Genomic DNA, 144179 nt, shown 5'->3' with positions numbered 1-144179 from the left:
CTAGAGTCCTGTTATGGGGCAGTTATCACTACTGTGTAAAAGTCAATTTTATATTTTGCACTTTAACACAAATAGCTTTTTGCCTGTTGAACTAAATCCAGATAAAAAAACGGGAGCAGAATGTTTCTCACTTACTGTTGCTTCAGATAGGAATCATTTTCTTGCAGTGTGGTAATTTAAGGATTTCACGTTTTCCAGCTGTCTTTAAGTTACATGGATAGACCCAGGGTTTAAATCTTCTCCCTGGTAAATTATGTCCCTGACAATGCCCAGTACAATTCATATATTCTCTATATTCTAACTACCAATTCTACTAATTCAGTGAAAATGTCATGAAGGGGATTGTAGTGCATCAAGGAACAGCTAGACAGTACCACACATGATTTGCTTAGATGCACACTCTCAGCAGAAAAGGGGCCCTGGAAATTATTTTAAAATGATGGCATTATGTAATTGGTATAACCTGTACTTTTATAGCAAGTTACTCTGGACTACAGACTTGTCACGAATCTGGGTCTTAGTCCTGTTTACACCACTCGGCGGTACCATATCATCATCATCATACATTTCCCTTTTGGTCGAAGGCAGCATTCTATCCTGGGACAAGTGTGACTTCTGTCTACAGTATTTGAGGCTGCCATCTTGGGTGAGATATTTGCTAAGCATCCTGCTGAATCTGAACACCTGATCTCATCCATCAATTAGCTTCCTCTGCAGACTATAAGAGTCTCCTCCTACACTCAGCAAATTGCCAGTGCAACTCTTTCCTAGTTCCTGGTTCCAGACTACCGCAGTTGCTGTTTGTTTGCTGCTTTATGCTGTCTGTTGTATACAGATCTCAACCATCAATCTTTCATGTGAATTCAGCTTCATCCTGTTTGTTGCTTCATTACACCTGCTGTATACATATTTCAACCATATACCCTCTGAGTGAATTCAGCCTCATCCTGTTGCTACTACATGGACTTCAATCATTTACTCTCTGAGTGACTTCATATTGTTTGCTGTTGTATGGATTTCAAACTATTAACCCTCTGTATGAATTCAGATTCATCTTGTTGCTGTTATATGGACTTTAAACTAGAGATGGGTGGGCTCGGTTTCCCGAAAACCGAGCCCACCCGAACTTAAGGGATCCGAGTACCGAGCCGAGTCACGCTTTTTCGGATTCCAAAACGAGGCAAAACGTCATCATAACGTTGTCAGATCTTGGATCTCGTGAGTTTTGGAATCTATAAATACCGCCCTCTACGGTGAACTAGTGCCATTTGAGAGAGGGATACAGAAGGGGTAGGATAGAGTGAGAGCAGTTGGGCAGGCAAATGTACAGAAGTGAAAGAGGAGGGTGGTAGCAGTGTTCAAGAAAGCTTCATTGCTAATTGTCATTGGTGAAATCCAAATATACAAGTCATTGCAGGCTTTTTGTCAGAATTTGCACCAAAAAGTGTAGGGTGTTATATACACCCAAAGACAAGAGCTCCATTGCTGAATTTGTCATTGCTGAAGTACAAATATAATATACTAGTACTTGCAGGCTTTTTGTCAGAATTTGCACCAAAAAGTGTAAGGTGTTATATACACCCAAAGAAAAGAGCTGCGTTGCTATTTTTGTCATTGCTGAAATACACATATACAAGTCCTTGCAGGCTTCATTTCTGAATTTGCACCAATAGGGATTCACACCAGTACACAGAAGAGCAGGAGCAGCAAGCAGCTGCTGCCACCAGTCCTGATGATAGTAATCCCTGTACGTCATCTGGTAAAGCCTATGTAAAAGTACATAGTCTTTTTAAGCCAGGGAAAAAAAACATTAAAAAAAACACCTTTTACCATGGTGAAGAAAAAAAGAGCTGTAATGCATGAAAAGTTATCTGACGAAAAAAAATAAAAATTGCCAACATGCCATTCTACACACACAGTGGCAAAGAAAGAATGAGGCCTTCACCTTTCTCTATGAGTGCGAGATCGAAAATTGTTACTGAGGCTTCTTCTTGTAAGGTCACTCGTGACCAAGCAAGACCAAGTAATTCGGAGTCCAAAAGTGGTGCACAAATACTGTTACGTGTGTAAGTCGAGCTGGAAGAAAACAGTAAGGCATTAGAGGAAAATGTATGCTCAGATTCAGAAATGACACCAATGCCTGAGGAGAGTCCATGCACGAGTGCTATGTGTAATCCTGACCATTCTGTTAGTGTCAACAGTTGTCTAGCCATTTGTAGTGTATGTAAAGCCACAGTCAGTCGAGGGAGGGACCTTAACCATCTAGGAACCTCATCCATGTTACGCCATTTGACGCAAGTTCATGGCAAGGTGTTGGGAAAATCTGAAAGTTATGGTAAAAAAATAACAACAAGCAGTCCATCATCAGCTAGGATCCCTCTCTCACCTACATCCCGACGCCTGCAATCTACACCCACAACTCCGTCCACATCAATATCCTCAGTACCGATCAGAGTTAGTCCTGCATCCAAGTTGCTAAGGCTAGATGACTCCTCCACTATCCTTGATTCCTCTGAAGAATTCTTGAGCGTTAGTCCCACTGCTGCTGCTGTTGCTGCTGCTGGGGGTGAATCTTCATCCCAGAAGCAGCCCAAGAAGAAGACTACTAGTATTACAACAAATGACTGTTAAACAATCCTTTGCAAGAGGAAGCAAGTATAAAAGCTGTCACCGAGTCGCAAAGCGGATCACAGACGCCATAGCGACTATGCTCGTATTAGATCTGCGTCCAATATCCACTATTAATGCAGCTGGTTTTAGACAATTACTTGAGGTCTTGTGTCCCCGTTACCAAATTCCATCACAACACCATTTCAGTAAAAAAGCTATTCCTCATCTATACCAGAAGGTTTGTAAAATTTTTATTATTGGGCTGCAACTTGCCATTCTACATACTGTACACTTAACCACAGATATTTGGACAAGTGGAACTGGGCAAACTAAAGATTATATGGCTGTGACAGCCCACTGGGTTGGTGATTCGCCTTCACCAGCAGGAACAGCAGCAGCATGTACCCAAGTATGTCACATTTGTCAGAGGCAGGCTACTCTGTGTATCACCGGCTTCACTAAGAGGCATACAGCTGACAATCTGGTACAAAAACTAAGGGATGTAATTGCAACATGGCTTATCCTGCTTGGACTCTCCTCAGGATATGTCATTTCTGATAATGCCACCAATATTGTCAGAGCATTACAGCTGGGTGAATTCCATCACATTCCCTGTTTTGCTCACACAATAAACTTGGTGGTGCAGAGCTTTTTAAAAAATTACAGGGACGTGCAGGAGATGCTGTCTGTGGCCCGCAAAGTATCTGGTCATTTCCGGCATTCGGAAACAGCGTGTAGGAGATTGCAGCTGCTACAAGAGCAATTTAATATGCCTTGCCACCAACTGAAGCAAGAGGTGGTGACAAGGTGGAATTCCACCCTGTATATGCTTCTACGAATGGAGGAACAGTGAAAAGCCATTCACGCTTGCTCCACAAGCCATGACATTGGGAAAGGAGGGGGGATGTATTTTAGTCAAGTGCAGTGGAGAATACATTTCGTGTTGTGCAAGGTGCTGAAACCATTTGAAGTAGTCACCTGTGAAGTGAGTTCAAACACTGCGAGCTTGAGTCAAGTTCCCTTAATTAGACTTTTGGAAAAGCAGCTTGAGAAACTGAAGGAGGAGATTAAACAAAGCAATTCCACTAAGTATGTCGGACTTGTAGATCAAGTACTTTATTCGCTTTGCCAGGATCCAAGAGTCTTTAAATCGGATCACTACATTTTGGCGACTGTGCTTGATCGTCGGTTTAAGACCTATGTCTTCTCTTTGTTTCCAACTGACCCAGATCTAAAGAGATGCAAGGAGCTCCTGGTGAGCAAGATGACAGCTCAAGTGTTACTTGACAGGACAGCGTCTCCTCCTTCAGTTTCTCACTCAACCGCTGCTAGGAAAAAAGTTAGCTTTCCCAAGAGACCCAGGGATGATGCAGATTACTCTGCACCAAATTTTGACATCTGGGGGTAAATGCAATAAGGTCAGATTTTGCAAATCCAGCGATTTTCTCAAGAGAGTTCATACTCACAGATGTATGAACCTGAGATTTCATGTAAAATCGCCAGAGTTGTGCTTCTGTCAAAGAGATCAAACTCCCGACTGTTTGTCACTCTAGCTATACAAGTCTCAAATGTATGAAGCTGCAATTAAGCAAACTCAGGAGAGTTTGCTTTAAAACACGCCAGATACAACACATCATTGTTACACTGTTCTGCAATAGAGCCGGAGCTCCGGCAGCTGTAGAAAGTGTAAAAAATAGATCAAAGTTTAAAAAAAAAAAAGCTTGGGGTCCCCACTTTATTCAGTATTAACCCTAGTGCTGTCAGACTACTGCTGGTTCCATGAAAACCGGGGAAAAATTTTGTGTGGGGTCCCCCCGATTTTCACGGAACCAGCACTAGGCAAACCAGCCGGGGTTGGTGGCACTATAGCAGGGGGACACGCGACAGGGGTCCCCCTGCCATAATGACAAACCAACCCCAGGCTGCTCAGCGCTGGGCTGGATTCCCACTACGGCTCTTCCTACACCCCTGGGTGTTGGGTGTAGGGTAAGAACAGCGATTATAGTTTTAAAAAAATAATTTTGCTTTGTGGAACTACAAGTCCCAGCCAGCCCAGGTGCCATAAATAGTGTGGGCATGCTGATACTTGTATAACTACAAGCACCAGCATACCCATGGCAGCCAGGGCATGTTGGCATATTATTTGTACATCCAAAAGTCCTTGCTTGTAATGGCTTCTGTTCTTTTTGGGCACAAAGTCCCCCTTGTTGCTTTCAGTCTTCAGCCAGGAGGGTGCCCTTGTTGATTGAAGTCTTTTTTGCTTCAGCCAGGAGGGCTCCATAGTTGTAAGATCCACGATTCTTCTTGCTTGATTGAAGAGAAAAAAAAAGAGAAGAGCCGCCCCAATCAGCTTCTACTAGGTAGAAGCTCCGATACGCAATGAGCTTAGTTCATTGTGCTAGGTCTATTTATAGTATTAGGGGATTTTCCCATCGCCTAATACTATAAATAGAACTACCGCAATGAACTAAGTTCATTGCGTATCGGAGCTTCTACAGTGTAGAAGCTCAGATGCGCAATGAGCTTAGCTCATTGTGGTAGTTCTATTTATAGTATTAGGGGTTTCCCACGACAGCGATATACGCCTCAAGAAATTCCCTTTGTGTTCTGGCTCCCTTTTTTTGTCCCTTTTTTTTGCCGGCAGAACTTGATCAATTGAAAGCGCCTGATATATGTTAGTGTAATAGATTTGGAATTTAAACAAAATGTATCTATACTGTGTATGGATAGGTGTTTAATCACCACTATATGACTTTTATTTTTTCTAGACATGTAATTTATAATGTGTCCCTGCACCACTGTATTCTAGTGTACCCAAAACAAAATAGTCATTCAAGTGGTCAAAATTATCATCTAAAACAGGCCTAGCCAACTGGTGGCTCTCCAGATGTTGTGAAACTACAAGTCCTAACATGCCTTGCCAGCTATTGGTTAGCTACCCATTGACAAAGCATACTGGCACTTGTAGTTTCACAACACCTGGAGAGTCACAGGTTGTCCAGGCCTGATCTAAAACCATTCATCTCTCGTTAAGAAGGTTAGAAAAGAGTCAGAATTTCACATGTGTGAAGGAAAACACCAAACAGATGTCAGCAGGTGAAATAATGAATGTACATCCTATGTTATCCATGAGGTGGTATGTGTGGGTATGACTTATCTTATTGGTTTAGTAATCACCAGGGGTCATCAAGTTGGTGATTAGACTTCAGGGTGTGTATGTGCTTCCACTGAGGCAAATGCAGTCTGGGCACATGTCCTCTGTAAAGTGGGATATGTCTAGGTAAAAATCTCGCAGGATGTTATTGGGAGTATAAATGTTCAAGAGAGTGTATCTTGTGTTGAAAATTATGACATAAAGAAAAACTAAATGCACTTCTAGATTCAAAATGACAAAAACATACATCCAAATCGAGCTGAAGAGTGAAAGAGTCAATCTCCCATCCAGGCAATACGATACTGCAGAAGACATGGAGGGTCTACTCACAAGTACTAGATAAATGAGGACCCACAGAGATGAGGCTGAATTCAGGAAGAAGAAAAATGGAGGAGCTGCTCAGGATCCAGAATTTTACATCCTATACAGACCAAAGGACATTGATAAGCAACAGCCTGGCTCTTATTTGCTGTCACTCAGTCTCAATCACACAATGGGTCAGAAGAGCATGTGTTGACCTCTTCCACTCAGAGCTCAGCGCACACTTCTTTGATCCCTGATGCTTAGCCTCATGCGACTGAGGCTGAGAGAATAGTGACAGTGCAGCAGGATCGCCTCTGCTGTATGAGTATAACCGCTGGCCGTTCCAGTAACCCTATAGGCACCGGCCTGAAAACCAAGCCCCACTTGGCTCTAAGGCATTTTTATATTTAAAAAATAAAACAGTCCAGTGGCCTAACCTATAATCCAGGGTAATAGTGGTAGATAAGGACAAAGTCATACTTGCCTACTTTTGCAGGCAGCTTTCCGGGAGGGGGGCGTGGCTACACACGGGGGCACCGTTAGGCTCCACCCCTGTCAATCTCTGACAATTTTAGCCAATCGCATCAGTGGGCGGGGCCACAATGTCACATTTAGCCCCGCCCCCGCCATCTTCAACAACGCCGAAATCTGGATCTGGGATTTTTGCCTGCTCTCTCTCGGGAGTGTGGGAGAACTCCTAAAAATTCGGGAGTCTCCCGGAGAGTAGGCAACTATGGATAAAGTGAATTATATAGTTAGGCAGGGTCAGGCATGGGCTGGCAACTTGCAGCCCAGGGGGCGCACAGGCGGCCACATCACATGACACGCGATGCGGCCTCGTCATTGATGACGGCCGTGTCACGATAAAGGTAGGAAGTATATTGCAGTTTGCCAGGGTAGAGAGTATGACACAGTTATGCTGAGCAGCCAAGGTAGAGAAGGTGATACAGTAGCAACGTTGATAGAGATAGAGAGGATGATGCAGTTAGGCAGGGTAGAGGGGGTGATACAGTTAGACAGGGTGATAGAGGTAAATAGAGGCAAAGTGCATTATACAGTTAGGCAGGCTGATAGAGGTAAAAAGGTTGATACAGGTACGAAAGGCAATAGAGATAACTGCATTATATAGTTAGGCAGGGTGATAGGATGATACAGTTAGGCAGGGTAAAAGAAGTAGAAAGAATGATACAGCTAGTGTTGCAGAAGCACTGAGAAAGTATTAAAAGGCAGTTATACAAGTCCTGAATTTCTGTCATTTGTGTTTTAAAATCCCAGGTAAATTGTTTGTGTTTGGGAAAAGTTTTCCAGAGATTGTTTTCAATTGTAAGAAAAACTGGTAAGGGTTCCTGAGGATATGACTGGAGAGAGAAGGGCGGGCTCCATTCATATGGCCCATTTCGGGTTTTCCAGAGAAATAGCAAGTTGCTGACTAATTAGGATTTAGGCTGCTAGGCAGTTCATTCACTCTCTCACAATCTGGTAACCCCTAGGAGCAAAGCTAGATGAAGGGTGCAAATTTGCACCCAGACAAACCATGTTGCAATGCAAGTGGTTAGGATTAGGAGTATCGATTATTTTAAAATGCAACTTTCACCTACACACAGTAGAGACTGCCATTTTGCGTGCTGAACCAATATTTATTAGAGTATAACCTATCAAACCCTTAGCAGCTAAATGGTATTGGTGGCTCATTAATGTTACTTAATCCATGAGCCAGCATCTCCTAGCGGACAACATTTTGTACACTTGCTGACACCAACATTTTCACTTGCAAGTCCTTACACTATTCATAAAAGCCACTACTTTTCTGCAACAATGGGGGCATAGGACAGTTGCGGGGGGCAATGCTTTAGTGAAAGCACTGTTACAGTATACTAGTCTGCACAAATCCTTAGTTGCTGCGATATAAGTATTGGTGCACTAGATTCCGTTGAGGGTTTGGAGGTTAGTATCATTCTGCGTGACACACAAACATAATGCAAACAGACTGCTTGAGTACCTCAGATAATGAGTGACGTGGCCTTGTACTGTGGAAGGAAAGTGAATTGTTTCTGTTTACATATCGTGGTCACATAGGAAAACAGAGAGGCATGGCTTATATATGATTTTACACATCTGCTCCGTGCGCACATGGATGTACAGGGGTCACAATCTCTCTTAAATCAACCAGAATATGAGCCAGTTGTACTTATGTTTTGGCGTGTACATATGCATGCACATATAGGACACATACATATTTGAACTTGCTTGTACCTCATAAATGACCCCCCATTCTTCATGTACATACAATGCTCTAATAAGGAAAATGTATGCTGTTCCCTGTAGTTCATCATCATTGGGTGGATAAATATGTATTTTTGTAGTGTGTATGGAAGAGGTTAAAACACAGTTGTGTCATTTTATACGCCCACACAGAGCTGCAGTGGCACAGACATTATAAGCAGGAAAATCATATTACAATCCTTAAAGCTCTATTCACGCCATGCCATCCAGGTCCCTAAGACAGACGAAATGCACTGGGAAGAAGGGGTGGAAGGAGGGAAGAACCTCCCCATACTGAGCCAACATATCTGGAGCTCAGCCCGTGTTTTTACACCAGCTTTGAAGTCATCCTGTTCAGGTTAGCATGAGTTCAAAATAAATGGAATATTGTGTAGTATGCAGGAATTGGTGCTTTATTATGATGCTATATTTTTTTATATTTTCTGTGCATGTTTACAGTGTGTTATCTGTACATGAGTGTGGTGCGACTGGCAGGCAAAATAAGTAGCTCATAAAAGGGACACATGCAAATTGTGATGTAGATGCAGATGTATTCACAGAGCAGAAATAAAGTTTGCAAAGGAAATAGCATTTCAACAATGCATGTATAATTGAAAAGTACAGTACACCAGTGTATATTGCCTGCGTACATTTTATTATGGGAACTCTGTATCAGATAAAAGTGTGATTACAAATGACTCATTTATGCCATTCTGTCTTGTTATATAATATAATTGGTGTATTTCGTGCACTTGTACCTGAATTTCCTGGGTAAATGCATGGTTCAAAGTATCACATTGGTGGTGACTGCTGGGGTTGCATCTGATACTATGCCAAAATTCAAAAAAAGAAGAGTTTTTGTACCCTGCTTCTTTTTTTGAGGTATTTAAATGATCTTCTATAGGGTAAGACTTTGCATTTATATAGGTGTTCTCAATTTAGTGGCAGGGGTGATGTGGCCAGAAACTCTTGTTAGGCCTGCATGTAATGTTTACATGTTCTCTGAGTCACAGAAGACAACTTTTAAAAATGATTGGGGATATTCATGCTACACCCCCACCCATAAAAGGCTTAATGGCTGAGATCCTGATTCCCTTACTCTCTTACTCTTATTTAACTATTTCCTTAAATAATTGACACCAAGGGGTAAATGTATCATAGCCCGGTTTTTTCAACTCGCCGGGCAGTGCTTGCCTTTACAAGCCAGCGCCGCTTTAAATTTTAGCTGTAAACTCGCCGATTCTCGGCGAGTTGAAAAAAACGGGGTATGATACATTTACCCCCAAACCTAAGTGTGGCAAAATGAAAATAGTTTATTTAAATATGGTGGTGGAGAAAAAGAGCAGTCAGTACAACTTCCGCCAGGCAGAACCAGAATGTTGCAGCATTTACCATGGGACCTCCTCCACTGGGGGACAATCAATCAAACCATGGGTTCAAGTGGGGGACAACCAATCGCAACCCGGGGCGCACATATCTATCTTAGCGGGACTCCGCGTCTCGGGCTTTACAGAACCCGCCTGGGTTCAAAATCCTCTGGGTTAAACGGAACACAACCGCAGGGCGACCCATAGGGGCGGTACCTGTACCGAGACTATAGATTAACTTGAAGAGAGGCGGGTTCAGCGAGCCCACTACTGTAATGTGCACCCCAACCACTGGCCATCGACTGCACTGCATATTGCATCATATTGCTTCCCCCACGATGCAATGATTTTTACCGCAGAAGGGGGGCCAAAATAACACGATTCCCTGAGAATCGCATCATGAAGGCTCCAAGTTCTGCCCACTTCACTAGGAAGTGGGCAGATGCGGGAGAATAACCTACCTACCTGCAAGTCCAAGAAACCTACCCGGAATTTAGGAGTCTCCCGGACATTCCGGGACAGTGGGCAAGTATTATTTACATTTGCTGTCATGTGCGGGACCACAATCTGGCAATTGGCAATGCAGAACAAATGTAGGACTATGAGCTGTCAGTATTTCTAAAGCATACAATGTGATAAATAGAAAAAAGGGAGGTGGGAAAGGAGATGTGAGTCTGCATACCCAAATGTGTCAAACGTATGAAAAGGTGCAAAACCGATGTGACTGACTTAACACAGGACAAGAGTACAGGCACACACTTTAATGAAAAAAAAACCCTTACTAATCATAATAAGAAATAGAAAGGCTCGAGCTAGGTTCTCCGAGAACTGAGCCCACCCGAACTTTGCTGATCTTCGTGCGGCCTCGGCAGTGAAAACAAGGCAAAATTCCATCGCTGCGTCATCGAATCTCGCAAATTTTGCATTCTAGAAGTACCACCCTCCACGGCGATCCAGCACCATTTCACAGAGGGACACAGAAGGGGTAGCACAGTTCTTCCCAGTCTCTAGTGCAGTTGGGCAGCGTCATATCTAAAACAGTAAGAGGAGCATTGGCAGTTTTCTTAAAAGTCTCCAGTGACATTCTACTGAGTTATAGCTCACACAGAAACAGAAAGAGATCCTTTGCTCCATTGCTAATTGTCATTGCTGAAATAGAAATAATAGGGCTGTCAGAGTTCTTCAAAATCTGCAGTCACATTTTACTGTGTTATTATAGCTCACACAGAAACAGGAGCGGTATTAGTGTTGTTGCCAGTCTACAGTCTCCCTGGCATTGCTCCATTGTTAATTGTCATTGCTGAAATAGAAATAACAGGGCTGTCAGTGTTCTTCAAAATCTGCAGTCACATTGTTCTGTGCCATAGCTCACACAGAAATAGGAAAGGTGTCAGTATTTAGTGCTGAAACAGAAATTCAAATAATAGGGATGGCAGTGTTTTTAAAGTCTCCAGTCACATTGTACTGTGCCATAGCTCATACAGATACAGGAGGGGTGGCAGTGTCCTTGTCACTCTCCAGTCTCCAGTCACATTGTTCTTGTCACTCTCCAGTCTTCAGTAACATTGTTCTTGTCACTCTCCAGTCTCAGTGCCATTGGGCACACAGAAACAGGGGTAGCAGTGTTTTTGTCACTCTCCAGTCTTCAGTCACATTGTTCTTGTCACTCTCCAGTTTCAGTCATGATGCTACTAATCCCTCTGCGTCATGTGCTAAAGCCTATGTTCAAGTGCACAGTGGTTTTAAGTCAGAAAAACAAAAATGTAAAAAAAAGCTTGTACCTTTTTAAAGAAAAAAACACCTCTCTAATAAAGGTGAAAATTTACTGTAGAAAAACATAAAATTGCCAACATGCCATTCTACCCAAAATATTAACAAGCATGCCAGCATCAGATAGCGCCCTTCTCTCAGTTATATCCCAGCACCTGCAATCTACACTGTCATCACCCTCACCCTCATCACTGTGTACATCATCCTCAAACAATACTCATTCATCCCTGCTGGAATTCACCATTAGAGAAGTCTCTGTACTTTGATGTAATTGCCGGTAATGTCTTTCCCCATGGAATTTGTAGTTCATTTTATGACAGAGCTGTCACGATTTTTGGGGAATTCTTTTAGACCAGACCAAATGTCAAAATGTTGTGCTGACTCATCTGCATCACCACTGGCTGTCTTGGAAAAGCTAAATTTTTTATTTGCAGCAGTTGCCAAAGAAACTGAGGTAGGATGAGCCGTCGTGTCATGTACCACTTGAGCTGTCAGCTTGCTGACCAGGAGCTCATTGCATCTATTGAGATCTGGGACAGCTTGAAAGAAAGAGAAGACATAGCTCTTAAACCTAGTATCATGCACAGTCGCCAAAATGTAGTGATCTGATTTCAAGATGTTGATAACTCGGATTCTGGCGACGCGAATATAGTACTTGATCTACAAGTCCTACATAGTTAGCAGAATTGCTTAGTTTCATCTCCTCCTTCAATTTCTCTAGCTGCTTTTCCAAAACTCTAATTAGGGGAATCACTTGACTCAAGCTAACAGTGTCTGAACTCACTTCACAGTTGACTTCTTAGAGTGGTTTCAGCAAGTATTCTCCAGTGCACTGGCCCCTCAAATTCGATTCTTCTTGCAGCAGCTGCAATCTCCTACATGTTGTTGCAGAATGCCAAAAATGACCTGAATTATTTGTGGACACAGACAGCATCTCCTGCATGCTACTGTCATTTTTTAAAAAAGCTCGGTACCACCAAGTTGATTGTGTGAGCAAAACAGGGAATATGATGGAATTCTGTAATGCTCTCACAATATTGGTGGCGTTATCACAAATGACATATCCTCAGGATAGTCCAAGCGGGATAAGCCATGGTGCAATGACATCCATTAGTTTTTCAAACAGATTGTCAGCGGTATGCCTCTTAGTGTAGCCGGTGATACACAATTGTAGGATACCACTTTATATTTGCAACAGGAGGAGGGGGATATTTGTGTAGCTGACGACAGCTCTAATGAGGATGTTGATGAGGATGATGATAAGAATGATATTGTTTGCATAAGTCCTGCAGCAGTGGAAACAGTTCTTGCCAGTGATAAGAAGAAGGCCATTGTCATGCCTGGGCATAAGACCAAAAAATCCACCTCTTATGTGTGCAATTATTTTTACACAATCCTGACTACAGTTGTCTAGCCATTTGTAGAGTTTGTAAAGCCACACCGACAACACCTTCCTCATCAATCTCCTCACTAGTGATCGGCGTTAGTCCTGCTTCCAAGTTGCTAAGGCTAGATGACTTCTTCCCTATCCAGGATTACTCTGCTGCTGCTGGGGGTGGATCTTCAACCCAGAAGTAGACCAAGAAGAAAACTACTAGTAGTTTACAACAATTGACTGTTAAACAATCCTTTGCAAGAGGAAGCAAGTATGAATGCTGTCCCCCAGTTGCAAAGCGGAGCACAGATGACATGGCTACTATGCTAGTATTAGATCTGCATCCAATATCCACAATTAATGCAGCTGGTTTTAGACAGTTAATTGAGGTCCTGTGTCCCCGTTACCAAATTCCATCACGACACCGTTTTACTAGAAAAGCAATTCCTCACCTCTACTAAAAGGTTCCATGAAATATAATTATTGGACTACAAAATGACATTCTACCCACAGATATGTGCACAAGCGGAACTGGGCAAACTAAAGTTTATATGACTGTGACATCCCACTGGGTTGGTGAATCGCCTTCAGCAGCAGGAATAGCAGCAGCATGTACCCAACAGCGCCAGATTATTCCGAGGCAGGCTTCTTTGTATCAGCGGTTTCACTAAGTGGCATGCCGATGAGAGCCTATTTGAAAAAAAAAAGGATGTCATTGCAACATGGCTTATCCCGTTTGGACTCTCCTGAGGATATGTCATTTATGATAACACCATCAATATTGTGAGAGCATTATAGCTGGGTGAAACCATCATATTCCCTGTTTTGTTCACACAATCCACTTGGCGGTATAGAGCTTTTTGAAAAATTACAGGGACATGCAGGAGATGCTGTCTGTGGCCCGAAAATTTTCGGGACATTTTCGGCATTCTGCAACAGCATGTAGGAAATTGCAGCTGCTGCACGAACAATTTATTTTGCCCTACCACCAACTGAAGCAAAAGGTGGTAACATGGTGGAATTCCACACTTTATATGCTTGTGAGGATGGAGGAACAGCGAAAGGCCATCCACACTTACTTCACAAGCCATGACATTGGGAATGGGGGAAATGTATTTTAGTCCAACACAGTGGAGAATACTTTCCGTGTTGTGGTAGGTGCTGAAATGATTCGAAGTAGTCATCTGTGAACTGAGTTCAGACACTGATAGCTTGAGCAAAGTTATTCCCTTAATTAGGCTTTTGGAAAAGCACCTTGAAAAATTGAAGGAGGAGATGAAACAAAGAAATTACACTAAGTATGTCGGACTTGTAGATGAAGTACTTTAATCGCTTCACCAGGATTGAAGAGTTATCAACTTCTGGAAATTGAATCACTGTATTTTAGCGACTATGCTTGATCCTAGGTTTAAGAGCTATGTCTTCTTTTTATTTCCCACTTTCCCAGATCACAAGAGATGCAAGTGTGAAGTGGTGCCTGACATGATGGCGTCCCCTCCTTCACTTTCTCAGGCTACTGCTGCTAGGAAAAAACTAAGCTTTTCTAAGAGACCCAAGGATGATGCAGATGATTCAGAAGAACATTTTGACATTTGGTCTGGTGGAAAAGAATTGCCCAAGATTTGTGACAGATTTGGCGTAAAATGAACCACAAATTCCACGAGGAAGGCCTTTACTGGCATTAAGATCAAAGTACAGAGACTTATATAATGGTGAATTCCAGCCGGGATTAATTAGTATTGAGTGATCATCATCATCATCATCACCATTTATTTATATAGCGCCACTGATTCTGCAGCGCTGTACAGAGAACTCATTCACATCAGTCCCTGCCCCAATGGAGCTTACAGTCTAAATTCCCTAACATCTACACACACACACACACACACACACACACACATAGACAGAGAGAGAGAGAGAGAGAGAGAGAGAGAGACACTAGGGTTAATTTTGATAGCAGCCAATTAACTTACTAGCATGTTTTTAGAGTGTGGGAGGAAACTGGAGCACCCAAAGGAAACCCACACAAACACGGGGAGAGCATACAAACTCCATGATGATGTACATACTGATGAGGGTGAGGGTGAGGATGATGACAATGTAGATTGCAGGTGTTATTTTACAGTAAAGTTTCACTTTTATTAAACATGTGTTATTTCTTTAAAAAGGTACAAGATTTTTTTTTTTTACATTTTTGTTTGTGACATTTATGTTACAGACTTCTGTAATGGTGGTTTCCTGCGGGGTTCAATTAATATTGTGTTAGGATGATGTACACACTGATGAGGGTGAGGATGAGGCTGAAGGTGATGGCAACAACATCTTGCCACTGTAGAATTCATTGACAGCACTGTTATCTTAGCTGCCTGAAGCCCATTGTTACCTTGTTTTGTGGGGGTCCCAAGCAAACCAAGCACTTCAGCCACAAAAGTGGCACTCCTTGTTGCTGAAGTGCTTGGTTTGTTAAAGTGTGCATGTCGTTTTTAAGATCCATTGTAAGGGTGGGTGGGAGGGTCCCAAGGACAATTCCATCTTGCACCACCAGATGTGCTATGAACTGCCGCGTATCTGTGTCGTTGCTCTGTCGCTTACCATCCAGCCAGCTCACTGCTGTCTTTGTCTGAAACTGGATGAAAATAATATTGTGACCTGTAAGGTAGTCAAAATTGACTGGAAATTACTAGAAATTAGTGTTATTGAGGTTAATAATAATGTAAAAACATAAAAGAGCAAAATTATGTGATTTTAGCATATTATAGTTACTTTTCTAAAAAATACAGATCAAAAACCAAAACCCGCGAGGACAGTTTTACCAAAACGAAAACACAAACTTAATCTAGATCCAAACCAAAAACAAAACCAAGCCACGGGGGTCAGTGAACATCTCTAATAAGAAAGGTGTGTGTAGTAAACTCTGTAATATTGCTGTATTATCTAAAAACTGACATAAACTGGAGGTTGCTGGTGCACATTTTGATCAAATTAGGAATCCCCATCTACAGTGACAAGGTTACCTTATTCAGATGGGTACCTAAGTTAACAATTATTTTTTCTTGGTGGTAATCATATTACCGATGATGAAAAAATCTGACAGCCTTTACTCCTACAAAAAAAAATCCGACTTGTCACAGAAACGATTAGAATATATAGAGACTTACCTGAAAACCGAAGTTCCAGATCTCCGATTAGAAGTGGCATGCGCCACTTTGATCAATGTTAATTTAATGTCTGGACCCTGCAGGCTAAGTGTTTAAACACTTAACCTGCGGGGTCCGGCGAAACAGTACATGCTCCAGGCTCTCCTTCCCCATATAATTGTTTTAGTTCACTTACCTTGTCTCTATGATGTGGCAGCTCCCAGACACTGATAGAATGGGAGCAGGCTGCGCAATGATGACATCACCATGCCGCGGGCTTCCAGTCTATCAGTGTCCATGAGCAGCCGCATCGCAGAGACAAGGTAAGTGAACTTCCAGACAGAAGACAGGCGGCTGGGTTAGGGGGTCCGGACAGACCAGGGGGCACAGTCAGTCTGTCCAGGCACTCAAGTCTGCTCGGGCCCCTCACGTCCATACTCCCCCTGTATCTCCCTGATGGCTGCCCTGGTAGCCCCTCAACCCTACCATCTCCATCTCTCTCTCCTCTACCCTTACGTGAAGCTTGCACCACTAACTGGTTCATGCTGCTTTTAAGGAATGTGAAGAGTGGCAAATACCTTCCAACTGTTCCTCAAGATCCTGGCTGAGTAGGACAGTCCCCCAATATAAAGTTATATTGTTTTACAGCCCATGAATGATGACAAAACACAAACTGCAAATGAATGGTATCAATCAAACTGATGAGGATACTGCATATAAAAATGGCATTAATCCAATTAGTCAAGAATAAATTATGTTAATATAGACAGGAAATTGAACGTTGCATCGTCAAGATGAAATAACAGGGATATTGCAAATAAGACAAAGAAGCTAATATATTTTTATGCATAATACTTTGCCCAATGCTAATGATAGATCCTAGTGGCTGAAATACAATTCAGACAGGATATACAGTGCAGAGAGTATTCTAGGTACCTCCACACAATACAGAGAGCATTCCAGAGACTTGTATACAATTCAGAGAGCATCCTAGTTACTGCCATACAATACAGAGAGCATCCAAGTGACAGCCATATAATACAGAGACCAGTTCACAGTGACAAAGCCTCTTCTCTGCAGCTTATGCTCAGACTACATATGTTTCCTCTACCCCCTCTACCATTTGAGGGGCACAGAGTCTGCAACTGAGAGTGGTTACATATTCACACAGATACTTACCTACCCAAGGTACCTGAAACCATCCTCCTCCTTCTCCTTCTTTCTTCCTGCTTTCTCCTCCTTCATACTCCTCCTTTCTCTTGTTGAAACATCCCCAAAAGCCAAGATAATACCCTGTAATCACTAAGCTTCTGTAAAAGACCTCATTATTTGCCCCTTTTAATTCCACTTCCATTAACAGAGACATATATGTTGACTTCTTTAACTAAAAATATATTTGGTCCTATTACTCCATTGTTAACTGTCTATTTGTTGTTAAATTCCCCTGGCACCCAAGGGTGTTTCCTCCCACCAATTATAATGCACCTTGATCCCTGCTAGAAAAGCACTGTGATCCCTGTTCTTCCTAATTGTGTACAGTGGCACTGTAGTGTGGGTGTCAGTATTGTATACAGTAGTAACAGGAGCTGGGGGACAGGGGAGCATCTGCCCCCATCCCCCCGGACAGGTCCCTTATTGGGCGGCTTTGGGCCAGGTCACCTGCATTTTGTTCTCTTTAAAATGTTTCCAATAGGGTGATGGACCAAGTCTCGTTTTTTTTCCCGGCTTAAAAGAAGTGGAGATGTTGCCTTCATTTATTTAGCACATTCTACAAAATGACAGCTAGAATCTCATCTGAAGTTGTGGATGATCTAGTGTCACATTCGTCAAAGAATAAATGCTTAATATGTATGGATTGGTGATTAAAGGATTTTGGTAAAACGGCATAACCATTCAGTACAGCAAGAGGTGAACAATATAACACAAGAGCATTACTAGTCAGAGAGTCCAACAGCTAATAGGAAAGGCTCCCCATATTAACCAACAGCTAGCTGGAGCCTCTTCTTCTATAACAGTATCTTCTTATGGGGAAATCAAAGGTAAATAGGAGGAGCAATAAAAGATGAGAAGGAGCAGAGTGTGGTCCAAAAACCTGACAGAAAAGATAAGGGAGGATCAGGTGTAAAGGTAACATTTACATTCAATAGATATGATGCCTCATCTGAGTTGGATACAGATACCTGTTGGCTAGATGCATTAGGCTTGGAGTTGGGGTATTATTATCATTTATTTATTTAGCACTAATCATGTTTTGCAGCACTGTACAGAGAATATAAAATCATTCACATCATTCCCTTCTCCATTGGAGCTTACAAATTCCCTACAGCACACACACTCCTATATATATCCACTAGGATCCATATTGCCAGAAACCATTCAACTTACCAGTAACTGGTGGAAATCCACTCAAACACTCTAAAAACATACAAACTACACAAAGATAGGGCCCTGGTTGGTCTTAAATCCATGACCACAGTGCTGCAATACTAACTGTGCATTGAGTTGGAAAAAAATGGCAGCAGAATATGATGCAGAACCAGAAGATGATTCACCCCCAAAAGATCTCTTACTATGGGAGAGCAAGTAAAAAGGTTTTGGATAAAGATATGATGGCCTAATTCTTGAAGGCAACTCCTAAATCTGATTCTGATAATGTGGAATTCTCCGACTTGACAGCAGAATTAACAGTGGAAATAGTTAAAGAGGCTATTTACAATTTGTGTCAAAAGAAGGCACCAGGACCAGACAATATCAGCTACATTTTATAAGAAATGTGCTTTGCTTCCAATACTGGTGCATGTGTATAAAAGCTGCTTTTCAAAAGCGCTGGATGCCTGAGACTATAATAGTGTCATGGTGGATTCTGTTGTCCAGAGATAAAGTGCCTAGTGACATCAAGAATTGGAATCCAATAACCCTATTGTTGATTGGAAGATTCTGACGAGATTTTGACACAGTAACAGGCGGAAGATCTCTGGAGCAGTTATCTTAATAAGGGAGAAATTTGAGAGATGCAAAACCCTTGGGTGTGGGATATAAATGGTCTAGACCAGACTGAACCCTTTGATAGAGTAGATCATGAATATCTGTGGCCAATTTTGTCAAAGGACATATGCTAAGATAATTTTTCAATTGACTAAAATCTTTTGGCCTTTGAGTCTGATCTGGTATGCTCGTTTGCCTTTGACCCATTTCAGAGGTCATTGCAAATGTGTTGTTTACGAGGGGTGTTGGTCCCTCACTGTTTGCATCTGACTGTAGTTGCATATGGGAATGAAATATCTGCAACTGTGTTTGTGCCTCAAGGTGTACAGATGCTATATGCTAATTAGAGCCATCTAGTTCTCTGGCCAGTCTTGAAAAGAGCGAAGTTTTCTGTACACTGCAAGGTAATCTTACATATTAAGATCCTAGATGTCATATTTGGAAGGGAATATAATGGCAAGTTAAATTGGGAGGACAATTTGGAAACCGTTAATGCTAAAGTTCAGCGGTGAAAGAACTGGAGGCTGCCCTACCGAGAAAGAGTTACAATGTTAATCACTTTCCTGGTTCCTGTCTTTCTGTCTGTTGCTGTAAATTTTCTATTACAAAAATATTTTTTCAGTAAGGTTTTTCCGTCATCCATCTCTTATGGGAGAACAGGCTGAATCAATTAAAAAGATGGATCACATACCTACAGAGAAAAGAGGATGGTTTGGAAATCTGAGTTCAAAAGTTTTCTTTGACTACTTGTTTCTAAGGGTACATTTTGAAAACTAGGGGGCAGATTTACTAAAACCCAAAATTGAAAAGTGTATGTGTTGCACATAGCAACCATTTAGATTCTAGCCATCATTTATTTAGTACATCAAGTACATTCTAGAAAATCATAGCTAGAATCGAATTGGTTGCTATAGGCAACACATCCACTTTTCCTTTTTAGACGTGTTAGTAAATCAACCCCCTGGACTCATATGTTGACACTCTGTGAATTAAACAGAGCCTTTTGCAGAATCTTGGATGCCGGGCAGTTTTCTCAGGAGAGGAATATGGGGGCAGAACTACCTTTCATATATAAAATCCGGTCTCAAATTTCTGAGAAAGTGGGGAATCGAGAAGTGTTATATTGAGAAAAAGTGAAGAAAGGAACTATATTTTAAAGTATGTAGGATCTTCTTTTGTTCCCTGCTTGCATCAGAGACTGCTTATAGAACTTTAAAGGGAAGATTAAAGTCCTTAAATGGGTTAAAACTCCCAGAAACTTTTTTGACAAGCTTGGTTGTCACTGCATGGTAAGATGTTTGTGGGAGGTAATTTAAAATTCTTAAGTGTGTCAGATAGGAAATGTCTTCTGTGTTGTCATCAGGAGGAAACTATGCAACATTTTATAGTTCAATGCTGGGAAGCAGAACATTATAGAAATAAAGAGTTGATAGACTTTGAATAAGGAGGTAACAGTTTCTGAAATACACAGTCAACGGCTAGACATTCATTTATCGGTCATTCAAAAAGTCGACAACATTAGGTCGACATTTCAAATGTCAATAGTATTATTAGGTCGACAATTCAAATGTTGACAGTATTTATATGGCTACGGTTAGGATTAGGGTTATGAATATAAATATGGATAGAATTACGGTTAGTGTTAGCAATAAGGCTAGGGTTAGAGTTAATATTAGAGATAGGGTTAAGGGTATTATTGTCACCCTAATAATACTGTCTACGTTTCAATTGTTGAATTAATAATACTGTCAATATTATTTTTGTCAACTTTCCAACCCTGGCTATATTATGTTGTCAACCATGTAAATGTCTATCATGAAACTGTTGAACATATTTTTCACACCCCAGATACAGTATATAGAATTCCCAGAACTATAAATGCTATAGACAGAGAGTTGATGCATTTAATTATAATTATTGTGAAATATTGTGACTGGAATACCACAAGAGTATGGAATACCCATGAGCCTTTCCTTTACATTTGAAGGCAATAAATATAATTTTGTCAGAACTAAGGTGGCTTACAGTGGTGTAAAACAGTTTTTGCCTTCTTCCTGATTTCTTCTATTTTTGCTTATTTCTCACACTTAAGTGTTTCTGATCTTCAAACAAAATTTAATATAAGACAACCTGAATAAATACAATATACAGTTTTTAAATGTTTACTACATTTATTGAAGAAAAAGTTATCCAAACACCTATTTCACCCATGTAAAAATTGTATTTACCCCCTAAATGTAACAACTGGCTATGCCACCATTAGCAGCAAAAACTGCAACCAAATGTTGCCATTAACCGGATATCAGTATTTCAAATCTCTATGGAGGAAATTTGGTCCACTCTTTTCATATAATTGCATTAATTCAGCCACATCGGATGGTTTTCAAGAATGAACTGCCATTTAAGGTCCTGTAACAGCATCTCAAATGGATTCAAGTCAGGACTTTGACTAGGCTATTCCAAGACCTTAATTTTGTTTCTTTTGAGCCATTCAGTGGTGGACTTGGTTCTTGCACTTCGGATCATTGTCTTGTTGCATAACCCAATTGCGAATAAACTTCAGATCATGGACTGATAACCGGGCATTCAGAATTGTCTGGTGGAGAAGAGAATTCATGATTCCATCATTTATAGCAAGTTGTCTATGTCTTGAAGCAGCATAGCATCTCCACACCATCACACTACCACCACCAAGTTTGCTGTGTTAGCTCATCAGTCTACAGAATATTAGCCCAACATGCTTGGGGGTTATCAATGTGTTTTTTGTCAAAACATTTATATTACTCTTGGTTAGCAGGGATTTTCGCCTTGCAACTCTAGCATGGATACAATCTTTGGCCAGTCTTTTTCTTATGGTAGACTTATGAATGATGACATTAATTGAGGTGAGTGAGGCCTGAAGTTCTTTAGATATTTATCGGGTTCTTTTGTGACTTACTGGATGAATCGTCAGCCACTCTGGGGAAGATGAACCACTGTTCCAAGTTTTCTCCTTTTGGAGATAGCTCTCACTGTGGTTCACTGGAGTCCTAGAGCCTTAGAAATGAATTTGTAACCTTTTCCAGACTGATATATTTCAATAACTTTCTTTCTCATATCTTCTGGAATTTATTTTCATCACAGAATATTGTGCTGCTTGTGGAGACCCTTTAGCCAAATTCACATTGCTGGAAAGGTTCTATTTAAGTAAAGTTTAGATTCAACAGGGCTGGCAGTAATCAAGCCTTTTAGTCAAATTATCAATTCAATTTGGTTTATTGGATAAATAACTTTTGTCCTTCAATAAATGAAATGACTATTTAAAAATGGTATTTTGCATTTTGTCTTTGTCTTATATTCAATTTTATTTGAAGATGTAAAACAATTGAGTGTGATAAATATGCATATATAGAAGAAATAAGGAAGGAGGCAAAAACTTTTCACACCACTGTAAATCTTTAGAGGTTAAGAAAAATGTAAAAGTATGAGGAGGTATTTATTTAAATGACTAAACTTGTTTTTTTTTTGTTTGTTACTATTTTTGTTTCAACAGCAATGGACTCAAGTTAAAGTTTTTAAAGTTTCTTTTACAGGCATTGACTTCATAAAGTTGTAATTGATACCTTCAATTTGCTTGGGTGACGGATATTAATTTTTGTCATATTTGCTGTTTTGTATTTATGAACGGATTATGAACAGATTATGGTTGCTCCAATGTATTTTTTTTAGCAAGAAATAAAAAAATCCTCCAATAACCTCTCCCTATAATACCTTGTATTGCTCCGCATAACCTATCTCTATAACACTCCTATTGCTCATAAACCATTCTATTGCTTCATATAACCTTTCCTAATAATCCCCCCTATTGCTCCATATAACTTCTCCTAACTACTACTATTGCCCCATATGACATATCCCCATAGCTCCTATTGCTCCCTCTATCTCCTATTGCTCCATATAACCTCTCTTTATAACTCTTTCTATTGTCCCATATAAAGTCCCCCTTTAACTCCCCCTATGCCCATATAGCCTCTCCATATAACTTTTCCTGTATATCCATATAACTTCTCCCTATAACTCATCCTATTGCTAAATCTAACCTCTCCCTATAACTAGTATTGCTCCCTATAACGTCTTCTGTGCTCCATATAGCATTTCCTCATAATTTTTCCTATTTCTCAATATAACCTCTTCCTATAACTCATATTGCTCCATATAACTCCTCCTATTGCTCCATATTACCTCTTTCAATAATAAAAGGTGCTACATTAATTGTATAATTGTGTGTTGCCCATTTAACCAATTGCAGGAGAACTGGAATGTAACATGTAGCCTTGGACAAGAGTTAACATTCTGCATGTGAATTATCTATCTATGACTCATTACTTAGTTGCTTTTATACAGATACATTTCATTCCATTTTTCAGCTATTTCATTATTGTGAGTCATAACAAGAGCTGCCCGCCTCCTACTGCTTGTCACAAGCTCACGTTTGGTGTTTCTGACTCATTGCTGTGATCTGCATGAAAAACACAAGCAATTGAAAGAGGCACCATACAATGCAGAGAGAATACCAACCAAGTGGAATGGACCTCCTTCCCTTCAGAGGTCAGTAAGAAGTAGACTGCATGCTACTAAGAGGTGGGATTATATTAAGAGAAGATCCAATCAAAAGAGAAAGGGTTATACATGTAAGTGAATAGAAAGAGGACATGCTTTATTGAGAGGAGGAGCAATATATACAGGAGGGCATAATCAGAGAAGAATTAAAATGATGGTTTATATTGAGAGGAGGGCCAATAGCGAGAGGAGGAGTTATATTCAGAGGAGAATATGAAAGGCTTTATTGAGTGACTATTATAGAGGGGTGGAATTATAATCAGAAAAGAATAAAATAGTGGATGGTTTATACTGAAAGGAGGACCAAAATAGAAAAAAAAAATTAACTTGAGAGGATGACCAATATAAAGAAGAGTGCTTATACTGAGTACAGGTCCAATAGAGAGAGAGAGGCGGTGTTATCTTAATAGGAGGACCAATGGAAGAAGATGGATTATATTTAGATGGTGGCCAATGGAAAGAGAAGGGGTTTTGCTGAGAGGAAGACCAATAAAAGGGGAGAGATTATATTAAGAGGAGGACCAGTAGAGGGAGAAGAGAGATGAGGAAGAAGAGAGAAGACAGAGAGCAGAAAGAGAGAGAGAGAGTCTTTGTTTTGCCCCACCCCAATCATAAATAGACCCCTTAGGATTATATTCAGAGTAGGGCCAATAGAAATAAGAAGGGTAATATTTATAGGACTAGTAGGGAGAGGTAACATTATTATGAAAGGAAGACCAGGGGGTAAATGTATGAACCGTTGATTTTTGTAAGTCGCCAAAAATTGCCGACTTTGTAGGGGAAATTTAAAGCGGCGATGGCTTGTAAAGGCAAACCTGACTTTACAGGCCATCACCACTTTAAATTTCCCCTGCAAAGTCGCAGATTTCCAGGGACTTGCAGAAACCGTTGTTTCATACATTTACCCCCAGGAGGAATTAAATTGAGATGAGGACTATTAAGAGAGAGGAGGTTAGGGCAATCTTTCCCATGAATCAGCACAACCTAGGAGCAACAATGAAAAGAATCTTACTTCACTCCCAGGCCCCTAACTTACCTTTTCCTCCCTGCCTCAACATCTCCTCCAACCATCACTGTATTGCAGTGACTGACAGCATTAGAGGTGTAGAGATGAGAGAGGAAGGATTGTTCCTTTTCTGTCTCTATTCCAATCAACACTCCTATAGCAGTGAGAGGCCATGACAAATGACCTGTTATTGGTGGAGGGGTTATATTACATGGGAGATAAAGAGGTGGTAATAATTAGAGAAGGTTCAAATGAGAAGAGAGCCAATAGAGTTATATATGGGTAAGGGGTGGTCTTGCAATGGATATTTTAATAATCTAAAACAGAATGTTTGGGGTGATGATTTGATATAGTGTAATTCTGTTAGATGCACTTCTTACCTATGCTCTATTGGGAAGTGTAATGTGTTATCATCATTATCTTCTATACTATATATAGACTCTCTGCAGCACTGTTCAATATGGGAATATGCAAGACATCAATCATTGTTATACAACTAAGGCTCGCAGGGCTGTTTACTACAGCAAGCACATTAACTTGTAAAAATAAGGCTAATTGGATTGTAAACTCTCATGGTAATATGAGCTGGGTAGATTATTATTAATAGTTAACACTACACTGTGTTACATAATATGAGCTTCTGTTTAGTAAAAGGGTTAATTCAGAGAGCAGTTTCTGTTTCCTAGTTACATGATTGTTAAAACTGAATGGCAGTTTTCAGCTTCCTCTTTTTGAAGCTGGTCCTTTCTGCAAGATATTTTTTTGTTGAGTGTACACCTCACTGCCTGTTCAGTCTATGATGATCCTGAGACTTTTCATTTTCTTTCTCCCATACTTTTGAATCCACCGGGCAAAGGCAAGATATAGGTATGATGTTAAACTTGGCTCCTGTACACTGTCAAACTCGTACATTGCAGGTATATAGTACAGGATGCTTTGCATCTCAGGAAATTAATACGTGTTTTTGTGTCACATCCTGCCCAAATATCACTGTCTGTGAGAACTCTTCTGCAAAATATCTGTGAGTACAACGATCAACAGCTGCCTGGTGCTTTCCTTGCTTAAAAGGCTAAAAGAGACACATCATGGGAACTACAGTAATTGTATGGTAGGTGCAATTATGGACCATTTTCTATAATGTTTTTTTATGTAGCCTGAACTACAGGTATGGCAAAAATAAAACAGCATTCACTAGGTCTCAGAGATGTCACTGGTTCTTATTGAATAGTTCATATGCATTCTCAGGAATATTACTTTGGCACAAATGTTCCACTATGTGCAGGCCAAAGGTTAATTTTATAAACATGGTACAATGTGCACAGTAGCCAAACAGATCCTAGTTTCTGTTGCTCTCCTAGTACAGTTTTGAAAATGATAGCATACATCTGGCTTTTATGGATTACAGCACAATTGTCTACACAGCACTATGGTCACAAATATCCCTCAATGGTCAAATGTTATTTATCAAACAATGATCAAAAATGGAAAAATTCTCTGTGTGTACAGAACTCTACTTTATCTATCCGTGGAAGGTGCTTTTATTTTCTAGCTAGAAAAGTAATATATTAACTGCTTAGAAAACTTATATGAATGTATGGATTATTAAAGGTATTTGCTTTTGAGATGACATGTCTTAAGCAATTGAGAGTAAAGGCTTTTAAGGTGTTAATATCAGACAGTCAAAGCACATTCCTATAAAGCCTGGTAAACACCATTTAATGCAGATAATCCACAAACTAATTCAAATAAACAGTCATAATATTGACACAGTTAAAAGTTAAATATTCAGAATGTCGACATGTTCATTAGGTTGACACATTTAAACGGTAGACATGTAAAACATTTACAGGTTTTAAAGTCGACACAGTCAAAATGTCCACATAAAATAGTAGAAATAAAATGGCAATACAATACAAGAAAAAAACGTAGAACTAGCCTAGGCTGGTACTATCAAAATTGAGGGGCCAAAAAGCGTGGCGTGCCCCCGATTTTACTATAACCAGCACTAAGCTTTGCCAGCCTGGGCTGGTGGCACTATAGCTGTTCTATTTATAACATGGAGATTTCCCCATGTTATAAATAGAACTGGTGCTGCTAAGAGCTCACTTTGCAGTGTAGATCATAGGAGCTAGTTTTGCATAGCCTAAGCCTCTTCAAATAAAACACCTTGCGAACATTCCTATCAATTGCATCATTCACAAACAGCCCTGATTGGAATTATCCCCAAATGCACTTCCCAGGCCACCTGCTCCTGCACCACTTCTGGCATCTCTGTGCCGACTTTAAATTATGGGGAGAACAGCCACAAAAATTCCCATAATTAGCAGGAACCGGTTAAAAAATCCCTTGTATACAAACCAAGCGGCATGACTTTGAGGGTACCAGCCAAAACATTTAGACAACACACCAAGCACCACTGGGATAAAAGCCTTAGCGAGTGGGGACACTTGACACGGAACCCTCAGAGGGCTGTTGACCTAGGTTCTAGTAGGGTTCTGTGACTGTATCACTTACAAGTAACTTATGGTATAAATTTATTTAAAGGAAATAGCGCAGGGTGCTTATTTATATAATTGCCAATGCACTTATTTTTGATATTGTGTATATTTTGATATAGGAAATCTTTATTCCTGAGACCAAGGGAGACAATTTGTTTTTTCTGATTTAACCTTGCTAGAGGAAATGCATTATTTCTGATGTATATTTCTAATACAATAAGCCTTTGTTTAGAAAGTCTTTTGTATATCTTGGTGTAAGGAAATGCCTTGTTTGGGGTTTGCAAATTTTCTTGGGGAATTCTTTTCTTTGGAGGAAATGTGTATTCTGCAACTGTTGGAAGAAAGCACCCATGCTAATCTCATGTTGATTAGACCTTTTGATTTTATTCTCCAATATCCCATAAGGGAAAGGAAGGGGTAATTATACTTGCTGTCAGATGTCCCCTGTAAAAGGCAGGAAATCACAGCAAGGTTTTAGGATGTCACAGATAAGTGTAAATATTGTTAGCTTTGCATTGCACGTAAATCCATGTTTGCATAAATAGGTTGCATCCTGATTCTAAAAAGAGCCCGTGAGGCTGTGTCTAAAACTGTATAAAATAAAGCCATTGTAAACTGAAATGTATCATTCTGATGTTCCATCTGACCTGACCACTGATACTTTTAATTAGTGGAACTGTCCTTGCCAGGACACATGAGCGAAATAAACATCACTCTTTGCTCCAAGACCCTGCTTGACAACTTCTTCAATATTGCTGTAATCCTGTGACCTACAGATTAGACCCTAAATCTAATCCGTTCTCCGGCTGTTTCTGAGGTTTGGACCCAGCTCTCCAGTACCACCGGTCTGCCGCTACCCAGCAGCTCTGTAATAGGCCAGGGGGGATCCATCCATAGCACCCTGATCCATAGTAAGCAGTCAGGGGTACCAGCCCAGGTGTTCCCATCCATGGGAGTACACTAGCAGCGACAGTTACCCAGAAGGAACGTGGTTCTGGACGCCATAAAGGAGTCCAGTGATGGCAGCAGTCTCCTCCTACTGCGGAAGGAGGGGTGTATTCATAATAACGAAAGGGGGTGGTAGCAGAGAAAGCCCAGTCAGTTCCCAGCAACAACAGACTGCTATCAAATTGACCCTAATCTCTGTCTGTGTGTGTGTTAGGGAATTTAGAGTGTAAGCTCCAATGGGACAGGGACTGATGGGTGTGAGTTCTCTGTATAACGCTGCAGAATTAGTGGCGCTATATAAATAGCTGCTGCTGATGATTATAATGCCCAGCATGGATACCGTGCCTCACTTTTCTATGAATGTTTCTCAGGATTGCTGTATTAGCACAGCACACAACATCTTCACCCACAACAACGTATGGGCCCAGTAAGCTTTTGCTCCAGAAGACGTATCAGCCTCTCATTCCTGCCCCTCGAACTGGCAGAAACCACACTCTCAGAAGAATTACAAACCTAATGGCTATCTGTTTACACTCAGATTCCAAGAAAGGCTCAACCAAACCTGAAGTGTCCACCCAATCAAAATGATCAACTGAGAGCAAAGCTGCCAAACCAGACCTCCTGGATCTGTGACCCGGAACCCAAGACTAGCATTGCCTGTCAGAACCTGCAAAGAATAAGTGAAATAAATGCTCCCCGCACCAGGGGCTCCACTCCAAGACACTAGAGAACATGGCAGCAGGAGAACTATCAAGGCAAAGTGTTTTGAACCCCGTGGCAGACACACTGGAAGGAAACCAAACCAAAAAGCTGTGAAAAAGCTAAAGCACCAGCAAAATGCACGTCGGTTTCACTGGGTGCTCCTATCTATATTTCAGTTTCAATGCTTGCATAAGAATTAATATTTAGTCCTTAATCCCTGGTTAAATTAATACATATGGATTTATTGTAACAGTGACGAATAGTTAAGCATTTTTTCATGAATAATATTACTGTCGATATACTTGGAAACTTGTATTAGTGCGTGGCTAACATTCAGTGGCTCACGATCAGCATGATCTATTAGATCGGACCGAGTTAACTATAAACTATGAACAACGAGTTAATCTATTAAGAGATTTTGTCGGCATCTATAACGCTGACATCCCTGGAAGAAACTGACATTTATCCACCAGGGCTAGCATGAATTGTTTTGCTTGCTGTTAGGAGATTGGGAATATGGGCTTTAACACTGATACTAGCCCATTTCGGTCAGTTTGAATATTGTCTAGAGAGTGGCACTTCATATTCGGTTACATCTATATTGTTTGCCAAGTATTGTTGAAACATTGAAACAAAGTAGATGATATATGAAACAAAAGTAACACTGAGTAGAAATATATCCCCAGGCTTCTGGGATGAATTTAATCTATTCAACTCCAGGCTTTTGCGATTTATTTTACTTTAAACTATTCATGGTTACGAAAGAATCTGAGAACCTATATGTGGATTAGGACTATTACATAACATATCTCGGGATTATATGTATGGAAGTGAGATATATATAATAAATGATCTTGCATAAAAAGAGGTAGTTTATCTCAACAGATAATTAATTAATTCCTATAGATATGTGATAATTTTCACTACCACTTGAGACATTTTGGGGATATCCAGCTATTTTAAGTATACACTTATTTATCATGTATGCACTTGTTTTTGTTATATTTCACTGAGATTTTTATTTCATTTGTTTTTTTACTTATTAACAATAAACGTTAAGTATTATAATGTTAAATTACCACTACAATACAATTATTTGCATATTTTGGAGTAAGCAGTGCATTATTTTCCAAAGAACTTCCTTTTCTCTTTTCCTTACACTGGAAACCAAACCAGAGACCATATGGGACAAATCGGTACCCATCAACACACTAAAGCCAGGGCCAGGAAATGCCAAGACAGACCAAAAGAACCGGGTAGGGCAAACTGGATGGACGCAAAACCCATTGCAACCTGCTGCTAGCCAGGAGTAAAAGGCAGGGGAAACCGGGATAGGAAACAGGGGAACTGGTGGAGGGGGCTGTCGGCGCTATAGGGGAAGAGGAAAGCGGGACTGGGTGAAGCGGAACAGGCCACCTCAGGCAAAGGGGGGAGAGGGCAGCAGCAGCCATTGGGGAATCAGACCGTGCAGAGACCATATGAAGCCTTCCAAAAGCAGAAGCCACAGTGTGGGGATAGTGGGACTGACCATTAAGTTTATGAGGGCCCCCGGGACCACCTGAGGATCCGAGGACACAGGAAAAGGAAGGGCAGTTGGCTGACCAAAATGGGTGCTGAGCCTGCAAGTGGAGTGGAGGCGCCATGTGCTCCCTGCTTGCTTGCAGGCACAGCAGAGTGAGGAGAGCCACAAATGCTGTTGGCTCACCCAGAGCGCAGCCACGATGCACCCTAACAGTGAGGGAACCCAGGGAGGCACAGGGTAGGCTTCCCTGGCATAGTATGGCAACCCTGGGTGGCCAGCCAGTGTGAAGTGGGTAAAATTGGGCCAGAAAACCCAGTATCTTCAGAATCTTTTACAACCTTGGTGCTTGGATTCCTTTCCATCAGGCCAATTTCTGCCCTCTGTTATCCTTCCTGCACAAACTTGAATGTTCTGACTGTTGTGAGTGAAATCTCTGTTCAGTGCTGTGGAATTAGTGGCGCTATATAAATAAATGGTGATGATGATGATGTGCTCTTCACAACTACAGTGGGAGAACTAAAGGAGAGAGGGAATGATGACACAAGAGAGAATCTTATAGAGGTTGAATTGTCTAGAAATTAGGTCAGATAGAAGGATATTTTACTGTAATGCTAATAAGGAAAATATTTCTTTGAGTACCATAATGGATGGCATAGCACAAACATCCATGTAACATAAGGTACATGCTTTAAGGAAACAGTACTTTTATGGATACATCATACATGCCAACTCTCCCGGAATTTCCGGGACACTTCCGCATTCCTGGTAGGTCTCCTGGAATCCAGGGAGAGCTGGCAATTTTCCCGCATCTGCCCACTTCACTAAATTAGAGCCGGCATAAACAGGCGGAGGGGACGGGGCTTCGCGAATTGCGACATTTTGGCCCAGCCCCCAGTGATGTAATGCTTGTTTGGGGTCTTTTTACCACTGCAAAAAGACCCCAAACTGGCATTAAGTCGCTGGGGGCGGGGCCAAAATTGTGCAATTCGCAAAGCCCCGCCCCCTCTGTCCATACACCCCTCGTGCCCTCCAGGAACTCCCGGACCCAGCCAACATAAGGTTGGCAAGTATGGGATACATGAATCAAATCAATGCAGAATATACACAAGAGACACAAAGCACATGCACACAGTGTACAAAAAGAACTCTAAGGGGTAGATTTACTAAGCTGCGGGTTTGAAAAAGTGGGGATGTTGCCTATAGCAACCAATCAGATTCTAGCTTTCATTTATTTAGTGCATTCTACAAAATGACAGCTAGAATCTGATTGGTTGCTATAGGCAACATCCCCACTTTTTCAAACCCGCAGCTTAGTAAATCTAGCCCTAAATCTATGTAGCACTTACACTGAGGAGAGCAAAGCAAAAAAAAGGAGTAAGTTTGTTCCTGGACAAATCATGTAATAATGCAAGGGGTGCATATTAGTTTAATCTTTTGCACATAATTTAAATACTGGCTGTTTTTTCATATAGCACACAAATAAGCTTTATTTTTACACTGAATTTTAAAGTTGATCTCGGACATGCCTTATCCCAACTTTAAATCTGCCCCACATTTGAAATTTACCTCCCCTTATAATGCAATATGGATTTGCCCAGGTGCAAAGTTACTGTTTTTTTATGCTTTACTCTCCTTAATGACTCAGACTTAAGCGTATTTACAAAGTAGAGACTAAACACTCCTGCACACCCACATAAGCGATGCAGACCATATTTCATTATGGTCTGAATTAGCCACCTAGCGCATACCTAGGAGTATATCCACATTCTCCATATGCAAGATTTTGCAGGTTTGTGGGTCCAGATGGAAATGTGAATGGTGGAAGATTAAAAATGTTTCTTATATGCCATCTAACAGTTTAGGACCACCTCCTACATCAATTTAAAAATCAGTATATCAATAAATATGACACCTGAAATAAAGTCAGCAAATAAGTCTCCATTCTTTCCTGATTTATATAATAACTAGGTAAATGAAAGTCAAGCAAGTAGTACATGGAAGAAGAAAAAAAACAAATAATTTAATTAAAACAGTTAATTTGACTAGAGTCCTCACTGTTATTAATTTACATCTTCTGCTTGTCCCAGATATTTAGTTTTGGAGTGGGTGGGGGTGTAATAACGTATCGTCAATCAGATATAGGATTATTCATAGAAGCATACAGTGTTTGAGGAGATGCATATACTGACCTGTTGGAAGGCAGTGATCAGCCTATTTGTGTGAATATGTTAGTGAGGACAAGGCTGCATGTGACAAGTGCAATGTCATGAAAAAGGGAATTGAGGTAAGCTGGAAGCCACAAACAGTGTTAGGCTGTGGAAGGAGCTGTTTCACCCAAAGGCATAGGCTAATGATGTGAGACTCTTATCAAACTGATGCATGAAGATTGTGGTTTCAGATGCATATCTCTGTTTTAAATGAAGCTCAAACATACAATTTGTTTATCTTTTCAATCCATGTTCCTTTTATTCCTAGCAAGAAATGTACAATGATCGTGCAAATCATCTGAGCAGATAGACAATGAATTTGCATTAAACCTCTTAGGCCCTGCATCTATACAGCTGTATTTTGAGATATGTATCTTAAGATATGTACAACTTTAAATCTAGCATATAGGTCTAGGTTCATTGCAAAGATGCAGCCATCAACATCAACTTGTAAACTTTCACCAAGCCTATGGGACGGCCAAAGATCCACCTTCTAAAATGGTCCAGTTGATTGCATCTTTATGCCCTTACTAAACATGAATGTCAACTCCCCTGACATGCACATAGCCGGATTAAGGGGGAGGGGGGGGCACAGGGGGCATGTGCCCCGGGCCCCCCTCTCTCTGAGGGCCCCCCACCACCTGGGAAAAAAGAAGCTGCTGCATATTTTTATTAACTTTCTTTTTCACCCCCCTCCCCCGCTCGCGGCACCACCACCCCCGCGGGTGGTGAAGGCAGGGGGTGGCCATGAGCGGGGGAGGGGGGGGGGTGAAAAAGAAAGTTAATAAAAACATCATTGGTGGTCAGTGGCAGCAACAGGCAGCCAATCTTGAGGCTGCCTGTTGCTGATTGGCCTCAGACAGGAAGTGCTCATTTCACTTCCTGTCTGAGCAGCGTGGAGTGATGCAGCAGAGAGCAAGGTAAGTGTGTGTGTGTGTGTTTGTTTGTTGACACAGGGGCTTGTGGCAGTCTAGTGTGTGAGGGCAGCAGGGGGCTTGTGGCAGTCTGGTGTGTGAGAGCAACAGGGGACTTGTGGCAATGTAGTGTGTGTGAGGGCACAAGGGGCTTGTGGCAATGTAATGTGTGAGGTAGGTAGTGGCTAATTAATGGGTGTTATTTTGTTTGTGGGGTGATGGTGGGGCAATTTAGTTTAATTTAATAGTGGGGTTGGTGCAGACTTATAAATGTAGGGAGGGATGATTAATTTAATGTTGGGGTGGTTTGGGCGCTATTAATTAAATGTGTGGCAGAGTTTTGGAAAAAGGATTGCTATTTCTTAAAAGTGAATGCAAGTTATTTAATGTATGGTAGGACATTGGTTTATTTAATAAATGTGATTACTATTAATTTAATGTTGGGGTTGTTTGGGGGCAATGGGTCTTTTTATTAAAGATAAATAAAATTATTTTACAGGGCTGGTTACAGGAAAGGGGCACTAATAATAAAACATGAATTGTTTTGATTTAATGTCGGACTGCATAGAGGCAGGAAGGCCTACTGTGTTCACTCATTGCTGATATTTCTATATGTCATGTACCTATTCTATTTCCAAACAGGGAGCCAACATTCCAGCATCCAGACAAGCACAACTGAGCTTAGAACCCAAGCGACAGCAACAAGTATTCAAAGCGTGAAGAACAGGTAGGAGAGAGCAGGACATTCTGCCAACTGTCCTGATTCTGGTGGGGCAGTCCTGAGTTTGGGGACTGACCCACTCAGTCAGGACTTTGTCCCGACTACAGGGACAGTTGGGAGGTATGTCCCACTTCACACTGCTCTACTCATGAAGGGGGAGCTGCCTGCACCTAACAGTAGTGCACACAGTATTGTCTATGTATTTGTCTAAAATTATAGCCATAGTACACTTTAGGGGCCCCCTGTCTAAAGTGCCCCGGGCCACCCAGAGCCTTAATCCTGCTCTGGACCTGCACCAATACAAGTGGTCACAAATAAAAGATACTCTTAACTTAAAATATGGGCCACAAATTTTACACAAGTTGCATTTTTAGGTGGCACAAGTCAGGCTCTTTGTGTGGAGTTTAAACTTACACACTTATGTCTGAAACACAATCTGACTTTAATAACTGAATTAGGACTCCAGATATGAGGTTAAGGTTGAGTGTTGCATTTAAGAAGGTTTAAGCTAATAAGACTACAGGGAGCCTCAAACAAAACTGTTTTAACACTCCTTACTTGGCTTATATTATAATTTGAATTGAGAGCCAACAAGAATATAAATGTTTTCCTGTGGATTCTATTACATTTTGTACAATATGGTCTTTACATGCAAGCCACAGAGATCTTATCTGTAAGATGCTTACTGTGCTGCTGGAGAGATAAACAGGCTCTGAAAGAGGGAACATTTCCTGAACCTGAGCCATGGGACAGGCGGTTTTCTAGAATGGAAGCATTAGGGACTGTATTCAAGCCAAGAAGAACAATTTACCAGCCAATTCTGAATTAAAACTGAAGGTCAAAACACTAACTATACTTCTTAAAATGAGAATGTGAGAAGTAAATATTGCACCCGCAGTGACCAGTTGTTTGTCATATTTAAAAAGGTTGTAATTGAGGGATCATAGCCTAAAATAATAGAAAATTGGAATTGGAATACCAGGGTCTTTAAGCTGCTGTGATTTCAAATATATTCTAGCTGCCAATAGATCTGTCTGTCACAGCCAACGTCTGGTGAGGATAAGTGAAGGTTAATGGGACATATGTTATAGTGCTGCAGATATACTTACACATACATAATACCCCAACAAAATAGATGTTGCATAGCACTAAATCATCCTAGTGAGGTAGCACCTTGAGTGCTGCCTCACTAAGATGATATATATAGCACTATCTTGAAATAGGGGTGCAGAGAAAGGCAACTGGGTAAAGTACCCTGGTTAAATTCCCTCTGGGTTTCTCTTGCAACACACAAACACACAGGTACACCACATAGGTGTAGTTGATTTGCTGCTTTCTGTGATTGACCGGAGACCAGGGAGGTGAATTGTATATAGCTAAAGTGAGGGTATCCTGGTGTCATCCTGGCAAAAGTCTGCTGTGCTAAATGTGATGTGAACAATATAAAGCACCATTTTTCCAAACAAGAATTTGTGTGTGTCTGTTATCTGGCGGGTGTCAGTATCACACTATAGCAAGTATATATAACAAATGCTGCTGACACAGGTTTGATGAACCACTTTGCTGTTTTATTCAGCCTTGTCAGGATGGAATGAACAGCTGCTGTAGTAATTTCAGCAATCACACCAAAAATATTTACAAAAGTCATGCAACCCTAACGCTAACTAGACAGATACTGGACACTCACTGGCGTTGGTCACACCACCCACAGCACAAGTCTAGCTATTTAGGCTTCCTCTCAAGCACGACACTACCTTAATTAATTACACCCAAGTGCTCCACCTGTGTTCCTGTGCTGTGTGTGTGTGTAAGAGTGTTCAGACTTAACCCTGTCTGTAGCCTGAGTCTGCGGATTCTCAGGGAAACTATTAGTCTCTTTGTTAGTAGTATGTGACAAACTGCCCCTATTGCTACTATATTTATATATTTAAAAATTACCCTTCTAAACACACATTTATGGTTTATGTTCCAACACACACGTAATAAAAATATGTGTCCAGCTCAAAAAACATTAGCATTTACAGTATACTGCTGTACATCTGTGTATACTTACCCCCTTCGCTAACATAGTGATGTAGCATGACAATGCTAGTAATAATTGCTAAAGTTGCATTACTCTATTTATATACAATATAATGTAAGGAAGTGTCAGTTATTGAAAGTAATAATTAAATGGCAAAATCGCAATGTCAATATAAAATGTAATTAAATACAACCACAAATACAAATTAAATGAATTACAAACAACTGTTGTTTTCCCTTTTAAAATAAAATGTCAATCTTCTTCTCTGTAGTAGTCCCAGTGGAAATGTCAATTAAGTTGTACGAGTAGATGGCTGCCACTGTAATATCAGGGTCAACATGCAATCGGCCAGTCAGAAGTGTCTAGACGGTGGTGCTGTTAGTCATCACCAATCCATATTATTGCACCAGTCCTCCAGCACCCGCAAGAGATATACCTTCTAACAGACGTATCTGCAGGTGCATCCATATATAATTGTGTTGCACTTATGTGAACTCTCCCTTAGTGTACTAGGCTTATGCTTCCCTGTCCCTGTCTTGCTTTTACAAGAGTAATTGTACCCAGTCAACGAGTCACAAAAACTAAATGTGGATATGTACGTATGCATTCTTTGTGCACATAGACAGAAAGGAATAGTGTATCTTATGCAAAAAAAAATTAATTGACATCTGTCCAACTTGAAATGAGTCCCTAAATTACTTAGCAGTGCTCCTCAAAGTGACTGTGGGAAGATGTACTTAGTGATGATATCTCTGTGTGACATTATCCTCAAGCAACAGCAATGATTTTTTAGATTTATCTTTATCTGTCTGGTTGTCATAACTTTCTGGATAACATGTTTCCATATGCAAGTTCCAACACTAAATGCACACTTAACACGTCCTGCTGGGGCAAAAGTGCTCCTGGTTGGTCTGCCCTGCATACAACGTGAACTCCTACTGTGCGCAACCAGGAGATGCATCCACAAGCTATAATTCAATCCAGGTGTGCAGAGAGGCATAAAAATCTGAAGGGGCATATTATGCAAAGGTGTAAACATCACATCAAAGTCCAACCTCCTTCCACTTTGGCATGATCATGGTTTATTTATGGGGTGCCATAGTATTATACATTGCTGTTCATTGGAGGAATAAAGAATAATAATTCATAAAGCACAAATTTATGTATCAAGGCAAATATGGAGGTAGGAGCATTTAATCTCTTTCCTCCATATTTGCCTCTGGACAGCTGTTCCCAGGAAAGGAGTATCGGCCCCCATGTGGCATCCAAGTGCGAGAAAACCACATGGGGCTTTGACAGGGGAGATGGGCCCCATAGCAACTGCACCTACTGCTACTATGGTCTTTATGGTAAAACTGATGGACATAAATGAAAGATGTAAATCAGAGACTAGTCAAATAATCCATAGCCAAAGATCTGAGTGGGCACCAATATAACTGAGGTTTAAATTAACTAGGCAGGCAGACAGGGGTCAATACCATGGGGGTAAATGTATCAAGCTGAGAGTTTTTCGGCGGGTTTGAAAAGTGGAGATGTTGCCTATAGCAACCAATCAGATTCTAGCTACTATTTTGTAGAATGTACTCAATAAATGATAGCTAGAATCTGATTGGTTTTTCAAACCCGGAGGAAAACTCTCAGCTTGATACATTTACCTAAAATTAGACACATATGGGTATATTCAATTAGGATTCACACCCACGATTACGCGTGGCTGTGCGTGTAAAGTGTCATTACGGTACTGCAACAGCATGGATTTTCCCTCGCAACCCTATGGGGTGCACACAGAAATCCACAATTTTGCGGTATCGGTACCTGAGCAGCTGGGCGTAATCGCGGGCGTGAATGCTAATTGAACATGCCCTATAGAGTGGACACAGATCAATAAGCATTCAAGACAGTGGCAGGATGCACAAGGATAGCGAAGCTGTCATCCACATAGCTACAGGAGGAGCATGTTCTTCTGCTTGTAGCAGCCACCTTTCCCTTCAGGTTTGCCCTCAGGAACGAAATTGATAAAACTGCAAAAAGGGCATACAGACTATGACAGATGTGGTGGTTTTAATATGTTGACCAGCAAGTTTTAACACACAACCAGTTAAATGGTTTCTCTAAAAGTGGAGGAAGCAAAAATGGTGGTAAATTAGTTGGAGTGAGAAATGTATTCCAGATTCTATGAAAAATACAACTACTTTTCTTCCAATTTACAGATATCTTTAAAGAGGTAAAATTGTAGGAATTTTACAGAATATGTAAAATATGGACACTTTCTTTTAGTTCCCATTTCTTAACAACAGTGCCCATAATTTGAGTGAACTGCTAAGTTGTTGACATAGTTATTGTGATAGTCATAAAATTATTTTTCTTCTTCTTCTTACAGATACATCATAGGAGCTTTTGGAAATGGAGGCTTCAAATGTTTCAGTTTTGTCATCCAGTTTGGCATGGCCCACTTGCACTTCTATGGTCCTACCCAGTAGCCATAATAACAAACCTTCCACAGCAAATGACACAAAATCTCCAGCAGCTGTAGTTCTAAAGGGTGTTAGTGTGCCTCTGTATCAAATTACCCAACAGGAAGGCCAACAGACGCCCTTCCAACTGACATCAAACGGCACAAACTTTGCTATTGACAATGCTAATTTGTCTGTAATGTTCACCCCTCAGCCTCAAACCATTCTCCAAAAGTCCCCAACCAAGACTCTCACACTGAACATTATGAACACATTACCAATTTTGTACCCAAGCTCCTCCACCAGTCTCATTGGTGTAAGTCCTGGAAAAGCAAAGAATATTGGAAAGCATATATGTATACATTGTGGCCGAGATTGCTTGAAGCCAAGTGTTTTGGAGAAGCACATTCGCTCACATACTGGGGAGAGACCCTTTCCCTGCACTATTTGTGGCATCTCATTTAAAACCCAGAGCAACCTTTACAAACATCGAAGGACACAAACCCACGTCAATAACACCAAGCAGAGCTGTCATTCTGATTATGGTAGTTGTCAAGAAGACCCACATAATGGACGAGTTGGAGACAACCCATGCTTCGGAGATGTTCATATAGATAAAGATCATTACATTGAAATAAAAGAACTAGACAGTGTCATCTCTGCCCAGGAAAATGGCAATTTAGAATTCTTGGGAAACAAAGAGGCTGTACTTAGGCCATTATCTATCAAGAATCATGAGAAGGCACTTGATGATCCTGACCATTCGTCACTGGGAATTGTCTCACCAGATTTGCTGAATCAACAAAGAACACTGAGGGATGAAATGTCTACCACTACAAGCAGACATGCTCGACAGAGACACTATGAAACTGGTGTTGATAAGCAATGGGCTTTCTCCTCTTCTGAAAGGAAACTGAAAAAATGTGAAAGCACAGACTCTGGGTATTTGTCTCACTCAGACAGTGCAGATCTACAAATGGTTTCCGGGAGCCCCCTTCAAAGCCTTAGTGAGAGCAGCATTGAGTGTGAACACATGCTCAGTACTGGTACAGGGGACAGTGAAGGTAAACCAGCATCATCAAAAAAGAACTTGAGAGAGCACATTTCTATGCTGATCTCTCAAAACAAAGCTGTTGTAGAGGACACACACTTAGACAATGTTCGTCCCAGAAAAACTGCTTTATCAAAGCAAGGCAGCATTGACTTGCCCATGCCATATACCTTCAAGGACTCCTTTCACTTTGACATCAAATCCCTTGATGTAAACAGAAAGAAAGTATCTCTCTGCTCAGCCAAGTCTATCTTTACTCTACCAGAGAAAAACAAACCTCTATGTTTTCACTCAGTGCCAACTCAGATCTCTACAACTTTGGATAGCGCAATTTTTGCACGAAGCAACTCTTTGCCATTTGTGGATAGCAGTAGAGTAACAGATAGATTGAGTAAACATAATACTAAAACACACTGCTTAGAAAATCAGGCTTTAAAAGGCAACTATACCAATTTATTGCTCTCCAATACAGCCACTGCCTGCATTGTGGACTTTTCAAGGAACCACCCTCGAGGTCTTGTAAGACAAGCTGCTGTAGATGAAATGCAGACTAGCAATGTTCTTGAATGTAGCATTTCTCAAGAAATTAAGGAAAAGAAACAACCTACAGTAGATCCACTCCCCTCAAAATCTAAAACAACCAATAAAAAGGGTGGACAAAAAAAATTAAACATGTTCTCTCATGAAAAGTGGCAGATGTATGGCGATGAAACGTTCAAAAAGTTTTACCAGAAAATGAAGAAAAATGAACATGCCGGAAAGACAGAGCAAGCGGTTCCAGATTCAAGAGGTGTGGACAACCAAAACAGTGTATTGCAGACATCACATGGCCTGCCTAAGGCATCTGAAAGTCTTGCAACACTGCCACAGGTTACAACTTCAACTTCAAGGAAAGTTGAAATGACTAGCAAGGAGATTGGAGCACACATACCAACTAGAAATGTCCAGAATGATTTAGGGTTGACACAGGAAAACAGAACTATTTTAAGCTCAGAAAGTCTTAATGATTCTGGTAGTCAAGCGTGCAAGCTGGAAACTAAACTTTCTAGTGATTCATCTAGTGCACATGTGGATTGCCCACAACATCTTTTAGCCTGTCTACAGCTCCCAGGCTCAGACAATGGGGCCATTACAGTAACTGAAAAGCAGAACAAACTATCCAGTGTTTCAAATATACCTTACTTCCAAAACTCTGAAAAAATGCTTACAGATAATAGGGTTAAGGTGGCAAAGATGAAAGTTGGGTCTACAACAGACAATGCTCAACATACCAATAGTGATAAACCCAGTCAGACCATAAACATATTAAATGAGAAGACTTCTCTGGAGTTATCAGAAGATACTGATATGTTACAATATAAGAATGTGGATTTCATAAGGGATATTGATAACACTGCAAGGGAGTTATTAGATGGTGTCAGCACAATCCTTGGTCCACATTCTCTATCCACTGTTCTTAATAAGAATTTCCTCCCGTCTCTTGGCAATGACTGTGAAAAGACAACAGCACTTTTCTCAAAACAACTTCCTCTCCTACTTACTCAGGCATCAACAGCACTGAAAGAAAATGTATTTTCCCCAAGATACTTAATAAAATGTCATTATATTGGAGCCCCCATAGAAGCATCTCCTGTCATGCAAGCAGATCAGGTTGCGATTCGTGGTATGTCCACAGGAGAAACTGATTCGAAAACTGTTATAAAAGATGCAAACTCAGAACCTGTGTTTCTCAGTCAAGCAGAAACAGATCATCAAAACAGTTTAGCAAATCAAGTGAAACTTACACAGATACATCGCTCAGAAATAGCTCTCTTTGGGAATATAAGTATAAATACAGAATGTGTTCCCACCTGTGCCTCTAAGATTTCCATTGATCTAGAACAAAAGGTAATTGTAGACACTCATGAAACCAGTGAACAAAAAGTAATTTTAGATGACATATGTCCTGAGAAACAATGCAAAATTCAAGAACATACATCTGTTCAAACTGCATCCAATACTCTTGACTACAAGGATTCCATAGTTTCTGAACTTCATTGTAGGGATTATATAAATCAACAGAAAACAAAAAGCAATACCCTAGTACAGGGTATTCATAGACTGATGTCATCTGAGCTAAACTCAGAAGAAAAAGCGTATTTGAAATATGATACAACATCAGGATGCAGTGAACACATGTCAACCAGTGTAATCAGTAGATGTACTCAGAATCCAAGGTTGCTATTGTCAGATACATTTCATACTGGACCACCCAGTTTAAACCCAATTGACCCAATCATTTTTCCAGAACAGAAAAACTTTTTATGTTCCACGACACATCTATGTTTGCAGTCAGGGATCTGTAATGTCAGAGTCACAAAGGTTGCCTTCTCAGCCCTAAACACAGAACCTAAGTCTACGTGGTGTTGGCTAGATAGATGTCTTCCCTTTCCTGCAGAGCAAAAGGAGAAGTCCTTTTCGGTTTATGCTTCTTTGACCTGTAACACTATCAAAGACAGGAGACGTAATCCATCTCCATTTTCTCAAGTTAGAAGTATTGAAAAGGACTGGCCTGACAGGACAACCTCCGCTGAACAAAATCTGACTTCATCCCTTCTTTTGAGATCAACTACACACAAGGTATTTTCATTTTATTAAATCCTTGATTAGTATTCTGCATTCTCATTTTAAACCTCACTTCTAATATAATTTTGATTTTTATCTTAATATACTTTACAAGCACAACAGATGACAAAGAGGTAATTATCATGGATTACTGATGAAGGTGTCTAATCATTTTGATAATTTTATTTTAACAAGTGTTAACAAAATGGCTGGGAACAGTTAGAAAACAAAAGCCTTTGGTCAACAACCATAAAATATGTGAGCAGTGTAGATCAGCTTTAATTCCCCTGTCTTTATGTATATGACAAATTCTCAGTGTTTCTTTCCAATGTCTGGTCCTATTAACCAATCACAGATGGTTAGGCAATTACTTTAATATGCTCTGATGTGCTTTCAGTAGCTTTTAAATTTAATTATACATGTGTTTAATTGAAACTTTATATAGCTCAATCTTTTTTGGTAAAATGTCAAGATAAGCCTGTAATTTCTTCCTCTCAATCACAAGTGCACACTGATTTAGCTGACCTCAAATGTGATTTTACCAACATGAAACATGCTACTTTAAATGATGTCATACACGATGATAAGCCAGCCTAACAGACCTGAAATACAAACTCAACAGACTAGCTAAACACAATCATAAGAATACTAGAAACCAGCTGACTACAAGCATATTATGACTGAGCTGACCTCAAACACAAGGACAACATGGCAGTGCCGATCTCAAACCCAAGGACACCATGACTGAGCTCAACTCAAACCCAAAGACACCATGATTGAGTCTATCTCAAGTAAAAGGACACCATGACTGAGCCTACCTGAAATCCAAGGACACCTTGACTAAGCCTACCTCAAATCCAAGGTCACCATGACAGTGCTGACCTCAAACCCAAGCACACCATGACTGAGCCAACCTCAAATCCAAGGACACCATGACTGAGCCTACCTCAAACACAAGGATACCATGACTGAGCCTACCTCAAATACAAGGACACCATGACAGTGCTGACCTCAAACCCAAGGATACCATGACTGAGCCTACCTCAAAACCATGGACACCATGACTGAGCCTACCTCAAACACAAGGATATCATGACTGAGCAGACATCACACACAAAGACACATTGAAGTCTTTTTATTAGCAGCATTTAGGTGCAAAATTTGCAATTAACAACAGTAAGCAATCATACTTGTTTTCATTGTCTAAGTTGAACTAGACAGATAAAAAAACAATTGCACCTAAAAGCAATGTTAGTAAATGAACCCTATTGACCTAGCTGCCCTCAAGACTAGGACATTATTATCTAACTGATTTTAAACACAAATACATCATGGACTAGTTGGCCTCAAACACAAATAAACAATGAGATATAAACCCTAAAAGCTGTACTACCACCTAGAAAAATTGTGTAGAACAGTGCTGCAACTCCCCTGCCTAGAGCCCTGTCTATTGCTACATGCAGCTGTTTTTATCAGAGCAAATCAATTTTGTTTGCTAACTTAAAATGACGATAGAGGGTTAAGTGGAAGGACCGATCACAAGCTGCAATCTCTTAACTGTGGCTTGTGATTGGTCTGTTAGCAGAGGATTTATGGCAGTGATGCTGATGATAAGACTTTGACCTTTGGTGAGTGGTGCAGTGTGAAATACAGGAGCTCAGTGACATGCCACTTAACCATGAGGTTGATTTATTTCACAGAGGATGAAAGGAACTTCACACATGCTCAGAAGATATCAGTAGTTACACATAAATAAACGTCACACACAGAGATAACAGAGCACACTGATTTCTAACATGGTCCTCCTCCCACTTACAACTAATCCCTGTTTTCAGTCAAGTCTGTAAGAGGAGTGAGGGAGCCTCAGGAAAAACCTCCGTATGGAGCAGCACTGAGGGCACCAGCTAGGTATGGGAAGCTCTGCACTACCACTTTTTACCAGGTAGTAGTTCAGCTTTAAAGGACATGCACATTTTCTAATACAGTATGGTAGGCATAGCAGAGCAGCACTGAACAGGTGCCATGCGCACTAGTCACAGCTGCATTGAAGGGGCTGGGGACATTCCAAGGTGTTGGAAGCCCTAGACATACGCCTGTGACACATGGCCATGTTTCCTCGTGCTCAAAATTACCCCAATCCCCATTAAAAAGTTGGGAAGTATGTACATGCAACGGAAATTGTGCAGCTTTGGGATTGTCTGTCCCACCCTCTCCCTAACTTCAAACTTATGATTGCAAAGCATTGTGGTTTCCTGCTAAAATTATTGCATATAGACCTGTGATGTCACTGCAGGCTACCCTTCCACCACTATGATTGCATTTTGAAAAGGTTCAAAGCCAGAAAACACAAGATTGTATTATACTTTAAATGCAAAAATACAGTAATGTGACTGATCTAACATAGGAGAACTTAACAGTACTTATACTCTTTGTAAATAATGGCCTGCATTCCAGTCTTGATTCTAGGGGACTGATGCACCGTCCTGATACTCAGGACTTTTGTCTCAATGGCTGGAACTGTTGGGAGATATGGTGAGCAGGTGCCACCTGCACCTTCCACTGGTGCACATGACAATGCAGTAGTGTTTTTAGTGGTGATAGATTATATGTTTATCAAAAGGAAAAGGGAAAGGAAAAGTACTACTCTTAATAAGAGTAATACGTTCCTTTTCCTTTTCATATATGCATATATCGCTACTTAGAAAGCAGCCAATACCAAGAGCAATATCTAACATCCAATTAGAAATCATTGTTTTTTTAAGGGTTTCAGCCTAGAATAACTTTGGTTTAGTGCAGACGGTTTTTTTCATCGATTTAATTAGATTATTTATGCGACCACGTCTCATTTTAGTTGCGCCACCAGCCTACACAATGCCCATAACACTCAAATGTTGGGAGATCTGGTAACATAATTTCTTTATTCCTCTATATAGGAATGTTTGGAAAAAATAAAAGAAGCAGATGTTGGTAAATTTCAGCCATTAGCCAAGAAATCTAGCAAGATGGGAGCAATGACAACGTCTAGACAAGTAAAAAGGTGTGCACTGAGCTGTGTACATACTGCTAGCGCCATTCTGTTGGTCCCTCTCTTATCTATCTATCTATCTATCTATCTATCTATCTATCTATCTATCTATCTATCTGTCTGTCTGTCTGTCTGTCTGTCTGTCTATCTATCTATCTATCTATCTATCTGTCTATCTGTCTATCTGTCTATCTGTCTGTATGTCTGTCTGTCTGTCTGTCTATCTATCTAGGCTGTTGGCTCCAAAATGGTTTTGCCTAGGGGCACCTACCATGTAAATCTGTCCCTGGCAATAGAAATAGTCAAGCAACATTTAGTAATCAAGTCTATTCTTCCTGTCTCTCACCCGGGGCAGGAAATTATCTGCAGGTAAACCATAATGCTGATTCATTTCTTATTATTCTTATCTCTGACTGAAGATTGTTGTTTGGTTGAATGGCTCATCTGTCATTAATATTTTCCGTTGAGGTAGTGAGTGATATCAAAAGATTACCTCAGGCTGTGCAGGTCTCTTCAAAATATGTGATGTCTGGATGTTGTTTATCTAATACAGGAGTAAAGACCGCGCCCATGGAAGTCCACATAGCAAAGTTTCCCAGCACATGAATAAAAGAGGTCTGCGCCAGGACCAGAAGCATAACAAGATCAGTTGTCCTTCATATCCTCAGTCAGGTATTGATGAATTCCTTGTATTACACATATCTAAAGGGGTGGATTTTTTACTTTTGGGGTTCCATGATTGACCTGCACTGACAACTGTTCCACACTGTGATCTCTTATCTGTTGGAACAACCATCAAATGGTCTATTTGTATGTTCCCATGTACTTGCTGTATACACAATTTTGACCACATAGCAAAAAGTGAATATATCAAGGGCCCAACGGAAGCCACATGCCACATTTGTACGGCAATGCCTAATGGGATCTGATTCAGGTCAAAAAGCTTTGAATTCGCTTGCTAAATCCACTAAGGGTATTCCTGCTGGGCATTCATACAAGCCTGTCACTCACACTTTATCTGCTCAGTTAGAAGAGCAACTCCATCCTAACATGTCAACCTGATAAAAATAAATGAAAGAAAACATGATGGACTTTGAGAGTCAAATATAAACACTTCTGATATTTTAGGTATAGCTCAATAATACACATTTATATATATTATGTATAACATTGCCTTTACTTGCTGTTTAAACATATTGGGGCTGATGCAGAGTTGGACACAGAATGGGAGTAAGTTGTGACTATCTTTATTTCATGTTTTTTTCATGCATCTTCATAACTTGCAAAGGGTGAGGGATGGGGGTTACAGGAGCCTGGGATCCACCCTTGAAACTTACTGATTAAAATATGAAGACATTTCTGGTGCTGCACATGCCATTGCATTGTTCCTCTTTGCAGGGTAGTGTAAATTGTAGGCTTTTCTATAGCAAGAATTATGTATAAAGTTTGTTATAGTTACTGTATATGGTGTTTCCAGAGCATGTATATATGTAGAATATTAATATGTTGGTGTAAAACAAAGTTGTAATTACCCCTATCAAATTACTAGGGTTGTACCTGTATTCCACTGGTGGAATTGCACCAATAAATAAGCCTTCCTGCATGAAATGCATCCTATTTAAAGTTTTAGATGATTCCCAATTACTGTCTCCTTTGAGGACTTATAAAATATCCTCACTAGGCTGATAACTGTCCCTATAGTCTTCACTAGCTGATTTCAATATTTTTTTGTATGTGAGTGCAATAAAAGGGGCTTTCCTGGGCACAACCCTCATTTAGCAAGAAGAACCTTGATATGCCCAGGTCTTTCTGCGCCCCCTGTGGTCACCTCCATCTTGATTCACCAATCAGTGTGCTTTCTGTATAAATGGGCGCATTCAAACACATATAAATGCATGACATTGATCTGTGGTCCCAAATATGTACAGCTTACTAAATTAGTCTTAGTCACACTATGCTTAATAGAAAACTATTTGTTAGCACTCTCTTGAAAAAAAGACAGTAAAGGTAATTTAATAATATGCAAAAATGTGCTGTTTATTTGTAATTTTGGGAGGTCATGCATTTGTGTGGTAAGCACAAGGTTCTGTATGTTAATATTGCATCTGAAACCTTGCATTGTTGTAGAAAGGTTGGTGTAACAAGTGCCTCTACTCCTTGCATAGACAGGTAGGGGTGAAAGCAAGAAAAACCTCCCCTATGTGATATACAAAAATCCCCTGCTGAGTATCTGCCAACAACCCCTCCTAAAAGGTATACCAGCAACCTCCCCTGAGTGACATGCCAGCAACCTTCCCCTGAGTGACATGCCAGCAACCTCCCCTGAGTGGCATACCAGCAACCACCCCTGAGTGACATTTCTGCAACCTCCTCTGAGTGGTATACCAGCAACCTCCCCTGAGTGACATTTATGCAACCTCCCCATAGTGAAATTTATGCAACCTCCCCTGAGTGATATGCCAGCAATCTCCCCTGAGTGACATTTATGCAACCTCCCCTGAATGACATTTTTGCAACCTTCCCTGAGTGACATTTATGCAACCTCGCCTGAGTGATTTGCCAGCAACCTCCCCTGAGTGACATTTATGCAACCTCCCCTGAGTGAAATTTATGCAACCTCCCCTGAGTGATATGCCAGCAACCTCTCCTGAGTGACATTTATGCAACCTCCCCTGACTGACATGCCAGCAACCTTCCCCTGAGTGGTATACCAGCAAATACCCCTGAGTGACATACCAGAAACCTCCCCTGAGTGACATAACTGCAACCTCCCCTGAGTGGCATGACAACCTCCCTTGAGTGACATATCTGCAACCTCCCCTGAGTGGCATGCCAGCAACCTTCCCTTAGTAACATATCTGCAACCTCCCCTGAATGGCATATCTGCAACCTTCCCTGAGTGACATATCTGCAACCTCCCCTGAGTAAATTATAAAATGCTAAATGTACTTTTAGCTAGTGGAAGCAAGTGTACTATACACGATGGGGATGATGCAGAGTGGGACGTATACCAGTTTGCATATCGTATCTTGGGTGAAATTACTCTGTGCGGTTTATTTGAGCGGTTGTCCCTACTAATCAGTTTTAATAAATTGTCATGTTAATTAATTTCTTATTGCAATAAGAAATAATAATTAGCATGAGCAATATGCAATGAGTCATAAACAGACCCCAGAATGTAGTGTGTAATGTTAGTCAGGCTAAACCCATCGCCCTACACTGCTCTTCACTGACCAGTTCCACTGCTGGAGGAAATAAGCGAAAAACCACCAGTTGAGTTTCACTAGTTGGGACCAAAAGCCACTGGTTGGGCCACAGAGGACTAGACCTATTTACACATACATTCTTTATCCACTTATCAAAACATACTAAGGAACACTCACTGGCAGCATAATTTACTTTTGCCTCTGTGTATCCAGAAGAATAATATTTCAATGAACTCACTTTTGTCTCATTTTCACTCTCAAAGGACAAATAAAGCTAATAGCGTTAAAATATTTTCAAGCCCACCTGTTTTCTAAGCATAAGTGTTGAATAAAACTGAGAACAACAGTATTTTCTAGATTCCTATTCTGTTGTGGAAACCAGCAAATTTATTGCAGGAGGATACAGATTGTGTGAGAGATTAACATTCTGTTTTAGTGGGATGGATGGTTTCTATTAGCATTTTTTAGTGAATGTCTGAAAGTTCCATAAAGGGCTCATTACACTGGGAAGCATTTAAATCACCCCTACCTTTATTTGCTGTAAGGCAGCATTCCATGGCACACACACTTCTAACGATCTACCATTCCATCTGAATGGAATTCTATCATGGAATCACTGAATTACAGATGTGAAACTCAATTCATTCCTGATCCATGCTTGATATATCAGACATTGCCAGATCAGCCTAACAGGGTAAAGTGCTGGCAAAACTGACATAGTCCCCTTCTTATGGAATTTGTAATGTTTTGGAATGGAGGCTTGATGAAGAACCAAATTTAATAGAGTCATCAATGGGCTCATATACTAAACATGTGACTCAAGCTGAAATATCTCCCTGAGAATAGATAAATGCCAAAACTGTGGATAGTGTTATCATTGGCCTAAAAATCCGTAATGATGTTCTTTATTTATTTTAATGATTTAGTTGTGCATTTTTAAATATGAATCTAGTTTGCAAGCTTTATTTTGTATTTTGCAGTTTTTACCACAGTAAAAAATCCATTATATTTTGCTAAAAATACATTAGCTGTCATACCGTTAACGTGTATATCACTGCTTTGAATGCTACCATTGTGTCAGTATGGTAAATTCCCAAGACCTCTACCATGGTTTAGGAAAAATATCATGCATTACTCTATCAATCTCACTGACCAATAACAATGGTTGTCTTGGGTTTAGCTAGGGCTATTAAAGTGCAGTTGTTGCCTACAAAAAGTGGAGGCAGCTATATTGTCTGCTGAACCCATTTAAATGAGAATGCATCTTATCAATTAGCTAGTAACCTGTATCATCACTGAGGATGGAGGAGATAAAAAATAAAGTAAGTTTTCTCATGAAAAATACAGTTTGTTGATCCTAGTTTTAATCATCTGCAGCCCATGAAAGCCTAGTTTTTCCAACTACATCATCAAATGAGTCTAGCCTCTTCCATGAACAAGTAAGTCTAGATCCTACATGATCAACCACATCCAACTTTTACCTATGCTCACTAGAAACCATCTTTACTTCATCGTCAACAAAGTCCAACTTCTTCTATTAGGAAACAAGTGCAGTTTACCCCTTGATCAACTTTTTAAATTCGTCTCTCATTATGGACTGAGTCCATCTCTCCTACAATGAAATGTGTCCAGTTTTCCCTAAGATCAAATGAAACCAGCTCTCCTCTGATCAAATGTCCAACTTTACTTATGTTCACTTATTTCCATCATCCTCCAATGATCAGCTGAATCCAACATCTCACATCATTAATCCAACTTTTCCTATGACCAGTCAAGTGCATCTTTATCCTTGATCATTAAAAACCACCATTCCTCTTAATCAACTGAATCCATTTCCTTTCACTATCAAATGTGTCCAGCTTCTGCTATGGTTACTGAGTCCTACTTCTCTTATGCTCAATTAACTCCATCTTTCACCTTTTAAAAGTCTAGTGTCTCACATTGTGAATCAAGTTTAGCTTTCCGCCTAATCAGCCAGGCATGGCTACCTCTAGGATCAATAAATTCCAACTTCTATTATGATCAACCATGATCATCCTCTCAAATAAGGGAATTTGTGCAGTTTTGTATGATCAAGTGAAAACAACACAACCAAATCCAGTATCTTCCATGATTATTTGACTTTTCATTATTCTTTTTTATTAGTTGTGTCCAATTTTCCCTTTTATTGGTCCAGCTCGAGCTTTTTGATCAGTTGATTACTGCTTTAGCTTTTTAATCATTCATGCCCGGCTTCTTACCCTTTTATCTGGTCAATCAAGTCCAGCTTTACCTTTTTGATGTGGTCAGTAAAGTCCATATTTACATTTTGATTAAATGAGCCCAAGTTTTTCCAAAAACAATAAAGTCCAGCTTTTCCCATGGTCAAATCAGCTTCTTTTTTGGTCAAGTGATTCCAATTTTCCCCAGGATCAAATCCACGATCAAATTCAACTTTCTTCATGTTTAATGGAGACCTGCTTTTCTAGCTGCCTACAACTAGCAAACATTTTACAGTTCTTGCTCCTGTAACAAAGTACCAGACTGATTTAAAAGTAAAATATGAACACTAAAAATACTTAAATGTGCTATTATAAACAATTGCATCAATTACAAACATGTTTCAAATAGAAAAAAAAATCAACCCTACTGGTTGATTTTTGTATTTTATTTATACCCAATGGAATGCATACAATTGTGTGACAGTTTTTGTACCCACCAAAAAAGTTAATGAAGCCTAAAATAATTAATAATATAATATTGAAGCACAAATAACTATAAATTAGAGTAGTTCAGGCACTGTCTATACCTTTAGGTTTGCCCAGTGCTATATACCTTTTATCCTTCTTTTCTTACTACCAATTATTGTATTAGGTTTTAAACCCCCACCCTCCAGTATGCCATTTGATAGTGTCTGGCAACCCACTATGTGATTTAATATGCTCTAAACCTCCAGGATTGTGGATCCCACCCAACCTAGCAACACTGATTGAGGATAAACTGCATATGTCATATGTCTTAACCAGTGTACCTGCAACGTTGATAACAGTAAAACTTATAACTTTAAACAAGAAATAACCACACAACAACTTTTTAAGTTGGCAAAAGGTAAATGATTTATTTATTTAAACCCTGACCTAATTGGCGGCGAGAGCGGAGCAGTCATCAGTCAAAAGCAAAGCCAAACAGTGGTAATCCCACTGGTCCCAGGAGTAAACTCCTTTACGATTGACCTGGTGTTAAATTTGGGCTAACGAGGCATCTGCGCCCCTCATGGACTCGACATTGGCGCCCGCTCAAAGCCTTCCAAGACATCCTTCACTCCGGAGGACCATGAATCCTAATTCATGGGAGGGTGCCCCAGCCATACTGTTAACACCATCTGCTTAATTACGGCTGACTGCCCGCTCTCCTACTAACTCGATGTTTCCAACAGACATTTAACCAGCCGGGTGGGGGGTGGCAACAATGCAGGAACCAAGAGGCCGGCCACACCCACAGTGAGAGATATATACTGGGTACTCTAATCCTCCCTGTGCTCCTATTGGCCGTACCCTGCCTTGTCATAATTAACCCCTCTCAATGTTCAGTACCTGCCAGACCACATACAATCAGTTTAGGCTCGTTCAGCTTAATACTTCACTCCTCATAATGCTGTTATGATGACATTACATACAGAGGCAGCCATTTTAAGTATAACCAGTTTATTTAACCACTTTTACTCTTTTCTTGACAGATTCATTGCATGTGTTTCTGTAAAAATTTGTTATAAATTTACAGTGTTAACAAAAATACTTTGTCATGTCAGCCTCCATCTTGAAGCCATTAGGGGCACTCCTGTTTTAAGTTAGTACAAGGATGTTACCTGTAGGCTCACAATGTGATATCAGCTTCCATTCTGGTAACCTAACTCTGTAATGTGATATGCGGTTTCCACCACAATTGTAGACACCTGTAGCATATCATCTGATTATTTACAGTCCATGTCATTATTCGGGTCACTTATAGCTTTTAAGAGTTAAGGTTTAGGGAGGAAGCTGTGAGTGTTTGAGTCTGTCCGCTTAAAAGGAAACATGTGCCAAAATGTAATGTTCTGCTTAAGATAAGATACAGATGGGAAAAATGTTTTCTTCCTAAACAAATTACCAGGCCCCTGCCAATTGGGTGTTATATCTATCTATCTATCTATCTATCTATCTATCTATCTATCTATCTATCTATCTATCTATCTATCTATCTGTCTGTCTGTCTGTCTGTCTGTCTGTCTGTCTGTTTGTCTATCTATCTATCTATCTATCTATCTATCTATCTATCTATCTATCTATCTAGTGCACTGATCCCCATATTGTGGTTGTGGATGTGGTTTTGACAAGCAATCGTGAAAGGTTTTGGTTTTGGATCTGGATTTAATTAAACATTGTGAAAAATAGGTAATGTCATTTTCAGCTATTTTTGCTCCTATATTACTATTTATAGCATTATCATTCTTTTCCAGTGCTTTCCAGTCTATTTTCTAATGATCCCTCACAACTGTCCCAGTTTTGCACCAATTTTGGCCAAAGTCTGCAGCGAGCTGTCCTAATGAAGGATTTTGTAATTGTGGCATTGTTGCATTTGCTTTCTCCCATTCAATTTCAAATATAATTAAACTGTATAGTGTTGATATCTCCCTTTCATTGTACCCAAACCTCCTTCCCATGTTCAGACTTACTATTACAATTGAAAAAATAAATAACCACACAGACACCAATGTCAATTTGGCAAAAGGTCACAGTTTTTATTTAAACAACCATGGTGGTGGAGAGAGCAGTGCGAGTCAGCTAACAACTAATAGTAAAACGAAACAGTGGAAGGTCAAATTGCCATTACACCACTGGTCCCAGGATATAATGCTTTATGATTGGATAGTGCTAATTCTGGTAGCAGAGTGACTACTCCCCTTCTGGTCTCATAATATCATGCCCACACAAGAGATCCCCCACGCAAAAGGACCAAGAGTCAGGTTACTTCAAAAGGGGCAGTGACCTTTGACCAATCAGTGGTGGCACCGTATGAATTAGTCGCTGACTGCAGTGTTCTCCTGCCTACTGTGCCTCCTCTGTGAAAAAGCACAATTGGTTAACACAGACAGTAATGCAATAGACCAGGTACATTTTCAGGGCAGGAGGGAAGTACTCAGTGTAGCAAACAAGGAGACCCAGCATCTACTGGGGGGAGGGGGGGATTATATAGAGAAGCCTAAGACTCTCCCTGTGGATTTTATTGGCTCGGAATGCAGGAGACTTAACTTAATGGGTAAGTGAATGACACTTGCACAAAAACACATGAGTTTTTAGCACGTTTGGCTTATGGCCTCTCTTGTCATAATCGATCTATGCTGTTCTCTAACTCCATCATATAGCGGAAATCGTCAGCTATCATATCTCCACCTCTACATATATGCTTTGCAGGACCTCTCAATTTCTCAAAATGTGGACTTTCAATTGCATTGTCAAGAGAGATGTTTTGGCCAACCAAATATGCATAAATGTGACTATCATACATACTTGTGTGGGAAGATCAAGTATTGGCCTGTCTGAACTGTCTGTTTTAGATATTTTTTACACTTCACTAATAGAACATATCAACGTTATTTATATATATTCCATATTTATATTCATGGGTCTTGGGGACCACCTCTACTGCCGTCTTCTTTACCCCGGTGTTGTGCAAGGTGTGGGTTCCAGTCCTATAACCACTGCATTTCAGGTAACCTATGGTGCCTATCCCCGGGAGGCACAGGCATCTCAGGTTCCAAACACCACCGGCCTTCCGGCATCAGACCAAGGGGACCCGCCCATTCAGGGAGTCCTGAACTAACCATATTAGGTCAGATACTACACTTGAGCTTAGCGAGAAGGATAAATCAAGATTGACATTTTAATCTCAAACTGGACATGGTAACTGGATGAATAGCATATATATCAGAGGTTCCTTGTTTGATTCACAAGGGTAGCATTACGTCTACCTTACATGTAGCATATAAGTAAAACAAGGTATTTGAAAGCTCCGCTCTTGGCTAACGATGAAGGCTCTGCCCATCGAGCAGTGCATAGTACTAGTGTTTGAAGTTTTTGGTATGATGCAGGCCGCCTTTGTCTATCATGATCATTTATTTATATAGAGACAGCAAATTACATAGTGCTTTACAATTAGGTATGTACTTTTCTAAATATCATACTGATGCCTCTGTCCATCTAATGATATCTGATTGTTACTGCCTCTTCACGCTCCATAATGCATGCTGTCTAACGTTCTAAAGTTACCGTGAGCATACCGATTCAACATTTTATCTCATGCACCTTACACTAAATTTCTGTTGTTGTTTAATTTATCTAATGGCTTACTTCAGTTGGTGGCATGGCAGATGGCATTTTTTTGCAGCCTCTGCAAAGTTTTACATGCGGTCACTGAATGTCGATAACACCCACTAAAAACCCTCACACGCAAACACCTTTTTTTAAATATAGATGTCACTGAATGATCCTTTAAAAATTGAGAAGTATTGAAAAATAGAAAAGATTAGAATATATAGTGCCTGTTGTGGGTGTGCAACTGCATTGACACTCACACGCAAACACCCTTTATTTTAAAAAAATGGATGTCATTGAATGACCATTTCAAAATTAACAAGTATTGCAAAATAGAAAAGATTAGATTATATAGCGTTTTTTTTGAGTGTGTAACTGTGTTGACACTCACATGCAAGCACCCTTTTTTAATATATATGTCACTGAATGACCCTTTAAATATTGAGTGTGTAGCTGCATTGTCACTCACTAGCAAACACCCAATTAGTGTTTTTTTTAATTCAAATGTCACTGCCCCAAGATTACTTTCACTAGAAAAATTTAAAAAAAAAGAAATACATCTATTTGTTTTTTGGCTTCTCAGGCTAATAGTCATACAGCAAAAGCACACTGATTTTCTTCACTAAATATTCTACTTAGTTCAGAATGATATTTAACAAAGTCTATATACACTAGTACTATTACTTTCTATTGTTTTCTCTGTCACTCTTTCACCCTGAACGCTATTTGCAGAGCAGAGCAATGCAGCTAACATCCTCCCTACATGCTGCCTGTTCTAAAATGGCAAAGGCGAAAACTAGAAAGGACTCTATATATATATATATATATATATATATATATATATATATATGATATCAATCCAAAACTCTTGCAGCCATTGCATCGATTTTTTTCCCGGAAATTACGTTTTATTTCATTTTGAGATTCAAAATCTGCGAGTCATGACTCTATTTCACTTCAAACCCCAGATTATATTTTTATATATATATATATATATATATATATATATATATATATATTGTGGCAAGAGCACACTGCTGGTTAAAAATACACAAACAACTTCTTGCCATTTTACGTTGTTTTAATGTCGGGATGGTAAAGTAATTAACAACATAAATATTCCATACAGTTTCTTCTGACCCTAAGCTTTAAATAAACAGACAAGTACAATCTGCTATTTTTTGCTCCTGAGGAAGTCCCGTTTTACCGGGATGAAACGCGTTGAGCCTATTACCCAGCATCCATTTGCACTCCCTGATGTAAGTGCATATATTTATTTTTTATTAAAGCGCTATTGTAATATTTACACCTATCTCCTGTCATTATTGCTGCCAATGACTGAGACTGGAAAAGAGGGATCACACAACTAATCACCTAAAGAATTTATCTATGTCAGTTTGGAGAGATTATCTGGTACGTAGTTTTATATTTGCATATATTTTATATGGCTGGTACACTTGGGTGTCCTATATGTTACAACTGCTGACTCCTGGGCACTAGTGTTTTTTGCACGATAAGGAAGCCCTATAGGTGGTGTACACTTCACAGGTGGTGTGATTGCACATCCTGACAATACTACTCTATGTTGTGCTCTGTTTTTTGCATTGTCCATTACTTGACCAACTGGGAGGAACAATCTATGAAGATGATCTTCACTCTCTGATTAGACGACCTACCAATACCTCATGGTACGCATGTTATTACATCTATTCACGTTATATAAGTGATAATACACATTGAGGCGCCCGCCTGTCTTCTGTTACAATATATATATATATATATATATATATATGATATCAATCCAAAACTCTTGCAGCCAATGCATCGATTTTTTTCCCGGAAATTACGTTTTATTTCATTTTGAGATTCAAAATCTGCGAGTCATGACTCTATTTCACTTCAAACCCCAGATTATATTTATATATATATATATATATATATATATATATATATGTATATATTGTGGCAAGAGCACACTGCTGGTTAAAAACACACAAACAACTTCTTGCCATTTTACGTTGTTTTAATGTCGGGATGGTAAAGTCATTAACAACATAAATATTCCATACAGTTTCTTCTGACCCTAAGCTTTAAATAAACAGACAAATACAATTAGATTTGCAAACAAGCGCCAATCAAGAAATACAATAATATCAATTACATACACTCTATACTCGTAACACAGTCTTGAATACATATATCGTTTGGTGAGTGCGCACCCCTTAGGGGTTAATTATTAACCCTTGTTCACACGTGGTGCTCCTTTCGTTTTACGAGTTCACGGATTAGCTGGGGTCTTCTTTTTACCATCTGGCTATATCTACAGTCTGCACTATTATTTGTCCTTTTTTCTTTTTATATTTTATACCTGACCTACGAGGGACATTGAATTCCTTTGGAGTTTCATCAGCAGGTTCATGCTTTCTTAAAGGAACACAGGACTTTGAACTTTTTCCATCATTGTTTCATCACTGTGTTACGAGTATAGAGTGTATGTTATTGATATTATTGTATCTCTTGATTGGCGCTTGTTTGCAAATCTAATTGTTTTCGTCTATATATCTATAGGGCTTTGTTGTTACCTAATTTATTTGTTACAAGCTGCCTTTCGGTTTGCTGCATTGGGTGCGCCTGTGACCTAGACATTATTTGTTATTTAAATAAACAGAGATAAGCTCTCTAGACACCGGCCAGCTTCTCTAACATCGGTCACACTGTACAGTGAAGCAAACAGGTTTTTATACATGACACTCCTCCCACAGCTGTAGCTTAATGGGCAGGTGACACTCCCACCCTCCTTTTAAAATGGAGTTCACCTGCTTCTGTTTGATTGTTCTTACTGCAGACACACCCTGATTGCTTCATGGGAACAGACACTTCCAAAGCATGTATATAATATAGGTATTTCCCATTTTACTTGGTTTGTTTCTTCGAGAACATACAGCTATTAATGATTTGTAAGTCTGCACAGTGTCATGGCTACTCCTTAATGTCACTATAGTGGGTTAACAGCAAGTCACCAGTCAAAGTCTTGAGTTAGGGTCAAACCGGAGCTTTATTGTGAGGATCCACTATATGACGCAGCAATCAGGGGCTCACTTAGGAGGTTGTGGTGGTAGTGGCGGTGGTGGAGGTCTCATTGCCCAGAAACCCCCCATGCTCGAGTCATGACATTCAATTGAATATGTCTATAATTCCTTCCATTCATGTCTCCCATGTAGGAGCCATTTCAGTTGTGCCAAGAGTATAGTGTTTGATTGAATTGAGCCTCCAAAACTGCATTCACACAGGAGACACTTTTTTCAATATAGGTAGATTCAACCTGTGGTGAGCTACCAAGTAGTAAAGAGTCAGCAACTCTGGCTGCTAGCTCCAGTTGCTCACTTCCTGCACGTGGCAAGCTGCTTTTAGGGAAGTTGAAGCCAGAAAGATAACCAGGTAAACACATGTTTGTGCACAAACACTGCCATGCAAGAGCTCTATGTTTTTTTTCATATGATCTACTTTCAGTGGTATACTCTATGTCTAGCTACAGTACCCATATAACTACATACATAATAAGCCATACAACTAACACACAGAGCTGTTACTTAATATTTTAGCGCCTGGGACGAAAAAGAAATATGCAACCCGTCTAGCCCTCAATTTTAACCAAATTAATTAAAAATATTCATAAACTACACCCCTCTTCAGCATTGCTCCCTGTGCGGTTGCCACTAGTTACGGCCCAGCTATTACATGCCAGAACAAAGTCAGACTGTGGTTCTCCAGCTGTTATGGAGCAATAAGTTTAACCATACTTTGCATGCACTGACAGTCTACTGTAAGACTACAAGTCCCAGCAGACCTTGCCATCCAGAAATCTGCAAGCTGACAAAGACTGTACTATACATTGTAATCTGTACGTATATGCAACTTTGAATGAAGGTGTCACTATAATTTATCTGTAACATTGGTAATTTACCTATAGCTGGAGGATCCCAATTTTCAATAGATTACGATTACTGTCTACAGGTGATAAAGCAGTGAAATGTATTCAGTGACTCACAGGAGGGTAATTCTTTCCTCAGATGTGGCAGTTTATCACCCTACTACATACCTGACCAGTTAAAGGGTGGTCCCCGACTAACAGAAGCAGATGCCCAGCACTCCAGCCCTTCTCAGGACAAATTGTCGGCATTAATGTGAAAACTTTATGAGCTGTGACGCACCTCAAAACAGAATGGCTGGAGCATAAGATATCACCTCATGAGGCAAACATTTGAGTCTCTCATAGATTGAAGCCTCCTCAATGGAGCATGATTAGTGACCGTACCAAAATGTACCCCACCAAGGTAATAACGGAGGATCTCTATGGCCCACTTGACCGTGAGCAATTTCTTCTATACTGCCGAGTTTCCCGATGGTACAGCTTCCGGCTGAGATACAAAACTGGATGATCTACCCCCTCAAAATGTTGATGCAGGTCTGGCCCATATTGGAGGCATCCATCTGTATTACAGAATGTTTAGTAAAGTCCGGAGACTGTAAAACAGGATCTTCAACCTTCATAAAGGATCCATTGTATAGTAACAAAAGCAGCCTGACACAGAAAGAAGGAATGCTACCCAATTTGGAGCCAAATTTTTCAGTTGGTGGGTTAAAATGGCTGCCAATGTAGAGAACTGGGTAATAAACCTCCTATAGTATCCCAACAGTCCTAAAATGCGCAACTGTTTGTTTTTTTTGTAAAAAGGACTGGGGCATTGTCTAGGGCCTGGACCTTATTAACCAGAGGCTTTAGGCAACCGCTAACCACAGTGAATTCCCAAAAATGTGTTTGTCTTTTCCTTAAGGCACTTTTTTTTAGGTAAACCATTAAACCTGCCTGTCACAGGACTGAAGAATAGCATGAAGACGATTAAGGTGTGAATTCCAATGTTCACTATACATGACAACATCATCAAGATAAGTGGCAGCATAATTATGGTGAGGCCATAGGTGTTTGTCCATAAAGCTCTGAAAAGACGCATATACACCATGAAGTCCAAGGGTATAGTCCCAGTTTGATGCAAACATTGAGGTGTAGAAAACCCTGTTTTTCGCTTTGACTCCTCGATCACCTCGATCTGCTAATAAGTTCATACAACCATGGCATGGGGTACACGTTTAGTTTTGAAACCGCATTCAGCTTGCGGAAATCCGCACAAAATGATTTAGGGACAAGTACAGTAGGGTGTACTTCCTTTATCACCTGTTCTTGTTTCCCCCTATGTAGTCGGTATCGCCTCTGATGGACCACCACATTGTTTGGAGTCACAATGTCAGTCTGATAGAAATTAGTCTGCCCCAACATATCGAGAACACATCTAGTAACTGAGCCACCAGGACCTTTAAGGAGCCTTATTGCTTCGGAGTTAACATTGGCTCACACGATCCTCACACCTCGACTGGGGGCTTAGAGGTACCTGAGAACCAAAATCAATGTCAGCCTCGGAAGGTTATACTGACACAGGTGATTTTGTTCAATCAATGAAGAGAAAGGGAAGTTTCCAAGAAGCTGTTGATTATCAAGAGATAGTTCAGATCTCCACGAAAATTTTGCCCAACCACTTTTTGAGCTTTAGAGGGTGCTCTGCTGGCACTTTACACTGATTGAAATCTGGGGAAACAAGGGAAAAAGTTCCCATCCTTTTGACACCAGCAATACAAGGTGCAATGGAACTACTTGAAGAGAAACACGAAGAATGTTGAGTGGCTACCCAACATGTCTATATGTTTACCAGACCACCTGCATTGTCACATTTCAGAGACTCTGTTTGCATATGCCTGTTTGTTTGAGAGTGTGAGGTCAAAAATCCCCAAACACTGTCTTCCACGAAGCTTCGAAAGCATGTTGTCACTCTTTCAAAGTTCGTCAACCTAAGTGACACAGAATTGGATCAGTTAGCAGACTTCCTTTGGCACGACATCAAGGAGCACCGGCAGTATTATCGCCTCCCAGAAGGTATGCTCCAACTTGTAAACTTTTAATGGCTCTCAAGAGTGATAGACTGGCTGAATTCATTAGCAAGAATTTGGACAAGATGAACATTGATCTAGACAGTTAGCTGGAAATCTGGAAATTTCTTTTTAGAACCGTTCCAGCTACAGAGTGGTCGGATGATGAGCAATCCCCTGTAACAGTGAGACTAGGGGTCAAACATTTGGTCAACACTTCCATGTCAGAAGTGGGACCCCACAGGAACCCGGCAACATGGAACCCTTGCCCAGTCAAGGCTTCCACAGGTCGGTGTAGCACTCAGTTTTGTTATTAAAAAGTATTTTTTCTTCTCTATTTTTTTCAGATTTGTAATGGACCACTCTGCTTCTTTACAGTAAAGTAGTACTTGTAAAGAAGTGCGGAGAAAAATCTGTGGCAGAGATGAGATCCAAGCTGTGGAGAAGTACATGATCAAGCTTATCCAAACATGCTGGGTGCCTGCAACGCATGATTGAACAATCAGCACTGAAAGATCAAAACTTGACAGCTGTGAAATTCTACATAAGGAAGTTTGTGAAGAGAAATAAAATTTGTTGAAACTATATGCAGTGGTTGAGCATGACTGTAACCTCCACGACTAGGTGTCGGTGTATGTGGGTGTGTGGATGTCCTCAGACGGCCGAAATACATAAAACTTTAACTACCATGAAGTGCGTCAATACTTTGATCAAAGTCAAACTGTAAATCTCAAGTGGAAGTTCTGGTGACAATTTGCTCCTTCATATACCCATATGATTGTCATGTTAATAGGGCATTAGGAAAGGTGTGTCCCTATGTGTCATGGGTCCTCACAATGCAATAAAAACAAGTATGTGTGTACGCATAAGTGTAACATAATGGTTTACTTGCTTTAAATACCAGCTTACCAATTGACTTTTGGGGCCCACTGGTAATAGCCTGTCTGTCATGAGATATGTTCTCGAACATTGTGAATGTTAATCCTGAACGTTTGCTACATATTTTGTCTTTGAAAAATAAGTTTTACATGCAGCTTATAGATATTATTTCTACAAACTAGAGGATGCCATTGCCATGCTTTAAATAGTTTAGAGTAACCACAGACAGATCCTCTGAATGTTTGTCAAGTATATGTGACACATTGAATATTTTTACCATCTTGTTTGTAATACATCTACAAATTGTTTAATGTCCATGCTTTATTATTAATTATTATTGTTATTATTATTATATTTCTATTCAGTTTTAGTTTTGTTTATGCTCATTCTTTAAGAAACATATGTACCATAGTTTCTGTTAAATTTTGTATTTTTGCAGACAGGGGATTTGTAAAAAATGAGAGAGATCATACAGTAATTGCTAGCTGAAGTGGACTGTGGAAAGAATGATCTACTTGATGTACTGAACACAGAGGCAAGACTTGGAAGGGCCAGTCTGTAGCTGCCTCACGTTGTCTTAGCTAAATCTTCCATGATGCTCAGCCAAATGTCAAATCCGCGCAAAACCCAAAACAAGAGAGAGAAAATTTAAAGGGGATGTAAACTTTTGGATAAACCAGCTATATTGTAAATGACATACACATGAAGCACTGGGGTGTGGGATTTAGTTCCACAGCACCCACCTCACTTCCAGGGGCGGGCTGGGCCGGAGGGTAGGGTGGCACATACCCCCGGGCCGGACAGAAAATTACTATTTTGGCTGGTGCATGAACCGGCCCAAGTCTCCATTATTTGGTGGCTGGCCCCTCCTCCGGGACCAGCCACCTTTCATCATTGGCCACGGCCCCTCCTCCCCTCTCTGTGTGGATTGTCACATGGAACGCGCACCACGTGACAGGTGCCTTGCCATGTGTAAATATATATTGTGTGAGTGTGTGTGTGTGTGTGTGTAGGAGAGAGCAGGACAGTCTGCCAACTGTCCTGAATCTGGAGGGACAGTCCCGAATTTGGTTGACAGTCTCACTTAGTCAGGATTTGGACAGTTGGGAGGTATGTCCCACTTCACACTGTACTGCTCCTGAAGGCAGAACTGTGTGCACCTAACAGTAGTGCACACAGTATTGCCTGTGTATTGTATACAATTTGTCTAAAATGATAACCATGTTACATCATCGGGACCCCTGTCTAAAGTGTTCAGGTTCCCCAGAGCCTTAATCCAGCTCTGGGCAAGGGTGTCAGCTCGACACCTAGGGCCTGATTCATTAAGGATCTTAAATGAAGAAGTATCTTATTTCAGTCTCCTGGACAAAACCATGCAGGGGCGCATGGAGCATTTTTGAGTGGGGGTTTCCCCTCCACCGAGACAAAAAAAACTGTTTAGGCAGCACTGTACTATACAGCAGCCGTGGCGCTGTCAAAGAAGCGTCCGGGGCGGTGCTGTATACAATACAGCACCGCCGCGGATGCTTCTTTGACAGCGCCGCGGCTGCTGTATAGTACAGTGCCGCTATATAGTGCACTTTTTTAGCGGAGGACCCAGAAACCACCCCTGCTTGCGCCACTGCCATGTTACAATGCAAGGGGTGCAAATTAGATTTCTGTTTTGCACATAAGTTAAATACTGACTGTTTTTTCATGTATCACACAAATACTTGATAGCTTATTTGTACACTGAAATTTAAAGTTGATATTTGTGTGCTACATGAAAAAAACAGTCAGTATTTAACTTATGTGCAAAACAGAAATCTAGTTTGCACCCCTTGCATTGTAACATGGTTTTGTCCAGGAGACTGAAATAAGATACCTCTTCATTTAAGATTCTTAATGAATCAGGCCCCTAGTGCTCTTCCTAGTACCACCCCTCATATTATTTGTTTTAGGTTAATCCTAAAACAAATAATAACTCTATTAGTATCAACAATCCCTTTGCTTTAAAAATCTGATGTCGGTGGGCCGCTACTTTTGGGCCAGTATTGTGTGCTTGCTCCCCGGGCTAAAGTCTGCCAGCCAGCCCCTGCTCACTTCCCCATTACCTGGAGCAGGGAGACAATCATGCTGTGAGCTCTATGAGGTGTTTTTTATAGCCATGCATAGGACACAAGGCACTATAGAAAGTAAAGTAAAGTGAAAAGTTCATAAAGTACTGTTTAAATCTGTATTGCTTATTGTTTAAACTGCACCAATACTGTATCATATCACAAAGTATATGAAATGTACAGTATTTAATAACCCTTCTTTTTATTGAGTTTGTAGTTATCCTATCACTGTTACTACAATTAACAATACAGACCCATCATTGTGTTATGATTGCAAACATGAGGCAGGATACACTGTAACGTGTATTTATTAACAAAAAATCATGAAAATAATTCAGCAAACATGTATTCACAAGGTTACAATGTCAATTTCCTGACAAACAATATAAAAAAGTTAATTGAGAAAACGCATTTGTGAAATGACCCTAAGAAGTAAATTTATCAAGCTGCGAGTTTGAAAAAATTGAGGTGTTGCTTATAGCAACCAATCAGATTCTAGTTATCTTTTAGTACATTCTACAAATGGACAGCTAGAATCTGATTGGTTGCTATAGGCAACATCTCCACTTTTTCAAACTCGCAGCTTGATAAATTTACCCCTAAACTGGATGATTCTTGAAGATACAGTACATATGGTTTCTAATGTGCTAATGCCCTAACACCCTCTTTATTAAACAAAATATTTGCTCAAGTCTTGTTCTTTAGGATTAATTCCATTTGTCAATATAATGGCATTCTTCTGATATAGCCTTAGTTGAATATCATATATAAAATATATCTGCTGTGCATGAATTGTGCCTTTATGCTGAGTCGGATGTACACTTATTTGCATAGCATAATATCCGCAAATTTGTTCAGTGCATGCCCTCAAGAAAAGCTGCACACATATGCGTGAATCCAGAGTTGCATGCAACTACATTTGCTCCTGTTTAGAGAGGTGCAACTGGGGAGGGAAGGAGTGGTCTAACATAGGCAGAGTACAGTACGGCATGTTTGCGTAATTACGAACAGATGCATACCCAAATGGTGAAGCAGATATGTCTGTCAAAGCCATTTCAATTGCGGGTGCCTGAGGGCTGGTGCAAATATACGCTGATGATGATAATAAAAGTCTTCAGCACTAGCTAGCGGCTTGTGATTGTGTATTCACCATTGAAGCTGATAGGTGCTTTCTTCGTTGATTGTGCATATACTATAGGATATTTCTGGGTGTATTCTAAAAATATATTTTTTGCTACTTTCATTCATATGTGAGAAGGAATATTATATCTGCTATAATATATAAACCCCAAGAGCGAATGTGTTTTCTGCTATCAAAACAAATGTTAACAAACGTTTCTTGTGCTTATGACCTAGTTGTGTGTATGTGTGTGTGGGTGTATGTATGCCTGATGTAAACCTGGTGTAAATAATATAGGTGCAGATGGGAGGATTGTGAGATGCCTCTTACTCAACATATGGGCACAAATACAATATATTTACAGGCTGCTTTTTTTAGAGTACATTATGCCTAACATGTGTCCAACTCTGCAGCAGGCACTTGGTCTGCATTTAGCAGTTGTAAACTGGTTATTATTTCCCTCCCTGTGATGTCGGGAATAAGCCAGAACAATACTGGATCTGAGAGGAGGTCATATAAAAGGACAGCAAGTATGATGCTAAGCTGCTTAGACATTCCACTTAAAGGGAGGTTCTTGTCCGCACCATTAAACATCTGCATGGATTGGCAGTTGTCCAGAGGGGAGCATGCTGAGAGATTAAGTTCATCTGCTTTGAGTCTATTGAATATTGGGGCCTCTGTTCTGGGACACTCACTATCCAGCATAATTAAGCTCTCTGTTGAGCTCCAGTTACTTTAGTAAAAGAAAAAAATGTGATAACAATCTGGTAATCATTTTTGTCCCGATTGTTTCATGCTGTATGTGTCCAGATCTGTGTCTTGCAGCCATCCTTATAAAGACCCATTGGAAGGACAAAATTATGCATTCAAAATATTATTCAAATCAGCATTCAGAGCAATCCTAAATGTATATATATATATGCAATATTTTCTCAGTATTTGACCCAAGAAATACTGAGAAAATACTGTATGTATAAAATTGAATCACAGATGTGTAGATTTTGTAGCTTTATAACCTCCCTTATTATAATTGTGGATTCCCAGCAGTGACCGAAAGCACATTATCATACTTCCCAACTGCCTTGATTTAGATTGGACATAACTGAATTAAGGGAACTGTCCCTTCTGTCCCATCACTATCAACACCTTTGTCCGGAATGCCCAGATTTTAAGAGATATTGGCAGCACAGTGGCCTAGTGGTTAGCACTTCTGCCTCACAGCACTGGGGTCATGAGTTCAATTCCTGACCATGGCCTTATCTGTGTGGAGTTTGTATGTTCTCCCTGTGTTTGTGTGCGTTTCCTCCGAGTGCTCCGGTTTCCTCCCACACTCCAAAAAAACCATACTGTTAGGTTAATTGGCTGCTATCAAAATTGACCCTAGTCTCTGTCTGTGTGTGAGTGTGTGTCTATATTAGGGAATTTAGACTGTAAGCTCCAATGGGGCAGGGACTGATGTGAATGAGTTCTCTGTACAGTGCTGCGGAATTAGTGGAGCTGTATAAATAAATGATGATGATATGTCGCAGCTCACCATGGGGACATACCGCTGAACTTCCCTGCAGTCAGGAATTTGAGAGATATGTCTTTATAGTGTCCAACATTGTATCCCTATTGGCAGGTACATGTGCAATTTAAGGGCATTATTAGGGGAGTAGAGGGATGTTGAGGGCGAACTTGCGATTTGGGATTGAAAGACATGCCTTGGGGGAAGTAGCATCCCCTCATGACTTGACTATTGATCACTCCACATGTCTGCCTGCCTTCTTTAATTTAATTTGTCTCCTAAAATACTGCCTATTTTACCCTATTACAACATTTAACTTGTGAAAGTAAGAATGCATTGGGCCTACGTTTTGATCAGTCAAATATATACACTTTGAGTAAAGGAAAAATATTGTAATAGTTCTGCTGATTCCATATTACTTCCTTCTTGATGCACATTTGGCACTTTTTTGTGCTGAAATCAGGCTCCGCAGCACCTTTCAGGGGGGCAGAGTTTTCAGGCCTGCTTTACCCCTGAAAGTCAGGCCATGCTCAGCCCGCTAATTCCGAAACCACTGAATTGATGATCACTGATGCCCCAATATACCTCATCCACGGCAGTTAATACTCTTTTGTGAAATCCTAAAGGAATTTGCTGCAAACGTTCATAAATAGCCCTCAAAATTGGGACCTATTTGCCATAATACTGCTAGTATTGGTTGTTTGGGGTGCAGTAAAATACTGCATGTCTATAGATATAAACGGAACACGTCTAAATTTCAAGCCTTAACCTCCTGCTCATTTAAATATCTGGTTTTCAATGCAGCCTATTTCCTCCCGCAGTGTTGTGCTGCGATAAGTGGACAAAAAAACACTCTACATAACGCCTATTTTCCCATTGTGCAACCAATCTCTGTGTGTGCTTGCAAAACTGCGGCCTTCAAATACAAAACAGCCATTTTTTATAAATAATAATAATGATTTCATAAATAATTATTGGAGATCCATATATATTTTAACTTTTTACATTTTTACTGCTGGCTTGACAAACGTGGGAAATATTCCCCTGATTATACCCCTGAGACTCAGAGCAAATAAGCTTTGCATATAGAAAAAATGTCAGTATTGTTTGGAATTTTCACACACTACAAGTGTCCACGCTTAAAGTGACAAGTGCATTACGCAGCAAGATTACTATGTGACACGTTGGCTCTCAATCAAGTATCAAAATTTATAGGTGGAAAATATAGATGTATAAAGTGCAGGGTCGGATTAACTGCAGAGCTTTATGGGCTATAGCCCAGGGGCCTCAGGCAGCTGGGGTGGGGGGGGCTAAGATATGGCAGCAGCGTTTTATATATGTAGATATATAGATATATATATATATATATATATATATATATATATATATATAGATAGATATATATCTATATATATACATATATATAGGAATATATATATATATATATATATATATATATATATATATATATATATATATATATATATATATATATATATATATATAAATATATATATATATACATATAGATATGGATATATTATTATTATCATTATTATTATTATTTTATTTATTTTTTCTTCATACTGCCGGCGGTTGCTGTCAGTGAAGACAGATGCGCACTTAGGGGGGGATTTGGTGCTTGAGCACTCCTGAAGATGTACAGGTTATTGCAGAATTTTTTTTTCTCTGTCTCCCTGGTACCTGGAAAAGCAACCAATTAGAGAGTCACTGATGTCACTGTGCAACTCCCTAATTGGTTTCTGCTGCTGCCAATCACCGCCCCCTGGTAGGAACAGTGTGTACTTCCAGCCCACCGCCACTTGAATCAGCGTCTCCCTGCACAGCTGTTTGAGGCAGACAGCAGACAAAATGTTACACAGGAAGTAATCAGACTTGTTCGTGTTGAAATGTCTGAAAAGTAAGTTGTATGTGTAAACGCTGGGTACACACTACAGAATTTTCCACCAACTTTTTATGGCAATCGATTTTACATGCGATCGATGTTCTGATCGCTCGGTCCATGGACTGCATACACACTAGCCTTGTTTAGGACGATAAAGGGAAGAGCGGACGTCCCTTTAGCGACTTTTTACAGCCATGTTGTCGTGAGCAATGACTGTAATTTCGTACTCACTGTTATGGATCGGTCGGAAGTTTATACACACTACACAACGGAAACGAGATTGGAACGAAAATATTAAACGGTACGACCAACCAAATGAGGCGACAATCGTCCATTTGGGCAGACTTTCCACCATCATGTCACTGCACACACTGACCCGACTTTTGAACGAGCGGTCGTATGTCGGCTGATTTAGCCGATTATTGGACGAAAACCGTGTAGTGTGTACCTAGCCTTAAAGAGAATGACATTGGAACAAAGAAGGGTCCCAGAGTAATCTGATATAGAAAAAAAAAAGTACAGTCATGTGTGTGTGCCATGCATATATGTTATTCCTGACCAAAATCCCTTAATATACAATTAATGTAATAAAAATTGTGTTTTTATTTATTAAAAAGTAATAATTAATGTTTATAATATAAAAAATATTTTTTTAATAAAAATTGTAAGTGCTAACAAAATCATGTTTATATTATAAAGACTGAGGGGTAAATGTATGAACCTCCGGATTCTTCAACTCCGGCGAGTTCAGCGTCTTCAGCGCTTAAATTTAAAGCGGCGCTGCCTTGTAAAGGGAAGTCTCCCTTTACAAGGCAGCGCCGCTTTAAATTTAAGCGCTGAAGACGCTGAACTCGCCGGAGTTGAAGAATCCGGAGGTTCATACATTTACCCCTAAATGTTGTATTTGATTACACTAATATAAGTGATATTCCTTAATATGCAATATTAATTCAATCAAAATTGTGTTTTATAAAAATACAAAGATACAGGCCAGGTTCCTACTGGCGTTGTGTTAGTGTTTTTGTAATGAGAGTGAAAAAAACGACAAATTCTACTAGGAGACTAACAGTGTCTGGAAGACTAGCATGGTCCTGGCTGGTCTCTTAGTGCTGATTGCCCACACGCTGTACAATAGTGCAATAGTTTGAAAACAAATGGTGGTTTATTAAGGTTAAAACAATGCTAACTGGTTATAATTGTAACAACCATTTATTATTTACCTATGCTAAAACCAGTTAGCATTGTTTTGACCTTAATAAACCACCAGGATTTTTGAGATCCTGAAAAACCACTGGGGCGTGGCAGAGACCGAATGGCATAACCAAATATTTGTAGTGTCTCGAGTTGGTATTAAATGCGGTTTCCACTCATCCCCCTCTCTAATCAGGAGGAGATCGTAGGTTCCCCATAAATCGATCTTAGAATATATTGTGGCTTGCTAAAGCTGGTCAAAGAATACCGAAATAAGAGAAAGAGGGTATGTATTTCTGACTGTTATCCTGTTACCTTGTTTAGCATTGTGAAGATACTGGGTTTATCTGGCCCAATGCTACCCACTTCACGCTGGCTGGCCACCCACAGGTGCCTTCCTATGCCAGGGAAGTCTACCCAGTACCTTCTAGGATTTGTATGGTCACTCAGGCAAATGAAGTTATAAAAATACAACAGTATATTTATTGTCATACAAACAGCACTAGAATATTATGTACACACAGTAAATTAATGCCAGGCAGGATTTCCACATCATCTGTCCCTCACCCCAATAGCTTAAGGAGTAATAGTCACCTGGCTGTCCAGACTTCACGACCCATGGATCTCTCTCAGCTGCATATATAGACTCTAGTTAGAGAACGACAACTCAAAACTCGATCTTGCACCTTCATGAATGAAATCCCAGAATGAACACCCTTCCCCCTTGGAGTGACTCCTTATATCTCGGGTCTAATTTCCACAGTCTTTTCCCTCCCTCTGCAAACCCCTGGGTCTATTCTCCTTAACCATTGGTCAGTGCTGGACTAGGGGGGGGGGGTTGGAGAGGGGAGTGAAGATGAGCTGTCTTTCCACAAAACCTCCCCTGTTAGATGGCCTGTCTGGACTAGCCTGGTGAGAACAATGGACACTAATTAGTTTTCCCACTCCAGCATCTTACAACATTATCCCTACCCATAATCCCCCTGGCTTCACATTAAAAACAATGAATAGCAACCTTACTGCAAGTCATCGATATACAATACACAATATACATATGTACACTGAACTACAATGTCCCCTTAGCCACATGTTATTGGATAATGCAGTTGTAGTCTGGTGAGCTGGGGAACAAAAGCATCCACATCATGTGAGAAATAAGAAACCGAATGCTCACAGGGTTATCACACTCATTTTGTCACAAGCATGGTAGTCAAATCAGGGCCTCAGACTCCCTTCCATAGACACAAAAAAGAATCCAGTTCCTACCAGTGTCTTAGAGGGTCTAATACACCCTTTTTGCAGGTTTTTATACAATCTACCTTTGGGTAACTTAGAACCAGGAATGATGTTGATTGCACAGTCATAGTACCTATGAGGAGGAAGGGTATCCGCCTTCTTCTTGGAGAAAGCATCTTGAAAATCCGTGTAAGGATATGGAAGCTGTTGCAAACAAGGCTGTGTGACCCTAAGGGCTAAGGTCAGACAGGTCGAGGAGCAGACCGCACTCCAATGTATGATCTGCCTCTTACTCCAATCAATATGGGGATTATGGCAATGGAGCCAGGGGTGCCCCAGAATCAAGGTAAAAGAAGGTCATAAGATTAAGTAAAAGGAGAGGGTTTCGGAATGGAGAGTACCCACACAGATGTGGACCTGGCAATGAATCTAAGGATTATCATCCACACCACAGACAGTGATGCTAGACTTCAGTTTAACTGAGAGAATAGCTAGGGTCTGTACCAATGTCTAAGAAGGCTGAGACAAAGGTGGTTGGGACCCATGGGTGAGCTGAGCAGGAATCAAAACAGAATTTTTGGAAGAGACTATTTGAAGACCTAGTCTTCAAATGCACCTCTTCCTCAACGCCTAGACCTGGTCTTTTTCCACCTTGGTAAGACAAGAGCAAAGTAGATGACCCTTGTTGACGCAGTGCAGACAGAGACCCAAGGAGCGTCGCCTAGATCTTTCCTCTGGGGAGAGGCGATAAGCTCCTAACTACATGGGTTCAGAGAATTCTGGTGGTGCAGAATAAGGGAGCAGGAGGATGAGGATATGTACTTTTCAGCCTTCCTTTCTTTGATCCTGTGGTCAATCTTAATTCCCAAATGCATGAGACTCTCCAAGGTAGTTAGTGAGGGGTACTGCACCAGGGATTCTTTGATCTGTTCAGACAGACCGAGATGAAATTGACTCCAGGGTGCTGGGTCATTTCACCCACTATCAGTGGACCAATGCCTAAGGTTGGCACAATACTCTTCGGCAGTACACTGGCACTGTCTCAGGGCCCTTAAATAGGATATAGCCAATTCCATCCGGTCAGGGTCCTCATTGAGCAGGCCCAGGACATTAAAGAAAGTATCCACAGAATGCAGAGTAGGACTAGTAAGGGCAAGACTGAAAGCCCAGGACTGCAGGTCATCTTGGACAAGGGGGATGATGATAACTACCCTTTGTTGTTCATAGCCCGAGTAGCAGGGTCTCACACGAAAAACAGAGCATGGTCGAGTAAATTTAGCTTAGGCTCAACCGCCCGTGACTTGCAAGGCCTTGGAGGCTTCCCCCTGAGCAGACAACCGGAGCAAGAGGTTATGAACCACTTGCGAGATGGTCTGTATTTGGCCATCTAGGACCTGAGCTGGACTGGGATTGGTTAGACTGTGGTCCATCAGACAGAATCCTCCAATTTCTTCATGGCTGGTTATAATGCTACGGCTAATGGCTATTGACATAAGCTTCCAGAACAGGTGACAAAGGTCTTCGCCTATAGCAGCCACCTTTCCCGAGTTTAATGCACTCACAGGAACTTGGATGCCCCGAGATCTTAAGTCTTAGAGTAGTGGAAGCTTATATACAATACCGCAGCAGGTAGAGAGAAAGAGGTAGCAAAGACAGGAGTAGATGGTCAGGAGCAGTCCAAGGTCAGGGGTTTGTAGCAAGCAGAATAATCAGAGACAGGCCAAGGGGTCAGGGCTGGCAGCGAGCAGGGATATCCAAACAACAAAGCCAAAGGCCAGGGCTATCAGAGTACATGCAGGGTCCAGAAGCAAGCCAGGGGTCACAATAGGAATCAACAAACTAAAAGAGAATCCACAGGATATAGAGCAGGTTAGCAACTGAGAGTCTCAATGCTATAACCGGAAGGGAGGCTAAGCCCTGCCTTCTTTAAATACTAGAATGGACCAATCAAGGACCAGGGCAACAGGACTGCAATTGGCCACAGGAGGCTAATAATTACTTAATTCTTATTGCACAGGTGCCCGCTTGCCCCCTAATGTTTGGATGCCATGCTAATTCAGAGAGCATCCCAGCCATTGCTCTGGTGACAGGCGGGACAAGCTGGAAGTGACGTCCCAGTCATAATGAAGATGGCCTGGATGCGGATGCAAGTAAACAACGAGCCGCCGCAGCTCATAACACACACATGAATTTGCCACTTATAATAAAAATAGCCCCCACATCCCTTCATGTTCATGATTCATGTATGTAAATGAGACTAAACTTAGAATTAAATTGGAATAACAGAAAAGGGTGCTAAAGAGGTTGGACATTGATGTGACATTTATATTTTAGACACTGAAGATTTTTCTTCCTCTCTGCACACCTGGGGGCATTTTTAGTTTCCAGAGTCATTCCCCACAGGCAGCGAGAAGGTGTGTACCTAAATTTGTCCCCCTAAAATTTTGCTACTACCAGCACTAGGCTGGCAGCATACGGATTAATCTGATTGGGAGGGGTGACACCCTGTGTTTTTGGGAGTTTTTTTTGCAATTTATTTATTTACACACTGTCTAGTGGGGGTTTGGTGGCGGCTGTAATGCCACAAGCACTTAGACGAGACCTCTAGCTGGAGCAGGATACACGGAAAAAATCCAGCTGACTTGGACATCCCTGCGCGGAAACACCCCTAATGTACATTGCCTACCCATTCCCCAACCCGTTCCCTCCCCTAAATCGCTGTAGTGAGTCCTTTTTTCACTTCTAAACCAGACGGTACTGCTCATGCGCAGACTGATTTTGCGGAGGATACACTGGAAACAGCCAGATATGTTCCTTAATGATTCAGACCCATAGGCCCTGAGTCATTAAGGATTGCAAAGCATAAAAAAGGAGTAACTTTGCACCTGGGCAAAACCATGTTGCATTGGAAGAGGAGGTAAATTTAAAATGTGGGGACAGATTTATAGTTGGGATAGGGCATGTCCTAGATCAACTTTAAATTTCAGTGTAAAAGTAAAGCTGTCAAGTATTTGTGTGCTAGATGAAAAAACATCTAGTATTTAACTTATGTGCAAAATAATAAACTAATGTGCGCCCCTTGCATTGTAACATGGTTTGTTCCAGAGAACATTTACTCCTTTTTTGCCTTACTTTCCTTAATGACTCAGGCCCATAATGTCTGCACAGTTATAAGATTGACAGTCATAATGTCTACCTGTTCATAAGGTCGACACAGTTAAAATTTTGACATGTAAAATGTCTATGGGGTTGTAAAGTGGACAGTCAAAATGTTGACATGAATTACTAGATTTAAAATGGCAACACATGAAAAAACCCCACAAAACTAAATGTAAACAAAAATTTCATGTCCTGAGTTCAAGCTGTGGGAAAACCCCATGTTTTAAATATGACTACTACCACTAATAGCTAATTTTCTTGCGTTGTGTATGAGTTTTTTTTGTTTTGCCAGCTTTCCTTGGATTTATTACAGATGAAGACCGTGGATCTAGGTGAGAAATAAAGAGGGTGAATTAGGTTAGAGTAAGGCTTTTTTTTATTTTTCTTGTTCCCCAAGTGCCAGCATTCCCTGGCAGCCATGGGTATGTTGGTGCTTGTGGTATTACAAGTGCCAGCATGTCCAAACACTTAATGGCAGCATGGGCATTCTAGGACTTGTAGTGCGCCAAGTACAAAATACATTTTTACTATTAAATCATTATTACCCCATCGTCAATGTACAGTAAGTGCATGCCAAACTCAAGCGCACACAGCAACATCCTATTCAAGCTCTGGGTATCTCTCAGGTACTTGTTTTTTAGCTGTATCTCTTGCTCCAGCTACAGGTCTAATGGAAGTACCGATTACTAGTGATGACATCCGCGTGTGCAGCTATGACATGTGGTTACAATCAGGAGCAACTGTAAAAATTTGGTTAATGTACAGCAGACTTTCATAACTTCCTAATAAATGAATTTCATAGATGGAAAAACAAATAAACCTTTTTTTCATTTTTTTATTGTTTTATTATTAGTGCCTATCTTATTAACAGGTGACATTAATTGAATAGTTGTTTTTTTTTCGCCTGTGCCTTATTTTGTGGCTTTAAATTTGACATATGTATTGGCCCTATCTTGCGGGTTGGGTTCAATATGAGACGGTGAACATGTTGACATCAAAATGGTAACAGTGTAAACGTCGACATATTCATTCTGTCGACATGTTTAAAATGGTGTAAGTTACCTGAAATGTATGTAGTAAAAGGTGCAGGGTAGCATAAACAAACCAGTTTTATCTAAAATAACCAAAGTGGGCTTCCAAATAGCTGAATGTGTAGACACCTTTAGGCCTGTTTCTCCCAGCATATTGAATGTCTCACTTTTTACACTTTTCCATTTTACTTCCAAAATACTAAATATATTTATTACATGTAGCGTTTTTGTGTCTTGGAAGTTATTTTTTAAAACTTTTTGCAAAGTGCGCTTTAAAATGTACTTCTCTGCTGAACTGCAATTAAAATGCGTAAAACGTCTCCCGATGAAAGTATTGGACAAAGCTTGATCATCGTCAGCCCTGAGCTGATGCAAAATTAAAGTATCTTTGCTGCGTGGAAATGTCGCAGCCTACATGTTAAAGGGTGGAACGGGAGTGGGAAGGATGGACGAGCAAAGGCAATGTACAGCAATGACATGCCAAGGGTAATCCAACGCAGATGCGGCTGATTCAAGTGCATCTGCAGCTGATTCAAGTCCTGGGTTTCTCGTAAATTAGCTTTTTTTCCAGCTGTATCATTTGCACCAGCTACCGGACAGGTGTAAGTGCAGATTGATAGTGATGACTACACATATGCATGCCACTGGATAGTACAGAAAATGTGTATGCAAGTAAGAGAAACTATAAAAGTAGACTGTATATACAGTACGCATTAAGAACATACTGATTTATGTATTTAATGTAAAAAAAAATAAAAAAAACATTTTTATTAATAATTCTAGTATTATGAGTTGGTAATTTCTTTGATAATTTTTTTTTTTTACATGCCTTCTGATGTAACTTTGTGTTGCACATATGCTTGTGCGTATCCTGCACTCTGTTCTGACCATTAACATATGGCACATAACGTCTAGGGAGAGCGTACTTACACTCAGATTCAAATCAAAACTCGAGATCCGCACGGATTTGAATACAAGCAAAATTACTCTCAAGTTCTGAACTTTCTATGTATAATTGTCATACTTGTCGACTCTACAAGAATGCCCGGGAGACTCCTGAAATACTGTAGAGTCTTGTAATCTCCTTCATGCCGGGCCAAAAGTCATGTGTGGAACCCAGTATCTTAAAGCCATTTGAATCATCATGCTCTGCCACCTTCAGCGTGATGATACAAACTGCATCACCGTACTGTGGCAAGTGGAGTGTTATTACGCAATTCACATCATTAAGTCCTGCTTGGCCCCCACTTCACAGAGTTCCCATCTGCATTTTATGGACATAAAAAGACGGCAAGTAATTATTACTTTTCCCCTTCTGATCAGTGTAAATTTGGCTCACTTGTGCCTGACTAAGGGAAACATTAGATAATCCCCTCATGCACCAAAAGCATTAAAGATAAAGGACATTCAGTCACATTTTAGTAAAAGCACGGTGGCTTAGTGGTTAGCACTTCTGCCTCACAGCACTGGGGTCATGAGTTCAATTCCAGACCATGGCCTTATCTGTGTGGAGTTTGTATGTTCTCCCCGTGTTCGCGTGGGATTCCTCCGGGTGCTCTGGTTTCCTTCCACACTCCAAAAAAACATACTAGTAGGTTAATTGGCTGCTATCAAATTGACCCTAGTCTCTCTCTATGTCTGTGAGTGTTAGGAAATTTAGACTGTAAGCTCCAATGGGGCAAGGATTAATGTGAATGAGTTCTTTGTACAGCACTGCGAAATTAGTGGCGCTATATAAATAAATGGTGATGATGATGATTTTAGTAAATTAAAACAAGCATGTGTGTGGACTTCATTGGGAAAGACTTCATCTTCATCATCCACTGTATAGATATATATATACAGTAATGGTCAAAAGTTTGGACAATGACACAAGTATTGGTTTTCACAAAGTTTGCTGCTTCAGTGATTTTAGACCTTTTTGCCAGATGTTGCTATGGCATAGTGAAGTAAAATTCTCAGCTGCTGTCACTATTCTTTTTAAAAATAACGCCATCGACCACTGATAGGTCTAACTGGGAACTTCAAACAGGGCCGGGGATGATGAACATTGTCCAGCCACAATGTGGGACATAGCCATGTTATTACATAAAATTAAGTCACTCATATCAACGCTATCCACAGGAAACCCAAAGCGCCGTTGGGCATCCAAAATATGAGCTGCTTTAAAAACTAAAAAGTAATAATAAAAGAAAACAAACACCAGAAAACATTATGATGCATTCATTTCATGTTCTAGCTTTCTTTATATTAACTAATAAGAAATACAAGAATATCTCATGGTCTGTTTATGTAATAACTATGTAGAAGCCTTAGGTCCAATAGAGAAAAGAATCTTTATAGGGTCTAACATATTAGTTCTTGAGATCAACCAATTTTTTTTTAACTCTGTCCCTAGGTGATCATGAGTCATTTCTGGAACTTTAAAATAAATGATGTATAATAGAATGCATTGCATCTCTGATAATCTGGAGACCCAAATGCAATTTTGGGTCTCCAAAATCTGTGGTTCCAACCAAAACATTTTCTACCATTGAATATTCGGTGGTGAAATGAGTATTCTTAATATAAACCTGTACTCCATACATGTATTGTTGGGGACTTGTAATCAGTTATGTTTCAAAAGCAATTATGGATTTTTGCTTGCTATTCAGTAAACCGACTGACACCTCTCTCTTTTGCAGGAGAGATTTTCCTGAGGACTGATACCTTTGAGTTTAAAGATAAAGGAGACAGTAAAATTACAACAAAAACACGTACACTTCAATCCGGAGATAAGAGAGAAAAGGTAAGGCTTAGTATTACTGGATTACATAACTAAACCTGAGCAAAAAGCTTTTTTCATCATTCACCCATTTTGTATTTCTCCAAGCCAACTTTATCTCTTATACATTCAAATATTTAATATTTAATATTTTATAAATGAATTGTATTGGTCATTATTATCCTCAAACTTTAAAGGGGGTGGATATCCCTGTCTCCATTGTGTTATTTATCCCTATTGGCCTGGAGGCTCAGCAGCAGTGTGTGCACCAGGCCAAAGAGGGAGTCATATGATCAGATAAATATTGATCTTGTGTCAATTACAGTATGAGCACCCTCCAGCCATGTATGCCCCTCTGCTACTGAGCCTCCTGAAAGATTGTAATATACTATCATAAAGCAATTCAGAAAGGGGCTTCCAATCCCTTTAAGTGACTGCTAAAATGGCAACTTCTCTCATTTATCTTCAGAAAACTAATTGCTTTCACCTATTATTTAGTAGAGAATGAGGAAAATCCTATAATTTTGTTACAACCTTGTAGCTCTGCTACCAACTGGAACGTGTAGACTGGACCCCATGTGCCCATCCACAAATACCAGCTACCAGCAATGCTTTTAGAAGGATGAATGAGAATGCCAAAGTATTTATTCTGATATTTGTTATAAGTTTTAATTATATGAATACCATATTGTTTTTTATATGAAGTCCACAAGAAGTTCACATTCCTCTCTGTATCTCATTTGTTTCTAGGCCCAGAGTATTAGTGGCCTAGTCTGGGCTCTCAAACATTTGTTAAAATGGGCTGTGGGAGTTTCCCTTAAAAAAAAGTCTTGTGCAGCAGCATTTATAATCTCAGTTCACACTTTCTTATATTGTAGAGTTAACTTTAAAGTCTTACAAGGTGCCAAAGCCATGCTAATTGGTAAAAAATGAATCTGAGAGGGGACAACAGTGAGCATCATATCATCGGTATAAAGCAGAATCTTGTATTCTTTGGCAACAGCTGTTTTTTATTCCTGAGATGCTATTTTGTTTGATATGAGTAGTTAGGGGCTCAATAAAAGCAAAAAGAAGCGGTGATATAGGACATCTCTTTTTAATAGCAAATCTAGGCATTAACTTTCCTGAAACTTTGTTTCTAGATGTAGAGGAAATCTTTTTACTATTTACCGGCAGCCTAACGACTGCACACTCTCCAAAACCACACTTGGAAAGACACATACATATGGTGCACAATAGGTGTAAACTCACTCTACACTATCATTCCACAACAAAAAAGATTACTAGCGATTGGCAGAATACTAGAAGACGACCGAACCCTAGACAGAGACTAGATATAGTTCATACTCAAAAGCATAGTATACATACTCGCACACAACTACTTCATAATCCAAAACACTTACTACCTACAGACACAAGGGACAGCTATGGGAACTAAATCTGTCCCGAGCTACCCCCACCTATACATGAATTCCTGGGAACAAGATTTCATCTACAATAACAACCCTTACTCGCAACACATAACACTCTGGAAACACTACATCAATGACATCCACTTTATATGGTAAGGCACAGAGTCTCTACTCAACAACGTCATCAAACATTTAAACCATAACAGACTCATTCACAACACCAAAAGCATTAACTTCCTATATCTAACATTATACATTGAGAATTCAGAGTTCCACTCTAAAATATTCTACAAACCTGTAGACAGCAACAACAATGTCCTCATAAGTAGTTGCCACAAAAATGCATGGTTAAAAAACATTCCCTTCAAACAGTACAGATGCATAAAAAGGAAATGCACAAAGAACACCACTTGCCTAAACCAAGCCCAAGACCTGACCATTAATTCAAAGAGAGGTGATATGACTCCCCAACTCTAACAGAAGCCAAAATCAGAGTTGCACAAATTAACAGGTTAAACTTACTAAAAATTGTAAACAAGTCTCCTTCTACCTCAAAACAACCCAAAGATGACACTATCCGATGCATTACCCAATACAACAAAATCAGCTTAAAAATTAAAAAGATACTCCAGGCAAACTGGAACATCCTTAAATACGACAACTACATAGGCCCTCTACTACTAGACAGACCCCACATAACACATAGAAAAGCCATGACCTATGCAATCTTTTAGTACCCAGCCACCTAAAAACCCACAAACCTCTTACAAGCAAGGCAAACACGCTAATCCCTAAAGGATACAAAAACTACGGAAACTGCAAACCGGCCACCAATGGTCTAAACCTTTGGAGCTTTCAATAAATATTATTAATCAACCCTAAACATACCCTATGAATGCACGACAACACTAGCAACTTACCTTCTCAGCATAGTACCCGCAACACGCCCACTGACTCCTAACTTCTGATAAATTATGTTGAGTGTTCTTGAAGGGCGTTAGCTTGTTGTTCACAATTTACTCTATTGGTAATATTGATTATTTTAAATAGTACTAAAGTAAGCGCTCAATTACCCTTTGTAAGAGTTTGATTAAATGAAGGAGTGCCAAACTGAAAGAGTGTTGTGATATAGGGGAACCTATACTAATATCGAGTGTTAACTATTAAAGGATATAACATACAAGTGACAATATATTCAATAGAGTATCAAATTATGGCTATAAAACTATTTCATAATACAGCATTTAATGTTAAAATGGCAGACGTGTGTACCGGACACAGCATAACTTTTAGGTAAAACAATAAATGAATTGTACTTCATACAATGATAAAATAATCCAAACAGAAAATCAGAATAAAAATGTCCAACATATAATGGATCGCCTGGAGGACGCTCCAGGATTTTACTTTGTGCTTGTTCTTTTAAGAGACTGACTCCAAGTCCAGAAAGGTTGGTTTTGAGACTGTTTTACTATCGGACTCACTCACAAAGACTCTCACGTATGTTTTCATATATCTCCAGGCATGTATGTTATATCCTTTAATAGTTAACACTTGATATTAGTATAGGTTCCACTATATCACAACACTCTTTCAGTTTGGCACTCCTTCATTTAATCAAACTCTTACAAAGGGTAATTGAGCGCTTACTTTATTACTATTTAAATCGATTCAGGGAAGGGATATCCCCTTTAAGTATAGCTGCTCTTGCCACTTAAAGGAGTAGAGCGCAACCTTTATATCTATTCTTAATATTGATTATTGATTGTCTCCGACACCTCCCCCCTTGTCTGTTTCCCCCTCCCTCCTCCCTGATGTTTGTGTCTTAAATGCAATTTAATGTTTTACGTGTTTTCATCTTTTTTATTTTCCTGTCTGTCTGTTTGTTGGCAGTATTGATTGGGCATACAATTTTATATTATGCACTGTAACCAGTAATTACTGATATGTTTGTTACATGTTTTTTTATTAAAATTCAATGCAAAAAAACTTTTTAAGTTAAAAAAAAAAGAATTGTCTTAAAAATTGCTTGCAAAAATGTAAAGACATGTTTTACACTGCTTTAATATTTGGCCACATGTTACATTTTCTCACAATTATCTTTTTCTTTACCACTGCTTGAGAGAATGAGCAAATGATCAGTCATAATCACTGATAGAAGACAGTTATTTGTTTTATACTTATGGGACATGGTGAAGGTTAACTACAATGGAGCTCTGAAATAATGTGGTTAGGTGGCCGAGTGAGCACAGAGACAGTGGCCTGGAGGAGTGGGGTAAAGAATTTGGGCATGCATGTTAAACTATGCTAGGGAAAAGCTTGCTCTAACCTGTTTCATGACCAGCATAACCAAAAATGTTTTCAGCTAAGGCAGCTAAGGCAGCTACTTTCATATTCACCCACCGAATAAATGACTCTAGCTAGCCAGCTTAAGTCAGCAGCTGCTCCTGAAATGTGAGAGGTGGGGGGAGGCCTCCAAACTGAATTAAGTATGTGCAGCAAGTAGGCCTCCACTCCCAAGAAGTGGAAGCCCGAGGGCTGCCCTCATTTGCTCCATTCCCAGACCCCCAAGTGTGTAGTTGTCATGCAATAAATGATAATACGATGCTGTCAGTGGTGATGAACCAAATGGAGCAATCAAGAAGAAGCAGATATGCAGAGAGGTAAACTACTGCAAAGGTTAGATAGAAGCGGACACAGGTGGTAACTGGAAAGAATGGGGGTTGGGGCAAATGTTGGGTAGAGGATAATTTAAAAATGGGGGTGGGGTGAGAGAAGGCCTGTGGCATTTGTACTTGGCCCTGCAATTTCTGATGTCCTGAGGACAACATTTGAAACTAACCACAGTGTAGCCGTTGCTGTTAAATTAAGCCTTCAGTGTGATCAGGGCCTATATCCATCAGCAAGTCTATACTTGCATATCCCACCATATCAACCTATATAAAACCTTGTTTGAACCAACAGATGGCAACTTGAAACTCTGGGGCGTGCCTGGCATTGACCCTACTTAGGGTGCTGACCATTGAACAGTGATTTGCTTAGGTGAAGTAGTGTGGTTTGGGGCAAGGGACTGAGCCAAAGATAGGGTATGAGAGGTAGGGACAGGGAGGGCATATCTATCTGGATCCATATGTGGGCCCTTCCATTCTGTGTTTAAACCTCCAGATTTCCTGGCCTTGACCTGTTTTTTCCTGGAAAACCGGGAAAATACAGGAAAAAGCCCCTATAAGTGGAAACACTGGGAAACCAGGAAAAATGGGGAAAAAAACTTGTAAGAAGAAACATAGCATCCATCTTACTAGATATGGAGCAGCTCTCTAGGGAAGATAACCTGTTCACTATGACCCACAAACTCCAGAGCAGTGAGTTATCTAACTATTTCTAGTGGTAGTATGTGAAAACAATTCATATAACAAAGTCGCACAAACTACAATCCCCTTTTAGGACACCCCAGGTACTCACCTGATCCTGAGGGATAACTATGAACACACCTTACCTGTTGTTACTCTCCCGGCTTAGGTCACTCAGATCCGTTGTACACAGCCGCTCCCGCAGGCCTCTGCCCGTGGCCTGAACCCCAGCCTTTCAGCCCACCTTTTGGGGTTCAGGACTTTAGGTGCTCTTCTGGACAGGTTAACTTAAGTCCTAAGTAGGACCTAATGGCCTGGTGCCTATGTACCTAAACTACAGGGGCCTTATGCCCTTTTGTCTTAACCCTTAAGGGCTTTGTGCCCTCCTGAACAAAATTAGAGGGGCCTTGTGCCCTGTTAACAAAAGATGGCACAGCCCTATCTGCCGCTCGAGCCTAATGCCCGGTATGAGCCTTGGACCTAATGCCAGTTGAGAAAAAGAGTTGCGGGCTGGGGCCAGGAAGAGGGGTTTCCTAGTAGGGCCCTACCTGTCCTTGGGCCTTCTGTGCTTGATCCCATTTTCTCCCAGGCAGGGTAGCTCTCAGCCCTTACAAGGGCTCCCTGACGCTGTTCTCCGCCACTCTCAGAGGTACTCTTCCTTCTCCACTTGAGTGCGCCATCTATCTTCTCTCCGGCAATCTTGCAGTCTTCTCCGGCGTCTTCAAGCAGCTCTGTCCGACATCTGCACTCTTCTGGCTCCACCGCCGAACTCTCAAAATGACATCACACAATGGCTTATAAAGCCGCTGATGCACCGAAGTCGTGACGCAAAGAAACGACGCAGCGAGCCTAGACTGGCTCGCTGTGGCAGCAAAATTTCAGACCGGTCACAGCGCCATCCTGGAAAGAAACTGGAGGGACTCACCAGGATGCAAGGACCCAGATGAGTCCCCGACATTTCCCCCCCAATTTTCCCCTTGCATTTCCTGCAAGATAGGACTGGGACCAAACAAAAATGGGATCACCAAACCGTAAACTGGGTACCACTGATTACACCACTGTGATCTTCGTGGTAGCTGCAAGGCTTCGAGGGACACCGGAGGAGGATCTAACAAGGGTCATCTTGCCAGAGCAAGATCAGGAAGTAGCTCCATTGATCCAGGAGTCACCCTTTCTGGAGCCTGGGCCAATAACGGCTCAGCCGGCATAGTCATCCACTGCGCTCGGGGTCAGGTTAGAGATCTCAGTCTCCGGTTCCAGTGTCACCTGCTCTTCAAACAAACAAACCCTCAGCTGATCCCGATGAAGAACTTTCATCCGGCCATCTACTGTCATGGAGACCACTTTATACACTTGCCCAGCTTGCTTCAATTGATGTTGAACTACATAGGGGAGTAACTCCCACCGCTGATCCAACTTCTTCCCACGCCTAAACATATGCACCAGCACCCATTGTTCTACAGAAAATGGGGCGGCACCCTCCCCTCCGCGGTTCCAGCATGTTGTTTCTCTTCAATGCGTCTCTTTGCTATATTATGAGCTATTGTCAACTGCTGTCATTGTTCTTTCACCCTGCTGGACCATGTCCACTGCTCGTCAGAAGATTCTAATAACAACTCCAGCATATCCCATCCAACTTGACCGAACATCAAAAAATAAGGAGTGTATCCCATAGTATGATGTACTCGATTGTTGTAGACCCACATTAAGTCCTGAACAACTTCGGGCCAATGCATCTTTCTCTTCACCCCCAACACTCTCAACATCTGAAACAGCGTGTGATTGATCCGTTCACAAGCCCCATTACCTTGAGCATGGTAAGGCTTGGTCCTTGACTTCTGGGTGGCATACATTCGACATAGCCCTTCCATTAATCTCCCTTGGAAGCATGCTCCTTGGTCCGAATGTATGCGCTCAGGACACCCATACCGTTGAATGAAGCCTTCCAGAATTGCCCGGGTTGCAGACTCTGCCGTCTGCTCCCTGCTTGGTACTATCATGGTAAACTTAGTGAAATGATCAGTCATCACCAGAGCATACTGATGTCCACTTGTAGACTCAACTATCAACACGTAGTCGACCATAAGCAACTCCTACTGCTGACCCATCTTGATTGTCTGGACGGAAGCAAGTTGTGCAGGGGATTTTGTGACACCACACCTCCGGCAACTGTGGCACACCTCATCCACCAACTCCTGTAAACCTGGCCAATAATACTGTTGCTTGAGCCACTGGCCTGTCTTGAGCGGGCCAAGAAGAGTGCCTTGCTTGTGAGCTGCAACTACCAGCTCGTGGGCAAGTCCTCTTGGTACTACCACCTGCCACACTGGCCATACCTCATGTTCTAGATAGGCCCTACGTAGTAGGACACCCTTTTGTACATTTAGCTGGTCCCAACAACACAGAAACCTGCAGGCATCACGGGGAAGGCGCTCTCTCTCCCCCTTCGATGGCCAGTATCATTGTTTCCACAGATGGACCTGTTGTAGGCCTTGATCCCTTTCATGTTCCTCAGCCCAATCTTTTCTCTGTCTTCCTCCCGGGATTTAATCACAACCTCTCTAGGAAATCTGGAAAGGGCATCTGCGTTTCCATTATTATAGGCAAATTTGGCCAAATGAGCCATCCGTCATTGCTCAAGGGCTCCCAGTTTGGCGGAGTCAAGGTGTACCAAGACAGTGTTGTTGGTGACCACTTCCACCTCTGCTGCTGTCAGATACTCTGCAAATTTCTTACTCATGGCCCAGAACACAGCCAGAAATTCTGTCTTAAAAATACTATAGTTATCCAGATTCCGCTCAGGCTCTCGAAGAGTCCTACTCGCATAAGCAATAACCTGTTCCTTGCTGTCTTGCACTTGGACGAGTACTGCTCCCAGACCTCGGTTACTTCCATCTGTATATAGGATAAAAGGTTTGACAAAGTCCGCATAAGCCAGCACAGGTGCCTGGGTCAACTCCACTTTCAGACGAAGGAAAGATTTATTCTGACCCGGACCCCAGGCCTTGGTGTTAGTTTTGGTACCAGCGGCAAGTCCCCAGAGCAGATCAAACAAAGGCCCAGCCATTTTTGAAAAGCCTTTGATAAACCGTCAGTAATATCCGACTAGACCCAGAAAAGCACATAACTCCAAGACTGCAGCCACCTTATCTGTCGTTGGCTGTATTGCGTCCTGTGACACCACATGTCCAAGGTACTCCAAGACAATGATATCGTCCAAGTAGATCAACAATGCTTAAAAGTTGAGATCTCCCAGACATCTTTCCATCAATCCTTGAAAAGTGGCTGGGGCCTTGGTGAGACCAAAAGGCATCTGACAAAATTTAAACAACCCCATGGGTGTGAGGAAGATGTTTTTTTCAGGATCCCCCTCAGCGACAGGTACTTGGCAGTAGCCGCTCACCAGATCCAAGGTAGAAAGGTATCTGGCTTGCCCTAGTGCGGCCAAGGACTCTTCTATACGAGGCAGGGGATACGCATCTCTTACCATACAGTTGTTCAGTCGCCGGTAATCCACACAGAAGCGGATAGTTCCTTCCTTCTTTCTTATTAACATGATAGGAGCAGCCCACGGTCTCTTGCTCTCCGTCACTACCTGATTATCCAACATCTGCTTTAACATAGTCTTTACCTCCTGAGGCCTTGTGCCCTGTTAACCTAAGATGGCACAGCCCTAACTGACGTTCGAGTCAAATGCCCGGTCTGAGCCTCGGGCCTAATGCCCGTTGAGAAAAAGAGGCGTGGGTGGGGGTCCGGAAGAGGGATTGCCCGGTAAGGCCCTACCTGTCCTTGGGGGAACCGCTGACCACCACGGCGTAACTTCTCCCTCTGCCGCTGCTTCCTGGATCAGCCGACATCATTTTCTGGCCTTCTGTGCTTGATCACGTCATTTCCCAGGCAGGGTAGCTCTCAGCCCTTGCAAGGGCTCCATGCCACTGTTCTCTGCCGCTGTCCGACATATTCTTCCTTCTCCTCTTGAGTGTGCCATCTTTCTTTTTCACTCTGGCGATCTTGCAGTCTTCTCCAGCGTCTCCATGCAGCTCCATTCGACGTCTGCTCTCTTCTTGCTCCACCGCCAAACTCTCCAAAATGTCGGTGTGCAATGGCTTGTAAAGCCACTGATGCGGCGACATCACGAGCCGAGGTCGTGACGCAAATAAATGGCGTGTGAGCCTGTAATGGCTTGCCGCGGTGGCAAAATTTCAAATTGACGGGCCTGATTTGCTTCCCGTCCCGTCCAGACCTGCCTCAGTGGCGAATCAGGTGCGATTCAACGCCGCCATCCCAGGAGGAAACTGGAGGGGCTCACCAGGATACGAGGACCCAGGTGAGTCCCCCACAGCCACACCTACTTACATTTATATTTGCCTAAATAAAATATATATTTGCCATTTTGTGCAACCTGGACTTACTTTCAACGGAGTCATTTTGTTTTAGAGCTCACTCTTACATTTTCTGAAGTCTTGTGTAAAGGTACAAGTGTATAGAAAAACAGATGTTTCCTCGGCTTCGTCCCTGTTGTGTTGTGCATTCAGTTCAAAATCTTTTGGCATCACTGTTCTAAACAGTATGTGTACTGTGGGACTCTCCTATGGCTTATTCCACCACTGTTACATAAATGAAATATTGTTTTTAAATTTGCTCCTGGATAGCTGAAGATCTCAGTGTGAGTGTTTAAATAATATTGGAATATAGTAGTGTTGCATGGATCACTCATAGATTTTGCATAGATCACACCCCTGTCTTCTATAGAACAGCTTTCAGCTGGTAATTTTTGGAACTCGAACAAAGTGCAATAAAAACATAGCAAAGGAATCTGTTACATCAGAGATATTCGCAAAACGGTAAGCAACTTTCAACTGTAAATTGTGGTGAAACATTTTACTGTATTGCCCATTCTAAGTATTTTAAGTCCTTCCACATGTTGTTCTATGTTATTAATAATTTCATACTACTGAGCAGCAGGAGTACTATGATCGGGGAGCAGGGAAAGGCCCCTTTTATACACATGCTGTGTACCTTTCTATAACTGCAGGTTTCTAACCACAAAGATAATGAAGTGCATGCAAAATATTCCATGAAACAAATTTAGATATTCCAGGAATGTATCGGGTTGTCAGTAAATTGAAAACAGTTTTTATAATGCATTGGATGTCACTTCAATATTTCTTGATTTCCAAGATACTACTTGAAAATATGTTTAAACGCTTCTATTATTGTTGAAGATTTAAGTAAAATAATGGCAACATTTCAATACACCTAATAGTGTGTCTAGTCACTTAGATACTATTTGAGTTGAGCTACTTTGAATACTTCTGTTATTGACTTATATTTCATTGTCTGTTTGGAAACTGGACTTAAGCTTGATTGTTTTGTCTGATAATTGTCTGAGAATGTCTTCTCAATGTGGTGTTTTTGTTTTCACCAGAGGGAATGCAAAGCTGGGCTTGAGATGAACGAGGGGACAGCCTCAACAGCTTCATCATTGGTCTCTGATGATATTGACCAGCTGGCTACTACTAATGAAAACAAACACAGTTCACAGCCCGCTGAAGAGAAGGCCCACCAAGAAGTTTCGCAAGTGAAACCCTTAAACTGGCAAAAGTCTGGCTGCAATGTGCTAGCCGGTAATCTTCTGACGGGCAATGAAAACACATTTGACCTGGTAACATCTGAGATAAAACGGGTTCACCTACAGCAAGATCTAAGAGATAGTCCACCGCAAAAGCATGGCAGAAAAATACTACACAGATCTAAAACCATAGGTCACAGTTTAAGTGATGAAACTGCAGCAACAAATCACAATATGACATTGCATAGTAGTATATCCTTCCTGCCATGTGCACAACTCTTGCCTAGAACTCCAGTAGAATTAAGCGATGGAGCATGCATACCATCCTTACAAAACACAATGGAATTACCTGGTGGAGTATGTAGACATTCAGAATGTAATCTAAATACAATCAGTTCTGGGGCACCTCTGGAGCCTGGGGCATTATCCTTGAGCAGGAATAGTCTCTCACGCAACCATGGAGATCTTTCAAGCCTTCAACATCAAAGTCTTAGATCGCAGAAGAAGCTTAACCTCGAGGTAATGAGGAAGCAAACCCATGTGGAACATAGTGACACCAGCAGTGATGATGAGGACCGACTATACATAGAAATCTAGAAACATTGATCTTGAACAAAACCCTGGAATAGAACAATGAACATTACAGAAGCATCACTGCCAGAAGTACTCACTTTTCCTGCTTAGGTTTACTGACCAGCCTGGCCACTGAGGAACAACAGCCAAAAGACCTGACTTCTTCTGAAAAGGTTTTATATCTTTTCATTTCAGTTTTTTTTTAACCATTTTCAGATTTATAAATAAAGAAAAACAAAAGACAGCGCTGTAATTGACCGAATTCAATTTTGAGATACCAATACAGTGAGAGCTGAATAAATTTCTTTTATTCATATAAACACATAAAAAGTATATGTAATATAAAATAGTGAAACTCAGTTTGCTATAATATTCACATAATCCAACATACAGTATAATAATGCCACACATGATTTGACTAAACTGTGTTTCACTATTTTCGTATACATATAAGTTTTAAGTGTTTATATTAATAAAATAATTTTATTCAGAGCTCACAGTGTTGGTATCTCAATATTGAAGTTGAACAATTACAGTGCTGTTTTTTGTTTTCTTTTATTGATTTTTTTTCTATTTTCAAAAAGTGGGTATTTACACAGCCCCTATACAGCTGTCTTTTTGATTCAACCTTTATATTTATTAAATTATTATCAGGTTCCTAAGTGGGCACTGCTTGTGTAAATGTTTTATTTTTATTTTTTAACGTGTTATATATGATTTCTCCCTCTCTGTGTGTGTGTGTGTGTGTGTGTGTGTGTGTGTCTATATTAGGGAATTTAGACTGTAAGCTCCAGTGGGGCAGGGACTGATGTGAATGGGTTCTCTGTACAGCGCTGTGGAATTAGTGGCGCTATATAAATAAATGATGATGATGATGACCTACAGTGCGCCAAAGAATTGTGTTTTTTTTTTTGTTTTACTTGATATATTATTGATTTACTATTGAATATTAATTGAAACCAATGCATTGTGGTGGGAGAAGCTTCTTTCTTTCAACTATGTAGATATTATTTAAAATTGTACATGTTGCCCAAACACAACGATGACAGCCATATTGTGAGCTGATCTGATATATAGGAACTGGTGACATAACTTTGTGGCTTATGCCTCAATAATGTCACGAATTCCAAGTGGATTGATAGTCTGTGTTATTATGAATATTAATTCAACCCAGAAAATGGCTCTCTCCACTGTGTGTAGGTGACAGATAAACTTGAAGTCATATTTTGTGATTCCACCTTTTCTTGTAACAGACTCCAGCCTTTGAACCATTACTGCTTTGTTTTATGAAACCTCATATATTAATCAATATTCATATGCGCTATACTGATCATATGACATCACTGACGTATGCATGCATCTTGTGGTAATTGCGATGAGTGCTTTAAAATTAATATTTTTTACATTCAAACCAGAAAATGGCATTTGTTTTGCATTGCTGATTTGACAATCAATGTATATTTTTAACTTTTGTACTTAGTAGTGGTGTTTGTACTATAAGTAATACTGACCTTACACATGGGATGAATTGTTTATTTAGCAAAACCCTGTGCAGATTACAGACAATTCCTTGAAGGTTTACCATGTCATTCTGGGCTGGATGCAGAGTGGGAGGCACAGCTGATTTCCGCAGCTCAAAATATGCAGATATGCACTGCACAAGCCCAGAAAATAGCCCGCACGCCTATGCAGATCCGTATGCTTCTGAACACTTGCGCCTCCTTGTGTTTAGAGAAGCAGGACAGGGGAGGGAAGGGGTGAGCAAGTATAAGCCATGTACAGTAACGGCATGTTAGCACAAATGTATGTAACAAAAAGAAAGAAGAAAGGAAAATGTGCTTTATGTGCGGCACTCTGATTGATTTTTATATAAAATTATAATGTTTATTCAATAAAATTTTAAAATGGAAAATTCTGTAACTTACAACATTCCTACTGTTCTCCAATTTGCTAGCGATATATTAAAAATAATAAGACGTGACTAATGTGCAAATTGTGATATAAAATAGCAATTCCAAATTGCTATGCCTCGCTATATTTGTAAATCAAATAAATTCCATGCTATCCAGTATTGTTTTCTGGTGCTTATTATGTATATAGTTACCTGCTCTGATGTTAACAAACTCCTACTGCAATGTAAGGGGACACTGTTATGAGTATCACATATAATAAGTGACTTATATATCATATAATATATAATAGTTCTTCATTGCAGTAGTAGTAGTAGTACATTGCATCAAACTATAGGACGTTTGTCATCTTGCAGCATATTAGTTCTAAATCTAAATTATCACTTGAGATTAGTATCCCTGGAAATCTGGATATCACCCATCCACATGGTATTAAGAAGACACAGAGTGGTGGATGCTGAGTTGGCAGTACGCTCATTTGCTTAGTATAAAATATGCAAATCGGTACTACGCACGCCCACAAATATAAGATTTTGTGCTTACAGATTTGTTACTTGCACCTCCTTACGCTTTAAAAGGCGGAATGGTTGAGAGAATGGGAGTGCAAATTCAGGCCGAGTTCAGTAAGAGTGTCTTTGCGTAATTTCGAACGGACACACATCCGCACAGATATGGCAGCTATCTTAGGCAGTGAGTTTTAGGAGGCTTCAAAATAAAAAGAAAACCAAAAACAAAAATCCCTGGCACTGGATAGACCCAAATGTGATGATCAATAACACAATAATTGACTCTGAAGTGGTGGTCAAAATTCCTGTGGCAGGGAAGGACCTGTGTTTCCTGAAGAAAGGGGCTATATGAAGAAAAAATTCACAGCGCCACAATTCACCACTGTCACAATAGTAATATAATGATGAGTTTGTGGAATTATGTAAAAATAAACATTCTTTATTAAATATAAACACTAAAACAATATAAAATAAACAGCAAAAATAAATGATCACATTCATATAATAACCATCTGATCACTGCACTGATCTAGTATTTGAGTCTAAATAATTAAAAATAAATATCATATTCTTTTGATCGGATATTATTGTGTGAGAGTTTCCTTATTTATTCTTAAATCTCCCTATTGAATCCTCTCCTAATAATATACTCACAGAACACTGTGTGGAAATAGTCAATAGATGTTTCCAAATTCTTTAATCACTGTTTTTACTCAGAACCAATGTAGGTTGAGACCAATATAATAACAACAATCTTCGCAAGTAGTTTTCTTTAGGGCAAAGTAAGTAATTAATGGTAATATCAGCGTGACTGTATGAATATAACCAGAGCTGGATTAAGGTTCTGGGGGGCCCGGGGCACTTAAGACAGGGGGGCCCCATATTGTCGAATATGATATTCATTTTAAACAAATAAACAGGCAATGCTATGTGCACTACTGTTAGATGCACACAACTCTGCCTTCACAAGAATAATAGTGTGAAGTAGGACATACCTCCCAACTGTCCTTGTAGTCAGACCAAATCCTAACTAAGTGAGACAGTCAGGCAAATTCTGGACAGTCCCACCATATTGAGAACAGTTGGAAGATGGCCCTGCTCTCTCCTACCTGCTGTTGTCACTTTCACCACCTGTGGCTGCTGGTGTCTTAAGTTCAGTTGCTGCTTGTGTAGATTCTGGAATGTCGGGGCCTATTTTGAAACAAAAACAGGTACATAAAGTTTAGGAGTCCCCAAAGAGTCCGGTTAATAAATCAGTAGCACAACCTTTAATAATTAGGCCTCCCTCCCTGCAACCAGCCCCAAATTTGGAATTAAATTAAATTAATACTATTCACTTTTAATAATAGAACTATTTTCCCCAAGCAGCCCCGACATTAAATTAATAGCGTACACATTTAATAAACTTATTTCCCTCTCCACCAAACAGCCTGGTGTAAATGAATAGCATTTACATGTAATAAATAAACCTATTTTTCAAAACCATTGCCAACATTTTATAATTCATATTCACATTTAATAAATAGCACTCCTTCTCCCCAAACTCAAGCACACATTAAATACCTCACAATCACTCCACAAATAATTAACAAAATAACCTTACTATATGTAAGTATATATTGGTTATCCCTAACAGCCTAGTCCAGCTAAGCACTAGCAGGCCTGATTTGTTGCAAGGCAACAGAGCTAGCATGGAGGCATATTACATTTTGTACATTATACGTTTCCATATAAAGTAAGTGTATGTCCTCTTTAGGAGAGCTAACAGAATGAGTGGCCATAATTTTGTCATTTTTCCCATAATGCCCACTTTTAGAAATGCTACTTCCCTGGGGCATGGAGAGAGGGTCCACAATAAATAGACAATCTAGGTCTGAGCACATCGTACTTCTCTGTTCTCCATTTATATCCCCAACATCCCACTCCTCAATCCTCTTCTTCATCTTAATCCTCTATCTTCCCTCTCACTCCTCATTCCCCACCTACTTAGCATCTTCAATCCCCTTCTCATCAGCGTTGGTTTCCCTTCCTGGGTTGTCACTCTGCAACCCCCTCTATTTGTATAATCACATCCTCCTTGTCCATAAATCACCCCCTCTCCTTGTCCATAAATCACCCCCTCTCCTTGTCCATAAATCACCCCCTCTCCTTGTCCATAAATCACCCCCTCTCCTTGTCCATAAATCACCCCCTCCTTGTCCATAAATCACCCCCTCCTTGTCCATAAATCACACTCTCCTTGTCCATAAATCACCCCCTCTCCTTGTCCATAAATCACCCCCTCTCCTTGTCCATAAATCACCCCCTCTCCTTGTCCATAAATCACCCCCTCTCCTTGTCCATAAATCACCCCCTCCTTGTCCATAAATCACCCTCTCCTTGTCCATAAATCACACTCTCCTTGTCCATAAATCACACTCTCCTTGTCCACAATTATCCCCTTCATTTTCATAATCACCTCCTCCTCTGGCTGAAACACACACAGACACAGTCACACACACACACACACACACACACACAGAAAGTTTCACACACACAGAAAGTCTCATACACACAGAAAGTCTCACACAAACACACACACACAGAAAGTCTCACACACACACAGTCACACACACAGAAAGTCTCACACACACACACACAGTCACACAAACACACAGTCACACACACAGAAAGTCACACACACACACAAAGTCACACACACAGCAGATCTTAACTTACCTTATCCCCCACAGACAGGCAGGGCAGCTCTTCTCTGCTCCTCCTCACACTGTCATCTACACGCAGCTAAGGAAGCCCAGAACACTCAAAAAAAAAAAAAAGCAAAAGCATACCTGTGCTTATAGTGCCGACAGAGCACTTAAAAACGGAACCCTGTGCTGCCCCCTGTAGACTGACATTTGGGGGCAGCAAAAAGAGCCACAGCTGGTCCGGGGGGCCCCCTGAGAGAGGGGGGCCCGGGGCACATGCCCCCTGTGCCCCCCCCTTAATCCGGCCCTGAATATAACTCAATAGGTAATCAGCGTAGAGAGTATTGGTAAATTATTAACACATGACGATATCCAGTCTTTTAGCAAATGAATCTCAAATGCATGCAGATAGGTATTCAAAATAAATAACTGGCATGAATAAAGCGGCTATCACATATATTGTAAAGACGGGTACCGTATGATTAAAATCCGGCAATTTTGTTCCCCATAAGACGTCTCTGTATTTTCTCTCTATGTTCACTGGAGTAGAAAAAGTATATGTTTTTATAGTCCACTTCTGAGAATTGAGGTGCAGACTGGTTGAGATGATATCAATACCTCGTTTCACCACACGTCCTGACACACAGTGGGGGTGAGCTCATTTACACAGTCAGTGTTGGTAGCCTGAGGGAAAGTGCACTTCACTGGAGATAAGTACAACATACCCACGTGTTCATCTTTCTTGATCATTTAACTGTCACTTTTTCAGAGATCGAAGAACCCTTAGACCAGCCTACTTGGCTGGGAGGCACAGATGGTATTTACCAGTGACCCCTGCAAGGGGATATGGGATTGGCTGCTTCCATGCCACAGGTCGAGGCCCTCCTAGCTGGTTTAAGGTGAGGCCTAATGGAGAACCTATTACAGAGATGATGGTCAAGGATATATGCAAGGATACAGCACAGCACAGAAAGTAGATCTGGAGCAGTATAGCGGTATGTGGTACAGGTACAGTTATAGCTTAAATCACTGTACAGTCATGGCCAAAAGTTTTGAGAATGGTACAAATATTATTTTTCACAAAGTCTGCTGCCTCAGTTTTTATGATGGCAATTTGGATATACTCCAGAATGTCATGAAGAGTGATCAGATGAATTGCAATTAGTCCCTCTTTGCCATGACAATGAACTTTATCCCAAAAACAACATTTCCACTGCATTTAAGCCTTGCCACAAAAGACCAGCTGACATCAGGTCAGTGATTCTCTCGTTTACACAGGTGAGAGTGTTGACAAGGACACGGCTGGAGATCACTCTGTCATGCTGATTGAGTTAGAATAACAGACTGCAAGCTTTAAAAGGAGGGTGGTGCTTGAAATCATTGTTCTTCTTCTGTTAACCATGGTTATCTGCAAGGAAACATGTGCAGTCATCATTGCTTTGCAGAAAAAGAGCTTCTCAAGCAAGGATATTGCTGCTAATAAGATTGCACCTAAATCAACCATTTATTGGATCATCAAGAACTTCAAGGAGAGAGGTTCAATAGCTGTGAAGAAGGCTTCAGGGTGCCCAAGAACATCAAGCAAGCTCCAAGACCATCTCCTAAAGTTGATTCAGCTGCGGGATCGGGCACCACTGGTGCAGAGCTTGTTCAGGAATGGCAGTAGGCATCTGCACGCATGGTGAAGCAAAGACTTTTGAAGGATGGCCTGGTGTCAAGAAGGCCAGCAATGAAGTCACTTCTCTCCAGGAAAATCATCCGGGACAGACTGATATTCTGCAAAAGGTACAGGGATTGGACTGCTGAGGACTGGGGTAAAGTCATTTTCTCTTATGAATCCCCTTTCAGATTGTTTGGGGCATCTGGAAAAACGCTTGTTTGGAGAAGGAAAGGTGAGTGCTACCATCAGTCCTGTGTCATGTCAACAGTAAAGCATCCTGAGACCATTCATGTGTAGGGTTGCTTCTCAGCCAAGGGAGTGGGCTGACTCACAATTTTGCCTAAGAACACAGCCATGAATAAAGAATGGTACCAAAACATCCTCCAAGAGCAACTTCTCCCAACCATCCAAGAACAGTTTGGTGACAAACAATGCTTTTTCCAGCATGATGGAGCACCTTGCCATAAGGTAAAAGTGATAACTAAGTGGCTTGGGATCAAAACATCGACATTTTGTGTCCATGGCCAGGAAACTCCCCAGACCTTAAACCCATTGAGAACTATTGGTCAGTCCTCAAGAGGCGGGTGGACAAAGAAAAACCCACAAATTCTGACAAACTCCAAGCATTGATTAGGCAAAAATGGGTGGCCATCAATCAGTATGTGGCCCAGAAGTTGATTGACAGCATGCCAGGGCGAATTGCAGAGGTTTTCAAAAAGGAGGGTCTACACTGCAGATATTGACTCTTTGCATAAACTTAATGCCCCATGGCATGCCTGGGTAATGAGAACCCGCCCCCCTCTTTGCAGTCCTGTACATCAGTGATTGAAGTGGTAACTTTAGAAGTAGTGGTATAGAAATTTAGAAAATGATAATTGAATGGAATTTGATTGTTTTACAATTCAAGCAGTAGGACGATTGGCATTATGGCATACCACCATAGTGCTTTACAATTTGAAATAAACACAGTAATAAAACAATACTGGGTAATACAGACAGAAAGCCCTGCTCTCAAACCTACAATATATGGGGCAATGAGAGCTTGATACATGAGACTAAGTGTTCCATATTGCATATTGGTCCAGCCAGAAAGCAAAGGTAAAAAGTGCTTAGTGGGCTATATGATCTAGTCACGCAGAAATGTTGGTCAGGGGGTCAGAGGGTTGTTGTCATGTGTGAACTGTGTAAAGAATGGTAATAGGGTAACTTAGTGAGGTTAAGAGGGTAGTTGAGGAATATTATAAACTTGCCTGAAGATGTGGGATTTCAGAGAATGCTTGAAGGTTTGAGGTCAGAGAAAAGTCTTATTGTTCGAGGGAGGGAATTCCATAAAGTAGGTGCACACCTGAAAAAAGTCCTGTAAAGGGGAATGGGAGCATGTAATGAGAGTGGATGAGAGACACGTATCTTGTGCAGAATGGAGTTATCTACTTGGGAGGTATTTTGAGACAAGTGAGGAGATGTATTTTGGTGCAGTTTTTTGATGGCCTTGTATGTTAGAAGTAGAAGTATTTTATATTCGATTCGGTAAACAACAGGCTTTCAATGTAGAGACTGACAGAGTGGTTCAGCAGAGGAAGAACAGTTTGCAAGGAAAATCACTCTAGCCGCTGAGTGCAAAATAAATTGTAGGGATGAGAGTCTGATTTGGGGAAGACCAGTAGGGAGGAAATTGAAATAGTCAAGGCGGGAGATGATGAGTGCATGAATTAAAGTTTTTGCAGTGTCATGTGTGAAATATGTGCGTGCTCTGGAAATGTTTTTTAAATGTATGCAGCATGATGTAAATATAGAGTCAATGTGGGAAACAAAGAATAGTTAAGAGTCAAGAATCATACCTAGGCAGCGAGCTTGCGGGTGGGATTTATGGTCATGTTGTCAACAGAAATAGAAATGTTAGGTAGGTAACTTCTGTTGTCGGGTGGGAATATTATTAATGGTATAATATTAAAGTAAATCCAAGATGAAATGGCAAAAAGACAGTAACGCGGAACAACACAGATGGTGAGAGATCAGAGGAGGATAGATAAATTTATGTATTATTCGCATAGAAATAATACTGAAATCCATACAAACTATATATGCTGTGGCCAAAAGTTTGTTTTGCTGGGTTCAAGGCTGTGTGTGGTAGTCATGGGGCTGTCTGCTATTCATAGCATTAAAGTGTTTCCCGTACCACCCACACTGAGTTTATTTTCATTCACCTGCTATTATTTAGGTGTCATAGTATCAGGGGTTGGCTGGCAGACTTTAGCCTGGGGGGCAAGCACATAACACTGGCCCATAAGCAGCGGCCCATCCTTAAAGGGGTGGGGTACGGAATAATGGCTGCCATTATTCTGACAATACTTACCCCGACGCGGCGACCCCGAACGGCTACTTTACGACCTGGCTCCAGGACGACTGCTGTGACCGGCGACTGGCAGGGATCGCGACCAATGAAGAATCCGGCCACTCTGCATAAGGTCACTGCCAACCGCGACGCTCTTCTCCTTGCTGTTAAGGTGGAAATGTAAGTATGCGCCCATAGACAATGTACTTTGCTTAGCGTCGCAGTCGGCAGTGACGTCATGCAGAGTGGCCGGATTCTTCATTGGTCGCGATCCCTGCCTGTCGCCGGTCACAGCAGTCATTCTGGTGCCAGGTTGTGAAGTTGCCGTTCGGGGTCACCGTGTCGGGGTAAGTATTGTCGGGGTAGTCAGCATCGATATGCTGACTACGACCGCCTTAAAGAGTGGTCTTCGGTACAATATATATTTATCAATATAAAAAGAGGCTATTTTAGTGTTGCTTAACACAGCGATACTTTATTATTATAAATGATAAATCTTAAATAATGAAATCAAATAATGCAACAAAAAACAAACCTCACTTTATATTGCATTTTATTTTATCTGTTCCTTCTCCCTACAGCACTTTTGTTTTTTGCTTTTTTACATACCTCGCTGATTATAATGGAGTATAAATCATATTATAGGAATAGATCACATGATGTTCTATTACAGTACTGAACACAGGGGCTGATTTATCAAAATGCAAAAAAGCCATTTTGCTTTATAAACCTGATGTTTTTGCCAGCAAAAGGGCTTGTTTTTGCTTTGGACTATATACTAATAGGGTTATTATTCGCTTCATGGGTAACCTAAAACAAATAAAAAGAGCGTTGCTACTGGTAGGAGGAGCAGAGCACTAGGTGTCAATCTGACACCCTGGCCCAGAGCTGAATTAAGGCTCTGGGGGGGCTGGGGTACTTTAGACAGGGAGGACCCCTATAATGTAACATTGCACTACAGTTAGGTGCACACAGCTCTGCCTTCACGAACAGTACAGTGTGAAGCGGAACATACCTCCCAACTGTCCTTGCAGTCAGACCAAATCCTGACTAAGTGAGACAGTCACCCAAATTCGGGACTGCTCCAACAGATTCAGGACAGTTGGCAGACTGTCCTGCTCTCCCCTCTTGTCACTTTCACCACTTGTGGCTGCTGGTGTCTTTAGCTCAGTTGCTGCTTGTCTGGATCCTGGAATGTTGGATGCCCTATTTGGAAAAAATAGGTACATGAAATTTAGAAAACTCCAACCAGCCTCACTGTTAAATTAATATAACACCAACGTTTTATAATAAAGCCTCCCTCCAGCCCGAAATTAAAATAATAGTATTCACATTTGATAAATAGATCTACTTCCCTCCAACTAGCCCTGACATTAAATTAATAGCATCCACATTTAATAAATAGACCTATTACCCCCAACATTAAATAGTAGTCCCATTTAATAAATGGACATATTTTCCTCCCTCTAAACAGCCCAGCAATAAATTAAATAGCATTTACATTTAATAAATATAACCATTTCCCACAACCATCCCAGACATTAAATAATTCATAATCACATTTAATAAATAGACCTAATTTTCCCCAAACAGCCCACATTCAATTAATAGCTCTCAAACCACCCCATCTTAACTTCATAGGCCCCACTATTAAATTAAATTGCCCCACCATCCGCAAATAAAATAGCACCCATAATTAGCCCCCAACCTGGACTCCACCATTAAATTACTAGCCTACCTCCCACATTATATTAAGATCCTCCTTCCCTCACACATTATATTAATATACTGCCCCCCCCCCACACATACACACATTATATTAATATACTGGCCCCCTCATACACACACAATATATACTGGCCCCCTCTCACACACACACACACACACTATATATACTGGCTCCCCTCACACACAATATATACTGCCCCCCCCCCCACACACACACACATTATATTAATATACTGGCCCCCTCATACACACACAATATATACTGGCCCCCTCTCACACACACACACACACACACACACTATATATACTGGCTCCCCTCACACACAATATATACTGGCCCCCTTCACATACAATATATACTGGCTCCCCTCACACACAATATATACTGCCCCCCCCACACACACACACACAGTATATTAATATACTGGCCCCCTCATACATACACACAATATATACTGGCCCCCTCTCACACACACACAGAATATATACTGGCCCCCTCACACACAATATATATTGTCCCCCCCACACTCACAATATATACTGGCCCCCCTTACACACAATTTATACTGGCCCCTCTCACACACAATATATACTGGCCCCACCACACACACACAATATATACTGGCCCCGCCACACACACACTCGCACTATGTACTGGCCCACACAATGTACTGACACAAAAACACAATACACTGACATACACATACTATATACTAACATACACACACAATACACTGACACACACAATACACTGACACACACAATACACTGACACACACAATACACTGACATACACACATACACTGACATACACACACAATACACTAACATACCACCTCCCAGCCCCCTTGTTCCTGCTGCGCCACGCGCTGGATGTTCCTCTTCACACATGGGACAGCACCTGTCACATGGTGCATGTCCCATCTGACACCAAGGCCACACGTATTGGAAGGGAGGGAGGGGGGTCAGATCCTAAGAATCCGTGGCTAATAGGAGAAGGTGGCTGGTCCCGGAGGAGGGGACAGCCACCAAGTAATAAAGACTAGGGACCGGCCAAAAAGAAAGAAAATTGTCCCAGCCCGGGGGGCATATGTCCCCCGGACCAGCCTGCCCCTGCATAGTATTTTTGTGCAGCACTAACAACATGGGGCCTCTCCTCTGGACCCCATCTTGTCTAAAACTTTCCTTGGCAGCAGATGAATATTAATAACAAAAAGGTGCTCTTATCATAGTTAAATCCACCCTAAAAACTTAATATAGAAATAAAATGTATAATGTGGATGATGAAGTGCTCTTTATTCCAGAGAACTGCATTGACAATGGGATAAAACTTAAAGTTGCTAATGTTGAGCATTCAGTACAACCAGTTGGTAACAAGTGTGTCTAAAATAAATGATGACAGCTTCAGCATTTAAAGCAATATATCTCCCAGTTCTCCCCAATCTTTATTGTCCTCATCAAGAAGAGATAAGTGGACAGGGCCTCACCGTGCAGTATGAGAAAATATTTATCAAAGTATTAAAATGCTTAGCACAGGAGTAAAAAGAACATAACATTTTTTAACATAATTCATTTTGCTCTGGAAGCTGAAAACAGACTTTCTAAACAGTAAGTCAATTCAGCGGCACAAATCTTCAATTTTATAGCTTTTTTTCTCATGACGTCAGGAAATTTCTTATTGTCAACAGTTCACAAGCCTAAAATAACAGCAGATATCACAATCAATACAGCTGTGACAACATTCTGGATCCCCAGTAAGAAAGTCACAGAGATCGCAGAAGTGCTTTAAAAGTGCATGTTCAAGCTGTCAAAATGCCTGATTCTTTCCGAATGCTTCTACATTAGTGGAATTTCATTTTTAATATACAGTACTGTGGGGCAATCATAAAATTGAAGGGTTTTCTTCAATAATAGACCATATCTCAAATAGATGAAAAGAATAGTTGTAAAAAGTATCATCCTCACATACTGTGTCTTTTTCTTTGATACACGCTTTCATTATAACATCCATGAGGAACCCCCTTTGAGGAAAAATGTCTCTCTCTCCCAGTTCCCAGCTGGATGATGCTGGAGCGCTTCTGTATAACCTGGACCAATGCCCTATTAAGTAGATAGGGACTTTTCACAATATGGAATATTGTGCAGTACTCTTGCAGTATTTTAGATAAGACTGTACCTGGAAGGAAAGTGAAAAGGAGGGGGCAGAGGCAGGGGTGCAGAAAGAACCCCTAGCTCACACACTGACACTGACACATTAGACTATAGCAGGTAGATAATATTAGATGATATTTTAAACTGTTTAAAATAGATAACTTTAAATGCAAATGTCTTTTTTCGAACTGAACACTTACATCCAATTATTCTAATGTGCTTGAATTTAACCATTATTTTCTAAATTCATTGAAATTTATTTTATTTTGCACAAATTATCACAGAATTGCAACTACAAATCCCTAGGTGTAGCCATTGTTTTTTAAACGATCAGTATAATAGCAGCCTCTGAATAACTGTACAGTGCAGTATAAAGTCAGCTAACAGTCTAAATAAATTAAATAGGGATGCACAGATCCGATACTGAACTTTTTTTGCAAAAATTGTGCCAAATTCTAAAGCAAATCGGAGCACTAACGGTACTGAACCTGATAGAGAGAATGAGCACAGAGAAATCAGGATTTTTTAATCGTATCCTTGATTTAGTACAGGCTTAGTATACAGTCATTGACAAAAGTTTTGAGAATGACACAAATATTATATTTCACAAAGTCTGCTGCCTCAGTTTTTATGATGGCAATTTGCATATACTCCAGAATGTAATAAAGAGTGATCAGATGAATTGCAATTAATTTCAAAGTCACTCTTTGCCATGACAATGAACTTTATCCCAAAAACATTTCCACTGCATTTCAGCCCTGCCACAATAGGACCAGCGGACATCAGGTCGGTGATTCTCTCGTTAACACAGGTAAGAGTGTTGACGAGGACAAGGCTGGAGATCACTCTGTCATGCTGATTGAGATAGAATAACAGACTGGAAGCTTTAAAAGGAGGGTGGTGCTTGAAATCATTATTATTCCTCTGTTAACCATGGTTACGTGCAAGGAAACATGTGCAGTCATCATTGCTTTGCACAAAAAGGGCTTCACAGGCAAGGATATTGCTGCTAGTAAGATTGCACCTAAATCAACCATTTATTGGGTCATCAAGTACTTTAAGGAGAAAGGTTTAATAGTTGTGAAAAAGGCTTCAGAGTGCTCAAGAAGTCCACAAAGCGCCAGGACTGTCTTCTAAAGTTGATTAGCTGTGGGATCGGGTCACCATCAGTGCTAAGCTTGCTCAAGAATGGCAGCAGGCATGTGTGAGTGCATCTGCATACACAGTGAGGCGAAGATTTCATCATCATCATCATCATCATCATCATTTATTTATATAGCGCCACAAATTCCTCAGCTTACAGTCTAAATTCCTTAACACACACACACAGACAGACAGAAACACAGACTAGGGTCAATTTTGATAGCAGCCAATTAACCTACTATGTATGTTTTTGGAGTGTGGGAGGAAACCGGAGCACCTGGAGGAAACCAACGCAAACACAGGGAGAACATACAAACTCCACACAGATAAGGCAATGGTTGGGAATCGAACTCATGACCCCAGTGCTGACGGCAGAAGTGCTAACCACTAAGCCACCATGCTGCCCATACTTTTGGAGGATGGACTGCTGTCAAGAAGGCCAGCAAAGAAGCCACTTCTCTCGAGGATAACCACCAGGGACAGACTAATATTCTGCAAATGGTACAAGGATTGGACTGCTGAGGAATGGGGTAAAGTCATTTTCTCTTATGAATCCCCTTTCAGATTGTTTGGGGCATCTGGAAAAATGCTTGTTTGGAGAAGGAAAGGTGAGCACTACCATCAGTCCTGTGTCATGCCAACAGTAAAGCATCCTTAGACCATTCATGTGTGGGGTTGCTTCTCAACCAAGGAAGTGGGCTCACTCACAATTTTGCCTAAGAACACAGCCATGAACAAAGAATGGTACCAAAACATACTCCAAGAGCAACTTCTCCCAACCATCCAAGAACAGTTTGGTGATGAATATTGCCTTTTCCAGCATTATGGAGCACCTTGCCATAAGACAAAAGTGATAACTAAGTGGTTTGGTAATCAAAACATCTAAATTTTGGGTCCATGACCAGGAAACTCCCCAGACCTTAATACCATTGAGAACTTGTGGTCAATCCTCAAGAGGCAGATGGACAAACAAAAACCTACAAATTCTGACAAACTTAAAGCATTGATTAATCAAAAATGGGTGGCCATCAGTCAGTATGTGACCCAGAAGTTGATTGACAGCATGCCAGGGTGAATTGCAGAAGTCTTCAAAAAGAAGGGTCAACACTGCAAATATTGACTCTTTGCATAAACTTAATGTGAATGTCAATAAAAGCCTTTGATACTTATGAAATTTTACTTCAGTATACCAAAGCAACATCTGATAAAAAAAGTCTAAAAACACTGAAGCAGCAAACTTTGTGAAAACCAATATTTGTGTCATTCTCAAAACTTTTGGCCATGACTGTATGGGCTAGCACTCACTCTACTGTATTATGTTTTGTTGAAAAATAAATTGGTAAACAATAATGACAGCAAAGGTCATTCATTAATAAACGCAAAATGTATGTAATCTGCATTTTATTTATAAACGCACGTACATCGGGCATATGGACGTCCGTACTCAACAAGGAGCAGATCTGAAGATACGTCTGTTGATGAATACAGGTGTAGGTCCACTCTACTCTAACAGAAAATACACTGTAGGATACGTCCAATACATGTGTGGAATACAAAGTCACAAAAGAACGCACCGAAAACAAGTCACAAACGAAAAGCAGAAAGAAAAATATATATTTAATTAATGTCACCTGTTAATAATATAGTTATTAATGACAAAACATAAAAAAACATAAAAAAACTTGAAATTAAAAAATTATATTTTTTTCTATAAAATACATTTATTAGGATGTTGTGAATGTCTTCTGTACATAAAATGCATTTCTACAGTTGTTCCTGATTGCAAACACATTCTATTTTGCATTTGCGACCACCATCACTAGTAATCGGCACATAGATTATGCAAAATACAGCATGTATCGGCATTTACTTACCTTAATGAATCAGTCCCAAAGTGTATATCATAAACTACTTATGAAAGAGATAACAAAGGAGTGAAAGGAAGTTTTCCAGACTATATTATTCTGTGTAAAATAGTGCAATAGTTCATAGACAACTTTCTCAGTGGACAAAACCATTTCCGGACTGTTTTTAATATCCTCTTAATCCATGTTTGGCTATAACTACTGAAATAATTCAGTGGGAAGAGACCTCAGCACCCCAAGCGGAATGTCACCTTCTCTTGAACCTTTTCATGCGTGGACCAAATGCCAAAATATACACAGTGCATCCAGACCCAAGTGTTTGTATTATCAGCTGGAAGAGTCATGCACGAACGAGCGAGTGGTCAATCAATATAAAGGCTCTGTGAATAAGGTCATTATAACTTTCAAACAGTAAAACATCAACTTGACCTTTCACAGCTTGTAAGAGACAAAAATTTAAGTAGGGAGCCACCAAACATATTGGAGAATCCTACTGAGTTTAGATGAAAAGTCTGCAATAAAACAAACTGTGAATTATATGTATAATCACAATATTGTCTCATGTTTTCCCTGATATAATAGAATTATATTTTTTTAATCATCAGCAACTCATATGACTAAGCCTACTTTTACTGCATATGTGTCCCAAAACTGAAGCACAGAAGGCATATGTTAAGATAAAACTAGAACTCTTTATTGCAGGGTAGATATTAATCAGGAATGCTGAGTAAACAGTTACAGGTACAAAAATAATTAGAAATTAGGTCAGTGGATGGACCTTAGTGGCTAGAGGCCAAGCTGGACAAATAGGTAGGAACAGAGCAGGTATCCAGATTAACTTGACTGGAGACACACTGCAGTCACAGGAGCTTAGGGAATACATAGAGGCTGAGGCCCACACTGGAAATATGCTGAGTAGGAGACAAAAGTGGAGTAACTGATGGAAGTGACCAGAATGAACAATAGCAGGACTAGAAACAGACTGTAGTCATAGGAACTTAATGATTGCACACCGGAACATGCTGGGAATACTTGCAAATATGCTGAGCAAAAAACAAGGCTGGAGTATCTGGCTTGTACAATCCAAGGTCAGGTGTAGTGGAAGTCCATAACATTAGAGGTTTCACCAAAGTTCCAGTATGCAGAATAACAGACAGAGGGTGCAGCAGCAGCAGCAGCATTAAAGTACTGTAGCAAACAATGATCTAGCTAAGTTGCAATGTAAAATGGCCCATATTTAAAAAGGTAGTAATCAGGTCTCATCAGGGGCAGCTGGAGAGTGGTGAAAACCAGGGATGTCTACTGAGCATGCTCATGGACGCAGTCTATGTTAGGCGAGATACGGTACTATAATAGCAATGTATATGAGCATTCACAGAAAGATACTTCAAGCATTAACTTTTATGTGGTTTAAATTTCACTTTAAAATGTTTTAACATATTTAAAGAACATGTAAACTCTCAAAACAACAATTTTCACATGTTATGCAGGAAGGTCATATACAAATTATTAGAACTGTGTTCTTCTAATGGGATTTAAAGCAGTTGTAACATCACTGGCCCTGTCTGTTTATGAATCTGCCAATCTACAATGTTCAAAAATGCCCAGTCCACTTTAGAAACTGCCCTGGAAAATGGAGATGTGTCTATTTGGGTGGGATTGCAGGTCCAGCTGGAAATGTTCATGGTGAAAAAAGAACATAACTTGAAAGTCCATCCTACTCTCTTTATAGGACTATTCCTTGCAATAAACTAAAATTTTAGTTTCTCTCCTAAAAATATTACACCATCATTTATATATTAAAATAATCATGCGAGTGTGTGGACATTGGGACTGTCTTTGCCCCGTGTATATTTTGTGTGTTTTAATATTTTTATTATATGGGTATTTGTGCATATATAAATGTACTAACCTGAAAAAATTTGACCTGGATTGTACAAAAACTGTCCACTGAAAATATAGGAGGACTTTTCATTACTGACTCTTCCTTAGTGCCTGAAAATGAAAAATGGTCATTTTGTGGAGAAAAAGAGGCTGCTTCTGCTTTAGCACTTTTAACAGTAACCCCCTTCCCCACTGTTCCCAGAATCCAACCACTTGGTTTGCTATGATTTTTAGAGTGGAAAGTTTTTCTTAAAAAAGGTGACAACCATAAAGATTCTCAGCAGGATTTTTTTCTGGACCATATGCATTGTAATTGAAAAAGTATTACAAGGAACATCAATGACATTGAGAATCCAAAGTTCAATGCAGGAAATGTGTCCATTCTGACTGGTGTTCAGAGGCACCTAAGATACTGTTTTAAGACCTGGTACACTCTGTTTGACTATTGGATAGGTTTTTGTAGTGCCCTCTGGTGTTTAGTCACACACATCCCCCAGTGATGATAGGCTGGGGTCACCGGGAGGGCAGATGGAGACCAGGCACAGGCCTCTGTAGGTAGGAGGTGGGTGGTGATGTGGGCAGCAGTGTCACTGCAATTGGGAGGAATGAGCTACATTAGCATGAAAGAGCCTAATGCAGGACTCGTTGCAACACATAGGGATCTAAGTCTATAAAGACTCTTGTTTCCAACATCTATGTGGAGTGCCATCTTAGCCGGGGACTTGGGGCAGAGGATTAAGCCCTATATCTGGATAGAAAGTCCTATTGCATCAAGAGGAGGAGTCAACACCCCAGGGGTGGGCTCGTGACCATATACAATGTGGAGCCAGCTTTAACTATACCCTAGATGAGGGCTGAGCATTGACAACAGCAGCATGGCTATAGTATAAAATTGGGAGAGTCGTCAGATGGGAGAAGACCCCATGGCAGTGTGGCTGCAGAGAGGAGAGAATCTGGATTAAGGGATGGTCATATTGCATAGAAGGAGAGTCACTGGATGAGGGATGGTTGCATGACAGAGGAGGAGAATCCTTGAATATGGAGATGGTTGTATCAGAGAAGCTGTGAGATGGCCTATAGTATGCCTGCAGAGCTGGTGAGTTGCAAGAGACTGCAAAACTGTGAATGGTTGTGAACTATTCCTCCCAGCGTGATAAGTGGCATGCAGAGCTGGATTAAGGCTCTGGGGGGCCCGGGGCACTTTAGGCAGGGGGGCCCCTATGATGTAACATGGTTATCATTTTAGACAAACACACAGGCAATGCTGTGTGCACTGCTGTTAGGTGCACGCAGCTCTGCCTTCACAAGCAGTACAAGGTGAAGCGGGACATACCTCCCAACTGTCCTTGTAGTCGGACCCAATCCTGACTACGCTGAGACAGTCACCCAAATTCAGGACTGCCCAACCAGATTCAGGACAGTTGGCAGACTGCCCTGCTCTCTCCTACCTGTTCTTGTCACTTTCTCCACCTGTGGCTGCTGGTGTCTTTAGCTCAGTTGCTGCTTGTCTGGATACTGGAATGATGGGGGCCCTATTTGGAAAAACAAATGGGTACATGAAAATTAGAAAATTCCAACCAACCCCAGCATTAAATCAATAGTATTCCCATTTAATATATAAACATATTTTCCTTCCTCGAAACAGCCCTATCAATAAATTAAATGGTATTTATGTTTAAAAAATATAACCATTTTGCACTGCATTAAATAATTCATATCTACATTTAATAAACAGACCTAATTTTCCCCAAACAGCCCCACATTCATTTATGAGCTTCCAAACCACCCCAGCATCAAATTTAAAGGTCCAATCACCCCATCTTAAATTGATAGCCCACACTATTACATTAAATTGCCCCACCATCACTCCACAAATAAAATAGCACCCATTAAATAACTAGCATCTACCTGCAATCCAAGATTAAATTAAGAACCCCCCTTCCCTCCCACATTATATTAAAAATCCCCCTTCCCTCACACATTATATTAAAAACCCCCCTTTCCTCACACATTATATTAACATACTACACCCCTCACACACACATAATATTAACATACTACCCCCCTCACACACACACATTATATTAACATACTACCCCCCTCACACACACATTATATTAACATACTACCCCTCTCACACACACATTATATTAACATACTACCCCCCTCACACACACACACATTATATTAACATACTACCCCCCTCACACACACATTATATTAACATACTACCCACTCACACACACATTATATTAACGTACTACCCCCCCTCACACACACATTATATTAACATACAACCCCTCTCACACACACATTATATTAACATACAACCCCTCTCACACACACATTATATAAACATACTACCCCCACTAACTTTGTTTTATCTGCACGCTGTATGGTCTTGTTTCTCTTCACAAATGGGACGGCACCTGTCACGTGGTGCACGTCCCTGACAACAATAGCAGCCACACATTGGGGAAGGGGGGAACGGATTGTAAGAATCTGCAGCCAATGATAGAACGTGGCTGGTCTCGGAGGAGGGGCCATCCACCAAGTAATAGAGACTTGGGCCATTGCAGGGACCGGCCCAAAATAGTCTTTTTTATTCTTCCCGCCCCAGCCCGCCTCAGAAAATAGTACTGATACTGCACATTAAAAAAAAACAAAAAAAACACTGATAAAATTACATCAGTTTTAACTTATATATATATATATATATCAAACTTGTTGACATGTGTATAAATGTATATATATGTATACATATAAATACACATACATAAAGAGCAATGATGCCGCACATTAAAATAAAAGTAACATTTATAACATGTCAATAATTTTGATATATATATATATATATATATATATATATATATATATACGTAGGCACACACAACAAATATGTTATGGGATCCCCTATTTTGTCAATAATTATTAAAGTAATTATGCTTCTTCTATTAAAGGTTCAATTAACATATACATACACATATTATAATATATATATATATATATATTTATGTGTATATGTATTTATGTGTATATGTATTTATGTGTATATGTGTAATATATATATATATATATATATAATATATATTACTCATATACACATAAATACACACATACATACTCCAAGTGAAAGTGGGACTTACCTAGGAACCCACGTTCAGCACAGCATCCCAGACAGTCTCTTCTGGTATTGCATGTGAGGAGCTGCTGCTGCACATGCGCAGCAGCTCCATTTCAGCCATCTTAGAATAGCCTGCACCGTGACTGCTGTACATTAGGAAAGCTGTCAAATTTTGCGGGGGGCGGTGCGCCTGCGTCAGGGGGGCCCCACAGCCGCAAAGCAAAAGCAACAGAATCGGATCACCAACTGACAGGTGATCCGATCAGATGGCGGCTGGCGGCTGGCGGCGGGGGGCCCTCAGAGAGCGGGGGGCCCGGGGCACGTGCCCCCTGTGCCCCCTGTGCCCCCCCCTTAATCCGGCTATGGTGGCATGTAATGGTCCATTTCTGTAACTTGTATTGATAAAGTACTGTCTAGCAGGAGGGAGGAGACTGTATTTAAAAGAATGCAATTTAACATCTGCTTAAAGAACTGTGCTGATGAAATTTGGAGACATTAAGCTGTGTGTGTAACTGCTAAGAATTGTGCAGGATATCAGATCCAGGTTTGTGGACTCAATACCAGCTAAGATTGACACAGCTAGACCCCTTCAAAGGTTCATAGAGGCCCAGGGAAACGCAAATTAAAAGCCTTCCACCCTCTCTTTCCTAAAAATGCATTTAAAATGTATTTTAAATTGATTTTAGTGCTTAACTTTACTAAAATTTACAAATAAAATATTGTATACATATATCGATATACTTGAGGAAAATGCTCAAAGCAATTGTGATGTTGAGAAAGACCCCAGGAAGTCCCAGTTCTATGATTTCTGTAAAAAGTTCCTTTGGTTTGCTTTCCATTTTAAAATTTGTACTATAAATTTGCTTCAGGAAAATTAGTTTGTCACTGAAATCATGGGCAATATCTTTCTTGTACTGTTGCTGAAAATTTTTAGCTCATTTTGTTGAACTCTCAAAGAAACTTAAACAAGTTACAAATTACTTCCAATTAAGTAAATTAACGCTGAAGGCCAGACAGAATGGAGTCTACGACTACATAGAAAACCTTGACCCTCTACTGCTTTCCGACATCAGATTGAGTAGGTAAGTGGCGACTGGTGGAGAACTCATTGTTTTTTGCTACAATTTTGCACTGTATTTTGTCTCTTTATTAAGACATTTGATGTTGTCCAGCCCAACGGCCAATATAGCATTGCATGCTTCAATAGGGAGGGGAGTTTGGTTGATCATTGTAAGTGGCTTTATCCACAAAGATGACATTAGAGTGAATTCAAATTTCGACAAGTTTTCTTAATGGACTGAATTTATGTTGGAGTTTGTGCAGTGAGATTGAGAATTTCAATATTTGATAAAGCCATTCCCAAAGAATGCAAATAATGTGTGACTGATTTAACAGAATCAGTGCATGCAGACCATCTAGTAGTGGGTTTATTATAAAGTGAACCAGGGACATGCGCTTTCAGAATTTCCACTTTTGTGTCATGAGCACGGCGGTTCCCCTAGCCGCTGCGACTCACTGTTATGACCGGACATCACTTCCAGTTCCAGGCCAGCCGTCTCCAGAGCAATGGCGGGACGCTAGCTGTCAGAATCTCCGAGTCCTGATGGTAAGGGCAGCTGGGCGCGTGCGCAGGGACAGGTAAATTAATTAGCAGCCTCCTGAGGCTGATTTCCCCAGCAGCGTTCCTGGCTCCTCATTGGTCTACCTATGTATTTAAGGCAGGGAGGGCTTAGCCTATCTGCCGGTTATATAACGTTCAGTCTGCATTGTTTGCTGATCTGCTGTTTTGTTCCCTGACTTTGTTTGACCTCCTGTTGTGACCCTTGCTTGTACTTTGGACCTTGCCTGTTTGCCTGTTGCCCAGATCTTTGCCTGAATACTGGATTCCACTATTTCGCTTGTGGCCCTGACCTCTGCTTGAATTCCGAATTTGCTTGCTTGCTGCCGGCCCTCACCCCTTGGCTTTATCCTGACTTTTCTGTCTGCTATGGACTCCGGACCCCGGCTTACAGGATTCACCACAGTCAACACCCACAAGGTTTAGTGTGTGGTTTCCACAGGTTTCAAATTCGCAGCCCGCCGGCTGCATGTGGCCCAAACCCCTATTTTTTGTGACCCCAACAGAGCCACCTGCCCAGATAATAGTTACCTGATATGGCAGCGTCCGGCACCTTCTTCCCTCCACCCTTTGCACTGAATGTCGGGCGTGATTACATCATTTTCAGTGAGAAACGTACAGAGAGGAACCGCGACGGACAAGACAGAAGAGACAGAAGAGAAGAAAGAAGGCAATCGAAAGGTAAGTGATGAAGAGCAAAAGCATCATGACGGAGGAGACAGGTGAAGGGGTGCAAAAGCAGCACAATGGAGAGCACAGTATGAAACGGGGGACAGATGATGGAGAGCAAAAGCAGCATGTAGGGCACAGTATGAAACGGGAGACAGATGATAGGGAGCAAAAGCAGCATAATGGAGGGCACACTATGAAACAGGGAAGACAGATGATGGGGAGCAAAAGCAGCATAATGAAGGGCACAGTATGAAACGGGAGAAAGATGAAGGGGAGCAAAAGCAGCATGAAGGACATGGTGTGAAACAGGGGTAACAGATGAAGGGCGCAGTGTGATGATAAAGGGGGTGAGAAAATTGCATATGATATTTTCTCTTTTTCCTGTGGCCCACACAATCTTAGATTTAATTTGGCCCAATTGAGGTTTGAGTTTGACATGCCTGCCCTACTGAACCTCCGTCAGATCACTCAACTTTCCTCTAAGGAACAAACAGAAGTTGAGACCTGTGCATACCAGAAAGGACTGTCCGAGGCTACGGCAAGGAGCAGAGACACTTACTCAACCCCGCATGCCGCCACCTCATTTTGTTCTTGCCAAGGGCGCAGGAACAGTCCCGCCTCAAATATTCTACTCACCCCTTGGTGAGGGCCTAACCAGAAGTAGGAATCAAGAGAGCTATACTCACCCGGAAACTCCAACTTCCGGTCCCTGCTCTCCTGCTCCTCTCCGCCACTTGTGAAAGACAGAATACAACACGGCCTCCCTCAACTCTACAGGTGAGGCTAGAACCCACACAACTGGCACTAGTTAACAACAGGCCCCCTGACCCTACAACAACTAATGGTCGGGTAACGCAACTTCGCTAGTTCCTGGGTGTGGTGTACTCCCTAAATCTCCTCCTTACCTTCTTGAATGTAATTGTGGAAAAAATATGTAGGAAAAACTAAGAGACCATTGAAAGTGTACATATTTGAACATTTGAGTATTATTCAACATAAGGTTGAAAATCGCAGTATCCCCAGACATTTCTCTAAATGTCATAATGCAGATCCTGGATCTTTATGGTTTAAGGCAATAGAACACGTAGCGGTTGATAAAAGAGGGGGAGACCATCTTTTCAAATTAGTACAAAGGGAAACATATTGGATATATACTTTTAATACCTTTGTCCCCACTGGAATGAATGAGGGATGCGAAATGACACCTTTCCTGTGATGATACTGTATCATTCAATATGAAGGATAAACAATGCCTTGTCCGTATTAGCAAATTGGAAACAATATATGGATTTATGTGAAGTGATAGATCTTATAAAAGTACAACATTGTAACAGGACAAGTAGTACGTTTCTGTAGCACCTAAAAGTGCAGTATGTATTTGATATTGAGAGAAGCATCTTAAAGCATTTAAAAACATTTTAAACATATGTATGCATTTATATCAATGTTTTATATGAATGTTTATTTAATTTTTTTAAAAATATTGTCATGTAATATTTCTTCTATAAATTTTGTATAATGATCTGTGCTTAGAGGATGTTATTAACTATGTGATTGCAAAGGCTTAATATAACCTATTGGATACCGGTAGAACATGACCCTATAAAAAGCTGTCTAGTGTGTTGAAGACACACCACCCCTCCTGATGAAGTCACCTGTGACGAAACATGTAGAGGAAGTAGACGCTTGATTACAAGTGGGAGAGCTGCTCTGTTCTGAACGGGATGTTTTAGAATGAGCATTGTAATAATAAAAAAAATTATGAAATTAACTTACCTAGCACGCCAATTCTGCAATTACTCGAGTAAATGTTGAACATCAAACAGTCCAGTCCAGTTTCCTAAGTATAAACAAACTATTCCCTTGCAAAGTTGCGAGTCATTCACCCTGAAAAATTAAAGGTCAGGTGTCATTCTCATGTGTCTGTGTGGATAGATGCATCATGCACAAAAAGAGCAATAAGTGTATGTGCGCTGCGTGTTATGCCAGTGTAACCAATCAACATGTCTATACGGTAGTTTTGAACTTTTATTACATGAAAATTGCCAAGCTAGCAAATGGATAAATATGTCCCTCAACCAGTCCCAACATCAACTTCATAAGATTAGAATTAATAAATAGACCTATTAACCCCGAACATGCCCCAACATTAAATTAATAGTACTCTGATTTAATAAATAAAACTATTTCCCCCCAAATATCACAACATTAAATTATTAGTAGTCACATTCTTTCTCTCCAAACTCAGCCCCACTTTCAAGTAATAGCCCAAACCACCCCAGCATTACATAATTAGTCCCATCACTCGAACTTAAATAGATACCACCGTGATGCCTCTTTTAAATTAAATTGCCTCAACCCTCACTCTACCAAGAAATAAATATCTCCAACACACTATCAAATGATTAGCCCCCACCCTCACCATTAAATTTAACATCCACCCACATTACTATAAGTCATCCCTCTGCCCTACTCCACACGCACTTCTTCCATCTGGCACTGTACATTTCAAAGGCAGACTCTTCTGTCTGCTGCTCTTTCTTTACACACACGTGTGACGGTGAGCATGTCATGTGGTGCTTGGAAACATAGAATGAAAGGTAGGGGAGGAATGGGCCGGTAAGATCCAGCATGCAATAAAGTGGCTTTAAGAGTGCAAATTAGATTGTGGCATGGTGTATTTAGATAATATTGCCAAAATAATTTGTTAAGGTGAGCTGTTTCTAACTGTCAACAATCTGCATCATGGTTGTAGGCAGTATCTAGGAGGGAGGGTTTGATTGCGCTAATCCGAGCCCACCCGAACAGTGCGGATCCGACAGGATCCGAGCACTGTTCGGGTATTTCCGGCGGTCCAAAAAAATCAAACCGAGGCTATGACGTCCAAGTCTCGCGTCGGATCTCGCGAGACTCGGATTGCATAAATTCGCCGCTTGCGGCCTCCATCTTTATTCGGGCTCAGATCAGGGAAGAGGGAGGTTGTAGTTTAGTGGTGCTCCTGTGTCCTGTGACTCTGTCCTGCTTAATCCAGTGGTTAGTTTGTCCTGTGCTCTGTCCTGCTGATCAGTCCAGTGGTGCTTTTGTCCTGTGCTCTGTCCTGCTGATCAGTCCAGTGGTGCTGTGTCCTGTGCTCTGTCCTGCTGAGTCCAGTGGTGCTTTGGCCAGTGCTCTGTCCTGCTGAGTCCAGTGGTGCTTTTGTCCTGTGCTCTGTCCTGCTGAGTCCAGTGGTGCTGTGTCCTGTGCTTTGTTCTGCTAAGTCCATAGTTATTTTAAAAGTTTTAAAAAATCATAAAATTTTTTAAAAAAAATAACAAAAAAATTATACAAAAATAAAAAAATTATAAAAAAAATTATACAAAAATAATTTTAAAAAAATCTAAAAAAAATATTTAAAAAGTATAAAAAAAAATTCTAGTGCAATATATTCTTGCAGTCCAGAAATATTAGTGCTGCAAAATTAAAATACAGTCACTGTTCTTGCAGTCCAGAAATATTAGTACTGCAATATTACCTACGTTCACTGTTCTTGCAGTCCAGAAATATTAGTACTGCAATATTTACCTACGTTCACTGTTCTTGCAGTCCAGAAATATTAGTACTGCAAAATTAAAATACGTTCACTGTTCTTGCAGTCCAGAAATATTAGTACTGCAATATTTACCTACGTTCACTGTTCCTGCAGTCCAGAAATATTAGTACCAGAGATTAAACTACGTTCAGTGTTCCTGATTGGTTTGTTAAAGAGCGAATGTCCTATTTCAACAACATCAGGGTAGGTGGGAGGGCCCAAGGACAATTCCATCTTGCACCTCTAGCAAACTCTTGCAAATTGCCATCCTGTCTGCCACTGCAGTGCCACTCCTAGATGGGCCAAGTGTTTGTGCCGCCCACTTGTGTCGCTTAGCTTAGACATCCAGGTACCTCGGTGCAACCTTTTGGACTAAAAACAATATTGTGAGGTGTGAGGTGTTCAGAATAGACTGAAAATTAGTGGAAATGAATGTTATTGAAGTTAATAATAGTGTAGGAGTGAAAAAAAAATAAAAAAAATGGATTTTAGCACTTTTTATGCTTTTTTTAAAAAAAAATCAGGACCCAAAAGCCAAAATCAGAACCAAAACCTTTCGTGGGGTGTTTTGGCAAAACAAATCAGAACCCAAAACCTCAAGCTAATCAGAACCCAAAACCCAAAACCCAAAACATCAAAAGTGGCCGGTGCACACCCCTATATGTAACTATAAATGGCATATGCAGTGTGAAGAGTAGATCCCATGCTAAGGGAAATTTTAAGAGTTCTTATTCCATTGTTTTATCCCCAATCACTGTTTTTGATTTGTTGCATACCCTTCATTGGACACAAACAGAACTACAGTCATAGTTTATTCTGGGAAAGGTGTGTAGGTATGGTAGTTCAAGTATATATACTTATTATTATGACACCAGAGGGAGACCAAGGATCCCTCTGCTCCTTACTCTCAACCCCAGGCTTGAATACAGAAAACACACACCACTCTGTAGCTAGCTTTAGAAACCACACAGACACGTTTATTTCTAGAGTGGTTCCCCAGGCTAGTTTTCTTTTTTTTATAAGTTTGTATAACGAGTGCACATTTAAAATAGTATAATGGCTCACAGGTAAATTAAACAACAGATTAACCTTTAGCTTATCATATAATAACACACAGTTCTTAATATCCTAAAGACTAACTTCAGAGGTTCCTCTGCATCTGAACATTATTATAGCGAGCAGTTCACACTAAACAGTGACATATAAAAACACGGCAGTTGAAACCAGTATAACTTTCACATATAAATATGACTATCCAATGTATAAGAATATGCAGCACACATCATAAAGCGCATTTGGTATTCATGTCTACAGGCTCAGTTTGTTAATTTTCAGGTTTTTTTTATGCTGTATGAGTTCTCAGTAGAAATACATTGGTAACTGCAATACTCCTATGGTAGAGATCCCTCCAGCAAGCATGAATGAAATAGCAATAAACACAGATTTCTCCAATGCTTGTCACATGTAGCAGAACTCAAGCCTCTCTTGTGTGGTTTTCATAACAATACCGGACTCTTATAACTAATTTCCTATATGACTCAGTCCATAAGCTTGGCTAACTATCCCTAAACTTACCCTTTAAAGTATAACTCAGAACAAGGGTATATGTCTCAGAACAAGGGTATATGTCACTAATCTTCGGGATTTCCCGCCTGGTCCCTGACTAAATAAACTAATATGTACACTGGGCTCAGTCTTTCTAGTAAAACAGGAATTATAATAAAACTATTACTTACCAATGTATTGCTTCAGGTCCAGTTTCAGGCAATCTCCTTAGGATCGGGATACAGATATTTAGAGTGGTGTGAAAGATGCCTTATCTCTTGCTTGTCAGCTTTAATAATGTACTTTGTCTTGTTCTGGCAATCTGATTTCTTTTTCCCACTTCTATCTCCTGTCCATTTTCTTGCTTGTCACTTTCTTCTTCTTCTTCTCACTTTCAGCCTCTTTTCTCTCTGGCACTTCTTTTTCCAGACCAACTGCTCTCTTATTCTTCAGAGACTCACAGGGCTTTTTCTGTTGACAACATGACAGGTTTTCTCCGCTGACAGGGACCAACTGACACACTGCAACTGCCAGTTTAAAGTCATTCCTCTCCCATAACTGTCACTTTTCCCTCACTCCATTGGTGTCAGTGATGTCACTGGGAGCAGAGCCTTATCAATCCCTGCAATTAGTGCACATGTGCGGGCCATCATGTCCGCCAGCACTACATATATATATATATTTATTTATATAAAAATATATATATATATATATATATATATATATACATATATATATATAAAATAAAAATATATATATACATATATATAATTTATTATACTTCAATAAGTTCAATATTATATATATATATATGTATGCAGTACATATATATATATATATATATATATATATATATATATATATATATATATATATATTAACCACTGTGGCTCCTCTGTTTGGCATTGTGCATTTGATCAAGTAGAGAACAGAGATGTAAGATGGAGAATCAGTATATGGTACAAATTTATAAATTCAGTTAATTCCACTTACTGAGGTCTCAGTGGCTCTGGGTATATAGTAAGCCTAGGACTTTGTCATTCTTGTCTGGTCTGTGGGGGAAGGTGCTGCCTGAAATCTGGAACAGCTACTCGAAGGACGGAGGGGTGATCCTATACTCCCCTTGTTGGTGTGCTGGATTTCTGACATCAGTGGTGCAAGTGGGGAAGCCTAATGCTCCCAAGAAGAGTGATAATCCAATGCGTTTCGTCTGCTTCAATGCGGACGTCCTCAGGGGTTGCCTGAAGTTGAGGAAATGGATTGTCCCTGAGGAAGTCTAAACTGAAAATCCTATTAACCAATCCAAACAGCATTTCAGGTTCCTTCACGCTACCCAGGGTAGAGCAGTGTTATGATTAATTGGGTGCTTGCAAAGATAGCAAATAAATCAGGAGTAGGTATAGGAGATATTTTTTATTATTGTAGCACAAACACTGGGCAATAGGGCCATCAGGCCCAAGGGACTGGGCATTAGGGTCCTCAGGCACGGAGGACTGGGAAGTCGCTTCTGGGAGTCCAGAGGACTGGGCGGTTGTCTCTAGGAGCCCGGAGGACTGGGCAGCAGTCTCTGGACACTCAAGCTGGGCAGCAGTACCTTGAGCAGCCTGCAGGGACAGTGTCCTCTCTGGAGGAGGCTGGAGGTACAGCTTCCTCTCTGGAGCAGGCTGGAGGGACAGCACCCTCTCTGTAACAGGCTGGAGGGACAGCACCCTCTTTGGAGCAGGCTGGAAGGATAGTACCCTCTCTGGAGCATGCTAGAGGGACAGCATCCTCTCTGAAGCAGGCTGGAAGGATAGTACCCTCTCTGGAGCAGGCTGGAGGGACAGCACCCTCTCTGTAACAGGCTGGAGGGACAGCACCCTCTCTGGGGCAGGCTGGAGGGACAGCATCCTCTCTGAAGCAGGCTGGAAGGATAGTACCCTCTCTGGAGCATGCTGGAGGGACAGCACCCTCATTGGAGAAGGCTGGAGGGACAGCACTCTCTCTGGAGCAGGCTGGATTTCTGAGAAATGTTGTTTCTGGGAAACCAAACAGGATATGGCATATAGCAGTTTTACAGGACTTTCTGTTAGGACATTGCTGCAGAAAAGTTTCATGACTGGTACAATAAAAATATAAGTTATAATAATTCTGTGATGATGATCTCCCTCAGTCAGGTGGGCATGAGGACCACCTACAGATCTAGGTGTCTCTGTAGTCAGGATTTTATTCTGGTAATTGTATGCTACCTGTGAAGCACTGAGATTCACTGGAATCCGATTATTACAGGAATTATTACCAGAACTGGATTCAAGCAGAGCTGAGAAACTTTTCAGCTAGTCAGGTAGCAAGTTCTGCAGCTGAATAAGTTGTGAGCATAGCAAAAAGATTTCCAACTGCAATGGCTAAAGTAATGATGATTCTGGATTCATAGAGGCAGTCATAGTTTCAGCAGGATTAAATATGGAATTTGTATGGGCAGCACAGTGGCTAAATGGTTAGCATCACAGCGCTGGGGTCATGAGTTCAATTCCTGACCATGGCCTTATCTGTGTGGAGTTTGTATGTTCTCCCTGTGTTTGTGTGGGTTTCCTCCAGGTGCTCTGGTTTCCTCCCGCACTCCAAAAACATACTGGTAGGTTAATTGGCTACTATCAAAATTGACTATACTATCTCTCTCTCTCTCTGTGTGTGAATGTTAGGGAATTTAGACTATAGGCTCCGATGGGGCAGGGACTGATGTGAGTGAGTTCAGCGCTGCAGAATCAGTGGCGCTATATAAATAAATGGTGATGATGATGTATTAGCGAAGGTAGAGCCAAGGCAAAAAGTGAACAGTCTCCAGCAAACTCCCTTTAGTTTAGGCTGGTCATTCTGTTATGATTAACTGGGTGCTTCCAATGATAGCAAAGGAGCCAGGAGTAGGTGAACATTATATTGCTTTTATTGTAGCACAAACTCTCTGTTTCATAAATAATAGAGCCTGGTTGAAGATGGAGCATGGCATAAACAAAATATAATCCACTTCTGCCTCACAGTACTGGGGTCATGAGTTTGGTTCCCAACCATGGCCTTATCTGTGTGAAGTTTGTATGTTCTCCCCGTGTTTGCGTGGGTTTTCTCTGGGTGCTCCAGTTTCCTCCCACGCTCCAAAACATATTGGTGGGTTAATTGGCTGTTGACAAAATTAACACTGGTGTGTGTGTATTAGAGAATTTAGACTGTAAGCTCCAATGGGGGAGGGACTGATGTGAATGACAAATATTCTCTGTACAGCACTGCGGAATTAGTGGCACTATATAAATAAATGATGATGATGATGATGATGATGTGCCTTATACCAATGTTATCATAGGAGGATGCTCCTTGCACCATTATTATTATTTCCTTATACCAATTTTGTAAAAAAAATGGATGCCCCTCACACCATTATTATTATTAGCAGAGTGTGAAAAAAATTCCGATTTTTTTTTAAAAAAACTAAAAAAATCAGATCATTTTGATTTAAATCAGATTTTTTTTAATTTAAATCACTTTTTTTTTTTACTTAAATCAGATTTTTTTTTATTTAAATAAGATCTTTTTTATTTTAAAAAAAAATGATCAAGTAAACAAATAAACCAAGTAAAAACAATAATACAAAGTTATTTTAAAATACTGTATCTTTAATATATTCAATTTAAATGACTTGACAGTGTCACCAATCATGGCATGGCACAGCAAACTACACACAAATCACAACACAAACTGCAAAAAGAAAGAAACAGCAATGATGTAAAAAGACACAATAGCTGGCAATCTCCTTTCCTGATTTGTAAATCTGAATTAGCCTACACATTAGCTTTATTGAACGCCTTAAAAAGAAACACAAGTTTTGCAGCTTTGTCAGTACCCAAGCGGTTTCTCAGTTTTCACTGCACCAAACCAAATGTGGAAAATATTCTTTCTACTGAAACTGATGATGCTGCAGCTGTTAGCAATTGCTCTACTGCTACCATGATATTTTCACCACCTACAGTTTCTGAACCAATGTGCATTTTCCACCAGTCTTTTGGTGACACTGTTGACACAACATTGTGGTCAAACAAGAGATCATTAAACAGGATTGCTTTTACAGTGATAAATTATTTATTTCAACTGTCCTTTCTCTCTAAACGTGAAACACTGTTGTGGTGTTGGTCATTCTCTCTGGATTCTGGAATTATATGTTTCTTTCTGGACTTGTCTGTTGCCTGTGCCTCTTTGTATCACATGAGTCATAATTAAAATAGGTCAGCAAGCAATAGCCATAGATACAGAACTTTTATTAGTGATTTAAATCACAATTTAAATTGTGATTAAAATCAAGGTGATTTTTAGTGGTGGATGCTCCTTACACTATTATTAGTTTGTTTATGCTCCTTCATCATTATCAGAGGAGAATGCTTCTTATAGCATTATTACTATCTCCCTATGCCATTATTATCAAAAAAGATGATTTTCCTCTTACAAGATGATTTTCAGAGCAGGGTGATCCTTATACCACTGCTATCAGAGCACGATACTCCCAATGCCATTTCTATAATGTCCTTATACCATTATTTTCAGGAGAAGATACTCCTTCTGCCATTATCAGAGCAGGATGTCCCTTACACCATTATTATTCCAAGAAAATGGTCCTTATCAGATTATTATCTAAGAAGGATGCTATTTATCCCATTATTTTCACAAAAAGACGATCTTTGCAAAGTTATCAGAAAATCATTATCTTTACAGAACTTGTATCACTAATCTCTATGCTGTAATCTATAAGTGCCCTTTGCCGAGTGATGCCTGAACACACTGTAGACTGCACTGTCATACGTTTTACACTTCATTGCTTGCTAATCAGACAAGAAAATAATTTCCCGTTTCTTATTTCAAGATTCATCCTCAGAAGTCACACGAGAAGCCTCAAGGTATTCTCCAATCTTGTGAGGTCCATCCTTTCTAAAGTGGTGGGAGATCAAGTAAATATGTGGGATGGAAGAGCTTTATTAGTGGACATTAGTGCTTTGCAGAGAGCAGGATTTATCTTACAGTTTAATACTGCAGCAAAAATAAATGAAAATATACAAAGCTACTTATGATCGGTAAACTCTTGGCCAGGATCCAGCCTTATTCGAAGCAGATGTCAGACGAGATGGGAAATTGTGAGCATTAAGCTGAGAAATAAATGCATGAGGTCAGATATAATTATTCATCTAATTAGTTAGATGGCTGTTTTGTCCAGATGAAAGCTGTATATAAGGAGATCTCCATTCCTAAGAGGTTCTGTTATCATATTTATAGTCTATCTCTTGGGCGGACTAATTGTTTTCTTGTGTCATTGCCCTGGAATGTAATGCAGCTGCATACGTCGCTATTAGTAACTGTTTTCAAGAATTAAAATGGCAATGTCAAAAGCATGTAACTTGTCACCTGATTCAGTAGAAAGTCTAGGATGTATAATTTCTGAACTGTAAATGTTTGTTTCCTTACATCAGTGTAAACAGCGTAGGAAAATATATCTGGGTAATGAGATGTGAGCATTTTCTTTTTTTTTTTTTAATTGTATGGTTTAGGGAGTGGCGGAGCTTCTGGGGAATTCAATAAAGGCAAACCCAGGCCGCCCTATCATTTAATAATAGGCTTAGATTTGGGCAGGAATGTGTGCCCTATTGACGTTATTTATTAAATATTTATGTATTGTAGATTACTGGGCATTCAGAATATAAAATGTGTGCTCCATAAAATATTTTTATTTATTTATATTTTATTAATCAGATTAGAGCAATTTTATATTAGTCCTCATTTGAGTTGAGCCTCGCAAGCTCCTAGATTCTCTCAATATTAGGAGCCATCATGAGTTCCTTTCAGTATTAGAAGGCCGATCGTTTGCAAGTGATCTATCAGCCTCCTCTGTGAAACAATAGAAATGAGGAATGTGAATTTAGGAGGCACCCCTGAAATATGGACTGTTTGTCCTAGTGAATGTAAAGAGGAGGCACTTTTGATTTAGAAATAGAGCTAAGCAACGCACATGTCCCAATGTATGCTCTGGCACTCGACCCCTGTCACAGAGTATCGACTCTTATTGAGTCAGATATGCTACAACTATACTCTCTGTATTCACCGCTCTGGATACCGCCCCAACATCAATCATTATGCAAAGCCAAGCAGGGTCAATGGAAATAATAGAGCAGTCTGAGGATCCATAATAATGTAGGAGGAAAGAAAAGCAAAAATATGTGATTTTAGCAAAAAAAAAAAAAAAGGTATTTTAGAAAAAAAATCGGGATCCAAAACCAAAACACGCAAGAGCAGTTTTGCCAAAACCAAAACACCAATTTAATCCAGAACCAAAACCAAAACCAGAACACGGGGGTCAGTGAACATCTCTATTCTAAATCATATCCCACCTTCTCAAGTAGCTGCAGAAGGTTTCTGCGGTTCAGGCGAAACATCTGCACCACCTCCTGTCCAGAGATGTAGTCCAGGACCAATCAAGCGCTAAACAGATGGGCAGTGCAAGACCTATGTACACCCTGGAGCTGGTGCTAAGGCTCATCCCTCCTGCATCTCTTCTCCTCCTCAGTTATACAGAGGGCCCAAGTAATTGATAGCTCCAAAAATTTGCTAAACTCTACCATCTTTCCCCAGCAACAATTGCAAAGGGTTTTCTGTAGGTTTTTATAGGCTTCCTGCATGAAAATAGTCCGTAGGAGTGCGATTTGAGCCATCTCACCTGACAGAGGCACCTCTTTTGTTTGGCAGGTTTTTGACGTGTTTTCCAGTGAGTTGCATCTGGCACTTTGTATTCAGAATATGTAAAAACATTGGGATGACGATTTGCAGTGAGTTGCATTAGTCAAATATGGTTTTCCAGCGCCTTTCCATTGGTTTAGCCTTTAAAAAATCCAATGGTTTGCAACTCAACCAAAAAGCCACCGAAAATCGTCGGCTTGCTCAAAACGGCCCTTGATAAATTCCCCTCACAGTCTGCTAATAGGAGCCATTAGCCATAGCTACATATTGGGATCAAAGAGTTCCTAAAGACACATCTCTGAAGTAATCAGGTTTAGTGTAAGAACTGTACATCTTAGAGCATCTTAGAGCTGATTTGTCATTATACCTCGCTGAATATACCTGCTCCAGTTTATCTGTCTATGAGAAATGTACATTTTATGTGATGATGTTTTTATTTTTATTTCTTTTAGTTCTGTTGGTGTCATTATTAAATATTTAGGAACTGTTTCTAAAAGCCAATCCTTTGTCAGAGTAAATTCTGCATTATTAAGTAGTTATAAATCGATTAGCTCGTTTCATAATGATTTGTGTTCTTAAAGGTTTTGCAGGGAAATGGCAAATTTCGTTTTTTAAATACCAGCTAAGATGTAAAAAATGTTTTATATTTTACTATTTTACTATCTTACTGTCATATTGTTTTTACATATTTAATGCTCAGAATAGTTGTTTTCTGTGCTTCTTTGTTATAAAATATAAGCATTGACTTTCTGCGAGGCCTGAATACCAGCTCCAACACTGTTTAAACCTCTTACTCCTGAAGTTGTAAGTAAGATACAAGTTTGTAAGGAGGCGTAAATTGACCCAAATGTTGGGCAACTCTGTTTATATACTAATGAATATTATTCAATGAAATGGTGTTACATATTACGCAAATGTGCTTCAACCCAAAACAAGCAAGCTGATATCTTGCAATCTAGATTAATAATTGCAAATATGTGTTTATTATTATAGCTTATTTATTTATTGGTGAAATAACATGAAATTCTGTAGTGTTACGTACCAGCAGAATGTGGGCAATTGCTGTGCAAGATCTTTCCTCAATCTTCTCTAAGTATCAGAAATAAGCATGGTTAGCTCAGACATTCTTTGCTGAGAGTAGACTTGTGAGCCTTTTAGTGCAGCCACCAACTTCGTATTGTGGGATGAGATATACTATATAAACAATATTCTAGGTGGTATAGTCAGACAACCTAATTTAGAAAATGCACTAGATGTACACAGCTAAACCATACTTGCCAACTCTCCCGGAATGTCCGGGAGACTCCCGAAATTCGGGTAGGTCTCCCGGACTCCCGGGAGAGCAGGCAAATATCCCGCAAACGGCACCTTGCTGTCAAAATGACGCGATTTGCGGTGAATCGCGTCATTTTGGCCCCGCCCCCACGACAAAAACATCATTTTGTCGCGGGGGTGGGGCCAAAATGACGCGATTCACCGGGGACCCTGGGTTTAAGGGCATGCTGGCACTTGTGGTTCCCCAAACTACAAGCACCAGCATGCTTAAACTGTTAATGGCAGCCTCGGCTTGCTGGGACCTGTAGTTCACCAGGGCCAAAATGGTATTTTTAACATAAAATCTATTTATATTACCCAACACCCACCACCCAGGGGTGTGGGAAGAGCCCTAGTGCTTTCAGCACGGGGCTGGTTACCCACGCTGCGGGTTCCCCTGCTATAGTGCCACCAGCCCTGGCTGCAAAGCCCAGTGCTGGTACTAGTAAAATCTGGGAATCCTACACTTTTTTCCCCTGATTTTGTTAATACCAGGCTGGCAGCACTTGGTTTAGTCTGTCTTAACTTATGTATTTGCACATTATTTTACTGTATTGTGCTGGCGGTTTTATCTGTTTGGGGTGGGCACGCTGTGTTTCATTTTTCTTTTATGTGTTAACTAAATTGTGCTGGCGGATCACTCGGCTGTATTGCAGCCGCCGGCTGCCACTGACATTGCCGTTTGCATTTTTGACATTGTGATTGTCGACTTTACTACCTGTCGACAGTCACAATGCCGGCAATGTCAGCACATTGAATCTGTCGACAGTTAGATTGTCGCCATTTTGGTGTCTGACTTCGACAGATTCAAAATCGCCAGATCATACCCAAACCATCCCAATGACACACCATCCGATGGTGTAAACCGAGGACTTGTCTGGCTACCTTGGAAGCAACAGTCTGCTACCTCTGGGAGCAAATCTGGTGTAGGAAATTCAAATTTAGCACTGATTTTCGTAACTTGAGGGTGTACATATGCATGCGTTGTGTCACAGGTCACAAATATGAGATTAGGCTATGGAGGACTCTGAAATGTTTGACCATTCTCCGCCTTTGGAAACATGTTGCCAAGGTCAAATGGTGTGCAGCAACAGAAGCTGGTAGCAGAACTGAGATAAATCCCAAACCCAAGGGCACCCACACTAAATAAGCACCCATGTTAGGGTTGCTTGATTATTAATACATGTGCTTTAGTTAATTGGTAAACCCTTGTTTTCTTCAACTACTCTTGTGGAGCATGTGTAACGGAAGAAGAACAGCAAGCAACAACAGCCTCGGTTTGTGGAGCCTGTGATAAGCCTTCCGTTAATAATTGAGTCTGAGAGGGTCTTTTGCACAGCATGCAGTTCTCAAACCCAGGTGAAAACTCAGCCCCCTGAGCAATATTGAGGCTTATTGCATGGATTATAGAATTGTTTGGTACAAAAGAAGATCTGAGTGCTATGCAAGGGTTAAAGAAAGCATAGATTTAGAGAGACAATATCAATTAGAATGTGATTCTCCAGAGAATTTAGCCTCTAGTAATGAATCCAGGGGATTAAAGAGGTACCTAGACTGTTTAATCCAATGTAAATATCCCTTTTCAAAATTGCAATAGAGTGTCGATTTTGGCCTGTACATCAGGTGGTGAAAAAACATAAGAGCACAGGTGGAAAAACGTCAGAATGATTTAAAGAGATTGGTACGTATATATATCCATTTAGTGATGAAGAGGCTCAGGCATTTAGATTATGGGGTGAAAGAAATTATACAGATGTCTGAGAAATGTGAACAGAAAATAAATGTTGAAAAGCATTAAGATTATGCTGAGTATGCACCCATTCTATCACAGATTAATAGGTGTGGGACATTATAAGATTTGAGTACAAGATAGAGTTTCATAAGTATCCCAGGGGAAACTGCTCTGTCTGACTCCATCAACCCTAGTAGAATTTGTAGGCTTGCAAAACAGTCTGGAATCCTTAAGAGTGGCTCATGCTGTTTCTCTTTTTCCCGCAGCTCAAGAAGGCGCAAGTTTAAATTCCAGACTCCTCCTTGTCAGAGAGTTATTAGGAGCCTTTTCCACAAGTCTAGATTTGAAAAGGTTCAACAAGTGGGTCCATTTTAAACATTTTCAAATGGAGTTTGTGTATTTGATCAGCAAAGGGGATTTTCTCACGTCCATAGACCTTCAGGATTTCTTTTTTCATATTCCTGCCACAGTTTATAGCAGTGCCAGCACTTTCAGTTCACCTGCCTGCCCATCGGGCTGGTGACATTTCCAAAAATGTTTACCAAGGAGTGATGTGAGGAAACGGTGTGCTACTGGACTGAGAACTTTGTATTCATCACCCGTTTATCATGGTTTAATGTACTTTTTAATCCTTGGCCCAGTCTAAGTATATACACCAGAGCATCAGTGTATTATGTGTAATGTTATTTCATGTTATTAGGTACATTTTGCCCTTGCTATTACCTGCAATATTGTATGTAGTATAAATATAAAGAATATTGCCATACTGTGTGGAAATAACAGGACAGCTGCAGTCATTTTGCTTGTGTTAGCTAATGTAATTACCATTTGTCTCCAATGTCCATTGTTATTAGGGATGTGCACCGGCCACTTTTGGTGTCTCGTGTTTTGTGTTTTGGGTTCGGATTTGCTTGAAGTTTTGGGTTCGGATTTGTTTCGCAAAACACCTGTTGAAAGGTTTTGGTTCGGATTTAAGGTTTTGGATTCGGATTTATTTCGAAAAAAGCATAACAAGTTCCAAAATCAAGTGTTTGGGCTTATTTTCACTCCTACGCTATGATTAACCTCAATAACATTCAATAACAATCATTTCCACTAATTTCCAGTCTATTCTGAACACCCTCACACTTCACAATATTGTTTTTAGTCCAAAACGTTTCACCGAGGTAGCTTTCTGGACTGCATAGTGGAGTGGTCCCCACAATATAAAAAAACACTCAACTGGTCTGAATTCCACCAAAAAAGTATCTGGACTGCGTAGTGGAGTGGTCCCCACAATATAATAAAAAAAAAACAATTGCTCTGAATTCCACCAAACAAGTATCTGGACTGCGTAGTGGAGTGGCCCCGGTACCCAATTTGATACCGGGGCCACAATATAATAAAAAAAAACTCAATTGTTCTGAATTCCACCAAACAAGTATCTGGACTGCGTAGTGGAGTGGTCCCCACAATATAATAAAAAATCCCTCAACTGGTCTGAATTCCACCAAAAAAGTATCTGGACTGTGTAGTGGAGTGGTCCCCACAATATAATAAAAAAAAACCTCAACTGGTCTGAATTCCACCCAAAAAGTATCTGGACTGCGTAGTGGAGTGGTCCCCACAATATAATAAAAAAAACCTCAACTGGTCTGAATTCCACCAAAAAAGTATCTGGACTGCGTAGTGGAGTGGTCCCCACAATATAATAAAAAAAAACAATTGTTCTGAATTCCACCAAACAAGTATCTGGACTGCGTAGTGGAGTGGCCCCGGTACCCAATTTGATACCGGGGCCACAATATAATAAAAAAAAAACTCAATTGTTCTGAATTCCACCAAACAAGTATCTGGACTGCGTAGTGGAGTGGTCCCCACAATATAATAAAAAATCCCTCAACTGGTCTGAATTCCACCCAAAAAGTATCTGGACTGCGTAATGGAGTGGTCCCCACAATATAATAAAAAAAACCTCAACTGGTCTGAATTCCACCAAAAAAGTATCTGGACTGCGTAGTGGAGTGGTCCCCACAATATAATAAAAAAAAACCAATTGTTCTGAATTCCACCAAACAAGTATCTGGACTGCGTAGTGGAGTGGCCCCGGTACCCAATTTGATACCGGGGCCACAATATAATAAAAAAAACCTCAATTGTTCTGAATTCCACCAAACAAGTATCTGGACTGCGTAGTGGAGTGGTCCCCACAATATAATAAAAAATCCCTCCACTGGTCTGAATTCCACCAAAAAAGTATCTGGACTGCGTAGTGGAGTGGTCCCCACAATATAATAAAAAAAAAACCTCAACTGGTCTGAATTCCACCCAAAAAGTATCTGGACTGCGTAGTGGAGTGGTCCCCACAATATAATAAAAAAAAGAACAATTGTTCTGAATTCCACCAAACAAGTATCTGGACTGCGTAGTGGAGTGGCCCCGGTACCCAATTTGATACCGGGGCCACAATATAATAAAAAAAAACTCAATTGTTCTGAATTCCACCAAACAAGTATCTGGACTGCGTAGTGGAGTGGTCCCCACAATATAATAAAAAATCCCTCCACTGGTCTGAATTCCACCAAAAAAGTATCTGGACTGCGTAGTGGAGTGGTCCCCACAATATAATAAAAAAAAAACAATTGTTCTGAATTCCACCAAACAAGTATCTGGACTGCGTAGTGGAGTGGCCCCGGTACCCAATTTGATACCGGGGCCACAATATAATAAAAAAAAACCTCAATTGTTTTGAATTCCACCAAACAAGTATCTGGACTGCGTAGTGGAGTGGTCCCCACAATATAATAAAAAATCCCTCAACTGGTCTGAATTCCACCCAAAAAGTATCTGGACTGCGTAATGGAGTGGTCCCCACAATATAATAAAAAAAACCTCAACTGGTCTGAATTCCACCAAAAAAGTATCTGGACTGCGTAGTGGAGTGGTCCCCACAATATAATAAAAAAAAACCAATTGTTCTGAATTCCACCAAACAAGTATCTGGACTGCGTAGTGGAGTGGCCCCGGTACCCAATTTGATACCGGGGCCACAATATAATAAAAAAAACCTCAATTGTTCTGAATTCCACCAAACAAGTATCTGGACTGCGTAGTGGAGTGGTCCCCACAATATAATAAAAAATCCCTCCACTGGTCTGAATTCCACCAAAAAAGTATCTGGACTGCGTAGTGGAGTGGTCCCCACAATATAATAAAAAAAAACCTCAACTGGTCTGAATTCCACCCAAAAAGTATCTGGACTGCGTAGTGGAGTGGTCCCCACAATATAATAAAAAAAAGAACAATTGTTCTGAATTCCACCAAACAAGTATCTGGACTGCGTAGTGGAGTGGCCCCGGTACCCAATTTGATACCGGGGCCACAATATAATAAAAAAAAACTCAATTGTTCTGAATTCCACCAAACAAGTATCTGGACTGCGTAGTGGAGTGGTCCCCACAATATAATAAAAAATCCCTCCACTGGTCTGAATTCCACCAAAAAAGTATCTGGACTGCGTAATGGAGTGGTCCCCACAATATAATAAAAAAAAAACAATTGTTCTGAATTCCACCAAACAAGTATCTGGACTGCGTAGTGGAGTGGCCCCGGTACCCAATTTGATACCGGGGCCACAATATAATAAAAAAAAACCTCAATTGTTTTGAATTCCACCAAACAAGTATCTGGACTGCGTAGTGGAGTGGTCCCCACAATATAATAAAAAATCCCTCAACTGGTCTGAATTCCACCCAAAAAGTATCTGGACTGCGTAGTGGAGTGGTCCCCACAATATAATAAAAAAAACCTCAACTGGTCTGAATTCCACCAAAAAAGTATCTGGACTGCGTAGTGGAGTGGTCCCCACAATATAATAAAAAAAACCAATTGTTCTGAATTCCACCAAACAAGTATCTGGACTGCGTAGTGGAGTGGCCCCGGTACCCAATTTGATACCGGGGCCACAATATAATAAAAAAAACCTCAATTGTTCTGAATTCCACCAAACAAGTATCTGGACTGCGTAGTGGAGTGGTCCCCACAATATAATAAAAAATCCCTCAACTGGTCTGAATTCCACCAAAAAAGTATCTGGACTGCGTAGTGGAGTGGTCCCCACAATATAATAAAAAAAACCCTCAACTGGTCTGAATTCCACCCAAAAAGTATCTGGACTGCGTAGTGGAGTGGTCCCCACAATATAATAAAAAAAACCTCAACTGGTCTGAATTCCACCAAAAAAGTATCTGGACTGCGTAGTGGAGTGGTCCCCACAATATAATAAAAAAAAAACAATTGTTCTGAATTCCACCAAACAAGTATCTGGACTGCGTAGTGGAGTGGCCCCGGTACCCAATTTGATACCGGGGCCACAATATAATAAAAAAAACCTCAATTGTTCTGCATTCCACCAAACAAGTATCTGGACTGCGTAGTGGAGTGGTCCCCACAATATAATAAAAAATCCCTCCACTGGTCTGAATTCCACCAAAAAAGTATCTGGACTGCATAGTGGAGTGGTCCCCACAATATAATAAAAAAAAACCTCAACTGGTCTGAATTCCACCCAAAAAGTATCTGGACTGCGTAGTGGAGTGGTCCCCACAATATAATAAAAAAAAAAACAATTGTTCTGAATTCCACCAAACAAGTATCTGGACTGCGTAGTGGAGTGGCCCCGGTACCCAATTTGATAGCGGGGCCACAATATAATAAAAAAAAACTCAATTGTTCTGAATTCCACCAAACAAGTATCTGGACTGCGTAGTGGAGTGGTCCCCACAATATAATAAAAAATCCCTCCACTGGTCTGAATTCCACCAAAAAAGTATCTGGACTGCGTAGTGGAGTGGTCCCCACAATATAATAAAAAATCCCTCAACTGGTCTGAACCACCAAACTTGTATCTGGACTGCGTAGTGGAGTGGCCCTAGTACCCAATTTGGTACCGGGGCCACAATATTATAATAAAACCCTCAACTGTTCTGAATTCCAGTGCACAGATGGCGGACACCGGATGGACGTCTAAAACCAACATAGCAGTTAAGGGCGCAGTTCCTCTTTTTTGTGACTGCACAAACAATTAATGTAGTAATAGAAATGACAGGTTTTTGTTTTTTTAAATATAGAAAGAAAGAAGGTAGTACTAGAAATGGCAGTTATTTTATTTTTTTTAAATAGAGAAAGAAAGAATAAAATATAGAAAGAATAGATAAATATAGAAAGAATAAAATATAGAAAGAAGTAATAGAAATGGCAGTTATTCAAATCCCCAGGAGAGTCTAAGTGGGGTGAGCCACAGAGAGATTATTTCCCTCAGTTTCTCTAACAGGTTGTCAGTGTTGTGCCTCTTCTTAAAACCTGTGATACATAACTACACACACTCGGCAAAGCTTTTACAAATTATCTGCGGCACAGGAGAGTACCAATAGACTGTACTTTAATAGCAGTACCTATTATTTTTGGGTACAGCAACAGTGAATGATCATAGTTAGACTTTTAAATAGCAGTACAAGCTAGATTTTTTAAAATTTTGTAATATTTTTTTCCAATTATTTTTGGAAAAATTTTTTTTTTTTTTTTTTTAAATACATTTTTTAGAATTTTTTTTATAAATTTAAATTTGTTTTTTTAGAACTTTTGGATAACTTGGAAATAATAATGCCCTTAGCAGAACAGACCACAGGACACAGGAAATACAGAAAGAAAGAAGGTAGCAATAGAAATGGCAGTTCCTCTTTTTTGGAACTGCACAAACAGTGATGAAAATGAAGGTGGAGCTGGTGGCATGTCACGGTCCTCTTCAGAGAACAATCTCCTGACCAGCAGGTCTTTGCACCGCTGTAGACTTGTGTCCGCCGGAAACAGAGACACAACATACGCTTTAAACCGAGGATCGAGAATGGTGGCCAGAATGTATTCCTCTGACTTTAAAAGACTGACCACCCTCGGATCCTGGCAAAGCGTACGAAGGGCTTCATCCACAAGAGCTATATGCTTGGTGGAATCGCAATGGTGTACCAGCTCCTCCCTCACTTTCTCCAGCTACTTCTGCAAAAGCCTGATCAGGGGAATCACCTGACTCAAGCTGGCAGTGTCGGAACTGACTTCTCGTGTGGCAAGTTCAAATGGCTGCAGAACCTTGCACAACACGGAAATCATTCTCCAGTGCGCTTGACTCAGGCGCATCCCCACTCCTTTTCCTATGTCATAGGTGACTGTGTAGGCTTGAATGGCCTTTTGATGCTCCTCCATCCTCTGCAGCATATAGAGGGTGGAGTTCTAGCACGTCACTACCTCTTGTTAATTTAGATTGCAAGGCTTGTAAATACATTGAAGATAAAAAAAGCAGGCTGCACAGACTGTGGAGCTAGAAAGTGAAATTAAATGGACCACGTTACTTTGGTGGCTATCTATGCCCCCCCCGCCCTACACTTGTAGTTGAATATAAAAAAAGCAGCCTGCATAGACTGTAGAACTAGAAATTCAAATATACAAAGAAATGGACAAAGGCAGTTTGGTATCTGTCTGCATCAGATCCCCTCTCCACTAGGAGTAAAATAGAAAACTATTCAGCCATTATATAATCTAGAATATAAATAGAAATTGAGAAAGGCAATTTGGTATCTGTCTGCATTATAATCTTCAACATCCTCCTCAGCGCCAGCTACATTAATATCCTCCTCCCGGTGTACAACATTCACACCTTCATTAGCCAAATCTGTAACTGGGCTGTGGGTGATCCTTCCAGCATATGCAGAGGGCGTGCTGCAAATGGTGGAAGGAGCCACCTCTTCCCGTAAAGTGATGGGAAGGTCAGGCTTTGCAACCACCAACACCCTTGAACTCGCCTTGGGGATTTGTGATAATTTCTCTTTAGAAGGCAGAGTTGTTTGCTGTGTTGTTGCTGACAGCATAACTCTCTTAAATTTTTTGTAGGGGGGGGGGGGAGGGCTTAGTTCCTTGGGTGAAGCTGAACCACTAGTCATGAACACGGGCCAGGGCCTAATCCGTTCCTTGCCACTGCGTGTCGTAAATGGCATATTGGCAACTTTACGTTTCTCCTCAGATGATTTTAAGTTTCTCTTTTTGCTACTTTTACTGAACTTGGGCTTTTTGGATTTTACATGCCCTGTACTAGGAGATTGGGCATCGGGCTTGCCAGACGACATTGATGGCATTTCATCGTCTATGTCATGACTAGTGGCAGCAGCTTCAGCATTAGGAGGAAGTGGGTCTTGATCTTTCACTACTTTATCCTCCAAATTTTTGTTCTGCATTATATGTAGCACAAGAGAGTGTGCCCCGAAGCCACACACACTCGGCAAAGCCTTTAAAAATTATATGCGGCACAGAAGAGTACCACTGGACTGGAGTTATACAGCATTACCACTGGACTTATACTGCAGAATCAGTGAAATTTGTAATATGGCAGTAACAACAATGGACTTATACTGCAGAATGAGTGAACTTTGTAATATTGCAGTACCACTGGACTTATACTGCAGAATGAGTGAACTTTGTAATATTGCAGTACCAATGGACTTATACTGCAGAATGAGTGAACTTTATAATATAGCAATACCAATAGACTTATACTGCAAAATCAGTGAACTTTGTAATATAGCAGTACCACTAGACTTAAACTGCTGAATCAGTGAACTTTGTAATATAGCAGTACTAATGGACTTATACTGCAGGATTGTTTTGGATTTTTTTTTTAATTTTTTTTTTTATAGTTACTTTTGTAATTTTTTTTACAACTTTTTTTGAAATTTTTTATAATTTGGGAATAATGGGGAAATAACAATGCCCTTAGAAGGACAGAGCACAGGACACAGCACCACTGGACTGAACAGGACACAGCACAGGACCCAGCAGCACCACTGAACTCAGAAGGACAGAGCACAGGACACAGCACCACTGGACTGAACAGGACACAGCACAGGACCCAGCAGCACCACTGAACTCAGAAGGACAGAGCACAGGACACAGCACCACTGGACTGAACAGGACACAGCACAGGACCCAGCAGCACCACTGAACTCAGAAGGACAGAGCACAGGACACAGCACCACTGGACTGAGCAGAACACAGAGCACAGCACAGCACAGAACTGAACAAAACGAGATATAGCAGGACAGAGGACCACCTAACACACCCTCCCTCTACCCTGATCAATGCCCGAGTGAAGATGGCGGCGACTAGCGGGGAATTTATAGGATCCGAGTATTGCGAGATCTGACAGCGGGATTATGACTCAGAGCCTCGTTTTCAGTTTTGTAATTGGCGGGAATACCCGGATCTGTCTCGGATCTGGCTCGGATCCGCAACGTTCGGGTGGGCTCGGATTTTGGATTGAGATATTTGACCCTACTTCCCGTGTATACAGTGAAGAATATAAAGAGAGGTGAATGCCAGGGAGCTATTTCTAGTTTGGAGGATACTGATGTACAAGACGACAGCAAAAAGGACTCCGGGCCAGGCATCGTTGTGCCGCTGGAGGAAACGCTACCAGGATAGGGTGGTGTGAGCTAGTAACCCAGGCTGGGTGACACCATAACTGGTTTGTGTCATGATCTGCCTACAGCGTATGCATTACATGCTGCCTTGCATGGCAGCTCCTGCCTTTTTGTCATTCTATTATTTGTATTTCTATTTTGTGTTCCAGCAGTACCTCTTTTCACCAGAGGTGCTGCTATCGTGCATTATTCTTGTGCTTAAGGAGTTAACCTGTATGTTCACTAATTATCTCATGCACCTGGGTGTGTCTCATTCCCCTTATATATACCTGATCCTCCCAGCAGTCATTGCTGGTTATTGTTGTCCTAATCCTGATGTCATTACCTGTTGTCCTTACCTGATTGTTTCTGGACATTTCATGCTACTTGCTGCATCAGCTGGAACCTGGTATTTATCACTGCTCCTTATTACCTGTTATCACCTCTCTGCAAATAAACACAGTGTTTTTCACCGAATTCATGACTCCTAGCTGTACTTCTGTTTGAGAACCGTGACAGTATAACCAGCCCAAAAAACAGCTTTGGAGTCAGGTGAAAGTTTTGTTTTATTCTGGGACCTTTTTGCTGCAATCAAGTTTTCATTTGTCTTTTGCAACATGTCTGTTTTACCTATCATGGAATTACCCCTGCTACAAACCTTACAAATGGACATTATATTGTTGCGCTCCCAGCTGGCCGGATTTTCCGCTTTGCTTTTGGACCCACTCAGGAGACTATCAGAGACGGTTTCACTGAAATCTAATGCTGTTGATTTGACCCAGCCAACTCTGTCTGCTGCTGAATCCGTGCCGCCAACACCTTGCAATAATACCATGTCAAATTTGCATTTAACTAACAACTGCAGTTTAACTAATGCCTGGTTCACAAGTGGGCCACGCCCCCATCTGACCGAAGTGGAGCGACAGCGCAGAGTAACCAACAAACTGTGTCTCTACTGTGCCAGCAATGCACATTTCTTGCAGGACTGTCCTGTCCGTAGACCACGTCAGCTTACTGAACCATCTCCTGTTGTTTCCTCTCGGCACTCCAAATCTGTTTATGCTCCAGCATTCCTGTTCTCTGCGAAGAGACCCAATCTGCCAGCTCCAGCTGCCTGTCCTGAGGCACCCATTCCCTCTGTCTCCTGTGCCGAGGTGCCAGCCTCTGTCTCCTGTGCCGAGGTGCCAGCCTCTGTCTCCTGTGCCGAGGTGCCAGCCTCTGTCTCCTGTGCCGAGGTGCCAGCCTCTGTCTCCTGTGCCGAGGTGCCAGCCTCTGTCTCCTGTGCCGAGGTGCCAGCCTCTGTCTCCTGTGCCGAGGTGCCAGCCTCTGTCTCCTGTGCCGAGGTGCCAGCCTCTGTCTCCTGTGCCGAGGTGCCAGCCTCTGTCTCCTGTGCCGAGGTCACATCATCTGTCTCCTGTGCCGAGGTCACATCATCTGCCTCCAGCTTGGAGCCTGCTGCCACTGTGTCCGGTTCCGAGTCTCCTGCCACTGTGTCCGGTTCCGAGTCTCCTGCCACTGTGTCCGGTTCCGAGTCTCCTGCCACTGTGTCCGGTTCCGAGTCTCCTGCCACTGTGTCCGGTTCCGAGTCTCCTGCCACTGTGTCCGGTTCCGAGTCTCCTGCCACTGTGTCCGGTTCCGAGTCTCCTGCCACTGTGTCCGGTTCCGAGTCTCCTGCCACTGTGTCCGGTTCCGAGTCTCCTGCCACTGTGTCCAGTTTTGAGTCTTCAGCCGCTGTCTCTGTTCCTGAGCTCCAGTCTGCTCCAGAGGGGGCGCTGCCCTTCCAGTCTGCTCCAGAGGGGGCGCTGCCCTTCCAGTCTGCTCCAGAGGGGGCGCTGCCCTTCCAGTCTGCTCCAGAGGGGGCGCTGCCCTTCCAGTCTGCTCCAGAGGGGGCGCTGCCCTTCCAGTCTGCTCCAGAGGGGGCGCTGCCCTTCCAGTCTGCTCCAGAGGGGGCGCTGCCCTTCCAGTCTGCTCCAGAGGGGGCGCTGCCCTTCCAGTCTGCTCCAGAGGGGGCGCTGCCCTTACCGTCTGCTCCAGAGGGGGCGCTGCCCTTACCGACTGTTCCAGAGGGGGCGCTGCTCTTACAGTCTGCTCCAGAGGGGGTTCTGTCCCTCCAGCCCGAGTTGCCAATCCATGCGGTCCAGCCCGAGTTGCCAGTCCATGCGGTCCAGCCCGAGTTGCCAGTCCATGCGGTCCAGCCCGAGTTGCCAGTCCATGCGGTCCAGCCCGAGTTGCCAGTCCATGCGGTCCAGCCCGAGTTGCCAGTCCATGCGGTCCAGCCCGAGTTGCCAGTCCATGCGGTCCAGCCCGAGTTGCCAGTCCATGCGGTCCAGCCCGAGTTGCCAGTCCATGCGGTCCAGCCCGAGTTGCCAGTCCATGCGGTCCAGCCCGAGTTACCACTTGGTGCTGTCTGCCCTCAGGCTTCTCAAAGTGCTTGTCTGCCCTCAGGCTTCTCAAAGTGCTGTCTGCCCTCAGGCTTCTCAAAGTGCTGTCTGCCCTCAGGCTTCTCAAAGTGCTGTCTGCCCTCAGGCTTCTCAAAGTGCTGTCTGCCCTCAGGCTTCTCAAAGTGCTGGCAAGCCTGCCGCCCAGTCCGGGCCAGCTCCCAAGCCTGCCGCCCAGTCCGGGCCAGCTTCCAAGCCTGCCGCCCAGTCCGGGCCAGCTCCCAAGCCTGCCGCCCAGTCCGGGCCAGCTCCCAAGCCTGCCGCCCAGTCCGGGCCTGCTCCCAAGCCTGCCGCCCAGTCCGGGCCTGCTCCCAAGCCTGCCGCCCAGTCCGGGCCTGCTCCCAAGCCTGCCGCCCAGTCCGGGCCTGCTCCCAAGCCTGCCGCCCAGTCCGGGCCTGCTCCCAAGCCTGCCGCCCAGTCCGGGCCTGCTCCCAAGCCTGCCGCCCAGTCCGGGCCTGTTGTCAAGCCTGCCGCCCAGTCCGGGTCTCCTGTCAAGCCTGCTGCCAAGTCCGAACCATCCGTTGCCAAGGGTGCCAAGTGTGAGCTGTCATCTACCTTTGAGGGGCACCTTTCTCAATTTAGTGCTCTACTGAGGTTTTGTGCTTCTTATTTCCCCTCAGTACCTAGCCTTGCCAGTGACCCAAAGAGGCAAGTTTTGTTTTTGTTAACACATTTTAGAGGAGAGGCTATGGAATGGGCAAACCCTTTTGTTGAGTCTGATCACCCCATTCTTTCTGACTTACAACTATTTGTCGAGGCAGTGATCAACAAGTTTTCACCAACACCTCCCGCTATGCCTTGTTACGGGGCCTCTGTATTGTCAGCAGGTCCACCCATCTCACCTGGCCTAGAGATTTCTTTGTGCTCCACCCAATTGGTTCAAACTGCTGTTCCAGGGAATTCTCGCAAAAAGAAAAAGCGAAAGAAGAGAGCAAGGTCTACAGAGCTTGAACTGGCAGCTGGCATAGTCTCCTTTGCTCATCCACCCATGGACGAGGACTTTTCTGCTGGCCCCCCAATTCTGGACTATGATTCCGATGATTTCAGACATTTTTGGTAATTGGGCGTCTGGAATCCGCCCCTAAGGGAGGGGGTACTGTCATGATCTGCCTACAGCGTATGCATTACATGCTGCCTTGCATGGCAGCTCCTGCCTTTTTGTCATTCTATTATTTGTATTTCTATTTTGTGTTCCAGCAGTACCTCTTTTCACCAGAGGTGCTGCTATCGTGCATTATTCTTGTGCTTAAGGAGTTAACCTGTATGTTCACTAATTATCTCATGCACCTGGGTGTGTCTCATTCCCCTTATATATACCTGATCCTCCCAGCAGTCATTGCTGGTTATTGTTGTCCTAATCCTGATGTCATTTCCTGTTGTCCTTACCTGATTGTTTCTGGACATTTCATGCTACTTGCTGCATCAGCTGGAACCTGGTATTTATCACTGCTCCTTATTACCTGTTATCACCTCTCTGCAAATAAACACAGTGTTTTTCACCGAATTCATGACTCCTAGCTGTACTTCTGTTTGAGAACCGTGACAGTTTGCTAATCGGTAGTGGTAATATTGCGGGAGGATAAGACTCTCAAAGACACCAAGATTATTACATCGGAGTGCTGACTGCAAGAGACTACTGGAGGATACATGCTACCATTTACCCCGTAACTTGTGAATGTCTTGTGGTGTTGCGCTGTCGCAATAATGCCTTATTTTGGATATATTCTGGTCTACCCAAGTGAGTTGAATCCCACGGAGGGTAACAGCCATCCCAACTAAGGGTGGTATTCTCACAATGACCTTGACAACATTCTTGTGGTGTGAAGATCAGATCATATCAGTTGATTACTTTTCTGCAAGGGTGGAAGGGAGGAAGGTCACATCAGAACGCATAAACAATTGTAATAAAGAGTAATAGAACAACTCTTAACAGTATAATCATTTATAGAAATATTTTTATTAAACAAATTATTTTTTTTACATTAACTACATAAATAATGATGCTTGCAATGCGTACTGTACATACAATACGTGTTTATAGTCTATCTTACTTCTATACACATGTTCTGTGCTGACTTGTGGCACATATATGTGTACTTTTTAAATCAGACTATGCCAGCATTTACACCTGCCCTGTAGAGGGGTACAAAGCATAATTAAGAGAAATTCAGAACTTAAATTGTCCGCATCTGCATTGGAACACCTTTACTGTACATTGCCTAGGTTAGGCCGCTCCTTCCCTCCCCTGTTCCACCTCTCAAGTCATAGTTCCTTGTCCAAGTAAAAATCAATTCTCTTGAACCACTGAGAGATGGTTAGAGGATGTATATCTTCAGTTATAGGGAACCATAGCTCTGGTTACATTCATAAAGTGCTTTAGTAGTGATTTCTTTAATTTAGAGAGAGGCATATCCTTTAAGTTCAAAAACCAGTACTCTGGGGTGAAGAGGGTCAGGAGACCCATTATTTCCTTAGAGATGTATCTCATCTCTTGCCAATAATTTGCCAACTTAAAACAGTACTATTAGATGTTGAGTGGCGAACCAGGGACCAGGGTTACATCTCTAAAACAGATCTGAGATGCCACTTATCATTCTCTTGAAGATACTCGGGCATCTATACAATCTGGTAATTATCTTGAGCTGTGTCTCCAGGACCACAACTAAGCTTGAGTTTCATGTACATTTGAAAGATATGGTATGTAAATCTTTGGAAGTCTGCCATCAGGTTTGGGAACGACATCTTTGAGTTAGCTACTGTGGTGAGGAGACCATCCATGAATTGTTAGGAACCCCTCCAGCCGGCACAACACAACCCGGAGTCTACTCTGCCAGTCAGGTGTTCACTGGAGCCCCTGATGGTGGGGACAGACTGGGCTGCAGACTGACAGAGGGTCGTGAAGTGTGTACCGGCTGGGGAGAACCCAGGCAAGAGGAGTCAGGTCCACGCAGAGGTCAAGGGCCGGCAGCAGACAACGGTATCGATGAACAAGCTGAGGTCAGGGGTCACAGGCAAATAGCAGAACGGGTAAACAGGCCAAAGATCAGGGTCACAGGAAACACGAGCAAGGTCCAAATCAAAGCCAAGGGTCATACACGGGGAGTCAAATAGAGATATCAGGATACAGGACAGGAACTAGCAGGTCAGCAGACTGGAACACAGAAGCTATAACCGGCCATGAGGCAGCAGACCTCATTGCCTTAAATACCAGTGGCCACCAATCAGAGTCTAGCTCTGAATTAGACACAGCCCCCAGCATAATTAATAGGCTGCATTAATTAGCCCACAGGCTAGAACATATGGTGAGCGCTGCGCCCGGCTTCCTCTCATTGCCGGGACGCAGCGCCGAAGCGTCTTCTCGTTGCCCCGGCAACGGCCGGGTCAGGGCCGGAAGTGACGTCCCGGTCGCCATAGCGACGGCCGGGACGCAGGTGAGTGAGTCGCGGCGGCTGGGCACCGCCGCGGCTCGTAACATGAATAAAGCAAGTTTGTAATCTCGCGCTTCATTAATATATTTGATGGCTCTGATCGCTCTCGCCAAAGTCTCCATACAGAGGAAAAATATTACTGGGGAGAGCAGACTCTCCTGTTTACTTCTGTTTTTAATAGTGAATGAATCCAAGAGGGCATTGTTAACTCTAAACCAGGCTGATGGGAAACTATACAGTGCCAAAATCTTATAAAGGTAGAGAGGACCCAATCACATGTGCATCAGCATGCCTGATATAATTTGCCAGTCTACCCTATCGAATACCCTCTCCGCTACCATGGACAGGAGGACCATGTGTAATCCGCCTTTTCCAACATAATGAATTTCCTTTGTAGTGTTGTCTATGGCATCTCTTCTCAATACAATCCCACTTGCTTCTGGTGTATCAGGTCCAGGAGAAGGGTTTTGAGGCATAATTTTGTCATTAATTTGAGATCTATATTTAACAGGGAGATCGGCATGTAACCCAAGCACTGGGATGGGTCAGTTCCCTCTTTAGGGATGATTATCATGTGTGCCTCCAGGACCTGGAGGGAGAACGTGTCTTAACCACATTTTTCGTTACAGGCTTTTAAGAATAGGGACATAAGATTTTTCTGGAATTTCTTGAACTACCACTGTACCAGTAATTCCCCTGCTGTTGCTCTGAGCTACCACCTACGGATCAGCTAAGTTCTACTCCGCTACTGCCTCTACTTGAACTACCGCTGTACCAGTAATTTACCTGCTGTTGCTCTGAGTTACCACCTACGAATCAACTAAGTTCTACTCCGCTACTGCCTCTACTTGAACTACCACTGTACCAGTAATTCACCTGCTGTTGCTCTGAGTTACCATCTATGGATCAGCTAAGTTCTACTCCGCTACTGCCTCTGCTTGAACTACCGCTGTACCAGTAATTCAACTGCTGCTGCTCTGAGTTACCACCTACGGATCAGCTAAGTTCTACTCCGCTACTGCCTTTACTTGAACTACCGCTGTACCAGCAATTCACCTGCTGTTGCTCTGAGTTACCATCTACGGATCAGCTAAGTTCTACTCCGCTACTGCCTCTGCTTGAACTACTGCTGTACCAGTAATTCAACTGCTGCTGCTCTGAGTTACCACCTACGGATCAGCTAAGTTCTACTCCGCTACTGCCTTTACTTGAACTACCGCTGTTCCAGCAATTCACCTGCTGTTGCTCTGAGTTACCATCTATGGATTAGCTAAATTCTACTCCGCTAATGCTTCTATTTGAACTGCCACTGTACCAGTAATTCACCTGCTATTGCTCTGAGTTACCATCTATGGATTAGCTAAGTTCTACTCCGCTAATGCTTCTACTTGAACTGCCACTGTACCAGTAATTCACCTGCTGTTGCTCTGAGTTGCCATCTACGGATCAGCTAAGTTCTACTCTGCTAATGCTCCTATGTGAACTGCCGCTGTACCAGTAATTCACCTGCTGCCGCTCTGAGTTACCATCTACGGATCAGCGATAGTTCCATCCTGCTATTAACTCTATTGTGCTACCACTGTACCAGTATTCACGTGTGATGTCCTGAGTTTCCATCCATGTATTTACCAGTTCTTCTCTATTCAGCCTTGCTACTCATCTCAGCTCAGCATTACGATTAGAACGGCTTCCTGCTTATACTTTAGTATTTCTCTGACCTACCGTTACTCTTCCTCTGTATCAGGCTCTGCCTATTGCTCTGTCACTACTCTTCCTGGGAACTGTGACCTGCAGAATAGGTGCAGCAAATTCCATACCTTCTTGCGGGGGTCACTGGTGAACACCACCTACCCTTAGACTCCGCGCCCCTGAATGAGCCTCACTAGTTGGCAGCTACAAGGGATTCACTAAATATTCACCAGTTCCCGTGACAGTGGGTACTACACTGTCAACTATTCCTTATTTTATTTAAGCCATAAAAGAGCCTACATATGGAGGATAAGGGTTTGTTTTTAAATTATAGAGTTTAGTATAATACTCTTGGAAGGCCTTTTTGATTTTATCAAAGATTGAGACAGTGGTTCCCTTACCAACTCTAATGGAATGTACATAGGTTTGGGTTCTTTGGGATCCGAGTTTTCTGGTGAGCATTTGGCCAGTTTTGTTGACCCAAAGATAACATTTATGTTTACACTTTCATAGGTTGTGATGAAACGTGTGACAACACTAGCCATTCTGTTTCTCACATAAAGTGGATTATATCAAGTACTTTTTATAGCCCTTGCTTTTGTTCCACAGCTCACCAGACTGCAACTGCATTGTCTAATTACATGTGGCTAAGGGGGCATTGTAGTTCAGTGTAAATATGTATATTGTGTATTGTATATTGATGACGTGGCAGTGAGGTTGTTATTCATTGTCTTTAAATTGAAGCCAGGGGGTTATGGGTAGGGAGCAGGTTGAAAGATACTGGTGGGGCTAAACTAATTAGTGTCCATTGTTCTCAGTAGACTATTCCAGACAGGCCATCTAGCAGGGGAGGTTCTGTTGAAGGACAGCTCATCTTCACTGCCCTCTCCAACCCCCCCTAGTCCAGCTCTGACCAATGATTAAGAAGAATAGACCCAGGGGTTTGCCTAGGGAGGGGAAAACACTGTGGAAATTTGACCCTAGATATAAGGACACACTCCAGAGGGTAAGGTGGTGTTCATTCTGGGATTACATTCATGAAACTGTGCAAGATCTGGTTTTGAGTTGTCGTTCTCGTCTACATATGCAGCTGAGAGAGATCCATGGGTCATCAAGTCTGGACAGCTAGGTGACTGTAACTCCTTAAGCTAGTGGGGTAAGGGACAGATGATGTGCTAAACCTGCCTGGCATGTTTTTACTGTGTGTACATAATAACCACGTGTTGTTTTTATTACAATAAATGTATTGTTGTACTTTCTAACTGCATTTGCCTGAGTGACTATACGAATTTTAGAAGGCACTGGGTAGACTTCCCTGGCATAGTGAGGCACCCGTGGGTGGCCAGCCAGCGTGGAGTGGGTAGCATTGGGCCAGAAAACCCGGTATCTTCACATAGGCCTAATTTGGTTTTATC

At 41.1% G+C, this 144179-nt stretch overlaps 1 protein-coding gene across 4 annotated transcripts; it reads left to right on the top strand.

The window, feature by feature from the left end:
- Positions 1–23445: 23445 nt before the first annotated feature.
- On the top strand, positions 23446–90615 carry ZNF831 (zinc finger protein 831). 4 transcript variants are annotated; one of them, XM_075176791.1, is made up of 6 exons: positions 23446–23550; positions 38484–42226; positions 45145–45248; positions 45790–45908; positions 77560–77663; positions 87830–90615. In XM_075176791.1, the coding sequence occupies exons 2-6, from the start codon at positions 38507–38509 to the stop codon at positions 88568–88570; spliced, it is 4788 nt and encodes a 1595-aa protein (XP_075032892.1). In that variant the 5' UTR covers positions 23446–23550; positions 38484–38506; the 3' UTR covers positions 88571–90615. The 4 variants fall into 4 exon arrangements, 3 of the variants coding, with proteins under 3 accessions (XP_075032892.1, XP_075032893.1, XP_075032891.1); XM_075176792.1 differs by lacking the exon at positions 23446–23550 and adding an exon at positions 25037–25435; XR_012677675.1 differs by lacking the exons at positions 23446–23550; positions 77560–77663; positions 87830–90615 and adding exons at positions 25469–25676; positions 60887–61038; positions 61129–61424.
- The last annotated feature ends 53564 nt before the right edge of the window (positions 90616–144179 follow it).

The sequence above is a fragment of the Mixophyes fleayi genome, chromosome 6 (genome assembly GCF_038048845.1).
Source record: "Mixophyes fleayi isolate aMixFle1 chromosome 6, aMixFle1.hap1, whole genome shotgun sequence".
NCBI classification, from domain to species: Eukaryota; Metazoa; Chordata; class Amphibia; order Anura; family Limnodynastidae; genus Mixophyes; species Mixophyes fleayi.
This window is presented reverse-complemented; position numbering and strand designations above follow the sequence as displayed.

Excerpts from the sequence above, each read along its gene's own strand:
- ZNF831 (XM_075176791.1), top strand. The coding sequence starts at position 38,507 with ATGGAGGCTTCAAATGTTTCAGTTTTGTCATCCAGTTTGGCATGGCCC. Across the intron at positions 42,227-45,144 it reads TGAGATCAACTACACACAAG|GAATGTTTGGAAAAAATAAA; the intron begins GTATTTTCATTT and ends TCCTCTATATAG. Across the intron at positions 77,664-87,829 it reads CCGGAGATAAGAGAGAAAAG|AGGGAATGCAAAGCTGGGCT; the intron begins GTAAGGCTTAGT and ends TGTTTTCACCAG.